Source organism: Phoenix dactylifera, chromosome 1 (genome assembly GCF_009389715.1).
Source record: "Phoenix dactylifera cultivar Barhee BC4 chromosome 1, palm_55x_up_171113_PBpolish2nd_filt_p, whole genome shotgun sequence".
In the NCBI taxonomy this organism is placed as follows: domain Eukaryota; kingdom Viridiplantae; phylum Streptophyta; class Magnoliopsida; order Arecales; family Arecaceae; genus Phoenix; species Phoenix dactylifera.
Window position 1 is genome coordinate 11,719,631 of NC_052392.1, and position 139,540 is coordinate 11,859,170.

General features: G+C 40.9%; 7 protein-coding genes, 1 long non-coding RNA gene and 1 pseudogene across 15 annotated transcripts; 6 read left to right on the forward strand and 3 right to left on the reverse strand.

Annotated features, from left to right (window-relative positions):
• Window positions 1-1,146: 1,146 nt before the first annotated feature.
• On the forward strand, window positions 1,147-8,247 carry LOC120110813 (indole-3-glycerol phosphate synthase, chloroplastic-like). Its single transcript, XM_039126544.1, has 9 exons — window positions 1,147-1,379; window positions 1,470-1,646; window positions 3,299-3,373; window positions 3,497-3,541; window positions 3,655-3,819; window positions 4,307-4,385; window positions 5,480-5,562; window positions 7,815-7,883; window positions 8,065-8,247. Exons 1-9 carry the CDS (start codon window positions 1,164-1,166, stop codon window positions 8,146-8,148), a joined length of 993 nt encoding a protein of 330 aa, XP_038982472.1. The 5' UTR covers window positions 1,147-1,163; the 3' UTR covers window positions 8,149-8,247.
• A 22,342-nt stretch (window positions 8,248-30,589) lies between these two features.
• LOC103722474 lies at window positions 30,590-42,138 on the forward strand. Of its 2 annotated transcripts, XM_008813041.4 has the most exons (7): window positions 30,590-30,967; window positions 35,127-35,528; window positions 35,885-35,933; window positions 36,012-36,312; window positions 39,051-39,111; window positions 40,808-41,030; window positions 41,773-42,138. In XM_008813041.4, the coding sequence occupies exons 1-6, from the start codon at window positions 30,617-30,619 to the stop codon at window positions 40,991-40,993; spliced, it is 1,350 nt and encodes a 449-aa protein (XP_008811263.2). In that variant the 5' UTR covers window positions 30,590-30,616; the 3' UTR covers window positions 40,994-41,030; window positions 41,773-42,138. The 2 variants fall into 2 exon arrangements, with proteins under 2 accessions (XP_008811263.2, XP_026666354.2); XM_026810553.2 differs by lacking the exon at window positions 35,127-35,528.
• Window positions 42,139-45,746: 3,608 nt separating this feature from the next.
• Window positions 45,747-47,926, forward strand: LOC103722475 (lycopene beta cyclase, chloroplastic). Its single transcript, XM_008813043.4, has one exon. The coding sequence runs from the start codon at window positions 46,307-46,309 to the stop codon at window positions 47,819-47,821; it is 1,515 nt and encodes a 504-aa protein (XP_008811265.2). The 5' UTR covers window positions 45,747-46,306; the 3' UTR covers window positions 47,822-47,926.
• A 7,493-nt stretch (window positions 47,927-55,419) lies between these two features.
• Window positions 55,420-56,820, forward strand: LOC103722486 (putative UDP-rhamnose:rhamnosyltransferase 1). Its single transcript, XM_008813060.2, has one exon. It carries the CDS (start codon window positions 55,420-55,422, stop codon window positions 56,818-56,820), a length of 1,401 nt encoding a protein of 466 aa, XP_008811282.2.
• A 3,824-nt stretch (window positions 56,821-60,644) lies between these two features.
• LOC103722479 (transmembrane emp24 domain-containing protein p24beta2-like) lies at window positions 60,645-89,278 on the forward strand. Of its 3 annotated transcripts, XM_008813047.4 has the most exons (13): window positions 61,404-61,472; window positions 61,569-62,829; window positions 65,408-65,729; window positions 65,842-65,982; window positions 66,177-66,308; window positions 66,809-67,021; window positions 67,305-67,523; window positions 67,642-67,989; window positions 68,063-68,580; window positions 85,070-85,259; window positions 88,142-88,328; window positions 88,407-88,514; window positions 88,954-89,278. In XM_008813047.4, the coding sequence occupies exons 2-13, from the start codon at window positions 62,558-62,560 to the stop codon at window positions 89,085-89,087; spliced, it is 2,784 nt and encodes a 927-aa protein (XP_008811269.2). In that variant the 5' UTR covers window positions 61,404-61,472; window positions 61,569-62,557; the 3' UTR covers window positions 89,088-89,278. The 3 variants fall into 3 exon arrangements, with proteins under 3 accessions (XP_038982488.1, XP_008811269.2, XP_038982490.1); XM_039126560.1 differs by lacking the exons at window positions 85,070-85,259; window positions 88,142-88,328; window positions 88,407-88,514; window positions 88,954-89,278 and adding an exon at window positions 60,645-61,301 and having other exon boundaries at window positions 61,569-61,641; window positions 65,455-65,729; window positions 68,063-68,901; XM_039126562.1 differs by lacking the exons at window positions 61,404-61,472; window positions 61,569-62,829; window positions 65,408-65,729; ... (4 more) ...; window positions 67,642-67,989; window positions 68,063-68,580 and adding an exon at window positions 84,010-84,157 and having other exon boundaries at window positions 85,050-85,259.
• An 885-nt stretch (window positions 89,279-90,163) lies between these two features.
• Window positions 90,164-96,318, reverse strand: LOC103722480 (protein NOI4-like). Of its 2 annotated transcripts, none has more exons than XM_008813049.3 (3): window positions 96,184-96,318; window positions 90,693-90,893; window positions 90,164-90,523 (listed from the first exon to the last, which is right to left on the reverse strand). In XM_008813049.3, exons 1-3 carry the CDS (start codon window positions 96,187-96,189, stop codon window positions 90,479-90,481), a joined length of 252 nt encoding a protein of 83 aa, XP_008811271.1. In that variant the 5' UTR covers window positions 96,190-96,318; the 3' UTR covers window positions 90,164-90,478. The 2 variants fall into 2 exon arrangements, with proteins under 2 accessions (XP_008811271.1, XP_008811272.1); XM_008813050.4 differs by having other exon boundaries at window positions 90,693-90,890; window positions 96,184-96,301.
• Window positions 96,319-98,361: 2,043 nt separating this feature from the next.
• LOC103722481 (pentatricopeptide repeat-containing protein At5g55840) lies at window positions 98,362-105,574 on the reverse strand. 4 transcript variants are annotated; one of them, XM_039126583.1, is made up of 5 exons: window positions 105,362-105,574; window positions 101,364-104,711; window positions 100,974-101,107; window positions 100,827-100,887; window positions 98,362-98,951 (listed from the first exon to the last, which is right to left on the reverse strand). In XM_039126583.1, exons 1-2 carry the CDS (start codon window positions 105,525-105,527, stop codon window positions 101,461-101,463), a joined length of 3,417 nt encoding a protein of 1,138 aa, XP_038982511.1. In that variant the 5' UTR covers window positions 105,528-105,574; the 3' UTR covers window positions 98,362-98,951; window positions 100,827-100,887; window positions 100,974-101,107; window positions 101,364-101,460. The 4 variants fall into 4 exon arrangements, with proteins under 4 accessions (XP_038982511.1, XP_038982502.1, XP_038982506.1 ...); XM_039126574.1 differs by having other exon boundaries at window positions 98,362-100,192; XM_039126578.1 differs by having other exon boundaries at window positions 99,046-100,887.
• Window positions 105,575-107,662: 2,088 nt separating this feature from the next.
• On the reverse strand, window positions 107,663-138,660 carry LOC120104032 (annotated as a pseudogene).
• On the forward strand, window positions 114,813-117,641 carry LOC120110819. The gene is made up of 2 exons (XR_005511937.1): window positions 114,813-116,840; window positions 116,929-117,641. It is a non-coding gene; the product is annotated as an uncharacterized LOC120110819 (long non-coding RNA).
• Window positions 138,661-139,540: the final 880 nt, after the last annotated feature.

A 139,540-nucleotide genomic window follows, 5' to 3' on the forward strand; every position in this document is an offset into this window, starting at 1 on the left:
GTTCTTCGAATCTGGGTTTGTTCTATTTTAAAAATTTCCTGAGGGAATCTGTTTTTAGATTTTGCTGTGGTCCCTTTTTTTTTTATGATAAATCTTCATTAAAAAGTTGGGATCTTTATAGTTATGTTGTATTGTTGCTACAGTAGTATGCAGGAGGTTTAAAAAATCTGGTTCTTGGTAGGAAATTGTTGTAATGTTTTTGGAATCGAGATTTTGGATTTCTCGGCTTAGTAGTATTTTGGTGAAAAATTGGGTGATTGAAGGAGACTGTAAGATGTTTATTAGGAATGTTTCAACAAAACAGTGTAAACGTAAACTGGAATGGAAGCTATTTATTTTTGCTTTTATTATCTTTATTCAACTGTCGAGATCATTGCTTCTGGGAAGAAGTGACGTTAGGTTAAGTCTCGAAGAAGTGATTTGGAACTGTGGAAATAATATTACTTATAGATCAGCAAAGCTATGGGTCTCATTCTAAGTCGCAAAATTCTAATGTATTCGTGTAATAAATTGAATTTCCATAGCATAATCTTCCAGAAAAAAACAAGTATCGCTTGGTTGGGAAAAAATTGGATATGGTTACATGGTAGACTCATGAATAACTGGTCATGAATTAGAGGTTTTCAAGATGGGACATGCAATATTGCAGCATATGCATTCATGGCTGTTTATTGAGCAATTAGAGTTACATTCCTCTTTTATCCTTCTATTTCTTTATTTTTAAGTGAAAAATGCAGTAAAATGTGAATGCTTCTCTTTCTCCCAAATGGACCAGGCGAGTTTGTATCAATTTGGGTATGTATCGCTCTAATACTTGTTGGTGGATATAATTTGAGTGTTTTGGGTCCATATTGTCACACCGTTTCCTCTGCCACTCCAGACATCCCATATGTGATAAGCACGTTGTAGTGAGCCTACAGAACAATAAGCAATTAAGTTGTGCATGTGTTAGCATGCATTCCTAATCTCATCACAAGCATTACTTTTTCACTAGCTTAGCTTTGAACTCTTCACCAAATTAGGCACAGATGCTTAGATTCTGATGTACAGAAAAGTTTCACCATTATCTTGAAAAATCTATATTCATTATAATAAGGGATTCTGTTTAATCATCTCTAAATTTTTTGCGTTGGTTCTTGCAGGAGATTAAGGATGGAGATGTTATGATAACTTTTAAACATGATGATCTTGTAAACTCTGTTGAAGTAAGAGAATGGGAGAGTGGAAAGTCATTAAATGAGATAGCTGCAAAGCAGGGCATTAGAATTAGAAGAAGATATCGAACTGGACACCCCTCTGAGAGCTCGCAGGACGATGAAGAACCTCCCCGTAATATTCTGGAAAAAATAATATGGGACAAGGAAGTGGAAGTTTCTCAGGTACTCACAAATTCCTTCCTAGTTAATCATTGAAAACTTTTTTTCCTTGAATGAAGGGATCAATAATATACCATTTTCTTTCTTTTCTAGTGGAAATGGAGAATACCTTGTGATGCGTTGAAGGAAGCTATTGACAGTGCTCCTCCAGTGAGAGATTTTGTTGGGGCTCTGAAAGCATCGTATCAGCGAACTGGTCTTCCTGCTCTGATAGCCGAGGTGAAAAAGGCTTCACCTAGCCGAGGTGTACTACGTGAAGATTTTGATCCTGTAAGTTTTGCTACTTCTTTTATATATATGTTCCATTTTTTTTCAAGGTAGAGTCAATTTTTTTTAATGTGGAGTCGATGATGAACCGCCAAAGAAAACTGAATCTAGAGATACTTTTAATAACCTTAAGTTAAAAATGTGAAGTGATTATCTCCATTCCAGTATTAACATGCATATGTTAGCCTGGAAGTAAGTATTCTGGAGATTTCAGTAGCTCTATATATTGGTTTTGTTTGCTTTGACAAACTAGGAACATATTGCTGCTTAATTAGAACATTGGTGCTACATGAAAAGTGGCGGAAGCTTGTAAAGTCTAGTTAGCTGCAGGTGTTGTCAATTTTTCTGATAATCTGAGCAACACATTCAATTTAATTTGCATTTTAGATTTTTAGTACAAGACAGCACCTGTCGGTAGGGAGTAGCATTAATCCCTTTCTTTGAAATGCTAAGTAACAGACGACAACCAGTTGGTGCATGCTTTGTAGTATCAAAATAGAAAATTGTGCTTTATAGATTCATGTTGTAATTGTAGATTTTTGGAGATGTTCTTTGCACTATGTTATGGGCAGCACAAAATCATACATACTTCCTTGACTTCTCTGCATCTTTTTATTTTATATAACCTAGCACTTCTTCCAGTAATAATGTACGGCCTGTAGCTTACATAGTTAAATGAGTATATGTCACATCGACACCAAGCACTTCTTCTACTAATAAAATTGCAAACATGTGCTATGCTTTTGAATCTGTAATTCTTTTTTTCTCCCAAAAGATTTAATCTGCTAAGATTCATAAACATCTTCTTAAATTACAGCACTTGAGTTGTAGCATGTTCAAGATCCTGCGAAGGAATAGATATTTTTATTTTAAGACTATGCAAATATCTTTCCCCAAAGATAATTGACAAACTTCTGATCTACATTTCAAATGCATTTCCTAGGCTACAACTTTGGTGATTGGGATGGCGAAACATTTCTTATCATAAGTCCCTGTCTCAAATAATTCTCTTTTAATTCTTTAGAAAAGTAGCTCTCTTATAAAATTTTCTGGAATTTTAATTCTTATCAGTGTGGTATGTCCTCCTCCTGCTCAAACCAGATCTACTAGCATATACTGCAGAATCTTTGTCATTTAGCTTAGGAAATTCCGGCAATTTCTGAATGACTCGGTGTTCTTCATTATTTCTCTCTTCACTGTCAAAGCAACGGTTTTAGCAAACTCCAGCAGCATAGCTTCCACAGCCATTTGCTTTCACTTAACTTTTTTTTGCTTTAATCCCATTCTCAAATTGTTGTCATGTCTTAAATTCTTTGTTGTCACTGCATAATGCTGCTGCCGAGAAATTTAAATCTTTTGACCTTCCTCAACATAGAAGGTTGGACAAAATTTTATTTTTAACTGCTTTGTATGTGGAACTTATGGAAAGGCATGTGCTAATGAACGTTGATGGACTTTCAGACAGAGCTTTTTCATGCAAGAAGATTCAACTGCAAATTGATATTTAAGAATTATACCAGCTGTTCTTTCTTGCCAAGTTTCCTGAGAAAAACTTGGCTCCAGAATCTGATGTGCTGATGAACAAATTCCATGTTTTCATGCCCCTCCTCCTACGATGCAGAACTAAGTTTGACTACGAATTTGGTTTATAACAGGTTCAAATAGCTAAAGCTTATGAGGAAAATGGAGCAGCATGCTTAAGCATATTGACTGACGAAAAGTATTTTCAGGTGAACATTCTCTAAGTGAGCTACTGTGATTTTATCAGACTTGTGTGTTGAAAAATTTAATCAGAAATTGAATATTAAGCATATAGACTTAATTGACTGCTACTGTCATTGTTAATATTTTAGGGAGGCTTTGAAAATCTAGAGGCTGTACGCAGAGCTGGAGTCATGGTTTGTATCAATACACACATTGTCAATTTAATTCGTAGCTTTACCATTACCATTCAATTCATTTATATAACTCAATTATCTTTGGACTTCTAAAATGCTTTGCAAAATTGCAGTGTCCTCTTCTCTGTAAAGAGTTTGTTATTGATTCCTGGCAAATTTACTATGCTCGTTCAAAAGGTGCGGATGCAATTCTTTTAATTGCTGCGGTGTTGCCTGATCTTGACATCAAATGCATGATTAAACTTTGCAAGGAGCTTGGCTTAGCAGCACTGGTTGAGGTGGGTGAGCAGGTTTTTTTTTTTAGATTATGCATCAAATGTTTTATGGTGTATTTTAACTCATCAAATGGAACCCGTTTATCAATATTGCAGAACTGATACGGACTACTAAAATTAAAAAAAAAATCTTATGACAAATTGCTTTGGAGCTGCATTTGCAGAGTTTCTACAGAGACTAATAAATCAAACAATAAATCTCCACAGACCTAGTCTAACAGTCTTGCTAACAATGCTTTCTCTGTTGGCAATGTGATCTCTAAGTATCTGGTTCTCCTAAATGTACCTTTTCCTATTTGCAAACATATAATCAACCTTCTATTGAAGAAAATGTCATGTTCAGTTTCAAAATAGTTGCTGTGTTTGGTCTTGGTACCATTTTTAAGTCCTTTGTTTTTCTTTGTTATAATTTAAGTCTATCTGGCATTGTGATTGCTTCGACCGATATTTAGGTGCATTATTAAAGAAAGGTTTTTTTTTTGATATTTAGGTGCACGATGAAAGGGAACTGGATCGGGTTTTGAGTATAGATGGGATTCAGCTCATTGGTATCAATAATCGTAACCTTGGTATGCTGATATAACTTCAATGCTGCAAGGAACTTTTGTGTAGACATTAATATCTCCTTTTCTGGAAAATTACTAATCACAAGTTATCTTTATTTTGTATTTGCCTGAACTCCATATTTTTCCAAAATTTTAGTTTCTTATTGTTGAGTATCCCTAATATGGCTAGTGATTTGCTGATTTTGTAAGATTGGATTTTCTTTTTAGATTTACAAGAACCTGTATTGTGGAAATTAAAATTCTAACAAGCTAGCCATGATATCTGGAAAGTTGCCTCTGAGAGAAATTTTATCCTGATCAGTGTGTGTCTCATGTTTTAGTATCTCTTTTGAACATGACCCTGGTTTTTTAGTTGGACATGTTTTATTTCCACCAGTATAAAGAGGAAATTGCTATATTATCCTTTGTAAAACCAAATGCTGGACTTTGTTGAGCCTAAATAACAGAGAGAGTTTGCCTAATGAAGTTTATTTTATCGATATAACGAATTTATGTCGCAAAGTTGGGGGAAGCAAAGTTGCAAATATATACAGGCATGGAGGCCTTTGGAGACTGATAGAGACATGAACTATATAAATAATCATCACAACAGATACAGAGATGGACTTCAGAATGATAAGGTCAAAAGTTTCAAGTGTAGGTAATTGGTCAAAACCAATGCATAAAAGTTCCACAAATGCTTTTGAAAATAAATGTCATATTATTGTGTCTATTTTGAGGAAAAATATTGATTCATAAAACTAATGTTAAATGGCTGGGAGTCTTTTCCTGTTAGTTTCATCTGATAGTCCTCAATAGAAAATCAATAATTTACTTATATTTCCCTAAATTTATGAACCAATATGTTACTGTGAATATTTCTGCAGTATCACCTGTTTTCTAGTATAAGCAAACCATGCACTATTTAACCTTTTCATGAAGAATGGTACTTATGAATTTCATGTTCTCTATAATATTACTGCAAGGCAAGTTTTGCAATACCTATGTCAATCTTTTTACCTTTTGCTAATGAGTATGCCCATCTTGAAAGTTTTGGCATGGACTAGTTGCTTTTCTATGGATCTTGCTTTGTGCACTAAAACTTATATTCATTTCAGGGACATTTGAAGTTGATATTTCAAACACAAAAAGGCTTTTGGAAGGGGAGCGCGGGGAGATCATCCGCCAAAGAGGCATAACTGTAAGTAGAATTTTTCCATCTTTCTTTGATGAAGCCTTTTAAGCTGATGTCCTGGAATTAGCATTTGTAGTTGAGGTCGTTGACCATACCTCTTCATTTAGTTCACATTGATTTAGCATCATCTTGCTTTTTCCTTTTACTGATCTCTCTCTGTCAATACAAAGTCTGGTAGGAGTTTTATTGCACTATGTCATCTCAAATGATGAGAAACAGAAAATGTGGATATGTTCTGAGGTAGCTCCAATTTATTTGTAAAGAGTGCACATTAAATTGGGTAGGGTTTTTAGTATGGAATGCCAGGGAAACCATCCATTTTATCTTCAAGTAACCTGATAAATTTGATACATGGTATCATAATTGTTGTCATCAGTAAAGAGCCCAGAGTAAGTGCCCAAGATCTAAATAAATGCCTAGGTTGGTGCCTGTTTATTTGCATCAATGCCCCGAGCTGCCCAATCTGATGGGTACACATGGTTGTGGGTGCTTTTGCCTCACCTTTACTTGTTATTAGATTTGTATTGTATATTAATGTCTATAGTTACAGGAATATTTGTAGCATTTTTTGCTTATGTATTATTTTTGTGTTGTGATATTCTTTTGAAATTCCCATGTTAATATTAGCATTCGTCAATTGGTTAGTTGAGTTTGTTCATAAATTAGGTATCCTTGCAATCGTCTAAGCACTATTATTGGCTATCAAGATAACCATCAATTAGAATAGCTTGATAAACAATATAGTTATAATAACAATAATTATAATTGCTTATTGTCCATAATAATTCTTGAATTATGGAAATATAATCCGGACATTTCAAGTGAGAGAAACAAGAGAAGCCAAATTTGTGGAAGTGTGCAATACTAATTAAGATATGGTTCAAGGTAAATATAAAAGTATGAGGAATATGGTCACCATCATGGTGTATGTGTGTGTGTGTGTTTATATATCTATTTATATAGTACATATTAAGGTTCGCCGAACCGGTACCGGACCGAACCGGTAGGGCAGTGGCAGGTGGCCCATACCCAACCCGGTTTAAAACTGGATTGACTTGATGCAAACTGGCCAGTTCGCACCGAGTCGGCACCAAATCGGCCGGTTTCAGCCAGTTCCGGACGGTAAAGAACCGGTTCTGGCTGGTTGGGACCAGAACCAAATATGAATGACGAACCAACCCAATTTCGCACCGGGTTGATTTGGTATTGCCAGAACTGGGCAGTTTGGTTTGGTTCGGTAAACTTTGGTACATAGACTAGTTATGTACACTCTAAAACCCCCATCAAATTCACGGTGAATCATACATTAAGAGTTTGTGAAGAAAGGAAAATCTCTGCATAGTATGGTACTTTGTGAAGAAGTTGGTAGTTTGCTGTGAGAGGAGATATATGGTAAAGAGAGTGTTCGAGCAATTTAATGATGTCGAGTGAAATGACAGTCAATCTCAATATGCTTGGTACGCTCGTGAAACATCAGATTGCTAGGTGCTGAACAACACTCTGGTTGTCACAATAATCAGGGGTTAGTGTGTCAGAATAACTGTTATGTTAGCAAGCAAGCTTCACAGCCAAACAACCTCTGCATGGTATCAACCATAGCCTGATACTTTGTCTTAGTGCCTGTGCGAGTGACTATATCCTATTCTTAAATTTCTAAGATATAAGAGTCTACAAGGAAGGCAAAAATAGCTAGTGATGGAGCGACAATCAATAGCATTACCAACCCAATCAGCATCAGAATATGCTCGAAGTTGAAGAAAAAAAGAAAAGGGAAGAAATAAGCTCTAAGTAATGGTGCCATGCGAATAGAGAATAATGCAAAGTTCTGCAGAATAGCAAGTTGTCCATGGAGTAGCCATAAATTGACTGAGCATATGAACAATATAGGCAATATCTGGTCATGAAATAGTTAGACCAAATTTCCGACAGACAAATGGGAGTGAGTAGGATCAAGCAAGGGCTTACCATCATCTAGACGAAGCTTCAGATGAAGCTTAATAGGGCAGGAGAGGTTCGAGTGTCTCTATCAAGTGAGCACGACCAATAATATCTTCAATTTGCTTTCTCTGAGAGAGCAAAAAACTTTGAGGAGTTTATACAACATATATAGACTACATATGTGGACTCTAACCCATTCAGGTTCAGCTTTTGTTAAATTTAAGCAGTTTTATATATTAAATATATTCTTTTAAATGTTATCCCATACCTGTGATTGTTATTGTGTTTAAAGCCTTGAGTGCACTTGTCTGACATTTCAGATGGTGGGAGAATCTGGGTTGTTTACTCCTGAAGATATTTCATATGTACAAGATTCTGGAGTTAGAGCGGTAAGTCCTACTAAATTTCATATTCATGCGTGCCTACACTCCTCTTTGCTTGAAGGTCATGCAAGCAACCAATTGCTTCAAACCTAGAATTTAATAAGTGGAATTCCTGGATCTTATTTTTATGATTTGAATCACTTGAATATGATTGCATGGTGGGGTTCCTTACTATATTTTATTTCAGGTTTTGGTTGGGGAGTCTCTCATCAAACAGAGTGATCCTGGGAAGGCAATAGCAGGACTTTTTGGTAGAGATGTATCAATATGAGTCCATATGTGAAATTAAACTTCCAGCTGCTTTTCATGTATGAGACAGTGTACTCATTCATATAATGTGCAATAAGAGCTCCGGAATTCGCAATCATCATGATGTTATTTGCCCTAACAATATCTTCAGTGCAGTATTCTGTTTTTTTTTTTTTTCCTGGAAACCCTGGGTTACATGTTTTTACCAAAGCTGAATGACATAATAACCTCCATCGATGCGGAAATCTTGACCATTGATCCGAGGCAGGTGGATTTTTTAGGGTCTCAAATGGTATTGCTCATGTAGTTTGAGATGGTCAAGGGGCCTGATTTGATTCATTAAGTCCGCGAAATAGTTAAGGAATACTACAAATTACGAACCCAAACCACAAGGTTCAAAACTGACAAACTGGACTTCAGTTTGGATAGCCAAAGCTTTTTCTCACGTAGACCGAGACGTGCTCCCTATTTACCTCTATAACTACGTAAGAACGTAAACATGAGCCACGTTGCAGAACCTTAGCACGGAAAGCGCCCTCGGTCACCGTGTAAAAAAAACGCTGGCTCTTATCTATGATCAGGATTTTATGGCCTTCTTGTCTTTGCTCTTTGTGCTTTTTCCCGTTGTAGGTTTTGTAGGGAGTGGTGCATGGTGCAAGATTTGTAGGGAGTGATGTATGCTGTAGGTTTTGTAGGGAGTTTATGGCCATGTTTCCAATAGCTTGTTCGGTTGTTCCTCGTCATAACAGATGTTGCAATGATGAAAAGGATAAGCTGCTACACTTTGGCCATGGCAACTCTTCTCCCAAGGTAGCCTGCAAGCAGTGCCGGCCCGAGCGTTAGGCGACCGAGGCGGTCGCCTAAGGCCTCAGGCCAATGGAGGGCCTCCGGGAGGCGTGACCAAAAGGAAGCAAAGGCTCCATGTGAAAACAGGAACAGGAGCTTCCCCCTTGATGGAAGGCTACGAGTCTTCCCCCTTGACGGAAGGGAGGTGGAGAGTTTCCTGGCCTGCAGAGAGGCAATTTGGGAAGTTGGGGATAGTAGTTTTGTTTTGGGTGGAGAGAGAGAGAGGAGGAGGAGGGATTTGGTTGGCTTGATACACGCCTGAAGCCACTCTTATCTTTCATCCCTTCTCTTTTTTGGTTTTAGTCTTGGTTTTCCTTCCCTCACATTACTCCTGATCCAGCTGGGCCATCGGGAAGAAAGATAGAGGGATTGGAGATGGACTTCTTGAGTTCTTGGAGGGTGGAGATTCTTTTAATTTTCTCCTCTGGGTTTCTTCTCCCCTCTTGGGTGGTAGAGAGAGAAAAGGAGGGAGGGGGTTGAATGGCTGTTGTGCTGTGATGTTGCAGTTGCTGCTTGGGTACTCACTTGAAGGGGAGATGGTGGGACGGGACTTTTATTAATTAGATGGAGTGAATTTCCCATAATGCCCCTACTTTCTCTTATAGAGAGGCTTCTTTCCAGACAAATTCTTTTTTTTACCTTGACCATGAAGTGCCACGGGATGACCTTTTCTTATCCTGCTCTTGCTTGACATGGTAAACAGTATTGCCCAGCATTATCTCAATTATTTAATCAGTTTTATGGCCCGGCAATTACATTTCTGTGTTTCCATTCAAAAATTATATTAAACTGAAAAAACTTTTTGTCTACTTTTGTTAGATTCATGTATCTTTGTTGAAATAGTGTACTTGATAGCTATCTATTTTCATATTATTTTTTAAATATATTATATTTATTAAAAAAATTTATTATTAAAAAAAAAGGCCTCATTCATTGGATTCGCCTTAGGCCCCCAAATGTATCGGGCCGCCCCTGCCTGCAAGTTGGTTGTCAGGCACACAAGACACGCAAATAGACTGCTGCAATTTAGACCACTGTCATGCTTAGTTAGTTATTATAGGTGTTCTAAGACAATTTCTAAGATAAATGAGAGAGTCAGATGAGGTCCCAATTTGACCAAGGTTGGCTGACCAGTGCATTTTTCTATTCAATTCCTTGAAGGTGGTTGCGCTCAATTTTCCCTCTAGACCGGCTAGATTTAAGCCATTAGAGTAAGCTCGAGTCTTCAATGAAACTCTTGATCAGGAGCCGGTTTCTAGTTAACAACTTAACCACTTCAAATTGCAGTTTAGAAGAGGATTATATATGAAGGTAACAAAATAGCATTGTTGTGAGGATTTGTACGGGCGTGTGTTTAATCCTATATTGATTATTTGTTGGAAATATTTTAGGTACTCGTATTGGATCACGGAACTCAAAAAATACCTTCTAACTAGTCTTTTGGGTGAGGTCTCAAATTGTGACAAATGATATCAAAGTTGACGTGGCCTATGGCTTATATGGACTCAAGGACATTGCCGCTTGGGCTCGTTGAAACTGATCACAAACCGATCATGGTGTTCGTTCTTCATATTGTACATAGCTGCTATGTTCGGGTATATGTTTCATGCACATAAAATCTTCTAAAGGCATGGTGTTCCAATGCGTACCAAAGGTGCTCCCCGTCATGTGGGATGGGGTTTGGTGGGATACGCTGGGGTTATGGTTCGACAAAGAGGTGCATGGCCTGCTTTACGTGGACTTGAGGAGCGTTTTGTGTGCAAATAAGTGCGATGAAATGTTTTCCATTTGCAATTACATGTCTTTAGCTTATCTCAAATTGGGTGTCCAATTACTTTCACATGTTAAAAGGACTTCATCTATAACGCCCTCATATTTTCCTTCAGGATCTGGACCCCAGGGCAGGCAATCAGTCCTTGTTGAGCTGCATATGTGTTTGATCCTTCTCGCTATAGGCTTTTAGAAAGTATATAACAAGAGGATTTAAGCAAAAAGATAAATCCAGCAAACATACATATATACATATCTACATACATACATACACACATGCACGTATAACAACTGATCATTATTTCTTTTAAATGTTCGGAAGATTAATAATTTTGGACATGTGGTTTGTTATCGATGTCTTTGGCTTGCTTGGTCGGACAAGTTTTTCCCCTATAATTTATATCTAGGTAAATCATTTCATATTTCAATTGATCTTGTAATAAATTCAAGAATTCTTTGATATTAAGATTTTAGATATGGTGACTAAACACCTAGACAGAGACTAGCAAATCTAACAACTTAATCAGCCCTCTTTCCTATATGCGAGCTGTAGTCAAAATTAATAGTTTATTTTTTAAATATTGTTGGGGAGAAAAATGGACCACCCCACAAATACAATTAAAGCACCCAAATCCGACAGCAAGGCCGAGCTCCGAAAGGTGCCGAGCTCATGCAGGCTGCCGAGCTCAGAAAGCTGCCGAGCTCATGCAGGCTGCCGAGCTCAGAAGGCCGAGACCAGAAGGCCGAGCACAGAAGGCTGCCGAGCTCATTCAGGCCGAGCTCATGCAGGCTGCCGAGCTCAGAAGGCTGCCGAACTCAGAAGGCCGAGCACCGCAGGCCGAGCCCAGAAGGCCGAGCACAGCAGGCCGAGCCCAGAAGGCCGAGCTCGTCGTCCACATGTTGCGGCCATGCCCTGCAGTAGCCTCACCGCACCATGCTTTACTTGCCGGCCACGCCACGACATATCAACCATGGACCATACCCTGTTACGACTGTCAACGCCTCACCATTCCCAAGAATGGACTACACTGCGCGCCACAAGCAAGCTCTGGCTGCACGCCATCTCCTCCCATGATGGGAACGGGCCATCCACGGCAACTCATTACTTCACACGCCCACGTCCAATCATGTCGGTAATCCATTAATTCGCCCAGTCACATCACAGGTAACCCTGCCACTCTCCATATAAAAGGGGAGCTTCTCTCTCTAAAAAAGGGCTTCTTCCTCCCAAGGGAAGCTTCGGACTTCTACATACAGTCCCTCTTCTTCTCCAAAATTAAGTCCCCCTCTGACTTAAGCATCGGAGGGCCGGCGTCGGAAACCCCGGCCACCGGCATTTTGCAGGTCTCCTGGAGGACGCCGCCCGCCGATGGACCGCCACCCGCCATTCTCGCGCCGGAGCTCCTCCTCCTTAGCCGACGGCCGCCTCCGGGTCTAATTTCCAGCAACAGTTGGCGCTAAAGGAAGGGCCCGAGTTGCGGCCATGAAACTAAGGAGCAGAGGAGTCTTTAACGCCTTTCGGCATCATGCTCCAAGTCCCGAACGCTCAGTCCAGAATTCACCACCAAGATCTCTGGTAGATCAAGTTCCACAAGTCCAATCCGAGCACTTCGACGCCCTAGTGCAGCAAGTCCAAGCGCTAGCCATTGCAGCCCAAAGCCTGCAACAAGTGGAGGCCCCTCCTGTGCCGCCTCCACGGGTTCATGTTAAGCAGAGGAAGAAACTTTCTCCCGAGCCATCTCGAATCAGGCATGGCTCCCGCTGCAACGACATATGTGGGGGCAACCAGTGAGAAGTAGTAGTCCAAGTCTCACGTCAACGAGTTGGAGGGAAAGAGAAATAAAAGCTGAGGTCTGGAGAAGGAGAGTTATGGAGCTTTAAAATGGGATTGTAAGCCTCTGTGGCAAAGGGTACAGCCCCATTAAATCCCATTGTCCTTCCAAATCTTCTGTCTTCCGGCAGCAAGTAAGAAACCAGCATGTACTCCCTCCTCACGGGCGTAAGTCCTCAGGACGGCGCTCGCGACGTTGCTCTCCTTCAGAGCGTCGCCATCACAGAAGCCCCCGCCGAGCTCATGCAGGCCGAGCCGAGCTTAGAAGGCCGAGCTCATGCAGGCCGAGCCGAGCTCAGAAGGCTGAGCTCGTCATCCACATGCTGCAGCCACGACCTGCAGCAGTCTCATGCAGGCCGAGCTCATGCAGGCCGAGTCGAGCTCAGAAGGCCGAGCTCATACAGGCCGAGCTCATGCAGATCGAGCTCAGAAGACCGAGCTCATGCAGGCTGCTGAGCTCAGAAGGCTGCCGAGCTCATCCAGGCCGAGCTCATGCAGGCTGCCGAGCTCAAAAGGCTGCCGAGGTCAGAATGCCGAGCTTCGCAGGCTGCCGAGCTCAGAAGGCCGAGCTCCGCAGGCTGCCGATTTTAGAAGGCCGAGCTCCGCAGGCTACCGAGCTCAGAAGCCCGAGCGCAGAACACCTCCCAGAAAATCGAGCCAAAAAAAGCCGGTGCTGAGCCAAGTCGTGAGGGACTTCGAAGCTCGAGAGCCATCAAAATATCTCCAAAAGGTACAGGACACCACTTTTGGCTTCAAATAATTTCAATATTTTATCTATTTCCAAGTCGAAGAATCCAAAAAATGACCTACAGATATCTACATCTCCAACATCGCCCCGATCTGAGTGGGGGCGCACGGTCGCCAACGGACAAGGTTCATCATCTCCGGATATGTCTACATCTCCAGTTAAGCCTGAAGCACCTCGTTGCGCTGATATCGAGCTCGGTCTCGATCTTCCTCAAACACCTCGACAAAGGTCGGGATGCCCCGTGAGTCGACAGTAGAGTCCCAAACTTCCTCGACTTCGGAAAGCATCGCAGGTCGATAGTGCGTTCCCAGACCCCTCGACCTTGCGCACGATCCCTCGACTAAGGTCGAGATGCCCCGCTGAGTCGACAATGAGCCCAAGCTCCCTCGGCCTCGGGAAGATGGGGTAGTACCTTCGCGGCCCTCCGTGGCGCTCGACATCGACAACGGGGTAGTACCTTCGCGGCCCCCCGTAGCACCTCCTCGACTAAGGTCGAGATGCTCCGTGTGTCGACAGTGCGTTCTCAGACCCCTCGACCTCGAGAAGCGTCGCAGGTCGACAGTGCGTTCCCAGACCTCTCGACCTTGCGCACGATTCCTTGACTAAGGTCGAGATGCCCTGATAAGTCGATAGCGAGCCCAGGCTCCCTCGATCTCGGGAAGACGGGGTAGTACCTTCGCGGCCCTCTGTGGCGCTCGACATCGATAACGGGGTAGTACCTTCACGGCCCCCCGTAGCGCCTCCTCGACTAAGGTCGTGATGCCTCGATAAGTCGACAGCGAGCCCAAGCTCCCTCGACCTCGGAAAGACGGGATAGTACCTTCGCGGCCCTCAGTGGCGCCCAACAACGACAACGGGGTAGTACCTACGCGGACCTCCGAGGCATTCAACGACATTCGATGACATTTCGACGACATTCAACGCCATTCGACGCCTCCTACGACAACACGCCCCGATCTGAGTAGGGGCACCCTGCTGAGTCGACCACAAGCCAAAGAAGGCTACTGAGTCGACCTGAAGCACTTAAACTCCAACTGCATGAGAGGTACACCCTACTTGGCACGCACATCTCCATATATATTTGGCTATATTACAGGATGATCGACGACTGGACTACTTCCTTCGCCCGAGCCAAAAAGCGGCTCGAACTCGGAAGTCGAGGGTAGTGTTGGGGAGAAAAATGGACCACCCCACAAATACAATTAAAGCACCCAAATCCGACAGCAAGGCCGAGCTCATCCAGGCCGAGCTCATGCAGGCTGCCGAGCTCAGAAAGGCTGCCGAGCTCAGAAAGCTGCCAAACTCATGCAGGCTGCCGAGCTCAGCAGGCCGAGCCCAGAAGGCCGAGCTCGTCGTCCACATGTTGTGGCTATGCCCTGCAGTAGCCTCACCGCACCATGCTTTACTTGCCGGCCATACCACGACATATCAACCAGGGACCATACCCTGCTACGACTGTCAACGCCTCACCATTCCCAAGAATGGACTACATTGCGCGCCACAAGCAAGCTCTAGCTGCACGCCATCTCCTTCCATGATGGGAACGGGCCATCCACGGCAACTCATTACTTCACACGCCCACGTCCAATCATGACGGTAACCCATTAATTCGCCCAGTCACATCACAGGTAACCCTACCACTCTTCCTATAAAAGGGGAGCTTCTCCCTTTAAAAAAGGGCTTCTTCCTCCCAAGGGAGGCTTCGGACTTCTACATACAGTCCCTCTCCTTCTCCAAAATTAAGGCCCCTCTGACTTAAGCATTGGAGGGCCGGCGCCGGAAACCCCTGCCACCGGCATTTTGCAGGTCTTCCGGAGGACGCCGCCCGCCGACGGACCGCCACCCGCCATTCCCGCGACGGAGCTCCTCCTCCTCAGCCGACGGCCGCCCCCGGATCTAATTTCCAGCAACAAATATATTGACCTCAACTTAAACACATCAAGTGCATGCACACATGTTGGACAAAATGTATGAATATAACCAAATATAAAAGAATCATTTGTAGTTACTATAGACTTCGCTAATGTTGTAGATCATCATGGGGGTGGGGTGTGGAGAGGGTTTGATATCAAATGCACAAATCTACAGGATATAAATGCATGGATACAGAAAATAATAGCAAGAAACCATTCATAAGCATCTTGGGATTAGCTTGTGAAATTTTTGGTCATGATATGCAACGTTTGATTGTGGTAAAGCCGGGGGAAGATAGCAGAGTGTGTACATACATACATACATACATGTGTATATATATGTATATATGTATGTAGGACCAAATACATGAATATAATAAAAATGGAAGTTAGTTTTACTATATCACTGTTAAGCTTAGATGGTTTTGTGAGGGATTTAGCCATTGCTTTCATCCTAATATATATTAACATGTTTTTAACATACTAGTGACTGAAACACCAATAAAGGGATGAAAATATTTTTGGATTCTAAACCTGATAACAGAAAAGAGTACCTTAAAATCTCATGAGCCACACAAATTCACTCTGCAAATGACATGCTAGTGGTGAAAGGGCTTTCCATAGTATTGGATTTGGTCCTCCTAGCACTCAAAACAAAAATTTTATTGTTCTTGCATCAATAAATTTTCATCCTTTCTCGAGACTCCAAATATACAGGCTTCCAATATCAAATATGCATACATGTGTCAGTTTCAATGCATGAACATAATATATTTAACAGAGAATATAATGGCCATGACCTTGGACCGGTTTGGCTAGATAAGTTTGTTGACCATAATCAACATTGAGCTGGCTATCAGAAGAGTTAATTCGGGTGATATCATCTTGGTTCAAAGTGGACAAGTAGACACAATAAGCCCAAGCAACTTAAACAATTTTTCATAAGACCGAACTAAACACATTACACACATAATATGCAATATTTGAACCAAATAATTTTGTGATCATTAAAACATTATAACACACATGCATAGTCTTATTTTTCTCAATATGCACGGCCTTAGACACTTCTTAAAATTGAATGTTTTCTAGGTAAATAATGAATTCCATTTCAATTTTTTTAAAATCTATATTTTAGAGAGATTTTAAGTGCTTTGAATTGAATGATTTGACTGCTATTTTTAAGCTGAATTTTTATGATGGTTAACACATTCTCATGCAAATTTAAAATTTCAACACTCTCCATTATATTTTGAAGCCTATAAACTTAAATAGAATTGAGAAGGATAGTTTAAACCTCTATCAATTAAAACCAAATTTACTACCTTTTTAAAATTTTACACATCAAAAACAAGCAAATTAACCTTTAAAACTATGTATTAATTACCATTAACAGAAATAATAGCTAAGGTCAAACACCTACATCTCCTTTCATAAGGGATTCAGATTAAAATCTCTTGAAAACTATGCCAAGAAACTCATACAAAGACGCCTACATATTTTGCACCGGTTTTGCACGATTTGGTACAATACACCCTAAATTGGACAATTTAGGAGGGTCTGGGGAATCTTGCTCCTAGCCATTCCTTTAAAAAGCAGACTTTTTTCTTGTTCTAAGTACCGAAGTTTTTATAGGTTCTAAAAGTTGGCAGCCAATTGTCCAACAAAAAGGGGCAAAAAAATATTGTGATCACCAAAAAAAATCAAAGAGTTCGGAGAACAGAAGAAGCAACAATTAAATTAAATAACAGCTATTGACCGCTCATCTATGATATTTGGGCAAGAAAAGAAGTTAGGGAATATTCTATGATGTTGGTAAATTTGTTCCCCACAACTGCAACAGCACTGCACTGAACATGATTGCAAACAAATTCTATGACTAGAGAATGGCATGATATGATGCACAACATGCACCATCTTAATATACTTGGGTTTTGTGTCTGTCTTGCAGTCATACAAACAAGGTATGCGCCCATTTGCCTGCAACGATGCACCAATCTCAAATCATTATCAGCAAATATTTCATAGAAGCTCCAAATATTCTCCTCTGCTTTCTATCAGAACTTTCAACCAATATTCATGTTTCTTGCACACCAGGTACAAGAGAAATTCATCCTTCTCTACCTAAGCTTGTCCACATTTCAAAGACATTATGTACTTATGCTAAATATGTGAGACGTCTCCAATTTAAACACATTCTGGAAGAACTATGTAAGCCTGACCAGTGACCACTATAAAAAGCCTGTTCATTTGGTAAGTTTGATACAAGACTAGGTGAACGTGCCAAAATCCACTGTATTCTTTATTTTTTGTAGAAGCAATGCTAAAGAGGCTTGCTATGTGTGCTCAGGCATAACATGTCATGCAAATAAACAATTTCATCGATACAATAATAAAAACAAAATTACCCATTCTATCGGTTCTCCAATTGTTCATGTAAACAAAAAGATCACAAATTTGGACGGAGACTTCTAGCAGTCATTTTCTATTTTTGATCCTCTTCAGGCTCATTTGTAAAGGTTTCCTGCTAATCTATTGAGTTCCTTAATTATACATCCATGCTGCAAATTTTCCTTGGATTTTCATCCTTTTTTGGATTCTTGTCCTTGAACTCTAGAATTTAGACCAATTAAATCAATTGTACATCTGAAATAAGATTTATTTGATGAGGCATACTTATTCCAACATCTTTTTTTAATTTTCCTTGAATCATGACTTGTAGAAGTGTCAATATCTATTGTAAATATATGAAGAACGATGCATAACCAAAAACCTTGAAGAAGCCCCAAGTTACTGTACATTAAAGCTATCTAAGGAACAAGAATAGAGCCATAATTTTTTAATAAAGTGCTACAAATATATCCCTTCAACAACCAAGGTTATCTTTTCCACCTCAGAGTAACAGGAGTATGAGTTCGGTTTTGGCAAGAACCTAACTATGTTAGATTACAATGTTATATGAATAAGGAAAATAGAATGTATGCATTTGGTCAGAGCACAGAAATAGATAACAGAACAAATATAGGCACATTTTAAAGGAATATATCATCTTGTTTCTTGTTAGTCAGCCTCAAAATACTCTTTCACTAACTGCTAATTTCTCTCTATCGGTGCCTCTATTTTTTTTTCTTTTTTTGACAAACCTTGATAAGAGGGAAAGAAAAATGAAGCCCTAATTTGATCAGATGGTTTTGCCGCATGACTGCAGATGGCATTAATTGAAATGGACAACATAAAACATTTTTAGGTCTTTTGATATGTCTGGAGAATGTAGATACAACCACCAACGAGAATCATAGAACCTAAGATGAATCCCTACCACCCTAATTCTCATAATCTCATGAGGACAATTGGTAATGCCTCACCATTTCTAGTCTCAGCTTTAGGAGCAGGTCGACCCTTCCAGATGAACAAGTAGGGCATCGGCCTCTGATACAACCTATCCTTGCACCAAAGGCTGGGGGCCAACCACCATAGCAGCATGTTGCACTAAACTTATATGCTGGAGGGAAACATCCTCAGTATATGTTGCCGCCTCCACCTCAACAACTGGTGGAAAAAAAATTTCTATGCCAGAGGGCAACCCCAATACGATCAAGATGCCTTCCATTTACATAATAATCTTATTTACCAACCAGTACTGAGACCAGGTTTTTCCTCTCAGCCTACTAAGTAAGGAGTTAAGAGAGGAAACTTCGTAAATATAGTTCAATTGATCAAAATGGCACCAGATTAGCCGGGATGCATGTATCGAAATGACTTAAGGCAAGTGTATTAGAAGCCGTATCTTGATTGGTATGATCAAGTGTATGAATTCCCACAAGGCTATAAAGTTCTAGAATTCTTAAAGTTTTTGAGGGATGATAATTTATCTACTGTGGAGCACATTGGCTGATTTTTGGTGCCCTGCAATGAAGCTAGTGGCAATGTCTTCCTCATGCTTCATCTGTTCGTCAATTCCTTGACAGGAACAACCTTCACTTGGTATGTTAATTTGCCTCCAGATTCTATTCAAACTTGGAAAGATCTGGAGTCGCAATTCTATGCATAGTTCTACTAGACCAAGCTTGAAGTTTTGGTAGCTGACCATACTATATTAAACTGGTAAGGTACTGGTACAGTACCCAGTACTGAGATTATGGACATTGAGGGCGACCAGTACTCGATACCGAGATTATGGACATTGAGGGCGACTTTCTAAAATCATCTGCAGTATTAGAATCACTAGTACTGAATTTCTTCTGTAAGCTTGAGGACACTTCTTGTTTATGATCCATCACTTTCACTTGTGAAGAGAAGATTTTCGGCTTTGATTGCTTTACGAAATTTTGTACAATTTTTAAGGCTACATGTAGATTTCTTCTGTTCCAATGCAGATATTTGACAAATTACACTACATGGATTCTGTCTTATGAATTCCTCAGAGTGAAAATGTAGATTAAAGATCGATCTAGGTTGAGTTTTTGCAGAGAAGATATTCGTATCAGACTATCAGTGATGATGCCAATAGTTTGGTCCCCCAGAATACTTGGTACATCAGTCTGCCTGCTTGTTCTTTGACTACCCTTTGCATTTCTCTTGTGCTCGGCAACTATGATGCCATGACAATAAGAACCTAAGGAACCAACACCCAGCGAATTACTTCACCGTAGAATAGAAGAGGAGAAATCCATAGCTGGTCCCTCCTCCAATTCATCTTGCCTTCTCTTCAATTTAGATTCTATTGAATACTGAAGCATTTCAAACAAATAATGAGGAGAACAGTGTTCTAGTTTGATGTCTTAAACAATATCTTGGTGATCTTGGAAGCAAGGAATCTACTGTAATGGAATATGATCGAAAACAGAAACAAATATAGAACAGATGGTAATAAAAAATCTTGAAAATTTTTGCTTTTGTTATTCACATCTACATCTAGCATTCAAATCATTTTCATGGAGCATAACATTGTGATAAATGTTCTGAGGGATGCCAGAGGGAAAAGATATGATAGAGGCACAACTAATGGAGTATTTGCATGCAGCAAATAATGCTCTCTTAGCTCCAAAAACTGCACCTACTTTCTCTAAATACATCAATTGAAAATGACTTCAAATCTCAGAAACACAAAGCTGATGTCTTTACTGTAAGCATGTCACAACATATTAAACCACTAAATGCTGAGATTCCCATTCTTATTACAACATTGATGGCAGCAGAACAGCCAACCATTATGCCCACCCTTATATTTGGTCGTAGACATTTTATAAATCGATGTTATCAAAAAGCATTTATGAACAGCCACAGTTCATCATGCTGAACTATAAGCAGGCAACATAGACTCTTATCTCCAATATGTGCAAATCCAAAAGAACACTGCATTCCAATTCAAAAGTCACACTTTTAGTTGATTCTCTCTCTAAAGAAAGACAGGTGGGATCTACTCAAGAAACTTGCTTTATGATATATATGATCACATCAAGATGGACATGGGTACCAATGGAATCCAGCAGTCCCAACTTCTTCATAAAATCAATCGCTCCAATGAGAACAGCGAGGGGCGATCAAGAGCACCAATTCAGAAGTCGGCAAGATAATAAGGGAACAATGCCGAGAACCCGACACGCCACGCCAAGACTGGCACGCTCATTCAGAAGTCGGCAAAAGGGTAAGAGAAAAAAAGCCGAGAAACCGGCAAGGCAGGCCAAGAACGACGCGATCTGTTTCATAAGTGCAACGGTCTTTGTTTACGTAATTTCCTGAGTTTCCAACTCGTATTCAGATTAGTTACTTCTTGCCCTGATTTCTTGAAATTTTTCTGCGTTAGCTGATGGATCTCTTTTCTTGATCAGCACTGTACGAGCCTGCCGAGCATGGTGGTCCATGGTACTTCTTCATGCAAGTGACTCCAATCAGCTCTAGCAAGAAGAGGTTGAAAACGTTCCAATGAAATAGGACAGTGGAAGATGAGCCGAAGCCAAGACATAAAGAATAAAAAAAGAAGAAGATTGGTGTCAAGAGCATGCTCAACTACTATGAGTTTCATGGAAAAAATAAGAAGACCGGTTGGATGCTGTATGAATACAGAATCGAAGGATACAAAAAAGCAATCCGAGTTGGTGACTGGGCTTTATGCAAAATATATTTGCACCATTCCAATAAGAAGCCCAATGATGCTGATCGTATAATAGCTCCCACGAAACAACACCCCCCAATGGTATGTATTTGAGCACATGAAGAACTAATCTATGTTTCTTATTTTTCAGGACATTAATATCTTCCTTTGTATTCAGATAGATCAATAAGGTCAGCTGTTGCTATTTTTTTCATACTTTTGCTTAGTTCTCCTCGTATTGTAGGCAATGAGCAGTTTTTCAAGTGGTTTCGCAGCACTTCCACCATATAAGATAGGAGGAAGACATGAAGTGCAGCAAGGGAGTGTTGGGTTAAGCACTCTTGATTCTGACCGTGACGTGTGTTGAAGATTGGCACCGGTATGTAATGTTCAACACGTGTAATTTATTCGAATTAATTCCTGGATTGATAGATCGAGTAGTTCTGTTAATATGTATATGTTCTATTTGCAGCCATCTTGTTTTGCTCCAAGCTTCTCCTTTCCATCTATACTCGAAACAGGAACAAAAGCTCATACTCGAGAGGTTGGTGCTGTTGGAGGAGAACAATGTAGTGGTTCAAGTACTCAGCTACTAGACCTCCAAGTAGAAGATGTAGCTGGACCACTATGCCATGAGGATGACTATAATCTTAGCATCACTTTGGATTAACTGGAGGAATTTCTCAGGGAAGATAACCAGTAATAGTTGTTATGTATTTTCTCTATATATTTTTCTTTTTCTTTCTTGGGTTGGGAGGGGGAGGGGAGGAGAGATGGTTTGGCTTCCATTTATACTCATGGAATGGTTGCCAGGAAAATTTTGGAAGCAAAATCAAGAACGGCTGTATTCCATTTTTCAAATTAATTGATATTTCACCAATGTAATGCGATACTTCTGTTTTATTTCTCCAGGGCCATGCTACTAAAGCTTGAAAATGGTGCATATTATATGATTGGAGGAAATTATACTTCAGCACTTCACTAAAGATGATTGCAAGCAATTTGTTGATAGATTGGCTATCTAGTCCATTTCGCAACTATGTCATGCTTGTTGTATGTTCCCATTTGTTTGAGGAGATCAAAAGGAAGCAGTTAGTGTAAAACTGGTATAGAATGAATAAGTGAAAATCAAGCCTCATTTCTAATGCGTTTATGTTAAGAAATAAGCATCATTTTAACATTTTGGGAAAGATCTCATTTAGAAAAACCACAAACAACTATTTTTCTAGCTCATATTTTTTTCAATCTTTTCAAAAGAAAACAAAAAAGGATGACCCATTCTATAGGTTCTCCAAATGTTCATGTAAACAAAAAGATCACAAATTTGGAAAGAGACTCCTATCATTCATTTCCTGCTTTTGATCCCCTTCAGGCTCATTTGGAAATCATAAAGACTTCGTGCTAACCTATTGGGCTTGCCTAAAGTATATACATCAATGCTGCAATTTGCCTTGGATTTCATCTCTTTCTGGATTGTTGTCCTTGAACTCTAGAAGTTAGACCAATTAAATCAATTGTACATGTGAAATAAGATTTATTTGATGAGGCATACTAATTCGAGCATCTATTTCTCTATTTTCCTTGAGTCATGACTTGTAGGAGTGTCAACTTCTACTGTAAATATAAGTATACAATCCAATCTGAAGAACGATTCTGCCATGCCTCGAGCCCGAAGCGTGATAGATGCTGCATGCCCGTACGGTGGACTATATAGGAATGCAAGGGAACAAATCATATCAAAGTAATGACAAATCCTTAAAAATTATTTAAGCATTAATTTATTCAAATGGTTTTTACAAAAGTTTCAAAGAACATATGCAAATATAAATCTAATAATCTAGCTAATTTAACTAAAATGTCAATAACTGAAGAAATCATCAAAAAATCTAGCGCACTCTCAAAGCCCTAAGCGATCATGCGCTTGTGCATTTAAATATGAAAAATAGAGAATACAGAATGATGAGCTACACTAGCCTAGTAAACAACATAATACCCCAGAATGGGGTCAAAACATGCCATATATTCAATTAAAACATAAAATAATGACTGAAAAATAAATCATCAACAAACGTATTTTTCTTTTAAAATTTATTATCATTTTCACAATAACTCTGATACCAAAATTCAAATATCAATAGGCTATGGCCACATAACCTAGTGGCATGAGTCGCACAAAGTGCCAAATACTACTATTCTAATCACCGATAGTACAGTGTCAAAATCAGTTCCTCACAGATTTCAAGTCGATAGGGCCAACGAATAATCTCTATTAGTAGGGCAAGATCATAATCATCCTGAGAATACATACATATATGCAAAATAGATTTTTTATAATTTGCCCAGTCACATTTTCTAGATTTTATAGCATATAACATAATTTTAACATGATTATTAACATGCCCGACCCGTTTAACTACGTACAAAATATATATCAAAATTTAATAAACTAATAATTACCTTTATCAAATAATTTGGAAAACACACTTTGAAGCATTAGATTACTTACCTCTTTTCGCTTTAAATTCCACTTCATGCCAACATGTCAGATACACATGTTTAATATCATTAAAATATTATTAATTTTAATATAATTACAGAAGTCAAAATTAAATACTATGGTCTCATGCCTCCAAATTAGTTTAGTCTGACCAAGGAGGATTCAATGAGTTAGGGGTGAATATCAAAAGTGGCAGAATTTAGCTAGGGCTGAAGTAATGGCCGGTCTATTGGGGCAGTTCAGGGTGTCTAAACTGGATCAATATAAATTCGAGCAACAAGAAGAACAAGGCTTATACTAGGATCCCCGAGCATGTCTAGAGAGAGAAAAGAGAGAGAGAGAATCTCAGCTCGAGTCTGGATTTGGTCTGATCCTAGTCTTGGGCTTGGTCCTAATGGTTCGGATCGATCATCAGAAAAAAGATTTTAATCTAGTTAAAACATGGGCTTGCTTAGAGAGAGAAAGAGATACACAATCAGAGGCTTGGCCTATTCAGTTCGATTTGAGCAAATTTGGAAAAGAGATATTTGGCCTGGGTTGACCTAGATCAATCAATGTATCTGGTCCATAATGAATGGACTCGGCCCATATTGGATGAACAGGGCCCAAAAGGGATGAACAAGGCCCAACATGGGTACAGCCCAAAAGGGATGAACAAGGCCCAACAAGGCCAAAAGGATTATGGCCAATAATGGACATGGCCCAATAGAGTGAACAGGGCCTGAGCTCGGCCCACAATAATGGACACTACCTGACAGGGTGAACAGAGCCCAAACTTGGCCCATAATGAGTACGATCCAACAGAGCCGAAAATGACTAAATTGGGCCCAAATTTGGCCCACAATGGGCACGACCCAACAGGGGGCCAAATTTGGCCCACAATGGGTACGGCCCAACAGGGCCCAAAATGATTAAACTAGGCCCAAATTGATGAACACGGCCTAACACGGCCCAAATGGATGAAGTCGGCCTAAGCAGATGAACAAGGCCCAAAAAGATGAAGTTGGCCCAAGTACATGAACAAGGCCCAACATATATTTCTTCATCTCGTGAACAGAGAAACAGGGAGGGAAAAGGAAAGAGAAAGAAGAGAGGAAGGAGAGGGAAGAGAGGAGAGGAGAGGATCTGGCAGCGGCCAGCCTAGGTGGTCGATAGGCAACCATCGACGATAGTAGCGGCTAGTGGCTGCTGCGGCAGCCGGCGAGAAGAGGAAAACCGAGGGAGACCTCGATTTGGATCCAGAACTAAGAGAAGGGTGGCTCACTGACATGTTGACGGAGGGGAGGATCTCCGCCGGGGGTGGCTCGGTCCAGCGGTCAAGCAACGGCGGTGGCGGCGATTCCGGCGGCTGTTCAAGCGGCCGCGAAGCTACCGCGGAGTTGCTGGCCATAACTCCTCAAGGAAGATGAAGAGAGGATCGCAATCACAATCCTTTGTTCTAGGTTTTTCTTCATTGGGGCCATAGGCTGAAGTTGACTGGGCCTGCCGTCTTCAGCCCATTCAGGGCCTATTTCACATTCTCCTCCTCTTAAAAAAAATTCGTCCTCTAAATTTAAGAGATCTAGGCCTTCCAAATTTATAAATGCTCAGCCCATTAAGTAACATAAGTCCAAGATTTCATTTTTCTTGATCAAAATTAGTATGATAGATAAATTTGGATCAATTATTAAAAAAATTATATAAAAAAGCAAGATTAGCACTAGATAAGTGACTAACTAAATTCTAAGATGGAAATTATCGTCTTGATGCAAGTTCACTCCAGATCGGATTGGGATCAATTCACAACAAGATGGATTAAAATTAATTATATTTGGGATAGAACTTGAAATAAAATGGATTCGATAGACTTATCATGGTAGGGTGCTGATCCACAAAAGAGAATGACTAATCTTAATTAGAGTCAAATTATCATATTGCTAGGAATGTGATTTACCAATTGAACATGTAATGATGATCATTAGGCAACAACGATCTACCTCAAAAATGATTGGCATCAAATCACAAGAGCAAGTCCGAGAAAGAGAAATATTGATTCCGTGATTCGATATGTCACAAAGCTTAAAATTTAGTGTAAACTTATAGATCATAAAGAGGAAACAATTACAAACTACTTATTTGAATACTTACAAATTTTATATCATGATCTACTCACCTTAGTCATGTAATGCTCAAAAATTTCTTTAGCATACCAATAACAGAAGAATCTATCAGAGAGATAACAAAGTCTTAACATGATCAACCTGAGAATCAACAATATTCACCTTTCCTTATTAACAAGGCCTTCTTTATTGAAAAATCTAATCTTTCATCATAACATGTTAACAAAACACAGTCAATATTTTTTACCAATTTAAAATAACTTAATCCACCACATTTTCACTGTGCAATTCTGATCAATATTCTCCAAAATTTCTTAATGATCCCAAATCATCATCATTCATTTTTTTTATAATATCCAAGCAAAATTTTTATCCTTACTTCCCATGCATACTAGATCAAGATTAACCCTCGAGATAATTGTCATATTTGTAACATTGTATGATCAAGTAATCATATTCTAGATCCAATTTGAACTGAGCCAACTCTAGATTCTTTTGACAATACAATTTACTATTGACCTTTCTTTTAAGAATATCAATTCTATGCTCCGATGAATTAAAAGATTCCAGATTAGCTAACTCATGAGCATATTCAACCACCTCGAATCTTTTCTTTTAAACTTATTTAGGCCTCTCATGGACTTCCACTGGCATTTCTCCTATGGTGATACAAAATCCATAATCAACTCATGGCTTTAATTTATAAATATTTAACTCATAAAAATATAATAATATGGTTCAAAGATTTACAAAAATTTTCACCAAGCTATAACCTCTATGATTTTACATTGAGATCCATTTCACTAATAAGGAAAATATTTGTATTTGCAATATTGCAAATGTACATGATCTCTTAAATCTACTAGACTATCTAAAATAAAGAGACTAGTTTACCTTAACTTAGAGGATCTACTCAAAGCATCATCAATTTATTAACTATTTTATCCTTTTATCAATGGTTTCCCTTTTTCTCATTTATCTATCTTCTTTATTAACTAATTCTAAATCACATCCATAATTTGCAACATGATTTTTTTTTTTTTGTCAAAACATCAACTAATGTTGATCTATCACAAGATCATAAACTACTCCAATTTATCCATAGTAGAACATTTGAGCGTAAAATATTCTTCAAGATTGATAATTATTTATGAATTCTTTCAAAAGCATAAGCTACAAATCTAAGAGAAAAGATTTATACTAAAAACATTCTAAATCCAAGATCAGCTAATGCAGAAACTAACATTCTATTAATCTGAGACTTGAGATGCTAGATTTTTTATTTTTTTTTTTTTTGCACAGTAGATAGAAGAGCCTACTAATAATACAATGATATCATCTCAAACCAAGATACAATGTTTGCATCACATTCAAATTTGATGTGTCCAGCCTTATTGCATCCATAACAAACAATTTTTTGTTTGTTTTGATCACCTTTTTGAGAGTGATAGTTATACCTTTTGTTTGAGTTCTTGTCTCCATACTTTTTGATGAAGATTCTTCTTAACTTTCGAGTGAGTAGTACTATCTCCTCATCCGCATCCTCTTCATCATTTGATGTGTATTCTTCTTGTGATTTCAGGGCAATCAAAAGATTGTATATATTTAGTCATGCTATTCTTCTAATAACCATAGTTAGAACCATTGAAGAAAGGAGACTTATTAATAGATAAACTACAACTAGCCATTGTAATAGGATCTTTACTCTAAGCAATTAAGCACACAATATAGACCAAGCTCTGATACCAGTTGAAATCAACACATAAAAGAGGGGGGATGAATTAGGTGTCTATAAAAACAATGGAAAATTCAAACAAATACTAAACAATCACAATAATAGTAAATCTCCGCAATTAAGACAACCAAATAAGATATATAAACACAACTAAAGAGAGAGAGGGATAGAGAGATGAAGCCAATATTATAAGGTGGTTCGGCCAAATCCTTGCCTACACCCATCTTTTTCCAAAGACAATCCCATCTTGAGGTTTCACTAGTTGTAATACTCCTTACAGCATCCAAGTGGACCACTAACTTGCAACAACACCACAACTTGAAAACCACCAAGTTGCACTCTCCAATCTAGTACTCTACTAGATTGAATACAAAATCCACAAGCTTGATACCTCACAAACTTGTTCTCACAATTACAAACTTTGATTCTCACAAATCTAATACACAAATAAACTCACTACACAAATCTCTCATAATAGTAAAATAAGAGCACAATAGGAGTAATATGAGAGTACTATGAGAGGATATGAGAACTCGGTTGAGAGAGGGATGCTGTGGTCGAGTGGTGTGCTTTGAAACTTCACCAAAGATTTCTATTTATAGGCTTGAGAGGGCAAGAAACGTTAGAGGGCATTTAATGCTTGATTTCCATCAATCTTCAACCATATGGCATGATTGGCTTGATTTCTTCAATCAACATAAGCTTAAATTAATCTTGTTTCCCATAAGTTGACATGATTTAAATTTTACACATGTCTGAGTGTGGTTGACATGCTTCAGTATGTGGCTTGGGTGTCCCCTTCTTGTGGCAAGATGACTTTTCAACATAACTAGGATGACACATGGCATCATCTAGACCATTCAAGCTTGATTTAGTTGATTTGCTTGTATTATTCATGCTCTTGATAGAATGGACGAAATTTTTTTCTTTTCAACCATTTAGAAAGGTTTGACAAATAAAATAAAAATCACTTAGATTTTGTACATATGGCAAAATCGGGTGTAACTAGTGGACCATTTGGAATATTAATCCCAAATTACCTTTAGGTGGGGCCGTAAATGGGAGATCACATACACCCTTGACAAATAAACATTAGTTAACACAATTTATAATAATATGATGACATAAAAATGAGATATGATAGCACAATTTCAAAATTTACAAAAATCAAATTTAAAACTGGCAGTATACAGATATCATATTATTTTATATTTGATTTTTATTCAAACTCTATCAGTATTAGTACCATTGAAAAGCTTATTTCAAGAGCTTTCCAATGATATAATATTTGTAATTTTTTGAAATCATTTGATCGGTCAAATATCTAAAATACAAAGAGTAGTCTTTAAGAAACTTACCAAAAATAGAATTGTACATGTGTCTCATATATGCTCAAGTGTGTGCATGATTTGTTGCAATATTTCATGTTGGATGAAAATTATTAGAGACAATCCTAATTTAATCACAATCATTGATCTTTTGATTAATCTCTTGAATCTAAGAGCATATATTAGATCAAATGTAAGTACACTTTTTAGCAAACACATTATAACATAGTGGCATAGCATATTGGAGCATACTTACCTTAATGGGCTGGCCGAATCTCATTAGTGGGCAGATTGACTAACACTATGGATTATGCCCTGTTTGGGGGAGCTATTGGCAGTAGAGCTTTTGGAAGTAGAGCTTTCTGAAGTAGAGCTTTTATAAAAAACTGCTTGTTGTTCGGTAATTACATTCTTAAAGTGTTGTGGCACTTTAACATATGTTTGGTAAACAAACTGGGAAAGTACTTTTATATGACAAAATTACCATAAAAGACATAGCATAGTATTAGACAATAGAGCATAATAAAATATAACATATATTAATACATAAATATATGATATAGGATAATATTACTGTAATGTAATATAATATTATTATAATATAGTAATATAACATTGTATAATATAGCATAATAATTTAATATAATATTAAATTATTTAACATAACATATCAATGTATTATGATATAATATTATATTATATTATATTTATAGTATAATATAATAATAAAAGTACAAAATATTATAATTATTAGCGTACATTAATTTTTCATAATATAACATAATATTAAATTATTTAACATAACATATTAAAGTATTATGATATAATGTAATATAATATTATATTTATAGTATAATACAATAATAAAGGTATAAATATTATAATTATTAGCATAAATTATTTTTTCATAATATAACATAATATTAAATTATTTAATCCATGACTAGGGTTCTTCGTTAGGGCTCCAGCAGATTTTTAGGTTTATAAAGGGACAAAGTATGTAATTGGTATATTTTATTATGTATATTTTGGTAAAAAAAATAGTTTTCTGACAAATCTCAAAATAACTTTTTCGGAAAGCTCCAAAATGGAGCTTCTCCCAAAAAGCTATTTTTAGCTTTGTAGAAAACTAAAACAACTTCCCAAAATTTTTACTAAACACTCTTTTTCATCCAAAAGTACTTTTGGAGGGGAAGAAAGCTCCAAAATGGAGCTTCTCCCAAAAAGCTGTTTTTAGCTTCCTGAAAAAGCTAGAACAATTTTCCGAAATTTTTATCAAACATCCTTTTTTATCTAAAAGTGCTTTTGGAGGGCTAGAAAGTACTTTTTGGCCGTCCAAAAACTTCCAGAGAAAGTGCTCTTCAACTCCTTTGAGTCATTTATTGGTTAAACCCAATGTCCAAGTCCGGTCCAGGGTTGGGTTTGGTCCCTGCATCCACAACTCGAACCGGTCCAGTGAGACCGGACCCAAGTCCAAGTGAACCCGACATAATTGGGTATTATAACAAACAAAAGGCAAGGGGCAACATTGTAATTTAGTTCCGTAAGGACCGATCACATCACAACGTCGCATCGTGTCATTGCCTGCGGCACCAACCGTCGCCAGGAATCACCACGAGAGGGAGAGGTATGGCTCCGAAATGGGCGGCAGCGCCGCCGGCGCTCGGCGAGGATCCGGAGACGCAATGCCTGGACTTCCGCGCCCCCTTGGACGACGCCTGGTATGCGGTGCGGCTTCGCGTGGAGCAGGGGGCCCTCCGCGTCATGTACTGCAATTTCTCGGACGACTATGACGAGCTCTACCGGGCGGATGGGTTTCGGACGGCGGAGGAGCTGGAGGAGTTTCGAGGACGGTTTCGGCCGACGACTATCCAGCTTCAGGACGACGAGTGCCGGAAGGTGATCGAGGGCATGGAGGTTTGCGCCTCCTACGCCTTCGGGGATAACGACATCCGGTTCTACGACGCCGTAATTGACGCGGTGAGTGGTTCTTTCTAGATTTTGGGTACGATTAAGGGTTTCTTGGTGATTTGTTTTCGTTTTTTTTTTTTGTGGGGGGAGATGTGGGACTTTTACGTGAATCTTGAGGCGGGTTCTCTGTTATCGGATGAGTTTAGAGTTTTGGCCTCGGAGATTGGTTCTTGAATTTTAAAATTATCTAGTTTTCCATAGAACCTCTGTTCTGTTCTTTAAGCGTTATGGTTCTTGAATCTCAAAATTATCTAGTTTTCCATAAAACCTCTGTTCTGTTCTTTAAGCGTTATTAATTGTTTTATTAACTTGGCATGATTTGTTCTGGAGTGGGGATTTTTGATGTTCGTTGACGCATTTTTCTTTTTAGTGTAAAGATGGTAAATTATTATGATTACGCTTGTTTTCGTTGTTATTAGGTTTGTTGTTTTTGTTAAATGGATGGTAGGGTCCCACTTCGATGATCCAAGCCTGGCCTACTACATCTAAATTATCTAAAGATCCGATTTACACATCCTTAGCCTTTGAATCAAATGGTTAAAAATTAGACAGTTTAAATAATATGAGATGATATATTTTTTTGACCACTTGATGCATATGCTAGGGATCTCATGTCGCATAATTTTTGGTGTGCATGTAGTTTCAAGATAGTAGATGATATTATCCAATTCAAAAAAGATGTAACAATTGTAACTTGAAAACATGCATGCATATATACATACATATATACATATGGATTTTACTTCTCTCGACATGAGAGCAGGTATCTATTCCTCTCGAGTCTAAATTTAATAATACGCCAACTTAATTAAAGATCTATACCATTAGTCATGATCTATACTGCTAAAAATACTTGAAACTAAAAATCATGTGGTGGTCTCTAATCTATGTATCGAATTGTTGCAAAAAAATAAATGAATGGTTAAAATGATTTGATACCATATTTTACTATAATCTAAGCATTAATATCTGTTGCTTTTTAACCTATATATATATATATTACAATATGTAAATTATGATCTATAAGATGAATTCTCAATTTAAATACTGTATCATGTATTTTAGTACACTAGAATAATGAAAACCATCCATTTTTTTGTCCACATAATGTATAGGTTAGAGACCACTAAAATATATGATTCTTGGTTTCTAGATATTTTCGGTCATAATTAACTGCATGGGTTCTTTAATTTCAATGTCCCGTTGCATCTTATATATCCATATGCATGCATAGATTTTGTTTTTCTAATCTTATTTTCTTGGAAAAGTTGATATGTTGTGTCTACATTTATTTAATTATTTTTTTCTTGATTGGGATTGAAACTTTGTGGGATTTTTGTTTTTTTAATCTGGTTTTTGGTTTTCATGTCTGGATTCTTTTTTAAATCTATAAAAATTTGGGTCAGAGCATTCTTTTTCTTGCATGGTATCAAAGTTTTGGGTTTTAAGATCACTGTTTGCCTCTCGAAGTTTACTGTGCAATTTTTTAGCAAGAGTTATATTTTTAAGAGTTATTTTTTTATTTTTTTTAAGTTGTTGTGCATGCCTGTCTTGTTTTGGAGTGGAAATTTTATGTTGGTCGATATTTCAAATTCCATGTTTTCTGGTCCTTTTATGATATTCTATGTTTAGATTTTGTGTTTCTAGCTCTCTTAGTGAAAATTTCTTTTATTCTGTAGTTTGTTATCCTGAGGTTTTTATTTGCATTTTCTTTTCTTTTTTGGAAGTTTTTTTTCTTAACATGTTTGAGGCATGTGAGAGGATGGATGGTTTTGGGCCTATACTCCTATTAACTTTGAGCTTAACCATATTTATATATACAATTGTATTTCTGCTTCATGCAATTCTCGTCTCTCTTAAAGGGATAGAACCCAGTGAGGTGTTTTTTCCAAAAAGAACAAAATATGTATGATAGGGATCATGGACAACTTGCCTTTTGATTGCTCAAGAAGTTTATGCTATAATGGCAGTGCTTTAATAAACAATATTAATGTTTTCCATGTATAATATCTTTTAGTGGTGCTCTGTTCTTCGGAATTCATTTGTTGTGAAAATGGATCATTTACTTCTATTTCTTACTGAAATTTTAACTGTTTGGTATGTTATTGTCTGGAATTGGAATTCATATTGTTGATTGACCTCGTTCTATGTCCAAATATATTGAATTGTTGTTTTACATGTGCTGTTACATGCTCAATATTTTAAGCTTTATCTCTGGTCTGTGATATCAACTGAACAATTGGTTACTTTATGGATCTTCCTGGTGTTATTTTGTTTTCTATCAGGAAATTATGCTTTCATTTAATTAAATTCTGACAAATATTCAATGTTAAATGTGTTGGTTTTATCTTCTAACTAGTTCCTTCTGTTGGTTTCTTTCAGTTTTTTGTTTCTTTAGTCACATTTAAGCAGTTCTTTTTCCCCACAAAGTCAGCTAGCAGCAGATGTAACATATCAATTGTTGGCGCTATTTGCTTTTATGTCAATGCTGGATTCTGATTTTTTTTTTGAATTTTAGTTTTGTTTTTTTGCCTTTTCTGTTATCTACTTTGATGGGGTTTCTATCCTTGGGTGGCACTCTGTTTTGGTAGTTAATCCTTGAATTTTGCTCTCTTTTTTTTTATTTATTTTTTATGTGTAGAGTGTAAAGTACATTGGAAAATGCTTTGGGGCCAAAACCTGGTAAAAGGAAAAAGCTTCAGGGCAAAATGTCATAAGGAGATTGATGCTTTATACTAGGGATCCACTGTGCGTTGTGCTGACATCCCGAATGCCAATCCTTTTTGGTCATATGGTATCCCGGTTGTGGAGGCCTTTTTCTTGGTATTGGGTTTGGGTCTGATAGCAGTACGCATGTACATTTAGATAGCGTTTGGTATGGGTTGATCATCCCAAGATCAAAGATAATGTGGATGGAGGTGATGAGATCACCATGTTTGGTTGCATTACAGTGATCTTACGTGGCAGTGATCCCAAATCGCCCCCACGTCTCAAATCACCGTCCAACTCAATGGTGGGATACCTTTCCTTGAGGTCGGATATCCAAGATCACCCTTGGGCAGTGATCTTGGGCTGAAATTTGAGAACAAAAATGCCCCTCAATCTAGCTAAAAAAATTGGTATATCAATATACCATTAATATATTATATTTTATTATATTATAATTGATATTATATATTGCATTTATGATATATATTATATTATAATATATTATTGCATATTATTATTCAATGATAATTTTAAGTTATAGTAGAAATATATTATTATACTTTTTATTTATATGATAAAATTATTTAATATATTACTTCTATTTGTCTTGTTTTTCTTATCAAAATAAACATTACTATTAAAAATAATATATTATAATTATAAATAAAAATACTAATTCTATAATAACAATTAATATATATTTATAGGATTAATAAACTATAGGACTAATAACTATATTTTTATGAAATACAAAAATAATTAATAAATTAATAAATATATTAATATTTTATTATAATATATTTTATATGATTAATAAATATATTCTTATGGAATATATTAAGGGTAGTTTTGGTATTATATGGTAAGTGATCTTGGATTCATATGGAATACCAAACAGGTTACTCCTAGATATCTGGAAATCTTTGATCACTAGAATATAGCATACCAAATACAGTGATTTTAGATCATCAGGGATCATATTATCTCAGGATAAGGATCACCGGTGATCTAAGATTATCTTGGTGATCCCATTTGGGTCACCAAATGCCACCTTAATATGCTAATTTTGTATCAAAATCTCCAATCCTACAAAGTAAAAAGTTGCTATGCAACACTTTAATTATGATAATGAATTTCGACATCGTGCTTATCGAATATCTATGCATGCATGAACATATGTTAATGTACTTTAATATGTAGGTGCCTATGTATATATATATGTATGCATGTATATATATGTATATTTATCTATGTGTGTGTACGTAGATACGTATGTATGTACGTGCATACGTATGTATGTACTATATCATGCAGGCTTGCATGAAGATGCAGACAAGTAATGGGAGGTGACTAGAACTGTTATAATGTCTGTTAAGACCCATCTTAAAACTCTGATCTATATCAAGTCATCACATTGATCTACTTTTCTGGATATTGAACTGTGGTGTTCAAATGGTAGGCATCCTTTTCCAAACACAAATTCTGTGAAGGAGAATCTATATGCACCTGCACTTTTAGTGTTTTTTGGCAACATGGTCCTATGGCAGGGGAGAGATCAATAACTGGTGTAGAAAATATATGCCTTCTTCAGTCTAAAAATGTAGAAGACCAAACATTAAACCATTTTCTGGATATTGCAAGGAGGAAACTGAAAGAAACAAGCATGCAAGTGGACCCAGCAATTAGCCCTTTCCGAGCAACACCTAGGCCTCTGCGACCTGCACCAAGCCATGAAACTGAATCAGTTGGATTTGGATATGAGTTTTCTAATATAACAGTTGTTGCACGCCCTGGTGGGATGCATAGGTCAACAGTTGACCGCCGTTCAGAGAAGCCACAAAAATCTTTTCTCCACTGCAAGGTATGAGTGTGCATGTGGGTATGTATGGTTATCATACACCTGATATAAACTGAGAATTTTTGTCTTTATCAATTAGAGGGATTGTTTACCTTTTTCGGCACTTATGCTTAATTTTTGATAATTTGCCATATAGTAAGAAGGGAAAAATAATGTTTCCGCTGGTATCTAGTTTTGCACCCATTTTTCAAATCAGGTTACATAAGATAATTACATAGTTGTAGTATAACACTACAACTCATGTATAAATGGTATATGAAAAAAATTGTAGAGATCAAGTCAAAATTTTCTGTAACCCTCTTCATATGTTGGAAGAATCATATTCTTGAGTTTTCTGATGAATCTTCTGGTTGTTGTAGGAAATAAGGATTCCTGATTCAAGTAATGTTTTGGAGCAGACATCTAGAGGTAGACCTCATTGCTCTTATTAAATGATAGATAGCATGCAGGTGAAAACATGATTCATGTCTGACCTTTTATTGGCAGGGAAGAGTTGCATAAAAAGTAATTCCAAACTAGATGAAGATTTATCGCAAATTAATATTTTCCATGAAGAAAGCTATCACCATTTCCATATTGAGAATTTGGACAAAGATTTGTCATCGGTCACCATCATGGATTTCATACATGAACAAACTTCCATATATTGTCAAGCAGCTGTCTTTCCTTGTTATTGGTCAACATCATATCATACGGGAACCATCTTTGTGAAGTCCAAGGAACATGCTGATAAGTTACTCAAATTTTTATGTGATCCTTCACACATCATCGTGTCTTCAAGTGGGAGGTGAAGTGGCCATTTTTGTTTGTCTTGAATTTTCATTGCTGAATAAAAATTCCTTTTCATTGAAATACATGCAATGCCAAGTTGAAGAATTAAAAATCATATGCTGGTTTTAAGAATAAAAAAAAATGTGTAGTAAGTCTCTTGGTTGTATGTGGTGTCTGCTGCTAGTATGGTAGCATTGATCTCATATCTATTTTCTTGGAATTAAAAAAATTACAATAAGATTACCTAGTGTAGTTGCATCCTCTACAATTTAGTGTCAGGTAGGCTTCAAGATTTGGTGATAAATGAAGAATGCTGCAGTTTTTTTAGCCAAAGGTTCTAAGGTTCAATGTTTTGAATGGAAGTTGGGGCATACTATTGTTGCTTAATGAAGATAGCTAAAGGTGTCCCTCTTCAGCAGAGGCTTTGTAACGAAAAGCCAAAGTGGTGACTTTCTTGATTTGTAAAAGTGTTAGTAAGCAGCCATCAAGATTCGCCGTCTCGGCACCGGATTTCGTAACGGTGCCATACTAGCACAGTGTCGGTACGGTACGGTACGGAATTTATTTGGCGTACCGAATGTTGGTACGCCATCCGTACTGGATACCGGTACCGAACTGGTACGGTATGGTATACTCTGGACCGCACGGTTCGGGCTGGTATGGCATTACCATGGCAGATAGATATATGTATTTTTGGCTGCCACCTAGTTGCAGCAATCTCAGGGTGCAGTAAATCAAAATATTCAGGAAAAGTTCATATGCGTCCCTCTCTTATGGTTATTCAAAATCCTCCCACTTGCTTAGTGCATATTGGGTTGCCTCCATGTCAGCCTCATCCAAAAATATTTCCTTGCTAATGATTAGTTCTTTTTTTGCTAATAAATAATGATTATCCCGGTCCTGTCTGATGCATAATCTGTTAGTTTATAATTCCTTTCATTGCTTAGCAGCCCTCAATTTCTATAGGGTTATTTGGGTCCATCCAGATCTTCATACATGATGGGTTTATTTCAGTTGAAGTCATCTCAAATTCCCAAAAATACTTATAACCTCACACATTGCCATCTATGTGTGCTCTGTTCCTATTAACAAGTCATAAGGCTTTTTTCCTTTATTAGTTGTGTTTACTACCATGAGATCCATTTTGATTCAAGATGAATTTTGATTGATGTACAACTCCAACCTATTATGCCTTAGTTTCTGGACATGGCTAATCAACTGGAAAAACTCTGAGAAACTCAATGACCATTACTCGCATAGTGGCTTATCTGAATCCACGTTAATGCTTCCATATATTTGATATCATTATCTTGTAACTTTTCTGTGCCAGTCTGAATCTTGGTTGCCATCAACCTTGCAGCCATTGAATGTATGTATGAATGTTCACCGTATAAGTCAAACCCACTTTATGTGGTCGACCTTATTTTTTCCTAAATAAAAAGAAGGTAGTCGACTTTATTGCGAGTCTACTTTTTTTTTGTTGCAAATTGACCTTCTTTATTAGTTTATCTCATTGTGGGTTTTTGTTGCTACTGATTTAACCTTGGCATAATGCATTCTTGGGGTATGAACTATGAATCCCACAAAGCTATGGTGCCCGAAGGACAAACATGTGGAAGCAGTATATATAATCACATTAAGACCACTACATTTCTACTTAAATAACAGAGCAAGGGATCCAAAAGATTTTGAATTCTTTAATTTAAGGCAAGGAAGGGGAATCATACTAAAATGAATCTAAACTAAGGCCAGAAAAAATGCATAGGTTTGAAAAACAATTGCACAATATAACCTCGTCTTCCTTTAGATCTTGCTCCCAAACTTTCATCTTGAATGATGTTAGAAACATAGAATTGGGGTGAAATCAACATCATAAAATAATAAGCACTCAGAAAAGACTTCAAATTACCAATACTCCATTCAATTATGATGTAAAGGTATATGGAAGTAAATAGTGATCAAGGCCTAAGCTAATCTGACACATTATGTGACAAAACTACTGAAAGAATCTAGGAGGTCTATGAAAATCTGCCAATAAATCAATTTGATTATGAAACTAGTAGGAAGATACTGAGTAAAATGTTGAATATATTCTACCATTACTACAGTATGCTTCAGATTCAATTGCTTCACTGATTTCTATGGCCGGATTCTTGACTCCACTGACATGGATCTCACAATATGACTGAACAGATTGTGTTAGCCCAATCACATGCCTGTAGTGTAATGCATCTCAGAAATACTCTCTTAAATAGCTGACACTAGTCAATACATACCACAATGGTCATTTGTTGATGTATACTCTATATTACACCAGTGATCATGCTATTCTTTATTTATCATTTGGTATAATTTGATATGGACCAACATATAGATATTTGCTTTAGATTGCAAGTGCTATCTTAGCCTGATTGCGCACTTTGTTTTATCACGTCACCGTCGTACAAGGTAAGAAAAGATTGTTTTTCTTTTTCATACATGATTAACCATAAGATTGAGTTCAAAATTTTCAATTTATTTCTTTACAAAAACATTCCAGGTATAAAATTTTTTAACGAGCCATTTAACTTTTAGGCTTGTAGTGTAAAGTTAGCGGTCATTTTTTTTCTTTTCCTTATTATCACTAGCGGCAGAATGTCACTTTCATTTACTTATTGTTTGTTGATTATCATATATTACATGTATTATCATTTGAAGAAGCTCATTTCATACGTTCAGTATTCTTTGTTTTGTTTCCTTTCTTATTCTTTTCAGGCCTTGGGTGACAAGTGAAAAATGGTGTGGAGTAAATAAAGGTGTGATGCCAAAACTTGAGGTTAGTTATATACCCTTTTTGGTAGTTTGTCGAGGCAAAACAGTATCTTGCTGGATATAAACACCGATAATTGAACTAGTGTCTACTGTGCCAAGCTCTGCAAGAAATTTTAAGAGCCATAGAATCTTCTCTCCCTGAATTCTTATCCTATATAGTTCTATAAACACATTAGACTTGCAGTACCTTGGTCTTATACCACATATACGGACCATCATGTGAAACCTAAGATCTATTTGTTTCAAAACACCCTCAAGTTTACATAAACTATTTTATAGCGCTGTTCTAAACAATAGCAGCTCCCAGGACATTGGAACAGCTCTCCACCTCTCTCACTCACAGGCTGATGATACAATCTGCTGAGACACAGAGGGTGTATACCTTTTAATTAGGTTATGTCATCTTTCATAAGGACATTAAGGAGCGGTTTGGATGCATGGACCAGCTATCCACGTGTTACTTCCCCAAGAACCATATCTGTAAGAGAGAAAGCATCAGCGGCAATAAAGAAATTTAAAAGAATCAGAGACCTTACCGATTGTATAATCCCAAAAATTAAGGTTATCAGATTCTTCCCAGGAGGTGGTTTTCCGTATCCATCTTCATTAGGCACTCTGTGGATGAAAGTTTCCATAATCACAACTCCTTTTCTCTTCCATGTTAGATCCAGTGCCAGCATATGCCCAATCACCACCATAGATAAGTCTATGTTGTTGTATGAACATAACTGCAGTTATCGGCCACTCATTTTTGGGTTTCACCTTCTAAACAAAGCTAAGTTTCTGCATAAACGAGTAGATATATGACTATTTTGGGAAGATGTTTGCTTGTGCGTTATGTGGTATTTTGTAATAATTGTGATAAAGGTTGTGTTCATTGTCCTACATGAAAATTTGCAAACCTTGGATGCTATCTTGCTGAAACAATTGAATGTCTATATGATTAAGGTTTATCCTCATGTGAAAAATCAATCATTGATAACTGAAAACATGCAAAAAAAGGTGCATATAGGACACGGTGCCTTGAGAATAGTAGATAGCATTAATAGATCTGGAAGTGGCATTCAACTTTGCATCATATACTACAATAATCTGCTATCATGTCCAATAAGTGGAACTACTATTACACCAAAGGTCAACTTCCATTCACTAAACAAAATGGTTTATCCCATATAGCATTTTGGGCTTAAAACATGGACTTGGAATTAGTTCTTAAATTTACTTGTGGCCATGGAGGAGCCTTATGAATCTGAAGTTTTGTGTCCGGTTTTGGAATGCCGATGGGAACAGTGATGTTATTATCGGCCAATTGTCTAAGAGTTCCTTGCCAGATGATATTGTTATTTTAACCTCAGTAAAGGAGTGGTGCACTAGGATTTGTAACATCACTCCAAGATATGTTGAACAAGAATCGTTGGTTATGGTTAATCCGATCTCAATATTTTGGATTTGAAATGGGTACATGAATAAAATAAAAATGCTACCTCTCATATCATGAAGCTGTCTCTTTCCGTGCATTTTTATAGACAATGGGATGATCCAGAATCAAATTACTCTGTTTTCTCCATGAACTCATTGCCTAGGTATATACATTGTAGGATTTGATGGAACACTGGCTCAATTTGGAACTAAGGCTGTTTACATGATTAAAATTGTTTATTTATGACTATACACGACTCAGGCTTGCCTTGTAAATGCAGGGGCAGCTGAAATTAAAGGAAAAGCAGTCAAGAGAACTAAAGTTAGTTCACCGCAGAACTAAGGAATATGACAAGGCCAAAAAATTGCAAAGTTTGCATCTGGACTTCCATGACCATGTGCAAAATTTACATCGAAGACTGACATGGGAGGAGAGGAAGATCATGATGCATGGTGATTGTAAATGAGGATCGAGTTGAATCCTGAATTCTAACCAGCACATGGGTAATAAATGGTTGTTCAGAAAATGCTCCTCTTATTTTCTGTCAGTAGTATTAACTGTCACTTGACTGGCATGAGATACAAGTTATCATTATGTTAATAACAAAATGCTTTTATTTAAGCATCTCCATTTATTCTTGACTTTTTACTCCCTGATTTTTACTGATTATTCTGCTTTTCTGAAATTCTAGTAACTTTTTGAATAGTTTGTATCAAGATTCACTATTTTGGTACCGGATCCCGTACTGGTGCCACACTAGCATAGTGTCGGTATAATATGGTACGCAATTTTTTTGGCGTACCGAGTGTCGCTATACCACCCGTACCGAATACCGGTACCGAACCGATACGGTATGGAAAGCCCAGTACCACCCGGTACGGCAAGCCCCACTCCATCCGGTACGGCATATCATGGTTTGTATTCTTTTGCTGATATTTAACATATTGATAGGTACTCTATTTTTGATAATTTCTAATTCTTCTATTAACTTTTTAAATGGCATTCTCTTTTTTTGTTTTATTTTTGGGTAAGAAGGTTCCATACCATTTGTTTGTTACTATGATTGTCATCAACTGTAGGCCAAACTGAATACCCTTGTCCTGCAATTAATTGTTTAATCACTCTTTTGATCACTCTCATTCCTATATAGAGCTCATTCTAGATCACTTCTTAGTTTCAGCAAGACGGAGGTTAAATTCCATGTCACCGCTTGTGAGTTTTAGAAATTGTTAATTGTGTTGGCAGGTTAACTTGGATGCAACATCTGCTGATTGTGGGAGCTGAACCTACTTAGTGTTCTATTAGTGGCGAAGATGCTGCCTTCCTTCTAAAAGTCTACCTTTTTTTAGCTAACGTATTTTGTGCACTGGATACTCATTGTGGACTCTGGACATTTTAATCTTCTCTAATCTCTGCTGGCTGTTGTATTTCTATCCTTGTTACTGTTTTGCAGGGCAATTTTTTGGGTTTTTTCTTTTCTTTTTTTTTTTTTTGCGTGCGCTATCGCTCTTGTATTCTAGCTAATTGCAGAGGAGGTGGTAGGTAATGCAAAATGCTAGTGGATGATTTAAGGATGAAGCTTTTAAAGTTAGGCTGATATGAAATTATATATGTGGAAGCAGGGTTCTGATCTGTTTTTTGTTCTGGTCATCTTGCAATTTAGCCTTTGTACTGTTTAGCTGTGGCTCCACTGCGGATCCATTTCTATATTTTTACAAATAGCCACCCAAATCTTCTTGTTGCGATCTCAGTTACATAGGCCTATTATGTTTCTGGACCCAGAACGGAAAACGCCCATTGCCAGCAAATGAGTCCGTGATACTTGTTCAGCTTAGGATGGGATCTGAAACTACAGGCATCCAACTTTGATGAGGAAATGAAATAAGGAAGGAGAAACATGGGAAGTGTTAGGATGTAAATGGGTTATCTATTTGCTCTTGTTTCTTTTCAAATTTCCTGCATAAATTAGATTAGTGGTTTTCGGCTTATGAGCAAAAACTTTTAGTGGTAGAGATACCACCTCCGGATCATCTAAGGAAAAAGATGACTCAACCCTAGCGATAAATGACATCCAAGATATGCACAAGAACGTAAAAATAAGTGACAGCGAAAGAGGTGTACATAATAATTTATATGTTTCATCCACCTCAGGACTAATGTTCAGAGGCATGGAGACTGAAATTGAAGGATTATCATGGATTTGGATACACCATCATTACAGTGGACACATCTTGACATGCTCCTCTCTCCAAGGCTAGCATGCCCAAAGATGAAAATCCACCATCATCGAAATACTGTGAACACACTTCCAATATTGGAACCTCATATAAACAAGTGTTTGAGCCAGAGAGAATGATAGAGCACCTCCAAAACCTTTTCTCTTAAGGCTCGTTTGGCTCGCAAAAAAAAAAAAGGGATGAAAATGTGGTCAACGGAATAGTAATAAGATGCCTTTTGTTTGATTAGAGTTTTCAAAAAAGAAACATAGAAAAGTTGTATTCCTATGGAAATATGATTTTCACGTTTTATTGGAAAAAAATTTTCATGAAAAACATAGAATAGTTACTTTTCCGTAAGCCGAGAATTACTCCATTTTTATTTTTTCCCAAAAAGGTTCTTCAGCATTAAAAATATATTAAATATCTAATTTTTATTAAGGGTATAATAGGAATTATACATAACTTTTTCAGAATAGTTGATGATCAATCAAACATAAGCACTTTAGAAATCTGTCATGTTTCCATGGTCAACCAAACATGCCAAAAGTATTTTTCCAGACATCTTTTTTCTAGAAATTTATTTTTCAGAAATTATATTCCTATGAGGAAAAAATGCTTTCCGTGAACCAAACGAGCCCTTCATGCCAGGAGGAGGAAGAAGAAGAAGAAGAAGGGGAAAAAAAAAAAAGGCCTTTCTTCTTGCTTGGAATCTTGGGGTGAATTATAAAATATTTTATGAAGTCCTCTCTTACAAAGTTTTGTCCTTACGATATCATTCAACTCAGAAGCCACCCAAACCAGCATGGTTCGTGGAAATGGGTGATTATGGTATCGCCCAACCCAACTTTGGCTCTTCATGTTTCTTAGACATGTCTCCTAAATTTTTTTTATGACTCTTTAACGATGGAGAACGAGATTTCCTGCCCAGTTTCTTGATCGCGCATAACATTTTCTGAGTCGAACTTATGACCAAGTTCCGTACCATGATGGTGGCCTTCTTACGTGGTCGCGGAGTTTTTGAGATAATCTTGAAAGGGGTGCAAGATTTTGTATCATGCCTCAAATGTGCTTTCGGGCATTTGCTGCTGCTCCTTCTTCTTCTTTTAAGACGGATGATTCATATAATTATAGTATAGATATTTTCAAAAAAATTGAAAAATAACAAATCTCAAAGTGTTCTAGACATCTCTCTCTTTTTGACCTACAGTGCACCTCTAAAGTGATTTGCAACGTAAAATGCTATCTAGTTTGCGACCCTATTGACCTTTCTGTAAACGTGCTTAGCTTCAAACTTCATGTCATTACAAATCAGGATCCTAATATCTCGAAAGTGCCTCGCTAGATTCAGCTGATAATCGTAGAACTCTTAAATATGATTGTTGTAGCTCGTAATATATGTCGAGCATGGCCAATCTAGCCCATCACGGTCCGAAAGCCGCTTTGGCCGGTAACAATACTCATTGAAATTTAAGGGAATGACAAAATATAGGAATTCTCTTGGGCTAAAGTAGGGGGAGGTCAGTGGGAACTTTTTGCGTGCGGGCAGCAGCAGTATCTTTTTATATTCTCGAGGTCAGTGGGTTGGTGGCCCACCCCCCACTTCGCCCATCCAGTCGGTCAGTTCTTTGAATGGGAAAAAGCCACACAGTGCCCGCAAAGGCGGTGCGTGCATGCACCGGAGACAGTATTTGAGAAAAAAAGGGCCGAGATATATTTGTTCCTAGATTGAGATGGTCCTCTTTTCTACGTAACGTGACATTGCAATATCTGATCCAAAAAATAATGCTGGCGAGACATGTCTCTGATCGTAACGCAGCTCTTTATAAAATTTAATGGCCAGCGACAATATTCTTGTACAGACCATAAGACATATCCATGGCACCAAGCCTTGGGTGCTCCTGTTACTTCGGAATTTACAACGCGGGGGATAACCCGAGCGTTAAACTAGCAGTCGTACCCATACACTTATATGCGGAGGGTCTAGGTGGGATGATTCTCTACTATGCTCCGAATGAAGGAAAAAAAAATTAAGGAAGGGAAAAACAGGGGACACCAAAGAACAAGCCGCCATAATGTTTACGATAGATGATATATATGCAGAAAAATAACGATGCTTTCATACCATTCTAGTAACGGACAGTCATTAATGGTTGTTTACTGCATAATAACTATTCGAGATCCATTCATTTGTGCATACTCTTTTGAACAAACTAGGTTCCTAAGAATTGCATAGCATTAGGAAATGAAAACGATGACTGTCAGCAACAATTGATTGCATTTCGACAACCACCAACTGTACTCTTTTTTTTTTTTTTTGGGCAGAACTTGGTTGCCTCTCCTTCCCTTATTAATGGCTTTTCCTATAAAATCTAGAAATCTTTTGCTTTCTTCTATTTTGAAAAAAAAAGTATGAATATATCAAAATAAAGATAAAAAAATAAAAAAATAAAATAAATATTTTATGAGAATATACATGCAAAATATTTAAAAAAAAAAAAGCGTTCTAAAATCTCACTGTTATTATCCCAATCATGTTACTTCCCAATAACACCTACAAACTACAAGCTTTAGAGAAGCACTCTAATGCTGAGCTTAGCGTAGTAGTTATTGATAATTCAGGAAAAAAAAAGAAAAATTAGAAAAGCAAATGGAAGGGGCTTTACAAAGCAAAATGTTTTGTGCATCTCAATTTTTATGAACCATTATTTAGGATAAAATTGCAATGAAGTCTTTCATCTCATTTCGGGTATGCTACTTTTATGCCAAGCAGTACTCTTATACAAGGATAATGATGTCTGCTCTCCACTGTTACAGTGCAACCATTGAATACTCCTCCTTATCATTATCCTTGAAAAATAAAAGAAATGCACCATAGAAGTCAAAAGTACATTAATTAATTAATTAATTAATTTTTTAAAATGGAAGTGCGACCGACCACCTCTTGCGGATGACACGCGCCAAACTGCACGATTGCAAAGCTCCACGGGAAGGGGTGGTATCTTACGGGCCTCAATTCCCAAGGGGGCTTCCAACCTCTCAAATTTGTCGAGTTCCGAATCCTCAAACCGCGATGGCTCCCGTCCTCCTCCTCCTCCTCCTCCTCCGCTCTCTCTTCCTGGTAAGAGCTCCATGCCCATCTTTCCTCGTTTACAAATAGCAGCTGCCTTGAGTTCCGGTCCTCCCTTGAATGAATCTTATCGGTTGGCGCACTCGATTCCTTCGATTATTCCTTCGGAACCTCGTCCAATCCCCTCGAAGAACCAAGTTTCACTTGGGTTCCGGGGAATTCACGCAAACCCATCTAGATTTTGTGGTCTTTGTTTCTTAATTATCTCTCGATTCAGGGAATTACTGAGAGCATCTCAGAACCGGTGGGAAATTCATCTAAAACTGTTGTCTTCTCTTACTCCTCTCATCTTCTCCTGCAAAGTTGTCTCTTTGGAATCCCTCGACATCCGCTTCAAGCTCTGAGATACCTAAGTGTAATACCAAATTGAGCTCTCTGTAGTGCCAATTTGATTTGAGAAATAGGTTTCCTTGGAGACCGGACCCTAGGTTTCATGGATGCCCTCCTCAGAATCCACAGCAGGCTTGAATTGCTGCACCCGGTTCACGGCCTTGCGGAAAGGCAGGGCCTTTCTCACTCCGGAAAGCTTCAGCGGCAGGACCGCAGAGCTTCCTGTAGGAGATCCCACCGGAAATGGGCTGAGAAAGGGTTGGCTCGAGCTGGCAGCAATGCCCTTCTGGAACTCGTGCCCGAAACCAAGAAAGAGAACCTTGAATTTGATCTCCCCTTGTACGACCCCTCGAAAGGTCTCACCCTGGACCTTGCAGTTGTCGGCGGCGGCCCTGCAGGGCTCGCCGTGGCCCAGCAGGTCTCCGAGGCAGGCCTCTCAGTCTGCTCCATCGACCCATCCCCCAAACTTATCTGGCCTAATAACTATGGTGTCTGGGTTGATGAATTTGAAGCCTTGGACCTTCTTGATTGCCTTGATGCCACCTGGCCTGGTGCAGTGGTTTATGTGGATGACCTCAAGAAGAAGCTTCTCGGTCGGCCTTATGCTCGGGTCGATCGCAAGCAGCTCAAATCGAAGATGATGCAGAAATGTGTATCCAATGGTGTCCGGTTCCATCCAGCAAAGGTTGTCAAGGTGATTCATGAGGAGTCGAAATCATTGCTAATTTGTAATGATGGTGTCACAATTCAGGCCACCGTGGTTCTTGATGCCACTGGATTTTCAAGGTGTCTTGTGCAGTATGATAAGCTTTACAATCCTGGGTACCAGGTGGCTTATGGAATTTTGGCAGAAGTGGAAGAACACCCATTCGATTTGGACAAGATGGTCTTCATGGATTGGAGAGATTCACATCTCACAGATGGGACAGCTTTGAAAGAGAGAAACTGCAGAGTTCCAACTTTTTTGTATGCGATGCCATTTTCTTCAACAGGGATATTTCTGGAAGAGACTTCCTTGGTTGCTCGTCCTGGTTTGCGAATGGAGGATATACAGGAAAGGATGGTGGCTAGATTGAGGCACTTAGGTATCAAAGTTAAGAGCATTGAAGAAGATGAGAGATGTGTGATTCCTATGGGAGGCCCTCTTCCGGTGCTTCCACAAAGGGTTGTTGGAATAGGGGGGACTGCAGGCATGGTTCACCCATCAACAGGTTACATGGTAGCAAGGACGCTAGCCGCGGCTCCGATTGTTGCAAACTCAATTGTTCGGTTCCTTGGTTCTGATCATGATCTTTCAGGTAATGAACTGTCCGCAGAGGTTTGGAAGAATCTGTGGCCCATTGAAAGGAGAAGGCAAAGGGAGTTTTTCTGCTTCGGTATGGATATCCTGCTTAAACTTGACTTGCAAGGAACAAGGAGGTTTTTTGATGCTTTTTTTAATTTAGAGCCTCACTACTGGCATGGTTTTCTGTCATCAAGATTGTTTCTTCCTGAGCTTGTATTTTTTGGGCTTTCTCTGTTCTCACATGCTTCAAATACTTCTAGGTTAGAAATCATGGCCAAGGGTACGCCTCCTTTAGTTAATATGATTAAGAACTTGTTGCGGGAGAAAAATTAGTTGACAAGAGGAGCCGGTTTTCTTGTAACTGCAATATTGTATCTATGACCTGTATCTAAATCTCTTTCCCATCAATTTATATCTAATACTGCTTTCAGTTAGTTATAATATCCTTTTATGAGCTGAATTTTGTGACTTGAAATGTTCAAGATAGAAGAGAACCTTAAATGCTCTTTCTTTTGGAATATCTGTTGACTTCCAGAATTTTTTCTTCAGAATCTTGATAATAACTATCTGGAAAAGAGATAAATTTGCACTTATTGGTTACCCACAGCATGCTATTCCACATAAAGCCTATAGTTGTATTGCTAGTTTAAATTAACATGAAGAGTATACCAGATTGGTTGGTTTGATTCTGTAATTGAAACCTAAAATAATGTTTTTTTTCTTCCACCTGAAAGCTTATGTAGTTGTAATGTTTTTTGTTCTTTTTCACCTGGTAAGTGCCTACTAATTGTGCTTATCATATATATCAAATCACAAGAGGCACATGATCCAGAGTGTCAAACTCTGAATTTGTTTATGTGCCACATAACTTGCATTTCTTAAGATCTTCATGTCTGTTTCTGACATTAAAAAAAAAAAATGATATGTCAGGCTTCATCTCCACATGCTACAGTTGTGCATCCAAGATATTTTATTTTTGCAGAATTTTGCAGACAATATAATAAGTAAATTAGGAACATCTTTTTGAAGGGTCATAGGTGAGTCAGGGGTCCTTAGTGTTTGTTGTTGAGTTGGATTCATTTTTACAAGGCCATATTTTGGACGCAGGTTCGATTTTAGAAAAAATCATTGTCAGGCTTTGTTAATGGTTTTATGACAAGGCTATAAACTTTCCTAACCAAAACATTTGTTGAAACAATAACACATCGTGTTCATTGGAACGAAGACAGAAACAAAACCTAGGGAAGTGAGTAAACCTGCTAAATGGTTTGGGTGTCAGTAAAGGGTTATTTTCTGATGCTATATAGGTAACTTATGTCCCGATCACACTAGTATATTGTAATCAGCTACAACATTGAGTCTGAATATGTTTTTTCTGGAGTGAAGGCAGCTGGTGATACAAGGTTAAGGTGGAAGTGGTGTGGTATCTTTTATTGGGTTTTCTTTTTATTGCTGCTGTTGGCACTAATGTTCATGACATCATGCCACTGCTGTGACTATTATTCATAGTTTCATTAACTCAGTAGTCACTTTTTTTCATTTGATTGGTGTGGTAGTGCTGGCTTAGCATAGGGATTTTGGTCTATGTTAAGGTGCTTATCATCTTGTAACTTGTAACAACTATGGGATGGTGCGGCTGATTCTTTTTGGTATTCTGCTAGGCTCACTTACATAGAGTGCCATTTGGTTATGGCCGATGCTGTTACTTCACCTCCAGTTTCTTTTAACATGTCTTTTTATCTGGAGGGAGCTGTTACTTATTGGAACTTTTGTGCTGAACAGTGTGCTCATGGTGTATTTATGTAGGAAGTGTTCGAAGATGGAGGAGGTCCATGTCATTCTTGAAACTTTTGAGTGTTTTGGGGTTGTCATGAAGTTTTACTGGGGATCTTCCTTTTAGTTCTGGGTTAACTGACTGTATCTGACTTGATCTATTTCTGGCTTGCTGTTTATATAGGTTCAGTTGCCAATCTTGGTGGTAGGAACTTTAGCGAGGGATTAAGTGCAATGTTCTGGTGCCGACTGCTGTGCTGGAGTAGCATTGGCATGATATGTATCACACCATGCTCAGCACATATTGACATATATTGGCTGGCACTTTGGAAAATTATTAGCTCATTTGTCCCGCTTCTCTCCTTTGTCGTTTTTCATGCATATATTCTCATTCTTGTTTGTCTTTTAACTCTCCCAACTTCCTTTCATCCTTCCATTTCTCTCTCCAAAAAGCTTAGTGCCTACTTAAATATTCCTTCTTTCCTCCATTTATCCAGGTGCCTTTCTGTTAACTTGTGCATGAATTCATTAAAACCTTTGTCTTTGCCCTTGTCAGCTGCTTCTTAGATTCAGATAACATTGATGTAGTATTAGATCATGTTTTGATCACCTACGAAGAAATTGATTTTCAGAATAAAAGGATTGACACTACAAGGTGGTCATGAAGATCCACTGCTTGTGCAAAGTGTTCTAGAATCACAGCACTGAGCGATAAATTCTGTAGTTAGCTTTAAGAATGTCAGATTGAAAATTGAAGCGGAAACTTGAAGCACTTGAAAAATGAAAGTTGAAGGAAGATTCACTCTTCCCCTTTTGGAAAAGGAAATGCTAAATGCTCCATTAATATATATATTTATGTATATATATTAATTTGTACATTATCAGTAACAGAGGGAAGATTAAATCTTTCAGAGAACATTACTGATTTAAGGGCTAGTTCTGCAGCTTGGTATTTTCTCGGTTTCAAGTGGTATTGCCTTATTTTATGGATGGTGTTCTCGGTATCGTTCTAACATACTCCCTTTCTCACGAAGCAAAAACAGATTCTTTGGTGGCAGTGGCACTTCCAGAAACCGGATTCCCATCCTTTTGAAAATTGTTATTGGATATCTATTTCGTAAATTCTTTTAGTATGATATTTCTGGAGTGATTTACTATCTTTAATCTAGTTTAAATATGATACAAGTTTCCCAGTACTAGAAAGCATTGAGACATACAAAACTAAGAGATACTATACGAGAAGGTTAGAGAGCAAGCTGGAAGTGCTGGAGTACATTCTCTATATTTAACATCAATGATAGGATTTGAAGAGGAACCTGCTTGAAGTGTTAGTGTTTTTTCCTCCAAAGCAATCTCGTCGTAAGGGGTTCGAATGTCATCTTAAAAATTTTTAGCATTGCAGCTGACTAGCTTCCTGAAGTGGTTATTTTGTTGTACAAAAGCATATAAGAAAATCTGAAAGTTGTTCTCTTATTCATGGTGTAACGCTTGTACTTTATTCAGTTTTAAATATTTCTGAGTGCTATATGAATGTTCCCAAATTAAACAAAAGAGTAAAATGTCAGGTCTCCTGTGCTAAATTGGGTGTTGAAGAAGCCAATAGCAATGTTAAGTAGGAGCAAATATTTGTTATGCGGAAGGCAGACTAGGCAAAAATGAGTTTGATTACTTGCCTGACTTACGATGTATTTTTCTGTCCACTTGATGAATCTTCTGAAGAGATTTTTCTGCATGAGAACCTCTAATCCTTCAACTATTCACCCTATCCTGGGAAATACTTCTCCAAAATGTGCTTCAATTTGACTGCTGGGAACTTTGTGACAGAGTTCTAGCAGGATGGTTTTTCTGCTGTATGCTGATGAGACATTGCTTTTTGATGTGGCAATATGTCTTGGCAGATGGTTAATCTGCAATACTATGATGGATGTTTTCGATGGATCATGTCGGTAAGCTGAGTTCTTCTCGGGAAAATTGCTGGGAAGTCCCTACTCTTTCTTTCTTTTTTTTTCTTTTTTTGCTAAGGAAAAAGGGAAAAGGGGGAGGAAGGGACAAGCCCACCCCCGCATAGTAGTCCTCATTGAGCCCTTCCCCGCCAAAAGAATGTTCGATACAGGCAGAAATGACCGTGTATTGGGCACCCCGGCCAGTTTTACTCATACCCTTCCCACCCATGGGCCTGGCTCGATTACCTCTCTGGGCTCCGGTACGAATCCTCCGTATGAGTACGTCACATCCGGTACCACCGAGGCTACCAGCAAACCAATACGTCCTTTCAGACCCTGTGTCCAAGCAGGAAGTATCCGGTCTCTACAATTTAATCGACGCCTGCGCGTTTCGAACTCGAAATCACTTGGTTGGAAGTAAGGCTATGGTACCACTGAGCTACCACCTTAGTGGCTTCCTACTCTTTCTTTGCTCACATTCTGTCTACACTGCTTTTACCCTCCGAAGATAGGTTGCTATAGAAAACTCCGTGCCACTAGCTATGTACAATCTACAGTTATTTCCTTTCATTTTTTTTTCTAATAAAAAAAAATCTTTTCTTTTCTAGTCTGCACTCTGCAGTCTGTTCATGACCGTCAGCTTGCTTTTCTTTAGTTAGCATATATCCTGGATCACATTGTCTAACATTAGCTGAGAGTCCAAATTGAATTATGGAGGATTGGGACAATATTTTGATTTTCTAACAGCTGGAATAAGAATCACTCATTTCCATGCTCACTTCAAAGATTAGCTTCCTCAAGCTAGATATACCCTAAGAATGGGGGCAATATTTTGATTTCCTAAGGATATGGAATGAAAATGAAACTCTCTCCAATCAAATAATTGGAATGAGAGCCATTCATTTCCATTCTCATTCCAGAATCCGGCTTCCGCGAACTAAACATACCCTAAGGATTGGGGTAATATTTTGATTTCCTGCAGAATTGGAATAAAAATGAAACTCTCTCCAACCAAACAATTGGAATGAGAGCCACTCATTTCCATTTTCATTCCAGAGTCTAGCTTCCTCAAACTAAAGATGCCCCAAGGATAGCCTTGTTGCCTCGACGGTGAGATGATAGACAGGGCACCAGGAGACGGATTTTGGGAGGACCCAACCAAGCCCAAAATAAGAGGTCCGCTGCCAAGAGGCCCATCCATCCTAGCCCACCGCCCCTCCACAATATCTGATTCGAACAAAGTCAAACATATCCACGCAAGAACTGAGCCAGCGTGCGGCTTGAAGGCTCTCTCTCTCTCTCTCTCTCTCTCTCTCTCTCTCTCTGCCTCTCCTTGTCCCTCTCGAAATCAATAAAAAAAGAAAAGAGGTCCAAAACTGTACTTCTAGACCCGGTCTTTGAACTTGGCTCGGATGCAGATGAATGGAAGCAGCGATCTACGGCAGCTTTCTAACATTCATGACGACTGTTTTTGTACTTATAGATATATATTAAACGGTAAATTACTTTTTCATCTCTCTAAAGACCCTACTGTAACACGAGGTAGCATGAGAGCCGGGCGGCGCATATGGAGCTTGGACGATCAGAAATGTTTTTATCTTTTATGCTTTAATCAAAAACTTAATTATATAAATTAATTAAAAAAAGTGGTAAGAGGAGTACTGGTGCAGTTGATTTCCCGATCAGAATGGAGTTACATGAACTCGGTAGGTTTTTTCGGGTACCCCGATGCATTATTCATTAAAAAAATAGACATATCATCCTAGTGTAAATATAGCTGCAGGCAGCAGTATAAATGATATCCTGGAATTCCAGAGGGATCGCAAAAATGAAGTTCTGCACCACATAGCTGGCACGAAAGAAAAATTTACCTTCCTTCCTACAAATCCACATTGGAGCATCGAGCATACAGATGTTGTTGTGGTTCAAATCTGGCCCGAGGGTGACCACACCGATGGAGCCGAAGGAGCCGCCGGTGCTGGAAAGGGGAAGACAGGAGCCACCTCTAGCGCGACGACCGCGGACCTGCACAAAGCATCACCGGTGTTCTCGGTGAAGGCCCTCCGACGATCAAGTTAGAGTGGATAAATTTGGTCCAGCCAAAAAGTCCCTTAGAAATTACCTGACTGAGCTATTTATAGTCTCGGTTGAGCAGCCCAGGTGATGGAGGTACTGTCAGTCCCCATCATAACGGGGCATGGCTCTGAGCCGGATGGCTTGTAGCTCAGGTAGGCCGGTGACGTGCAGTACATCCCATTCTTAAGAACGGTATGGCCGGAGTAGTCAAGGTGTCGTCTGACTGCTGTTGGCTGGTTATGGAGACATAACACGTCAGTGTAGTGGAGTACGGCCACGTAGGTGGGCGTAGACCCGCACATGGATGTGGTTGTTGATGAGGCCGAGCTCGTTAAGTAGCCACGTTATGCGTTTGATGAGGTCGGCTTGGCAGAGACTGGGAGTAGCTCGGTTTTCCGGATTTCGAGGTGTACTCGAGAGAGCGCCCCAAGCTCGAGGGTTGGAGCGTATGCGGTGTATCGCTGGGGTTGGCGCCCCGAACTTAGCTGGGGTAGGTTAGCGATTGTCTGGAGTTGGTGGGACTTTCGGCGGAGTTCTGAAGACGAACTGGCCTCTAGGCCAAGGTGAAGATTCATCCGATCGTCGTTAATGTTTACTAGGCTGAAACTGGAAGGTTTTTTAGTTGTAGACTGGACGGTCCATTTTTCCCCCTATCAGATGTCAAAATGCTTTGAACTTACATAAATTAGATAACTAATCCAGCAATTCATGTCAATGATGTAAATTTACTCTATCACATTTGGAAGATTACATTTGCTCGTCTCTTTTGAGACAACCTATATGTATAGAGAGTCGAATAGTGTGAGGAAAATGTCATTAGTATTTCCACTGAGCTACGGGATATTTTTATTTTCTGATTCTAATAGATATATTGATATTAGAGTTGTTATATATATATATATATATATATATGATTCACACAAAAAAATAAAGGGCAAGAACCTGCAAGAAATTAAAATAGTAGGGTCATGGCTCTAGATCTATGTGGGATTTCCGTTCCTTTTCATTTTAAAAAAATTAAAATTTTATTTATCTTCTTCCAATTTAATTATTTGATATTATTTTTGCCGATCTTAAAATTTTGCTAATTGCATTCAATTGGAATTAGGCGGTCAAATTTTTTTTGAAAGGCTAGGTGGAAGAGAAAGGACTACTACATTTCACTTAGCGAGAGAACTTCATTCATCAGCATCTTGTTGGCTAACATCCAATATGTATAACCATAATGTTTTTTGGATTATGTGGTTCTATATGATCAAACACTTAACCACCCATTTTAATATTTAGCTTTCATTAGTGCTATAGGCACGTGGAATTATTGTCTAATTAGAGAAGAAATGGCAGGAAAAATTGACAAATTCGCCTGCATTTTCTAAGTGGCTCAAAAAATCAGCTTCTTTTTTTGTCTTATATGCAGAAATATGAGACAATCATGCAAGATAAATCAAAAGCCAAACTCGAGAAACCAGCACTGTTGAAAATTCTCAAAATATGCCAAAAAAAAATCTCAGAGTAATAACAGTCGGAAGAGGTGGCCCATAGACTGTCCCATGAGTCATGATGTCATCATAACCAAGATATTTTAGTGTTACATATGATTTTATTATGGGAGCTAGTGACAACCGTAATAAGCTTTTAATTTCATTCCTTATGATCTCCAAGATATCAAATAAATTCATCTACATATAGACTGCAAATTATAGACCGAATAGTGTTGTATAGATGGATTTCTACACCTACCTATGATATTACTTGGAAAAAAAGTAGTAGAAGAAGAAAAAACTCTTTTCATTTTAATATTAAAGAGTTTTTCATAAATAACGCTTCAGGGTGCTCATTGTAGTCAGAAAATCCACCAGACCCACAATGACTAACTTGATAACTCTACAATTAACTGTCTTCAAAGCTTTCAAACTTTCAAGAGATAATGGAAGCCAAAGCAACGAACAGTAGAAGTTTCCGTTTTGCACTCTCTTTTCCGTCCTTCATAGATCCAATTCTCTTAGACTGACCCATAAGAATCAACCGCTCTAATGCTCTATATATATCCTCCCCTCCCACACGGCCTACTCTGCATCCTTGAACCCAACAGCATCATTTCCATTGTCTCTCTATTCTTCCTTGGAGCTCAGGCATCCCATGGGTGAAGGCCCTCTCCACATTGTTCTCTTCCCATGGTTGGCCTTTGGCCACTTGATACCATTCCTCGAGCTCTCCAAGTCCCTGGCAAAAAGAGGTCACCACATCTTCTTCATTTCCACCCCAAGAAACATCCATAGGCTCCCAAACATCCCTCTCCCTCTACTCCCTCTCATAGATTTCATCTCCATCCCCTTGCCGCCATCCGATGACCTACCTGATCATGATGCTGAGGCCACCGCCGATCTCCCCCCGCATAAAGTTCCACACCTGAAGAAGGCATTCGATAAGCTCGACCAACCAGTTGCCGAGTTTCTCGAGCAAGCATCTCCAAAACCCGACTGGATCATCTGCGACTTTGCTCCGTACTGGCTGCCGCCGATCGCCTCGAAGCTGAACACCCCATGCGCCTACTTCAACACGTTCCCATCTTTCTCCAGTGCCTTCTCCGCCGCATGGCAGAGGTCGCCAGAGCAACTCACCGCGACACCCGAATGGATCCCCTTCCCGACGAAGGTGGCCTATCGTCTCCACGAGGCCCGCTCCTTCGCTAAGTTGGTGCACGACAGCGCCTCAGGGGTGTCGGATGAGTATCGCTTCAACTCGGTCGTCAGATGTTGCGACCTGATGGCCGTGCGAGGTTGCATGGAGTTTGATGGTGAATGGCTGAACGTCCTTCCGGAGCTTTACGAGAAACCGATCGTTCCGCTCGGCCTCCTTCCTCCGTCGGCTGATGACAGACCTGATGGCGAAAACACAAACGGAATGGCAAACACCGGCCATGGGAACGTCGTTAAGTGGCTGAACAAGCAGACTCCCGAGTCCGTCGTGTACGTTTCCTTAGGGAGTGAGGCGACGCTAAGCAACGAGCTCGTGCACGAGCTGGCCTTTGGGCTGGAACTCTCTGGCCTGCCCTTCCTCTGGGCTCTCAGGAGGAAGCGAGAAGAGGTAGAGTTGCTGCCGAAGGGATTCGAGGACCGGATCGCAGGCCGCGGGGTCATTGCCATGGGTTGGATGCCTCAGCTGGAGATCCTGGCATGTTCGTCGGTCGGGGGTTTCTTCACACACTGCGGCTGGAGCTCCGTCGTCGAAGGCCTTGCGTTCGGGCATCCACTCATCCTCCTGCCCATTTTCGGCGATCAGGGGATCAACGCTCGGGTGATGGTGGAGAAGAAGCTTGGGTTGGAGGTGGAGAGGGATGAGGAAACTGGTTCCTTTACGAGGGAAGCAGTGGCTAACGTGGTGAGGTCAGTGATGGTGGAAGACGAGGGAAAGAAGCTCAGAGAAACAGCTAAACGAATGAGGGAGGTCTTCAGCAACAATGACATCCATGGCCGGTACGTGGATGCTTTTGTTCATTACCTGAGAGATCATGTGCGATGCAGATCATTGACAGTGTAATCAATGGGTCCATCCTTCGCCATAGCCGTCTAAGGATGTCCAGGCCTTTCCTCCGAGTTTCTGTGTAAGACTAGTAGTACTGGATGCATGTAATAAATAAAGGTTTCATCAAAAGTTCCAGGTTATTATTATGTTGGTCACTAGAAAAAGTATTCTTGGTACTCCTATTAGTGCAATTTACTCAGAAACTTCATGTTCCTATGCAGATATTCATTTCTCTAGTTTTACTATTCTACAAAGTCGAGCTATATGTGATAAAACAAAGAGAATGAACATCAAGTGCCTCTTAAATTAGATCCCACATCATAGCCTGAATATTAAGTGATACATGATAGTGTTTGCTGCCTGAAGGCAGGTTTAACATACAAAAACAGGATTACCCTTTCTTTTATATATAAACAAAACATTACATGGAATGAATAAATAATATATATGTGTTTCCCTCAAAAAAAAAAAAAAAAGAGTACCCAGAATTGGCACAAGTTGGGTTCCTCGATGAATTATCATAGCATTTTGGCCTCGAAAACACGCCAACCAACCCTTCACAAATCGTGCTAGAGAAATCCGTTCTGTAGGTGCGTTATGGATAGGGAGAGAGCAGTGTTCTTATCCCATTTTCGAGGGCGGTGTTTATTTTGTCCAGATCCTGAACGGGCAGAGGATCCGTGCTCTTCCTTCAAATCCCAAAGAAGTAGTCCATTCGTGCGGCTTCGTCCTTGTTTTATATGTTTGTCTTGATCTTAGTCCCTTCAAACTTCAGCTACGTCTCCCTTCGTCCTTTTCTGACGGAGATGGCGATTCAACTTCCCACCGAAAAAAAAAAAACAGAAGCTTTGAACTGACGGATTGGGTGGCGACCCAATATATCCCCTGGCTATATCCCAACGAACAAAAAACGTATTGGGGCGGGCACCATGATAGATTATATAGGGCGGGATTTTTTTTTTGCCATATTTTTTTTTATCATATTTTTTTATGCCCATCTTTTAAGCAGAAATTTAAGAGTCAGATAAAAATAAAATTTACACGCCGCACCCTCTTTCTTCCTCGTCAAGTGATATGCTTTCTGATACATATTGTAAACCTTTCTAATACACATCCAGCAACAACCTAATACATATTTTTAGATAAATCTATACATAGTTTCCATATTACAGGACTCATCAGTACAATAGTATATGGCTAGTTGATGCACACCTAGTAATATAGTCATCTAACATCCCAATTAAAGCTGATCATGGGCCGGGCTTGGACATAGGAATTGTCAAATTTTACATAGACCCAGCTCGAAGCCTGACTAAAAATAAACAGTGTTTAGGCCCGAGGCCCAGCCCATGATCAACTCTAATTCTAATACGCAACTCTAGATAATCGATATACAGTTTTTATAATACACACTCATCTTCTTTCTATTATATATTGTAAGTTTTTCTAATGCACACCAGCAACAACCTAACACATACCTTTAGGTAAATTCATATATAGTTTTCAGAACATGGTATTCACTAGTACACACTGCACAGTCAAATTATATATACCTAGTAAAATAGTTATCCAACATTCCAATACATGCATTTATATAAATCGATACATAGTTTCCAAAAGGATGAGAGAAAGGGACTCAGAAGGAGAAAGAAAACCTCAACGGTTGGAGACACAATTTGAAGAGGAAGAGGATTGAAGGAGAGGCTTGACGAGGAAGAAAGAGGATACAGATGGTCTTTTTTCGTGGATAGTCTCTCTTAGCACATGCATTTTTTTTTTCTTTTTCTGTAAGTTAGAGGACTTATGGACTCCATTAGTAGAAATTCTCTTATTCCTATTTAACTTCTGGGTTTTTCTTTAAGATAGGTGAAAAAGATACTTTTTTGTTTCAGACCTCAAAATGATGGAATTTGGGCTCAATTGCTAGAGAGCTATCCCCTAAAGAGTGTGGTATCACGTCGTAAATCTTGAAAGACTATCTGATTTAAAAAATATATATATCTCAATTGGATGTTGTATGACCAAGTTATGACATCCAAAAATTTGGCCTATAATTTGGCTTTCCGATGTGAAGGATTTTGCTTCTAAACTCTATCCAGTTCTACTCGTAGTGGCTAAAGTAGTTCGCATTCATTTGGAGATCCTTCTAGATCATTGTTGGGCCATTTTTCAATTTGTGCATGTCATCCTTAAGAACGCCATGCTTGTCTTCTTTGTGTCGTTCCACTTTTCTCGGGTGGCTGATGTTCTTGATAATAACACTGCTGTTCATGTTGATAATAACATCGTTGCTAATGTTCTTTTAAGTTCTAGTTCTTTCCCAACTGTTTCTGAAGTCGCATCATCCGTGACTGGGTTTTGGATTCTTCTGTCAAACAAAATTATAAGTGTTTGACTCCCCAGGTTCTTTAATGATATATTATATTATCTAAGGCTAGCTAGTTCGTCCAGAGGTCCTTGTCTCCTCTCCCCCCCAGCACCGACTGGTTCCCACTTTGTCTCAAGACTTCTCAAAAAAGAGGAAGACAGCACCCGGTTGTATACAAAATGATGGAAGAATACGTATAGGAGATGGTAAGCACTGAGTGTTATTATACCCCTTCCTTTTTCTATCTATGTTAATGTATGACAGGATAAAGAATAATTTTCAGTTTCTCCAAGTTTTTTTAGCAGTGAAGTTTCTGTTTAAGTATGCTATCTTTTTGGTCGTGGCTAGATAAAAACCCAGTTGAATAATCTTCCAAATCACAGTGATTTAATGGCTTAGTTTAATTCTATAAACATTTCCTCCAAGTTAATATCAGCTTTTTAAGTAATAATCATTGTCCATATAATGGCTTTATCTCACTCACAATGTATTATATTGGATATTCTTATTATAACACTAATTATTTGTTATGGGGCAAACTTATTTTATCATACATACAACATAGTTGTGATTAATAAATAATAGGTAATGGTGCTATATTGCTGTCGACATGGTCTAAAATTGCTGTTATAACATATGAATATCATCATGAATTAGTGATTTGAAAACTTATGGCTTCTTGGTTATGACCCTATTATAATAGGGTTAAGTACCGCTCTTGGACCCAACCTCTAATTAATTACACATCAAAGAAGGTTTTGACCCTCTCTAATTAATGACACATCAAGGAAGGTTTTGACCCTGTTTTGGTTAGACAGGGTCACAATTCTTGTTTGATGTGTAATTAGCAGTAGGGTCCAAGAGTGGTACTTAACCAATGCAATATTGATGGTCCAGCCAACTTCATCGATGTAGAATTAAAATAAAGAAAGTAAACGTGTGTTGCCTTCGCTGTAACAACCTACGGGTCCTCGCATATTCTTTCTGTTCAAGACCTAACATCCTAATCAAGCTAAGGGTTAAAATTTAATTACAAGCACCATGATAAGCCTATAGTTAGCCTCTATTAACCAGTGTTGCAGTGTCTCCTAATCCACATAGGTAATAGATCGAGTTCACTCTGATATCATTTGTCATAACATAGAATCTCACCCAAAATGACTAGCTGAAAGGTATTTTTTGGGTTCTTTAGTCCTGTATAAGTACCCAAAATCTCTTCGGCGAATAATTAATGTGGGACTAAACACACCCCGTATAGATCCTCACTTACGCTTTCACCCACCCGTCCCCACCACCGGTGCCTACCGATCCACCACCAGATGGTAGCACTCCACCATCGAGATAGAGCACCACCAATCCAGAACAGAAAATTGCAAAATATTACTTTTTTTTAAAAAAAATAAAAAATAATGAGGCTGGTAATATGTAGGTAACGGTGCTGGCAGGGCCGGCCCAACGGCCGCCTAGGCCCGGCCCGAAGACGAGGAATAGCTGGGTGCTTTTGTCGCCGGAGCATCTGCAGGAGGAATGTCAGTTTTTGTTCGATTTTGCGTGAAAGATCTGGTTTTTGTTCCTTTTCGGTCGAGTCCAGATCGAATGGGACGATGATGCCCAGTCGATGGATTTTGTGGTTTTGAATGATAGATAGGATGGGAGTAATGAAAGCGTGTTAGGGATTTCAGGTCCGGCGAGGAAGGGAGGAGGGGCGAGGGCGATGGATGCGGGAGATTTGAGAAGAGTGATGAGGAGCATGGGCGTAGATCTGTGGACGCTGATCGAGACCGCGCTCGACGTCGCCGCCGCGGACTATGGCAAGGAGCTCCGGGCGCGGCGAGACGGGATCGTGGAGCGGCTCTACGCGGCGGGGCCAGGGGCGGCGGATGGGTGCCGGAACTGCGCTCCCGGCGCCGCGGCGGAGCGGGCGGCGGCCGTCGGCCTGTCGACAGGGGGAATGGAGGGGAAGGGGAGTAGTAGCCCCGCGGCCGGGAAGGGGGCGGCGACGGCGTCGCCTCTGTCGATGAACGGAGATGAGAAAGGAGAAGAGCGAGAAGAAGAAGACGATGACTATCCGATCGACGACAAGACCAAAATCTTGGCCATTAAAGAGTTCCTGGAAGACCCCGATCAGGTCCATTGCCTTCCTTTCTTCTCTGCATTTTTTTTCTTTTTATTTCCTTTAATAATAAAAAAGGTTATTTTTTGGAATGAATTTTTGTGGTGGTTCGCACAGACGGAGGATTCTTTGGTAAGCCTGCTGCAAAATCTTGCAGACGTGGAGTTTACATTCAAGAATCTGAAGGTAAAGTAAATTCTAATTTTTCTTTTTAAAAATTCTTGTTTTATGTCTCATACTTTTATTAAAATTTAGTTTTTATTTCTTCTTCTCTGGATTCAGGAAACAGATATAGGAAGGCATGTGAACTGCTTTCGCAAGCATCCGTCGCCAGAAGTACGGCAATTGGTTTCAGGTTTGAAGTCGATTTTAGGTCATTCTCTCTCAGGAAGTCCAAATTCTTAGACATCTTTTCGAAGTTTAGAATGGTTGTCATCTGAGAGTATCTGTAACATCTCAGAGAAATAATTGGCCAATACCCTCACCTCCCTATCGAGTTGAAGGCCACCCAGCTGGCTAAACCTTTTCTGCATCATGATGACTTCGAGTCTCTCCACTATGAAGTCTATCATCAGGTGGACAAAGGAGTCATAGTTGCTGGATGTAGCCACACCATATTTGGCGCTTCCAAGTTCCAAGAAGCAATCTTTGCTTGCAATTTTTGAGTTTCTTCAGAGATTGGACTTTTTTTTATCAAAGATTGAGGTTTTTGGGTTTTGTTGCACTTATTAAATTTTTTTTATCATTTAAAAAAAAAAAAAATTAGCGAGTCCGCCTTGGCCCCAAATGCATTGGCCGCCTCTGCGTGCTGGCGGCTTGTTAACAACAAAATACTCCGAATACAGCTCAGATATCTTCTAATTTTGTATAAAGATAATATAGAGGAGTCCAAGACCAATCTTATTTTATTAGATCAGAGATTGTGATTGTATCTTTCGTGCAACGGAAGGATTCACCTTTCCTCCTGCGAATCCACCATTGGATCACCCACTGGTCACTTTGAGATATGTGCAGGTAGTGAGTGATGGAGCCCGGAGCGCTTTGATGTCCGTGCGGTGGGTGATCCAACGGTTGATTCGTTCGAAAGACACAACCCGGATCCACGTCGGCCGTTTGCCGCTATTTTTTTTGGCCCAACATTAGGATAACAAGAAACAACGACGACCGAGAGAGAGAGAGAGCGAAAGCGCCGTGAACCACATTATAAACACACGTATGCCCAGAGAGGGGGGGCGCGCGCGAGGAAGGGAGAGAGAGAGAGAGAGAGAGAGATGGGAGGAGAAGATGAGAGTCCTCTGTTTGAGACGAAGGGAGAAAAGGGAAGGATTTGGTATAAACTTTATGCTTTCTCTGTGTTCGTTGGGTTGTGTTTAATCTGGGTGTACAGAGCTAGCCACATCCCAAAGCTTGGAGAAGAAGGGAGGTGGATTTGGTTGGGGCTCTTTGGAGCTGAGCTCTGGTTCGGTTTCTACTGGGTTCTCAACCAATCCGTGCGCTGGAATCCAGTATATCGTCGCACCTTCAAAGAAAGGCTCTCCAAGAGGTAAGAGAAACGCTCTCTCTCTCTCTCTCTCTCTCTCTCTCGCTCTCGCTCTTACACACACAGACAAAGCTAGTAGAGACAACTGCACACGATTAGGTTCGAGCACATGGGTGGACGGTGGTGAAGGTTGGAAGATAAAAATATTGGCATGAAAACAACTTCACCGATTTCCACGCCTCGTTTTGTCTTTTTGTCAAAGGGTGCAGTAAACTATGACCGCCGTTTCCAACCTCCGCAAAGAGAAAAATGAGAGAGAGAGAGAGAGATTGATTCAAAGTAAAAACGACAAGAATTAAAAATAAACATTCAGCAAAGAAAAGATCGATGAAGCAGGCCCACCAGTCCAGCAAACTTCAATCATTGTATTTGAGAGTCAACTCTCAAACAGTCATTAACATTGAACCTGATATTTTCAAAGGTATCAGAATGGCCATTCTAACCTTATAAAATCCGTTTTTGCTTTTATCTGAAATTATTTTTCTGTATATATATATTTTTAAGAATAATGGTGGTTTTTTTAGCCAGACACCTCCTATTTAGCCGTGGACAACAAAGATTTAGGGTTGTTTACTATTTTTTTTGATTTTTGATTTTTTTTATTTATCTCTATATCACTGAAATAATATATGAAGATTGATATTGAAGATAACATTTGCATAAAACTTTTGCTATCTTTTTTTTTTTAAATCAATTGATTTATACTGCCAAAACTTTAAAAGTTGTGCAAAAAATTGTAAAAAATAAACGGGGTTTTACGGTACATATTGTTCACTCTAGTTCATTTTTTTTCTTGGATTTTGAAAACAAAAATAGAAGACGGAAGTAATACCAAAAGGGACCCTAGAGAATTAGTGATTTTAAAAACATGACCTATATATGTTCTCTTCTTTTAGATTACGGAAAACACAATTCTCAGGAGCTGGCAAATATCTTTTTCTTAAATTCACTATTGTAAGGATTCTTTGTTGGTCCAATACAATACTAGGTAAAAGATTTTGATTTTTTCTGGTGTTGGAGTTTTCCGAAGATTACCTACTAATCAAGATTTGATTCCACTAAAGTTAGAATCTTATAAGTGTTAGTCGCTGTAAAGATTCCACCTGATTTTATTTTGAGGGATTTTTTTTTTTAGGAGGGGGATTCCATCTAATTTTCAGCACCTAGAAACACCATATAGAGAAGAATTAGATGACTGAACCTCTTCAAGATGTTGCATAACCTATCTATTTCCTCCCTTTAGATGAATTTGGAACTGTTTGAAATCCTAAATTGGTAACTGTGCGCAAGGGACTAGTTCAGACATAAAAGCTTCTTTCTTAACTGCCATCCCAAATGGTACTGGAATTTCTTAATACACTAGCAGTTTTGAAAATTGGAAGTTGTTCCAATTAAGGTCCGCCGTACCGGTACCGGTTGGCGTACCGGTGGTGGCCCGGACCGGTACGAAACCGGTCCCGTATCGGTCCGAACCGGTGGCGTACCGGTCCCAACCGGTTCCGTACCGGTTCCGTACCGGTTCTTCAACAATAAACTACCGTCTTGTATGGTGCATCCCAACTTTTTGGACTTAAAGTTATAATATTAAGTCTCTCTCTCTCAAAAATCCTTGTAGCAGTTTCTAGCTACCAAAAATCTTCAAGTCTTCGGGTGGTGCATCTTCAAGATCCACAAAATTCTAGTGCAAGTGGATCGCTCTATGGAGCACAAAGCTCAAAGTCTGCTGCTATTAATATATGTGATTTTAGTTTAGCATGTCTACACATGTCTATGAAAAATTAAAAGAAACCATCTAGCTTTTGGCACCCTAAATTTCAAGAGACATGCATCTTTCTTAATTTGCACCGGAGCCTGCCATTCTCTCTTGACCAGTCTTTCACCATCAACATTTCTTGCCCACAATATATCAAAGGTCCAAAGTCCTGTGCTCCGTAGGTTAATTGTAGATATGGGAGGCAGTCGGGTCGGGTTGGACAAGATATGGGTCAAATTGGATGCATAATTTTTGTCAATTCGAATCATTAAATAGGTCAAAAATTCAGATCCAAAACTCGGCCATTTATTAAACAGATAATTTAACCTGATCTATAACAAGTTGAAATAAATTAAATGGATTAACCAGTTAACTATTGCCACACTTGTTCATACACCAAATTCTCCGGCCCATGACCTGTCACCTTTTTTGCAACCCTGCAGTAACCCAACAAGCTCATCTCCAGTCATTTATCTTGCGATTACGGCGGGCATCGAAGTAATAAGGGTTCTTGCTTCCAAGTTCTCATCATCCATATATAGTTTGAGTTATATGGCTCTCCCACATGTAGTGATTTGTTCATTCTTAGATGCAAATTAATCGAGCCCATTTTGTGAGCTTCCAATCTGCACCTGTAACTCTAGATGATTGAATTCCCATCTAAACTGCAAACTCCACTCAGATACGAGGAGCTAGGCCTTTATTCCATACATTCGTTTTGTTCTTAAAAGGGCCAAAATGAACATCCTTAATGAGTTCATGCAAACATATTTAACAGTACGTGTATTGTTTGATCGAAAAAAGACAATGTGATCTTTCATGAAATAGATACCAAGCCAAGTTGCCCAATGTCGATGCTTTCGTGTGCACGGCAGACCCAATGATAGAACCACCAGCTATGGTGATCAGCACTGTTCTTTCAGTCATGGCATACGAGTACCCGCCGGAGAAGCTTAGTGTCTACCTCTCTGATGATGCTGGGTCTGAGCTCACATTCTATGCTCTCCTAGAGGCGTCTCGCTTTGCAAAGTCTTGGATACCCTTTTGCAAGAAGTTCAAGGTGGAGCCTAGATCTCCAGATGCATATTTTAATGGAGAATGTATGTGCCCAAAAGATGGCCTACAAGCTGTTGAATGGGGAAAAATAAAGGTAACATGTCATGCTAGAGTCATGTTTCAATTATTTGACTGCATATTATTAAGACTGCCTTGATATGTATATCCAGTAATTTCTGTCCACTTGAACTCCTATGTTGTCATAGAGCCTGTACACAGAGATGGAGAACCGAATCAATGATGCCGTAAAATTTGGGAAGGTTTCAGAAAATATTCGCAAACAGCATAGAGGATTTCTTGAGTGGAACAGGGCTACAACTTCTCGAGATCACCAAGCTATTCTCCATGTAAGTTGGTTTGCTTGTGCTTGTTGGTGGAGGATATGACCATAATTCACCCATAAATGTAGAGCTTATGCATATATAATGTAGAAAAGCCATCTTGTGCTAAGGTTTTTGAGTGAGCCAACTTGTACTAAGTTAAAATGTATACCTACATTCTTCAATGAATGCATTCTGATTTCTGATCTATATTTGTTTAGATTTTAATTGATGGGAGAGATACGAATGCTATTGATGATGAAGGCTTTACGCTGCCCACATTGGTTTACATGGCTCGTGAGAAGAGACCCTATCGCCACCATAATTTCAAAGCTGGAGCTATGAATTCTCTGGTAAAAACTCCATTTGGATGCATACCTATATTTATTTTAATGCTCCTATAAAATCTATACTATATTATCAAATGAGAGAGAAATATATCATTTTGGATTCAGTCTATCAAATTTGTTCTCTTTTCACAAATGTCTATAAACAATACAAATATGATGTAAGATATGTAATGCATGCATACTAATATTTATTTTTTTAGTCTCTATTTCTCATCTATAAATTTTTTCCTAAATATTTCAAATCAATTGGACTTGCTCTAGTATTTAATAGTCATAATAATAATAATAATAAACTATCTATCTCTTATGCATATCCCCAGCGAATTGGATTCTTTTCAAAATTTAAAAACAAACAAAAGTATTGATATTCATATCTAACCAACATGTTTTTTCTCTCTATTATTCCTCCATTTTTATTTTCTTTTAATGTTCATTGCATTTGTTCATTTGCTAGTAAATACTCAAATCACCCTCCATTCTCACCAATTTTTTGCATTCTTCAGGTAAGGGTTTCATCAGAGATTAGTAGTGGAGCAGTCATGCTCAATGTTGACTGCGATATGTATTCGAGCAATTCAGAAACTGTAAAAGATGCATTATGTTTCCTTATGGATGAAGAGAAGGGCCATGAGATCGCATATGTGCAACTTCCACAGCTCTTCAATAACATAACCAAGAATGACATTTATGGCAGTTCACCAATGTGGGCTTGGAAGGTGGGTGGCATCAACAATATAAGCTCCACGCCAAAATCTTATAAAATTTCATCTACAAATTATCAGTAAATTTAGCAACACAAATCTCTGACAAGCAACATTACTGACTTCAACTATATATATGGTGTAAAATCGGTCCACCGCTCGCGCGCGCGAGAGAGAGAGGAGGCATGATAGTTGTGATGCTGTAATTTGGCATTCTTGATACAAGATTGTTTAAATTTCTAAATCATAATAGAGATTTCAAACTCTTACCTCACACTTTTTTCGGGATATGAAGCAGGACTTTCATGGTTTGGATGGATATGGCGGGCCTCTGTACGTGGGATCTGGTTGTTTCCACAGAAGAGAGAGTCTCTGTGGGAAACACTTCAATGAAACTTGCAAAGCAGCACTTCGAGCGAATGAGAGGAACATGGAAGCTAGTGCATCCACTTTGGAGGAGAGAGCAAAAAGTCTTATTACCTGCACCTATGAGGATAACACTGAATGGGGAAAAGAGGTCTCTCTGCCATTCTGTCTTAGATTAATATATGTCGACATGTCTATTAGAACTTATTTCTTTCTTTATGCATATCCATCTCTCATTTCTTACGACCTCAGTGAACTTGGATTTGTAGATGGGTTTGAAGTATGGATGCCCGGTGGAGGATGTGATCACTGGCTTGGCAATCAAATGCAGGGGATGGAAATCCATCTACTTCAATCCTTCGAGAGCGGGTTTCTTAGGTGTTGCCCCTGTGACATTGGCGCAGACGCTAGTGCAGCACAAGAGATGGTCTGAGGGGGATTTCCAGATATTCTTATCCAAGTATTGCCCCTTCCTCTATGGGAAGGGGAAACTAAAGCTGGGCCTTCAAATGGGATACAGTATATATTGCCTATGGGCTCCTTGCTCCTTTCCAACACTGTACTACGTTATCATCCCCCCCTTCACCCTTCTGCATGGCATTTCCTTGTTTCCAAAAGTAAGAATCGTCTTCCTCTCTATCTCTATCTCCCTCTCTCTCATGCAGATTGTGTTACATTTCTAATGAACAGGCATCTGGCATATGGTTCATGCCATTCTCATATGTGATCGCTGCTACAACTATGTTTAGTTTATGGGAGGCATTTTTGTTTGGATGTACCATGAAAAGGTGGTGGAACGAGCAGCGGATGTATTTGTTCAAGAGATTGGCTTCTTACCCCTTCGCGTTCGTTGACACAATTTTTCGGCATCTGGGTCTTAACAAGTCTACATTCATCATCACTGCGAAGGTGGCTGACGAAGAGGTCTCAAAGAGATACAAGCAAGAGATGATGGAGTTCGGCTCGCCTTCTCCCATGTTCACAATCCTAGCGACGCTTGCGATGCTCAACCTCGTCTGCCTCATCGGTGGAGCCAAGAGGTTGGTGTTGGGTGAAGGAATTGGTCTACTTGGCTCCATGCTGCTGCAGTTTGTTCTCTGTGCGTCCGTCGTTCTCATCAACATGCCCGTCTACCAAGCAATGTTCTTCCGTAATGATGGGGGACGCATGCCAACCTCCATCACATTGACTTCGGTTGCTCTGGCCATGTTATTAGCTTACATGGTTCCTGAGCAGTATTTCAGGCTTCCAAGAGTTTAAGAATGAGAGAAAAGAAAGGAACAGGAGGTTCTTTTTGATTCATGAAGTCATGGCGCATAAGATGGAAATCGGCTGCAGCAGAGGCAAGTTATTGTATTATGAGATCTCCATGCTCTTCTAGCTAGCCTAAATATTGAAGCATCATCATCAAGGGCTTAACATGTTGAATTGCTTCATGCAAAGGCAACTTAATAGTTGAAAACATCTCTTTGTTATATCAAACTAATGATATGTGATTCATCATCTACCTATATAATTACTGATTCTCATCAAAGCATGCATTCCATCTCATCAATGGAGGAAGTCATCATGTGGTGAGCAAGCTACTTATATGCGCTTCGTCGTACTTTCATGCTCTGCATCGGTTTCGCACGAACAAGTTTATATTAGAAAGAAATAAAATTGCACTGTGGATAGCTTAAAAGGCACATTATACTGAGTTCGACATTTACATAGTAAAATTCCTGCACTATCTCCAGACGCCACCTTCAACACATTACCTGAATGCCAAGCATATATAATGCAGTGAGTAATAGATCCGTCAATGGAGAATCAGAAATGCAAATATCATTTATAAAAACTGAAATTTTATAGAAAACTTAGGAAACATAAAAATGAAAGATCCCGGATCAAGTTGCCTTTGGCGCAGAGAGGTAAAGAAATTTTCACGTACAGGCTACTGGAGAAAACAAACTTAAGCTATGAGGCAGTGAGGATGCAGTCTACATGATTTTTAAAAACCTATTCCCACATTCATAAATCTTAAAGCTCATCATTAAGTAATCAATTTTTCCAAGCACTTAAACCGGCAGAAAAAGGGTCGGAAAACTTGTGATCTGATAGTAAATTAGCTAACTAATTTATCTCTAAAGCTTAGACTGATATGGAATAGATCGGTAACACTTACACAAGTCAATTGTATTAGCAGGTGAATTAATTGAAACGAATGTAAGACCAAATTGTTGCCCAATTGCATGCGGTTCAGCATGAAATGAACCGATCTGCAACATTGCTAAGATCAACAATTCCACAGGTTGCTTAGCCCATTACATTACCTTACCTTCTTTCCCCCCTACATCTTCTCACTAGTTTTATTTGTTGCATCTTGTTACATGTGAACCGTGCTGCCAGAAGACGTACTGGACTTGAACTCATTAAAAAAAAAAAAAAAAAACTTTACATGAATACTCTTTCAAAAATTCAAATTTATATAGATACCTTCTTAATATTTATATTTACTTCTGTACCTCATAAAACACTGTTTTTGCACGGATACCTCTAACATAACGGTTCTTCGAACACCGTAAATAAAAACCATAATTATTTTAATTAAAAATCAAATAAAATTTTAAAATTACTTTTTTTTGTTTGTCATCGTGATTGTCTCATAAATATTTCTTTGTACATATCTACGTGTTGCTGGTGGTCCAAACCGAGAACGATTGACACAGCGGTGTGAACGGGGTTCCGTCTGAGTTGTCTTGGTTGGTGTTGGTTACGCTCCACCTTCCACCGGGAAACCTGCGAGCAAGCCTCGCACCACCACTGGGGTAGCGGGGGCCCTCCGACGATCAAGTCAGAGGAGATTGGAGGAGGAGGAGAGATGATAATAGCAAGCAAGAGAGTGCTCTGGAAGATATTGCTTACCCCCCCTTCTCTCCCCAGCCGCATATATACCTGGCTGGGGGGTCTCTCAGGGGGGTTTGTCATCGTGGGGCGCGATGGAGTGGCCACTGACATGGCCGTTACAGGGCGTCGTGGAGCAGCGCTGGGTACGGCCATGACAGGGCGTAGTGGAGTTCCGCTTTGTACGGCTGATACAGGAGATCGTGGAACAGCATCGGATACAGCCGTTGCAGGGAGTAGTGGAGCAGGAGGCCTCGGCGTGCCTCTGGGAAGCAGCCTGTCGTTATCAAGAGATCTCCGACTCGGGGTCGGAGTGCTGGATTAGGGGGCAGCCGACTCGGGGTCGGGTTGCGGTGCTGAGGATATCCGACTTGGGGTCGGATTGCTAGATTAAGGGGCAGCCGACTCGGGGTCGGGCTGCGAAGCCGAAGATGTCCGACTCGGGGCCGGACTGCTGGATCGAAGGGCAGCCGACTCGAGGTCAGGCTGTGGAGCCGAAGATGTCCGACTCGGGGTCGGATTGCTGGATCAAAGGACAGCCGTAGTCTTCATGGGCGCGCGTGCCGGTCACGTGGAGCATGGCGGCTTAGTTCCCCCGTAACAGTAGCCCCCCACTTCCGAGCCTGGAACCAGAAGGGGAACGGGTGAAGGGAGTGATGCTTCGAGATTGCCGCCATCCCTCGGAGAGGCGCGCGCGCTTCGAGCTCCCCGCCTTCTTTATGGCGTATGGCGGTTGTTGCTGACCTGGCAGTCTGAGGATTTCGGCGGACATCCTTCCTTAATGGTGTCGATTCGCCTTTGGGGCGCGAGCGACCCTTCGGCGGCCAGGCGTCCTCTGGCGTCATCGAGGCATCACCCGCCTTTCCGCCTATTTAACCGGGGGCCCTCCCCCGTCCGTCTTCCTCTTTACAGACATTTTCGAGTTTCCCCTTTGCGCTGCCGTTGTTGCCGTCGGACTGTTCGCTTGCTTCTCCTTTGACGCTCTCGGAGCCGTTCTTCCTTCTCTTCCGGTGAGTTACCCCATTCTTCTACTTAGGGCTCTCCATACTTTCTCCTTTTGTACTAGTGTACCCCAGTCGTCCCGGTCTTTCCCCCCTTCTTGTCCCCGTCCTGACCGTAGGTTTATTGGCCATTAGGAATGGGCGAAGTGAGAGCAGACCACATTAAGTCGGAGCTGGTCGCCGAAGACTTAGACAAACTCGTGGCTCGGTACCACCTTCCCGAGGCCTGCAACGTTACGCTCCCGGGGCCTGAGGAGAGGATGTCCCATCCTCCTCCAGGGAAGATCGCCATCAATGAGGGCATTCTCCAGGCCGGGTTCCGCTTTCCCCCTTCGGACTTAGTCGTGCAGGTACTCCGGGGTTTAAGAGTTGCGCCGACGCAACTGGTGCCGAACTCGTGGCGTGCCCTGACGGTCTTCCAGGTTCTCTGCCGCATGCACGAGATTTCCGCCACTCTGAATGTTTTTTGGGAGTTCTACAGCCTGAGTGGCCACCCCCAGGACAAAGGGTGGTGGTGCTTTGCGGCGTGGCGAGGGTGCGGCCTCGTCAAAGAGGCTCCTTCCTCCATTCACGGCTGGAAGGAGCGTTTCTTCTTCATCGATGTAGACCCCTCTTGGGAAATCAGGGCGACCTGGGAGACGCCGATGAAGTCCCCGATCGGCCTATCGAGACTGTCGAGGGAGGAATCCGATGGCTTGGCCGCCTTGAAGGGGTTGGTTGCCGAGGGCCAGCTCCCCCCGGTGGCCCGCCTTATTTCCGAGGATACCTTGGTGAATGTCGGTCTGAGCTCGGTCCCCACCGACCGTGAGCCCGCTACCATTTCTTTTGACTCTTTTCTCCTCTTTCGTCTCGTTCTTTCCTTCGGTTTCTCAGCCCTCGACCATCTCGTTCTTGTTGCAGAGATTGACGACGTCATGCGGTCGGACAAGGGACCGGCTGTTGGTAGGTCGTCCCTACTGGAAGCGGTCCGGAGGAGGAAACGAGCTCCTCCGAGCGGGGCCCCGCCGGCGAAGAAGTCCCGCAAGGAGGTGCCTCCGACGCCGACCGACGAGTCCGGGCCCACCGATCAGGGAGACGCCGTGGGCACGGACCGGCAGCTGACGCTGTATCAGCCCTCCGGTGGTGAGACTGCCGCTATTCCGGAGGTATCATCCGAGCCCGCTCAAGACGGACGGGTCGGACGTGATCGGTCCCCGGCCCGGCCTTCGACTCAGCCGGCTCCTGATAATTCGAGGAGGGACGCGCCGAGGCCCTGGCCGAGCGGGGCCCTATCAATTCCTGGAGTGACCCCCGCCCCGAGCACAATCAGCAGGACTCTTCCCCAGGCGATGGATAAGGGTAAGGCTGCAGAACCACCATCCGGCTCCGGGGAGAAATCGGGGTCGGCCTTCACTACCGATGGCGCCCGAAACCTCATCGAAACAGTGCTGCTGGAGAAGGACCGTCGGCGGGTCCGGGAGTTGGGGGTCTCTGACGTCGGGGCTGCCAGCTGCGTCTGTCTCATGTCGGTGAGTGTTCTTCTGGCCGCTTTTCACCATTTATTAGCTCTGTTGTTCTCCGCCTGACGCCCTCACTTTTCCTATCTCTTAGCTCGCCCAGTACATGATCCGTCTAGAGGAGTGCTACAAGGAACAGGCGGGGCTTCTGGCGAAGGCCGAGGACCGACTGAAAGCAGTGGAAGAGGGAGGCCAGGCTGTGGCGGGCAGGACGACCGGGGACCTCGAGGCGAGGCTCCGGGAGGCCGAAGAGCGGGCACTCGGCTTCGCCGCCCTCGAGAAGCAACTGTTGGAAGCTCGGGAGCAACTCAAAGTCGCCTCGGGCCTCGAAAGCAGGGTTAAGAAGGCGGAGGAACGAGCTGAAAAGCAGTCCCGGAAGGTCGCGGACTATCGAGAGAGGTGGGAGAAGGCTCAGCGGTCTGCCGACAGCGCCCGCAACCGAACCCGGTCTCTTGAAGCCAAACTGGGCGAATTGGAGTCAGCCTTGGAGAGGTCCCGCGCGAACGACCAAGAGCTCCGTTCGCGCCTGGAGGAAGCTGAAGCCGCTCGCACTGCTGCCGAGGCGAAGCATAAGGAGGCTCAGGCTAATCTGCTGAGGGTCTCCTCCGAGGCTGAAGACCGGATTGTGGCGAAGGTCTTGGAGGCTAAGGCTCAGATTACGGAGCGAGCAGAGGCGGCGCTGGCCGAGAAGAGTGCGGAGATCGGGCGCCAGGCGGTACAGGCTTATCGTCAGTCCGCCGAGTTCACCCGTGATATGTCGGAGGCGGTACGGGCCTATCGTCAGTCTGACGAGTTCATCCGTGACGCGTCGGACGCGGGGTCCGAATCCTTCATCTTAGGCTTCGAGGAGGGCCTGGCAAGGGTGTCGGCTAAGTACCCCGAAGTTGACCTGAGTGGGATTTCCCTTCTCGACTCCTCTCCGGCGCCATCGCCTGCTGATTCTCCTACCGCCTCCCTACCCCCTGCGGACGAGCCCGACGCTCCCGACCCGGGGGTTCCTCCAAGCTGACCTCTTGTACCTTTCGTTATCCTCTTTTTTTGTATGTCGGCGTTTTGCCAAATTGTATGGGCCTTGGCCCTGAAACAATGAAAATTAATACAAGTCGAATGTTTCTTCATCTCGCTTTCGTCCTCCTCTTTTTCTTTTTAACTCTTGGCAGCGTCTTGCCGACTCCTGACTCTCGAAGTTCTTCCGGCCCTAAGCCAGGCATCCGAGGGTTAGGCCTCAGGAAATTCTTCCGGCACTAAGCCAGGCGTCCGAGGGTTAGGCCTCAGGAAATTCTTCCGGCGCTAAGCCAGGCATCCGAGGGTTAGGCCTCAGGAAATTCTTCCGGCACTAAGCCAGGCATCCGAGGGTTAGGCCTCAGGAAATTCTTCCGGCACTAAGCCAGGCATCCGAGGGTTAGGCCTCAGGAAATTCTTCCGGCGCTAAGCCAGGCATCCGAGGGTTAGGCCTCAGGAAATTCTTCCGGCACTAAGCCAGGCATCCGAGGGTTAGGCCTCAGGAAATTCTTCCGGCGCTAAGCCAGGCATCCGAGGGTTAGGCCTCAGAAAATTCTTCCGGCACTAAGCCAGGCATCCGAGGGTTAGGCCTCAGAAAACTCTTCCGGCACTAAGCCAGGCATCCGAGGGTTAGGCCTCAGGAAATTCTTCCGGCGCTAAGCCAGGCATCCGAGGGTTAGGCCTCAGAAAATTCTTCCGGCCCTAAGCCAGGCATCCGAGGGTTAGGCCTCAGGAAATTCTTCCGGCACTAAGCCAGGCATCCGAGGGTTAGGCCTCAGGAAATTCTTCCGGCACTAAGCCAGGCATCCGAGGGTTAGGCCTCAGAAAATTCTTCCGGCACTAAGCCAGGCATCCGAGGGTTAGACCTCAGGAAATTCTTCCGGCACTAAGCCAGGCATCCGAGGGTTAGGCCTCAGAAAATTCTTCCGGCACTAAGCCAGGCATCCGAGGGTTAGGCCTCAGGAAATTCTTCCGGCACTAAGCCAGGCATCCGAGGGTTAGGCCTCAGGAAATTCCGCTCGTCGGTCGGCCAAGGCTGGCGCAAGCCGAGGCGACCGGTCGGGGCTTCAGGCTAGTCTGGTCCCGGGATGGTCATCGGGTTAGCCTGGCATCCGAGGGCCGAGCCTCGGGAGATTCCGCTCGTTGGTCGGCCAAGGCTGGCGCAAGCCAAGGCGACCGGTCGGGGCTTCAGGCTAGTCTGCTCCCGGGATGATCATCGGGTTAGCCTGGCATCCGAGGGCCGAGCCTCGGGAGATTCCGCTCGTTGGTCGGCCAAGGCTGGCGCAAGCCAAGACGACCGGTCGGGGCTTCAGGCTAGTCTGGTCCCGGGATGGTCATCGGGTTAGCCTGGCATCCGAGGGCCCTGCCTCGGGAGATTCCGCTCGTTGGTCGGCCAAGGCTGGCGCAAGCCAAGGCGACCGGTCGGGGCTTCAGGCTAGTCTGCTCCCGGGATGATCATCGGGTTAGCCTGGCATCCGAGGGCCGAGCCTCGGGAGATTCCGCTCGTTGGTCGGCCAAGGCTGGCGCAAGCCAAGGCGACCGGTTGGGGCTTCAGGCTAGTCTGGTCCCGGGATGATCATCGGGTTAGCCTGGCATCCGAGGGCCGAGCCTCGGAAGATTCCGCTCGTTGGTCGGCCAAGGCTGGCGCAAGCCAAGGCGACCGGTCGGGGCTTCAGGCTAGTCTGGTCCCGGGATGGTCATCGGGTTAGCCTGGCATCCGAGGGCCGAGCCTCGGGAGATTCCGCTCGTTGGTCGGCCAAGGCTGGCGCAAGCCGAGGCGACCGGTCGGGGCTTCAGGCTAGTCTGCTCCCGGGATGATCATCGGGTTAGCCTGGCATCCGAGGGCCGAGCCTCGGGAGATTCCGCTCGTTGGTCGGCCAAGGCTGGCGCAAGCCAAGGCGACCGGTCGGGGCTTCAGGCTAGTCTGGTCCCGGGATGGTCATCGGGTTAGCCTGACATCCGAGGGCCGAGCCTCGGAAGATTCCGTTCGTTGGTCGGCCAAGGCTGGCGGAAGCCGAGGCGACCGGTCGGGGCTTCAGGCTAGTCTGCTCCCGGGATGATCATCGGGTTAGCCTGGCATCCGAGGGCCGTGCCTCGGGAGATTCCGCTCGTTGGTCGGCCAAGGCTGGCGCAAGCCAAGGCGACCGGTCGGGGCTTCAGGCTAGTCTGCTCCCGGGATGATCATCGGGTTAGCCTGGCATCCGAGGGCCGAGCCTCGGGAGATTCCGCTCGTTGGTCGGCCAAGGCTGGCGCAAGCCGAGGCGACCGGTCGGGGCTTCAGGCTAGTCTGCTCCCGGGATGATCATCGGGTTAGCCTGGCATCCGAGGCCGTGCCTCGGGAAATTCCGCTCGTTGGCCATGCGCCTGTCGCTTGCAGCCCGACGGGGTTTCTCCGTGGCCAGCTGCGATCGTGTTTCTCCTCTTCTCCAAGCGTTGCCTGGGGAACACCAGAAGGGCATTAAACGCTAATTGATGCGTTACCTGGGAAATCGGATCGCCAGTTGCTGCTTGCGAGGAGTGTCAGTTAAGCGGCCGCGATGCGCGCGTTCTTCGAGGCGGATGCGGCCTGGGCGCGAGCGGAGATATATGGACCTAGGGGTACGTGCCACCCGGAGTGTCCTGCACAAAGAATGCGATTAAGGAGAATGACGCTTAGGAAATCACGGAAAGATACGCCTCGAGAGCCAGAACGGCTCCGGATTCAATGCGTCCGCATTTATGGGAGCCACCCGCATCGGAACGACCGGGGGGCTGCAGTTTGGCTATAAATACAGGTGCAGGTGCGATGGAGTTTGCCAAGCCGGAGCTGTTCAAGTTGCCATGGATCGTGGAACTTCTCTCTGGCGCATGGCTGAGAGACTCCTGCCGAAGGAACGGGAGGCGCGCCCCTCGCGACTTCAGCCAACTAGCCGTTTCATCTGGGATCAGCAAGGAGGGTCTCTCCGGCGGAACTCCGCTCTAGGCGTTTCATCCGGGATCACATCTCCCCTTCTTGAAGTTCAGCCTCCCGATTGAGCTCTGCACCAGACGCTCGATCCGGGACCGCGCCTCCATATGCTCTTCTCCCTCGTATTCCTTCTCTCCTCTGACACTGGGGAGGATCGGAATATCCTTTGGAGGCGGCGTTCCCCTGGGGGCAGCGGGAGCTTCGTCTGCGGCGGCTCCTCATCCTCTTCGTGGGGCGTGGATGGCGCCTCCGGTTGGAGGCAGTGTGGACTTCTCCTTCGTCCACTTCTTCTTCATCCGCGCCGGCTCTTCGTCTCTTTCGTGAGACGCCGATGGCGCCTCCGGTTGGAAGCACCCACTTCCGACGGGATTGCAACCGCTTCAGACGGAGGTTTCGGGATCCCAGATCTTCAGCTCCTCGGAGTCTCCACCTCTTCTTTACTTTCTTTACACCCTAATTCCCCTCTGGGAATTCCTTGTAATCACACGAGCACGCCGTTGTAACCAGAAATTATTGAAATGCAAAGTGTTATACATTTTTGAACTGTCTTTCTGGCATCGTCGTTCTACTGGTAATACATCCGCAGGTTAGCGGAATTCCAGCTCCTTAGAATTTCTCGACCATCTAGGGCCTCCAACTGGTAGGAGCCAGGTCGGTTTACCCAGCGAACCTTATATGGGCCTTCCCAATTTGGCGCTAGCTTCCCACCTTCCGCAGGTCGAGATGCTTTAGCTCGCCTTAGCACCAGATCTCCGATTCTGAAAAGCTTCGGTCGGACCTTGGAGTTGTAATATCGGGCCACCCTCCGCTGATACATCGCCATCCGAACCTGCGCCATTTCCCTCGCTTCTTCCAAGAGATCCAGGTTCCCTCGGAGTTGTTCCAAATTGGCCTCGGGTCGGTGCGCGGCCACCCGAGGTGAGGGGAGTCCGAGCTCCACGGGGACAACGGCTTCCGTGCCATAGGTTAGGCTGAAAGGCGTCTCCCCGGTAGGGGTCCGATGCGTGGTCCGATACGCCCAAAGGACATTCTCGAGTTCTTCGACCCAAGCTTGTCCCGTCTGACCGATTCGCGCTTTGATTCCTTGGAGGATTGTCCGATTTGTGACCTCGGCCTCGCCGTTGGTTTGGGGATGCAACACAGATGTGAACCGATGCTCGATCCCGAACTCCTCGCAGAAGTCACGGAAATGCTTGTTGTCGAACTGTCGCCCATTATCCGAGATGAGGACCCGAGGTACCCCAAATCGGACAATGATCTTCTTCTTCACGAACTTCCGGACTTGCACCTCCGTGATAGTGGCCAGCGGCTCTGCCTCCACCCACTTGGTGAAGTAGTCGATTGCAACAATCAAAAATTTCCGCTGAGCTGAAGCAACGGAGAATGGTCCAAGGATATCCATTCCCCACTGGGCGAAGGGCCAGGGTGCCGTGATTGGTGCCAAGGGGACAGAAGGGACTCTCTGGACGTTGGCGTGGCGCTGGCAGGCGTCGCATTTCTGCACATGATCCTTTGAGTCCTCCAACAAGGTAGGCCAATAATAGCCTTGCCTCATGATCTTATGCGCCAAGGACCTAGCCCCCAGGTGCGATCCGCAGATGCCTTCGTGGACTTCGCTGAGGGCGTAGGCCGCTTCCGAGGGGCGGAGGCACCTTAAGAGGGGGGCGGTGAACGAGGTCCGATACAGCCTCCCTTCATAGAGTACGTAGTAGGCGGACTTCATGACGAGTCGCCGAGCTTGATTTTCGTCCTCTGGGAGGATTCCTTCGGCGAGGTAGGCGACGAGCGGGTCCATCCAAGATGGCTCCGGATCAATCGCCATCACCGCTCCGGCCTCGCCGATGCTCGGGGCATCCAGGGTCTCCAGGTAGATCGCCCTCGACAAGTTGTGCGCGTCTGCGCCCACCAAGCGGGACAGCCTGTCGGCCCTGGCATTTTCGCTTCTTGGGACCTGCTGAATGTCAACACTGCCGAGGTCGGGAATGAGTGCTTGCACCTTCCAGACATAGCTCTGCATGGTCGGGCTCCGAGCCTCGAACTCCCCTCGGACCTGCCCGACCACCAGCTGGGAGTCGGTGAAGACCTTCAGGCGCCGGATGCCGAGCTCCTTGGTGAGTTTGAGTCCTGTGACTAGGGCCTCGTATTCCGCCTCGTTGTTGGTCACTGGAAATCTGAACCTCAAGGCATACTCGGCTATCACTCCATCGGGACTGGTAAGGACCAGCCCGGCCCCTCCACCTTCGGGGTTCGACGACCCATCAATGTGAAGCGTCCAGATTGGGAGGTCGAGGCTGGGTGTTTCCGGCGGCCTAGGTTCCGCCTCCTGCACAGTGCACTCAGCGAGGAAGTCCGCGAGCACCTGGGCCTTGATGGCGGGTCGGGGCTGGTAGCGGATGTCGAACTCACCAAGTTCTACTGCCCACTTCACCAGCCGTCCCGCATTCTCAGGATTGCTGAGGATCTGCCGCAGTGGTTGATCGGTCAAGAGGGTGACAGGATGAGCCTGGAAATAGGGGCGAAGCCTCCTGGCCGCGGTGAGCAGCGCGAAGGCGATCTTTTCCGCCTTCGTATACCGCGTCTCGGCATCCCGTAGGACCCGGCTGATGTAGTACACAGGCTTCTGGAGCTTTGCCTCTTTCCGAACCAGTACTGCGCTGACTGCGGTTGGGGAGACCGCCAGATAGAGGTAGAGCATCTCCCCCTCTTGCGGCTTGGACAGCAGGGGAGGAGACGCCAAGTACTCCTTGAGTTGGTCGAATGCCACTTGACATTCGGCCGTCCAAAGGAAGTCTTTCGGACGCTTCAACACCTTGAAGAATGGTTGGCAGCGTTCGGCCGATTTTGCCACAAATCGTCCGAGCGCGGCGACCCTTCCAGCGAGCTCCTGAACCTCCTTCACTTTGGTCGGAGGGGACATATCTTGGATGGCCTTGATTTTGTCCGGGTTGGCCTCGATCCCCTGCTGGTTGACAATGAAACCGAGGAACCTCCCGGCCGAAGCACCAAAGGCGCACTTCGCTGGGTTCAGCTTCACGCGAAACTTCCGCAAGGTGGCGAAAGTCTCCTCCAGATCCGCAATGTGCTGGTCTGCATGGCGACTCTTCACCAGCATATCGTCCACGTACACCTCCATGTTTCGGCCAATCTGCTCCTTGAAGATTTTATTGACGAGGCGCTGGTAAGTGGCGCCAGCATTCTTCAGACCAAAGGGCATTACCTTGTAACAGTACAGCCCCCGGTCTGTTATAAAGGCAGTTTTCTCCTCGTCCTGTGGAGCCATCATTATTTGGTTGTAGCCGGAGAAGGCGTCCATGAAAGACAGCAGCTGATATCCGGAAGTCGCGTCGACCAGTTGCTCTATCCGTGGAAGCGGAAAGCTATCCTTGGGGCACGCCTTGTTCAGGTCGGTGTAGTCGACGCACATCCTCCACTTCCCGCTCGCCTTCCGAACAAGTACGACGTTTGCCAGCCACTCGGGGTAGCTCACCTCCCTTATGAAGCCTGCATCCAAGAGTTTGTCTACCTCCTGGTCGACCACCCGGATCCGATCCGGGGCACAGTGTCTCTTCTTCTGCTTTACTGGTCGGTGGGTCGGGTCGACGTTGAGGGCGTGAGAAATGACCTCCGGGTCGATCCCGGGTACATCGGCCGCCGACCAGGCAAATACATCAGCATTGGCTCGGAGGAATTCCACTAACCTGAGCCGAGCTTCCGAGTCGAGGTTGGCACCGACCCGGACCGTACGGTCCGGGCGACCCTCTTCAAGGGGAACTTCGATCACACTCTCGGCCGGCTCCCCGTGCCGCAAAGCCACCTCGTCTCTGGCGTCAAGGGACTCGACGCTTAGGGCCTCCACGGGCTTCTTCCCTTTGAGAGTTGCTAGGAAGCATTGCCGTGCGGTCGGTTGGTCACCTCGGACCTCTCCAATCCCGGCCGCCGTGGGGAACCGCATTAGCAAATGGTATGTAGAGACTACCGCGCGAAGGGCGTTCAGTCCGGGTCGTCCGAGGATAGCGTTGTAGGCCGAGGGAACACGGACGACCAAGAACCCGAGCCGCACCGTGGCTTCTGCGGGTGCAACGCCCGCAGTCACAGGCAGCTCAATGACACCTTCGGCCGAGATAGCGTCTCCAGTGAATCCTATGAGGGGGGTGGATGTTTTGTGCAACACTTGTCGGGACAAGCTCATCTTTTGGAAGGCCTCGTAAAACAAAATATCAGCTGAGCTTCCACTATCCACAAGAACACGCCTTACATCATAGTTCGCCATAGTGAGGGAGATCACCATGGCATCATCATGGGGGGTCTGAACCCCCTTTACATCCTCATCACAAAAGGTGATTACATTTCCGACCCGCTGCCTCTTCGCAACGGCCACCCCTGATGCTTCCACCGAGCCCCCTGCGTTTCTCACGGGCCGAGAGCAGCCCCCAGTGATGGTGTGGATTACGCCCGCGACGGGTCGATTCTGCTCCCGAGGCTCCTGAGGGGCCGGGTCGGCCGGACGCGGGTCTGCGGGGGGACGTCGGTCGTTTACATATCGATCGAGACGCCCTCGGCGGATGAGAGCCTCGATCTCGTCCCGAAGCTGGAAGCAGTCTTCGGTGTCGTGGCCGTGGTCTCGGTGGTACTCACAGTACGCCCGAGAGGGCCTCCTCCCAGGGATTTTCTTCATCTGCCTCGGGACCGGGAGGTTCTCCCGCCCCTTGACCTCCATAAGGATCTGGGCCCGGGGGGCCAGGAGTGGGGTGTACCGGTTGAAGCGTCGGTGCGGAGAACGAGGGCGTGGGGCGCCGTGGTTCCTCGCCGGTGACGGGCTTCTGCGCCGATGTTGAGGCGTCGGGCTCCTCCTCTGGGGTGCCTCTTTTCGCCTTTTCTTCCCGAGCTTTAGAGGGGCCTCGGCGGCCTCCTTGTTCCGGTGGGCGGCTGCCTCCTCGGCGTCTGCATACTGGTTCGCCCGAGACAACAGCTCCTGGAAGCTCCGCGGCAGGCGTTTGTCCAGGGAGAAGGTGAGTCTGCCCTTCCGGAAGCCACGCTTCAGGGCTGAGAGAGCCACCTCCTGGCTCAGGTTCCGGACCTCCAATGTAGCCTTGTTGAAGCGGGTAAGGTAATCCCGCAGGCTTTCTCCCTCGTTTTGCCGGACATCAAAGAGGGAGTCGGAAACCAATCGCCGCCGGCTACTGACGGCGAAATGGCTGATGAAGAGGCGAGTGAACTGGTCAAAGGACTGGATAGAGTCAGCCTCCAGGCCGGCGAACCACGCCCTGGCTGGGCCACGGAGGGTCGCCGGGAAGGCCTTGCAGAGGAGGGGATCTGATGCTCCATGGAGGAGCATAAGAGTCCTGAAACTCTCCACGTGATCCCGCGGGTCCGCCGCCCCGTCATAGGGCTCGATCGCCGGCATTTTGAATCCCGGCGGATTTGGGGTCCGCAGGATCCTCGAGGCAAGCGCCGGTTGGGAGGAGATCTCCAAGTCGGCGAAGAGATCTTTGGAGTGGCCCTTCAGGACCTGGAGTTGTCTGTGGAGATCGTCCACCCGCCGGTCCAGGGAGCGCGACCGGTGGGTGGGAGACAAGGAGCGGCGCGAGGGGGACCGACTGGAGTGCGGGCCCCTCGAGGACTGGGGGGTCGGAGAACGCGCCCGGGTCCGCCTCTCGTACCCCGCGCAGCTTCGATGAGAAGGTCCTGGCAGAATGGACCGTGCTCGAGAACCTTCCTCGCGCCGGCGCTCCTCCCCATGGGAGAGGAAGGAGCGCGGGTTGAGGAAGACAGGTGAGCGCTCGGGGGGCAGCGGCTCCTGGGCCCGCTGTGGCGCTCGAGACATCACACCCTGCAGGTTCTGCACTACCTCCGCGAGGGTGCGAACCTGCTGGGCTAACTGGTCGAACTGAGCGGCTTCGACCATCTGAATGGGGGGTGGAATGGTGGAGTGTTGCTGAGAATGTGTTGGAGACGCAGCGGCCTCCCGGCCGGAGGCGCGAGAGGCCCCGCGACCGGAGGCATTGGAAGCTCCACGACCACCTCGCCGTGCCATTACGATCGCTCTGAGATCAGGCCCTTCCTCTAGCGCCAACTGTTGCTGGTGGTCCAAACCGAGAACGATTGACACAGCGGTGTGAACGGGGTTCCGTCTGAGTTGTCTTGGTTGGTGTTGGTTACGCTCCACCTTCCACCGGGAAACCTGCGAGCAAGCCTCGCACCACCACTGGGGTAGCGGGGGCCCTCCGACGATCAAGTCAGAGGAGATTGGAGGAGGAGGAGAGATGATAATAGCAAGCAAGAGAGTGCTCTGGAAGATATTGCTTACCCCCCCTTCTCTCCCCAGCCGCATATATACCTGGCTGGGGGGTCTCTCAGGGGGGTTTGTCATCGTGGGGCGCGATGGAGTGGCCACTGACATGGCCGTTACAGGGCGTCGTGGAGCAGCGCTGGGTACGGCCATGACAGGGCGTAGTGGAGTTCCGCTTTGTACGGCTGATACAGGAGATCGTGGAACAGCATCGGATACAGCCGTTGCAGGGAGTAGTGGAGCAGGAGGCCTCGGCGTGCCTCTGGGAAGCAGCCTGTCGTTATCAAGAGATCTCCGACTCGGGGTCGGAGTGCTGGATCAGGGGGCAGCCGACTCGGGGTCGGGCTGCGGTGCTGAGGATATCCGACTTGGGGTCGGATTGCTAGATTAAGGGGCAGCCGACTCGGGGTCGGGCTGCGAAGCCGAAGATGTCCGACTCGGGGCCGGACTGCTGGATCGAAGGGCAGCCGACTCGAGGTCAGGCTGTGGAGCCGAAGATGTCCGACTCGGGGTCGGATTGCTGGATCAAAGGACAGCCGTAGTCTTCATGGGCGCGCGTGCCGGTCACGTGGAGCATGGCGGCTTAGTTCCCCCGTAACACTACGTATTAAGGATATTTTAGTTATTTTAATTTAAAATTGTTAATTTTTTAACGATGTTAGATGGTATGGGTATGCAAAAATAAAAATTAAAAAAAAATAGAATAGCAAAATAAATATTTTATGAGAATGTACATGTAACTATTATTTTTATAAGAATATTTATGTAAAATTGGATATTTAGAGGCAAAAATTTTATTAAAAAGAATATTCTTTAATCATTCATTTAATACCCCTTTTAATTAATTAGTCAACCGGATCACCGGACTTAAACGGTACCTGACGGCGGGCCCCGCGGGTCGGCGAACTCTTTCGGAATTGGGATGGAAGGATGTATCCACTAATTTAATAAAAGCTTTTGATCCATTAAACTAGATTTTTTTATTGAAAACTTAAAAGCGAATTTAATATTTATTTCTTTAATTATTATGTCCCCAAAGCTTCTCCCCTTCTCCCCACCCTTGCTTTGAAAAATAAAAGGAGTGGAAAAAGAAAAGAAAAGAGCCGTTTGGGGAAGAAATAACTCGGCTTTTCCTCCCTCCCATTTAGAAGAGCAGATCGAAAGGTATTCACCATTTTCTTTCGAGCATTCTTTGCGCTTGTTTCTGATTTATTTTTTTCTTTATATCAGAAGAATGGACCCTAATTTTCGCTAATGCTGGATCTAGGAGTCGGGTTTTTTCTTTTTTTATCTGTGGGGATCAAGAATTGGTATTTTGTTTTATGTGTTCCGGTTGTTGGTCGTGGATCGGGAAATTTCAGAGCGTGTAGATCCGATGAATTTATAAATTAGTGAATTCTTTTAGCTGTTCTAGGATTCTTTTAGGGTTTATGAGAAATGAAAGCGCTCTGATGGCGTACAGAAGAGGTAACTATGGCTCCGTTCGATGGAAGTTCTTGATTTAGTAAATTCGTATTTTTGGATTTTTTTAAGCTTAGATTTTCTTTTTTTTTTTTGAAAAAAATCTGCTGAATCTTGAAATTTGGTATGACGTGGTACAGAAAAATGAGTTCCGTAGACCTATGATCATTACAATTCCAGGATTGAAAATGGTTTTTTTCTGGAATGAATTAACTCAAGCAAGTTTCTTGTTTGTTCAAGTCCTTATTGCCGAGATCTTTAGTATCAAATTTCTATTTCCCCCCCATTTTTTTTTGTTTCTTGCTGGTGCAGTCTTTTCTTGATTTGTCGGAACTTCTAAAAAATCTTCTTTTTTGACAAAATGAGTTAGACATTGAATTAATAAATGCAAAGCGTTGATTTTAAGTTTATATTGATTTGAACAATTTTTTAGCTAAACAACAGCTTGCAAGCAGGTCCCCGGCACCGATTTCTAGCTTGTCTTTCTTTTTTGTGATGTATTTCATGGGGGCTTCACTTGATAACTGCTGCTATATCTTTGGCTCCAGCAAAATGTGTTTGTTGTCTCTTCTGATTTGAATGCGGTCATGTGCAGATGGAAACATGCTCTTTCAGCTCTCTACTTTTTGTATTCTTGAGCCTTCTGTTGAGTGTGTGGTCAGCTGCTGGAATTAGGTTTGTGATAGACAGGGAAGAATGTTTCTCTCATTCAGTTCCCTACGAAGGAGATACAGTTCTTGTGTCGTTCGTTGTGATCAAAGCTGAAAGGTCGTGGCATTATGGTGATGAGGGTGTTGATTTTGTGGTATGTCTTTGGCATTCCTGGAGAATTGGAATTGATACTCTAATTGATTTTAAATTTTAAGTCTATCGAACATTCTTCCTTGTCAACATCATTTGGGCATTATATTTGACTGACTCAAAAAAAGTCCAATCTAACATAAGATTCATGATCAATCTGGCTTTTTCTTTGATAAATACCCACTCGATTTGTGTGGAGCATCACCCAGTTGTTTAATGGTCTTTTTTTTTGAAAAAATTTCTGAAAAAAAATACATGACTTGTTTTATGTATCTATGCTTTTAAGAATGACTTTTCCAGCTAATAGATTATTCTTCAGGCTTCCTCTCTCAAATGAAAACTGAGAATCATTTAAATGTTCTTTGTTGAATTTTGGGGGAAATTATATTGTTAGCAGGATCCCTAACGAGAGTAGCGTTGCTCTAAAAAGTGTTGCTTCTCCTTTCTGGCGAGGCCTGTTAGAGTTACAATATGTGTTTTCTGACCGCATAGGGTTATTGGCAAAAATGAATCAACAATTTTTGGCTGGATTTGGGCAAACAAGCTTTGAGCATCCAGTTTCTGAAGCTCTTCGGATTAGCAGATATTGAGAACAGTTTGGTGACTGATGAGGAGTTTCTACAGATGGTTTTAAGTATAGAACAAGATTCAGATATATAATTGCTGAGGAGGAAGAGTAAGAGATGGAATCTTCAGAGGAGCTTCTGCATTTTTGCCTGTCAGAGGAGGAAGATAAAATTTTGTGGAAGTGGGGAAGAAATGGAGAGTTCTTGTTAAGCTATTTGTCTAATTTTTTTGCACAAAGGAGATAGTCTAGTACTCAATGCTTCTGCTTTGTGGAAATGCAAAGTACTGGAGAAGCTCAAGGTTTCCACTTGGCTGGTTTTAAACAATTGTCTTTATGGTAGGCAATCAGAAAATAGAACATTGGTCGACTCTACAAGGATGTTCACTGTGCGGCAGGCACGATGAGACGGTGAACCACCTGTTCCTGAAGTGTGGTTATGTTCAAGCTATTTGGAACCTTTTGGACAAGTTTGCTTAAGGAAATTCCCTCAAAACCAACAGGTCACCATGGGTTGCACATATTGATAAAACCCAACTATAGGCCCATAGGATAGTGTTGACTGTGGGGTTGACGAAGAGCTATGGTTTGAGTGATGAGGAAGGGTGCATAGTTAACATTAAGGAGAAGAAGAAAACATACTGAAAATAAAAGTGTAGCAAACAGCATGTTCACGAGTGATCATGTTTTTTCTCATTTTTCTTTTCTCTCACGCTTTTGGCACCCACTTTAGATCTCATTTTTTTGGCTTTATTTTGTGTTCATTTCTTAAGATATATAACAGATAAGTGAAGCTTGGTCCATCTAAAATAAATAATGTAGATATACCTTCATATTACCTAACCACCAAAGCAAAGAGTATTCATCTTCATATCTGTGCCCCACAAGCAGTTGTCAAGGAGGTTTTTGATATCCCACTTCACCATAAGTTTACTCTGGCCATTTTCAAAGAAGAGTAACATCACATACACATTCTTGCAACTCCAACAATGGACCCATCAAATCAAATATGGAAGATATGGTTGGTATAAATCTATCCACTTGATCTTTTTTTTTCTTTTTTCATAAAACTAAATGATGGATGGACCTAATATAGTCTAGAGTGTTAAGTGATCATTTCAGATATATCCTGTCCATGCAGTGATACTCCCCACCTATCTCCATCTTGTCTGGCCTCTGGCCTTACCCAACCTTCTCAATCAGTTTCGTCATAGAACATAGCATGGGTTGATGAATTGTTTTTTCTGCAACTTATGTCATTTAGAAGGAGCAAAGATAAATAAAAGGGAATATGATCAATATGTCTACTACATAGTTTTATAGCCTAGAACTCTGGGAAATGCATTCATTGAAGATTTACGGGGAAGCATCTAGGTGAATATCTACATCTATGCTTTGACCAGGTCAAAATTTTTTCTTGTAATGACACATTGCGGTTCCACTCCTAATGCTTCAGTAGTCAATGGGGAATGTAGTTTTATCATTAATACTAATTTATGACAATTGAAAAGAGAATATCTGGAGAACTTCTAGGCTGAAAGGATTTTCCTACAATTTTGACTTGTCGGATTTTAGTAAAATCCACTCACTTTATGAAGGTAATTTCTATTTGAGAGCTAGTTTTAGTGTCAGTCTATTACCTATTCTTGGGTTTGTTTGGGGCTTGGTGTATTTAATCAATTGCGCAAGACCAAACATTTTCCAATCAAGATGATGCTTTTAAATTTTAATTCTTAACTTAACGAACTCAGCTAACCTTATTGAATGCCTATTCCTTGTGTGATTTTTTTTTGTGGGAGCCATGAACCAGAATACACTAAAGTCATTGAATTCTTTTGGAATTGCATGGCAATGTTGTTTGTTTGCATGATTTAACACACTCTACTCATTGATTAGTACACTTTCATTTATATCCGTCTTCTGTTAATCATTGACACTATCCAAAAAGAAAGGGGCCCACATAATTATTTGATTATGTACTGCTTTTAGTAAGTCCTTAAATGAAAACATATGGCAACCGAATTCTTTTGGAATTGCATGGCAATGTTGTTTGTTTGCATGATTTAGTGCACTCCCCTCATTGATTAGTGCACTTTCCTTTATATCTGTCTTCTGTTAATCATTGACATCATCTGAAAGAAACGGGCGCATGTAATTATCTGATTATCTACTGCTTTCAGTAAGTCCTTAAATAAAAACATATGACAACCTGCAGTTCTAGCTTGCAAATAGTTGGAGAATGGCTTATTTTTTATAGTTGTGGTCCACTGTCCATTTTCTTATATTATCACTGACCTCACGAGTATCTGATGTTTTATCAGGTGAAGGGCCCTCATGGTGATCAAATCCACGATGCTCGTGACAAGACAAGTGAAAAGTTTGAATTCATAGTCCAGCAAAAAGGTCTTCACCGTTTCTGTTTCACCAACAGGTCCCCTTACCATGAAACCATTGACTTTGATATACATGTGGGCCATTTCACACATTTTGATCAGCATGCAAAAGATGGTAAGCCTGCTTATTCTCACTTTCAATGTTTATCAGTCAAAGCATATCTTTTTGTTAACATCTTCGGATTATTTGCAGAGCATTTTGCCCCTTTGTTGGAACAAATTTCTAAGTTAGAAGAAGCTCTTTACAATATACAGTTTGAGCAACACTGGCTGGAGGCACAGACTGACCGCCAAGCACTTGGTATACTCCTCCATCCTTTTTAATATTCGCATAATTTAATTTGCTGCTGACATAAACTTGTGAGGAGACAGCCTAGTCATTTTCTCTGCCTGAGTTATTTATCGAGTACTTTGTTCCTCCATCCTTCCTTTGCTGGCTTGTTATGATATTGTTAATAATAACCAAAGAAATTGTATTTTTTGACACATTTCTAAATTCTCCAACAACTGCATGGCTATATGGAAGTTCTTACTTTGGCATGCTCATCTAGAAGAGTGGTCCCAATTTAATTTTAAAAAGTATTTATCTAGATGATTTCCGTGGCTGACAGTATATTTTTGCGACAAATCTAGCTCAAATCCTTTTAACTATAATCAAGTCTTTATCTTTTCTACGGCGTTAGCACAGAAGTGTAGCTATAAATAAATATGAGACTAACCTAGTTGTAATGCAATTGCAGTGAACGAAGGGATGAGCAGGAGGGCAATGCACAAGGCACTTCTTGAATCAGCAGCACTCATTGGAGTTAGTATGCTCCAAATTTTCCTCCTCCGTCGCCTTTTTGAGCGGAAGCTTGGCATGTCAAGGGTTTAGGCCTCTCATCACTGCAGAGTATTGCTAACCTCTCAAAGAACAGATACTTGAACTTTTGAGGACCTTCACCATATTTGTACTTCCATTCTTTAAATTTTGTATTGTGTTTTTTAAAGTTGCGATGAAAACCTTTCTTGATGGAAAATTTTTAAACTATTATGGCTTTTTGTGTATTAAGTAGTTTATATATAGCAGATCACATCCAACACCAATATGGGATCCCCAATGTTTAATTTAGATCTAATTGAATTTGAGCGAAGATGTATTCTAATGTACCCAAGTTAATCTCTAAATATGAGTATGCTAGTATCCAATTGGTATTCTAATTTACTGTCGGTGAGAAAAAGTTACGCCATGCTTTTAATCTAGACCAGCCTCCCATCCTTCTGGCAGTCATATTGGAAAGCCCCCAAGGATATTGCCTTTTCCAGCTAACTCTAAAAAATCCATCTCTCCAGACGGCCACCACAACCCTGTCGCTTCTATGCTGTTCTTCCCCACCTTCTCTCCCATTTGTCACCAGTCCTAACATTCTTCCTCACTCTCTCCCATTTGTCGCCAACCCTAACATTCTTTGGCATACCATTACCCCTAAACTAGTGAAAATCAAAAATAATTCAAGCAATTTGATAGCAATTTTGGTTTCGCACACGACCACGAATCTAGCATTAGAATAAAATACTAAAATCTAGTAAGAAATTCAAGTTCACAAAAATGTCTTCGCTTTAAATTAGCATAGAATATATTAGACACTTTGAGCTTAGACTCTGAATTGAAGGATGTAATATTTCTTCAACAAAAAAAAAGGATATAAAATTTGTCTGCATGAGTGATCAACCATGGGTGAGGCAAACATAGAAACAATAGAAGGCATCATCGGTCATTAGCATTTTTAAAATAGTTCAACGGCACCTGTTTATAAAATATTACATTGTTACAGCTTGCTTTCCTGACATACCAAGTATCATCCATGGATGTGTAAACAGCGATTTTGCTGGCTATCAGAGCTGCCTCACCATTTTGCACACATAACAACAGAAAAAAAAAATCAACGTTTCTCATCCAGCAGGAACAAGTGCAGCAGAAACATCACTCAAGCTTATTTGTATTGATGATTTCCAACATAATTGATAACAGCAGAAACACCAGTAAAATGATCAAATAACAAAAATAGGGAAACTCAGATTCTGATTATATCTCCAGTATACATTCATATAACTACATACAAAACAAGGCGATTCCTTGCTCTCCCATCCTCAGCCTGTGTCACTACTCTCACACCACCTCACCTTGACCAAACTACTCCAAAGAAAAATCAAACAGAACCTGCTTCCTGAGCTAAGGCTTTGATCCTTCAGAAAATATTGCAAAACCAACACAACCTTGAACAGTCAAGACTCTGCTGAACTAGCTTGAATGCAGCAAAACCATTTTTTCTGCAGAATCAGAGGAGCTGATGAAAATAACAGATGACTAGGATAAAGACACAAAATAGAAAAGCTTGGATGTTGCATCCGATCTTACGATTGTCAGTATTCACGGACAATCAAAGATCAAATGGCTTAAAACTGAATGCATCATCTAGAATACAAAAAAAGAACTTACAGCATTCACATTTGGCTTGGTAGCATAAGGTCCATGTTTAAAGGCTGTCTCCTCCTTTCCAGGAGAGTCTGGCCCTCGTGTGCTGCCACCAGTCTTCCTCTCATCTCTGGCCTTATTGAAGATCACAGTGAATCCCTCTGCAGAAGCAGGGTCATTAACATCCCACTCACCAAACTTTGGTAACGGCCGGCCCTTGTCCTGCTGGAATCCAAAACACTATTATCAGCAACAATGGAGATGTTTTTAGAGGTGTGACTATTTAAATTCAGTTTCTTTTCCATCAATAGATAGCAGTATCAAGATAGAAGAACCTAAATACTAAAACAGGTAGATTTAGTACCCATAGACAGAGTGATGTTCTCTTCTAATAATGCAGCATGCAGCCAATTTCTTTAAAACAGAATACTAGGCATTGTAGATTCTGTTATAAGCAGTTGCATGAAGGCCTTGAATCTTCTGTATATGTTTTTAAGATTGGATGGACCATCTTAGTCCCTATTTGTGATTCTTCCCAAATCCCCTAGCTATTCAGCTGCAAAACTTGTTTACCTGCTTGTTTCTATCCTCTTGTTACATGAATAACTGTCTATTTACTTTTGAGACCTGTATTGAAATTTCTTTGAATTGATTCTTCCCTCTATATACAAAATGTGAATAAGAAAAGAGACATAACAATCTTGATTCCTTTTAGGTCTATTATCTAGAGACCCATGATGATGTTAAGAACTGCTTTTGAAGCACCATCTGCCTTTAGTCACTCGTTGGCTTTGCCCTGGGTATTTCCCATGCTTCCAGCCCCTTCGTTTTTTTATTATGAATTTACTGAGGCACCTATGATTGATAGAGTAACATCCAAGGATTAAGGACCTGGTCCATTCTGACGGTACTAGACCAGATAGAGATTAGGCCCAGGACTCTCCAGACCAGAATTGTTGTATCCTGACACTTGCAAAGGTTTAGCATCCTGGAACACTATTTTTCACAATTTATTTTTGTTTTTTTTATTTTTTCTCTTTGTTCTTGTGTTTAATGGTCACTATAATCGGTCCTGGAACTGTGCTGATCTGCTACCGGCATCAAAACCCTTAGTAACATCCTTATAAGAAAACCACCATTTGATCCACTTCTCATTCTCCAGATTTTTCAACTGAGTGTATCATCCAAACATGGCATATACGGCCTGAACTGTCAGAGTCTTCAATTTCAAAAACCAAAAGATAGTACTTCCAAATAATATAGTCTTCTGAAGTTATAATCATATAAGTACCCAGAAGACTGCTGTTTGACTGCATAACATTAGAAAAAAGAAATCAATTTATATGAACAAGGTTATCAAACAGCCTACTATCTTCATACATCTAGGAAACTTATGTGGCTAGTCAGACATAAATTTATTTGAAAATTTACCATATGTAGGAAATACTAAACATAATAGATGATAACTATGAACCACAATACCTTTGGCCTTTTCATTTTCTAATCATATAATATAATTTTATTAGTCTCTCTAAAGGATAGATGGAGAATATAGATTAGATCAGGAAGGGAAGTACATTGAGAGGGCCCAGGTTTTGTGGTCTCTTCTAAACAGCTAGAGTGTTATTCTAAGATCTTGACAATGGCTGTCTATATGACTCATCAAGTGAGGGGAAAAAATAATCAAGTGTCCCTCTAACATTTGTGCTATCAAAGTTGTGACGTTGTGCGTATGGGTGGCCATGACAGAGAGTATTTTGCCTACAGTTTAGCATCATCTGAAACCATCCAGGCGACTCAATAATAGACTTATCATATAACCCTGACATTACATAATAACCCAGGTAGCTAGGCAACTTGGAACAAAGTCAACCAACCATCCTTTCCATCTTATATAATCAGATTGGATATTGTACTGTATTTAATCCACTAATGTTTTATTATGCTTTAAATCATAGGCAATGAACATTCCTTTTTACATGCTACGCAACAGCACAGAATACTTTCAAGATATAATGTAATTTGAAAAATCTATGCTTAACTCATAAATAAAACATAACAGAAGTGATGACATATACATTACTGTTTTAGGTCAAATGTTAAACAATACTTGGCTTGTTTGGTCATCCAACTTGCTAGAGGTTTGAGCCTATAATTTTTCAACACAACTATGGGGGAACACAGAGTGAGATACATTAAATTGCAGCACAAAGGCAAAAGAGATTGTGAAGTGACAAACACACACAGATATATGTACATCAGAGTATATGTCATCTTATATGATCTACAGCATCCAAGATGCCTACGAACCAAAAATCAAATGATTCGAAGAAACATGTAAGTCAATGCAGAGACTACCAGTAAAGTTTGGCTGCCTAGATGCCACCCACCCGGAGCTCAGCACCCAAAAATAAGAGGTAATATGGTAAAAGAAAAGCATGGATAGTGGGAGAAAGGCAAAAACCCAGGAGATAGATGGCTATGGTGCTACAAAGAAAAAATATTTGTTTTGACATCCTATGCGAATATAACAGCAGAGGTCGCCCTAAAAGCAACACTTTGTGGATAAGGATTCACAAAACTGACTCCAAATAGTTGGAACAAGGCCTCATGATTACAGTAACATCTTAAACCATAAAGATACATTCAGCCCATATATCCACATATACACCTAAAAATCTTGCCTATAGCCAATTGTTTCTCCTACCAAATAAAAGTATCTTGTTAAATCAGAATGCTTACATAAGATGCATATAAAGTTAGGCAGGAACTCTTAAAGAATATACATTAACCAAAAATAACAAAAAAATAAAATGAGAGAACCATATTAGCTTCAAAAAAGTAAAGCAAACACTGCATAACTAGATTTGCAATAGGATCAGTTGCAAATGATGCAAATCCACTCATATGTGACACAATGAAGCAGACAGCTGCTTAGGTACATAAACGGTAACAAATGCTCAAGCAAAAACTACTTAACTGGTCCAACACCAGGCAGCTATTAAGTGGCCACTTGAGAATTTATATGGCCATTGTTAAGAGTACTCATATGACACCTTGTGTCTAACCATATCAGCTTATATTATTTAACACTTGAATGAATAAGAGTCAACATAAAATACTAGTTTTTTTCCTAACAAGATACTCAGAAAAAAAGACTGCGATGGCAGCTTACATCTCTAGCTAATGTAAGCAGGACACTCCAATTTTAGGGTATCCAAGAGGGTCATGTTTGTATCCAAGTGCCCAGGAAGTGCCGACACTCCAAATTTCCTCGAAACTGAAGTGTTCAAGTGCTGTTGAGCAACATGGTAGATATAAGATTGTAAAGAACTTTGACAAATAGTTAATATCTGCAGGAGATGGTTTACCAACATAAATCAAGCTAATGATTTGTAAGTAATTTGGATAAATAGCAATCCTGTGTTATCCTCAAAACAAAATCAGAAAATGACAAACACCTTAAAAAAAAGTCACAGATAGAAAAGACTTACCTACATACACTTCCAATAAAAAAGAAGAAAGGTTTAGTCTGGTTTCCAAAATTAGCATAGACAGAAGAATATCCTAATTGGAAGTTAAAATATCTGGCATAAACATTCTCTTATTTGCATCCCAGGTCTTGAGCTAGAACCAAGATTGATAACTTAAGGGTCAACTTCCTCAAATTGTGCCTTGATCTATTTGCAATATAATCAAAACTCCATATAGGATAATTCTGCATGCCATCATAACCAAAAGGTAAATTTGTGAAAATGGCACAATTTTTTAGGCTCAAACACAATCATGGACTTAAGTCAGCCAAATTCAAATCGTAATACATGTAAATCAATAAAATTAGAAACCTTTACAATGTTCATGCTCTAGAACTAGGATAATTTATAACTTCTAGTCACAAATAATGTTAGACTTGTTAATCTCCTTCCAATTTGTCTCCTCCTCATATAAACAGCAGCACAAAGATAAAAGAACCGTCAGCCCCATCATAAATCCCCTGGTACAAAATCCTAGTCCACCACATCCAATTAATATTAAAAAATAAAAAGGTTTCAGCAGAACATATTATAAAAACTTCTGGAACCTAGGCCCCAAGATCTACTACTAGAACTCTTTGATCAAGTTAAGATACACAATCTCTCCTCCGGATGGGACTAAAAGAACTGGTTATGGCTGTCAACTTCAACCCTTTCAAAGTATATCCAATTTAAAAAATAAATAAATAAATAAACAAAAAGGTTTCAGTAGAACATATTATAAAAACTTCTGGAGCCCAAACCCCAAGATATACCACTATAACTCTTTGATCAAGTTAATATGCATGATCATTCTTCAGATGGAACTAAAAGAACTCGTTATGGCTGTCAACTTCAACCCCATCAAGGATAACAATACACACACACACACACACACACACATATATATATATATATATATATATATATATATATATATATATATATATATATATATATATATATATATATATATATATCTGTGTGTGTATGTGATGCCTAACCTAGATTGACTGATGTCACTTCATCAGTAAGAGCCCAGACATCATCTTGGAAACCTAGTCCCTCTTTGCTAATGATAAATGTTTACCCAGTAATTTCTCAAAAACAAAAGAATTCTCGAAGACAACCATTGGAAATTGAAAATTTAATACGTTTTCATATAATTAAGCATTTCTGTTGACAGATCTAAGGCACCTGTTCAGTTACTTTCAACCATCTCAAGCAGTATTTGCAAATTTACAAAAATGTTCATGGTAGGTCACAAAGATTATCCTGTTTCAGACAAACCCCAGCCAAAACACAAAAGAATCTTTCAAACAAAAAACAACTGATAACGAAATATCAATTGACAATAAAAATCCATAGAGCAAATCAATGCTACGTACCACGTAATTAGAACATAATTGTTGTGAAAGTTCTAGAACAAATGCGACTTATATATCAATTTGGTTCCAAGACACATGGTATACAAAAGCACAATACGAACCTAGAATGACGTTTCAGAAAGCTCCCAATAAAGATACTATGCAAAAAGAAATATTTCTATAGCATCTAAACTAATTAACAGAACAAATCCTCAAAGGAAGCCCATACGAAAGAAACAGTAAACCCTAAGTACTTTACCACCAAACATCCACCAATATCCAATCGACTAAAGAAACTGAAAACGATTAATCAAGGAAACAAAATCGTCACATCCCAAATGGTATAAAATGAAGCCCTAGCAGACCAACCCATCATCGAAATCAACCCCCGAAACGAAAGAAAACAGGGGAAAAGCACGACACCGCATCGATTTTACATCGTATAATAAATCCAGAACCATCAACAGCACAGAAAGCTCACGCATCGATCCCCAAAACCCTACGGGATCAATTCAACCAAACGAGGGGTCAAAGCCCTCCCAAGCAACCGGATCACCCGACAATAGCAAAGAGACCACGAGGAATTCAAAATTTTCACCAAAATAGCAAGAAAAAGGGGGAGACGTCGGCCCTTACCGACATGAATTCTTCCAAGAAACCGCGAGGAAAGGAAGAGCGAGAAAGGGGACTGGGCCGAGCGAAGAAAACAAAATGTGAAAGAGAAAGGAGGCGAGCAAGAGTGGGCGAATTTGTTATTTACTATTTTAAGCGGTATTTTTATATTTTAAAAATTCGGATCGGCGTACACTATACGTGCGTGCGTGTGAGCTGCGAGGCGGGCGGGCACCGCTGTCGCCGTCATACGTAACGGCGCCGGAGGTGGGGACTCCGTTAGGGTGGGTAGACTGAGATGAGCAGGGCTGGGATGCGGCTGACGGAACGGAACGGGACGCCTCGCTAGCGCGCTGGGGACGGCACTTGACGGCGGGGACGATTCCGTGATTTGATGGATTGGGCTGTTAACGTCGGTCGACCTATTTCTACCAATACAAAACAAAAATAGTTTGATCAAAAAAATCTGGGCTTCCAAATAGGAATGAAAATAAATGACTTCTACTCTATCTATTTGATTAGAAGAAGCCAATTTTCTATTCCAGAAAGAAATAGGAATATATGCCCTAATTCTTCCAAAACTCAATCTCAACTCTTCCCCCAACATTTGAATCCCATTTTGCTATAATTTTATTTTAAAAAATAATTTTTCAAAAATATCTCTCTAGTTAATTGATTTCTAAAAATTTAACTAGCATCCGAATCTCAGTTATGAACTAAATATTTTGAGAAATATAGCCATTCTGATTTTCATTCCAATTCTAATTTCAATTTCGATTCTAGTCACGAAGCAAATAAATCCTTAAAATTGGACACAAAAAAACTCTTAAGAAATAAAACCTTTAAATACTATATTAATAAAATGATATTTTTGTTTAGCAAAAGAAGATTCCAAGTAGTTTATCTTTTAGGATGGTGTTATAGAGAGCACGCGCAGCCATTTTTACAATCTTTGGCAAGACACATATATTGCACATGTCCAGTACTAATTTTTTATTAATATACAGATATAATTGGGGAAAAAAACTGATCGAAAAAAAAGGTAACTCTTTTTTCATTCAGAACTTATAGGTTGCGATCATCTTTGGGATCAAAGAAAGCAATTAAATATTGTTTTCACAAAATTTATTTTTTTATATATTCTCAAAAAGATTAAGAATTCAGATGCTAAAGGGTGCCTGTATGAGTCACAAAAAATCTCTCCGTTCCCATGGCAAGAGGGAATCCTGTGAAGCGGATGGAGAGCAGGTAGAATTTTGAGGTGCCACACCAGCTGCTGAAGGATCCAAGGAACTATATATGCGACCAATGGCTTCTCAAAGCACGTTTAATCCCAATACAAACCTTTGGATGGATTTTTGATATTACAAAAACCTTAGAAATTGGAAGAGCAACACAGCCTTTGGTACATTCCCTTCATACCAGTGTAAATATGTCTCACAAGAGTTAGCAAGAAGCCAAACAGGTCTTGGAGACTGGTAATTGGTAAGTAGTGAGGAATGATGTCAAATTGCACGGTGCGATAAAAGAGAAGTAGGATAAAATATGAGTCAGCTAGAAGAGGGGGAAAAAAAATAATTATTGGTTGGATCAAGTTCCCAGTTTAGCGGTGGACCAGTCCAACCACAAACGAGCATGCACAAACACGGAGAAAAAAAGAAAGAGAAGGAAAAATTGGAGCAATAAAGACATGCTTGTGCATCTTAGTTTGTTGTCAGACAAATCGATCATACATTTAGTGAATTATAAAAGATCAAAACATAGATTGATCATACATTTACATGGACCTATGTTCTACCAAATGTGTAGAGTTGTGACATCATTATTTTAAGCCTTTTTTGAGAGTATGTTTAGAGCTATATTTCATTCATTTGATTGCTCACAAGGAGCAGAACCTGTCCCATTGCCCCATATCATCTTTTTGTAGTTCTGTCTCCTAAAGAGATCCCATCAATCAAAAAAGTAGAAAGAAGCATCTTATCAGCTTGAAAGCTCTATCCCACTTACCCACAATATCACCTCACTTTTATTTATCATTTCAAACATCGAATTTACAAATATCTAAAGCTGATTATCCCCCTGCACTCTCTTCTTCAGTTGATGCATCCCTCCTGATTCTATCTAACGGGAAAGAAATTGAATCAACCAAAAATATTAACATATTTATCAATCTACAGTTTAAAAAAAAAAACGAATTCCAAATAAATCATCAGTCAATGAATTGATATAGCGATGCATTAATATTCATTTCCATGTGAATTAGGTACTTGAAATTTCAATACAACATGATCTCAGGGAAACAGTAAACAAACAACCACCAAACTGAAAACATTTTTATGAAAACCAAATCTCAAACTTATATCATAAATTAGTAGTATTGACGATAACTTATTTCAGAAGAAGCTGTAAGGTTGTAATGATCTAGCCTTTCCAAGTATGCAATTAGAAATTGAACTTAGTCTTGAAGGCATATCGACAGCAGGTCCCTAACTAGCTCCATGTCCAGATTCCCTAACAAAATATCCTTCGGAGGTTGCCAGCATATGGAAGACTTATAGGTCCCTTCAACAAACAAATGTTGCTTCACCATCACCGTGTCAATGTCCTGAACTCACTTAGCTCTGCTCACCTAATGAGATACAAAGATCTCCCACTGAAGTCAGACTCACATGACTATGCATGCCCTGTGGTCTCATCTAAAATTCTCAATAAAAATGACCCCCTTGCAGCAGCCCTCAAAATTCACAAGTTTGGTGTCTGCAGTGAAATGCATGGCAAAAGCAAACCACCACCTGGTATGACAGATGCATCAAATCAAAGAACTTGAAAGAAATATAGTAGGTGTCAATTTCAAATAATCTGGTTCATACAATTGTTGCATGCAACCTGCTTTAACAGAGAAGTTAGACATGAAGCTGATATCACCGATACCATCCAAATCAATCTCTCATAATGTAGACTTCGTATATGGTCTGTGGGAATTGGGTGACAGGTGTTCATACCACAAAATTCACAAGCTACCAACATCTGCAGGAAGCAGGCACTAGAGGAACAATTACAACTGGTAAGCACCTGCTTGCCACCTGTTTAACATTCAGCATAATGGAGCATGTATTGCTCTAGAAAATTGATAGAGGATTCCTATATTCCAATAATATGTGTTCTTGGTCAATCCACATAAGGTAGGACACAGAGAACATGATCTCACCATTTATAGATGGTTGTAGAGAATGGTTTTTTGGTAGCTCAAGTTTGGAAATGTATCAGTGCTGTTTTAAGAAATGAAGACTGGATGGCTGTTGCAGTGGCCACTTCTCAGATTGATCTTACTCCTGATGAATTTTGTGCTTCAATTCATTCTATTTTTCACTATTATGATTATTTGATAAAAGATAAAACAACGATGTAAAGAACAAAACTAAGACGGCATGTCCTAAGATAGAACTGCATTTAATAATCTGGCAGAGTTCAAGTGTATTGGAAAAGGCTTAACCCAGTCACTAAAAAATAAACTACTATATTAGAGTCTAACATGCATTGACTGCCATCAAGTAGTGCAGGAAATGAAACTCAAGGTCATGGAATTTAATTCCAGGATGCTGGTTTTCATTCCGAGATAAAAAAATCTCAGGAACTTAGAGTTTCCTATTCTCCATTGGCGATCAATTTTGAGATTAACTTACTTATCTAATAAATATTTCATTAAGAGAATTTCTGGCAGCATTCTGAACAACTACATATTTTGCTGCCCATTTCCACAACTTACATGCACAAAAAGCTAAAACTTGTGGAAGTGAATAAAAAGCCCAAAGACGGCTTTCCTGCATAAACATCATCCACCTTCTAGTCCGCTTTGCAGCCTTGCCTACCTTTTCACATACTCCAGTCTCCAGTGAATGGTTGGATGTCCCTTCTAAGGGCTAATAATCAACTTCATTCCCTAAACTTATAATTTTCCTGCATGAACTACGAAGTACATCAGGCGGCTTGTTCTTGAGAGGTTTTTTGCTCATTTTGCTTTGTAGTGACATGACTGCCATGAGAGAAACAAGACAGCCATGAATGGCCAAAAGAAAAACGCTTCTGTCATCTACAACAGCATGAAAGTACTTGCATGTTTGGTTTTTCTAACTTCTCATAGTTGTGTTCGCTCTAATTACTTCAAAGATGTGTATACAGTTTTATATCCTATCATCAAATGCAGTTTTCCACTTTTAAGTAAAAATTCCAGATATAAGCAGGCTTAGTAATTCAATTTACAAGTAAACAGAAAAGTTTGAAAAGAGTATAAAGTATAAACACAAGGAAAGAATACTTAATATTGTATAAAGGAACAGTAAACCTCATAAAGAATGGAACAGTTATAAGTATGCTAGATCATTATTAATACCCCTATGAGAATAAGAGATGTGGTGGCATATCCCAACAGCTGTTAGCTTAGCTGATGGACACCTTTCTCTCCTTAGGAGAGGTTCCAGGTCCAATCCTGCGGGGTGGCAAATCAACCCCAGTATTTCTCAAAAAGATGAGTTGTGGGGGCATACCTCATGCCATCAATAAGTCAAGAGTCGAAAGCATCATGTAGTGGGTCCTCATTGGTGAAGGAACACAAAATAATCAATTTGCAATTTCGCACTAGCCAAAACAATATCAAGAAACTGACTTACAGTGCAAGCGTGATGTACAGGCAATCCTTATGCTCAGACGAAAATTGTCTTCTTCTATGGGCTGTGATTGGCAAACTTAAATAAGCTTAGCAAAATTATACTAGCAAATAAAATTGAAGTAAGAAAGGCTAAGAAAAAATTAATTACCAATAAAAAAAGTATATGCAAGAATGACCAGCTTATTCTGCAGTTTGTAGATATTGCTTCTTAAGAACCCAGGCAATCATCAGCAGTGACAAAGAGTATTAGTTCAGATTTTTGTGTCTTCTCTTCACTTTAGTCTGGAAGCGAAAAGGGCTTTAGTTCACATGCTTCAACATAAAGGAGAAACTAAAGCACTAAATGCATTCAATAGTGGAGATAGTGTTTGCTAAAGTTTCTTCAATTTTCCTATAAAGAAAGATGAAGAAAGATGCATTCCATATGATAAAGACATAGAAAAAACAAAAAGTAGGCTGACCAAAAGAAGAAGAATAAGAATGATATGATGATAGGGGAAAAACAAAGACCAAGCTCTAAGGGTTACAGATCACAAACCTTGAGTTTAACATCTCTGAATATTCCTGGCCTTTATAGAATTGCAACACGTAAGAAACAAACAACTGCAATGATGCAATAAATGTTGCTCCCCACCTTATTTCATTGTATTAATTCTTTTCCGACAATGCCTTAAATTATTCAATCTTCTCATTGCATTTGCCAAACCCTCATGCAAATTACTGATATTTTTTTGGGAAGATATTAAGCCTCGGTCTAGTATATCCTTCAAAAGTGTTTCTCCCTCAGTAAGTTTATTTTCCTTATAAACAGAATCGATGAGCACAGTGTAAGTTGTGATATTAGGCCAAAGGCCCTTATCCTTCATCTCCATGTACAATTTCCAGGCATCAGCAAGATGACCATTGGTGCATAATCCCGTGATAAGAACATTGTAGGTAACAACATCTAGCTTCAGACCACATTGTTCCATCACATCCTTTAAAAACAAAGCATCAGCAAGCATAGATTCTTTGCTAAGCCCATGCATAAGAGTAGTGAAAGTAGCAATTGTTGGCATCACACCTGTCCGAAGCATGCCATCAAATACCAGCATTGCTTCTTCAAGCTTTCCACACTTACACAAGCCTCTAACAATTGTGCTCTCAGCAACTTCACTGGGCACTAACTCCAACTCTTCCATCTCATCTTTCAGTCTGAATGCCCCCCATATATCACCAACCCTGCATTTCCCGTTAATCAATGTAATATAATGTGTATGTTTTGGAGAAATCCCTTTTTCCATCATTTCATGCAACACGACATATGATTGTTGCAGAAAACCTTTTCTATTTAATCCACTTATAATAGCATCATAGGTGGCCCTGCTGGGTGACATTTGCAAACGTTTCATAGAATTAACAAGTTTGAAAGCATTGGTCATCTGACTTTTCTCACTGTACTTAGTAATAAGCATATTGAAGGTCAAGTCATCAGGAATAACACCCCTTGACATCATCTTCTCCAAAAATTTCACCCCAATATCCATCATATCAGACTTGCAAAGTCCAAGAATTAAGGAATGGTATGTGCGATTATCAGGCAAAAAACCCATCCTTAACATTGTCTTGTACAGGTTAAATGATCTTAGTAGATGGCATTTTCTGACATATCCATGCATTAGATTGTTATAAGTAGCTAGATTTGGATTCAGACCTTTTTCCTGCATCACTGTAACCAACTCATCCACTTTTTGTATCATTCCTGCTCTTGAGTACCCATCAATCATAGCATTAAAAGCAGCAGTGTCAGGGTATAGTCTTTCTTTATTCATCATCTCTTCAAACAGGTACCCAGAAGCATTTAGTTGGCCTTCTCTTGCTAAACCATGGATCAAAGAAGTATAAGCGACATGATTAGGAAACAATGCTTTCTCCCACATCTTTTGAGACAGAAGAACTGCCGGAATAATCTTCCCTTTCCTGCAAAAGCCACTGAGAAGAATTGTGTAAGTGTAATTATCAGGTATCATGTTGTTATCAATCATTTTATCACATAAACTCAGAGCATCCCCTAAGTTTCCAGACTTGCAAATCTCTACAAGCAGTGTGTTATAGGTAAGATTATCAACAGCAAAAGGAATATCATGAAGTTGAGTCAAAAACTTCTTTGCCTCACTCAAGTTTCCTCCCCTACATAACCCTTTAAGTAAACTTCCATATGTAATATTATTTGGAAGATGACCCCGTCTAATCATTTCATCATAAATGAAAAATGCTCCTAGTGCATCACCTCGACAGCCATAACCATTTATTATACAATTGAAGCTGATGGAATCAGGAGAAACCTTCATCCTGGTCATATGTTCCATGAACTGCTCTGCTTCTCTCAACTGTCCCCTCCTACAAAGAGCATAAATCAATTTGTGACAGGTGATCCGATCAGCGTATTGACCCACACGACACATCTCAGCATACAAGTTCATTGCTTCCATGACATCTCCATCCTTGCAACAATGACAAATTAATGTTGCATATAATATGTTATTAGGTAGAACTCCAGTTTTGTGCATGTTCGCTAGAATCTTCTTTGTTTGGCTTAACTCACCCATTTTGCTCAAACCATTTATAAGTACAGAATATGTGACAACGTCAAGGCTAACCCCAGCCTCAAGCATACCATAAAGAAATTGTAAAGCCCTATTAAGCTGTCCCTCTTTGCAAAACCCATGTATTAAGATTGTGTACATTATACAGTTGACATCAAGACCCTCCGACCTCACCTTTTCGAGAAGATCTATCGCAGCATCCAGCTCTGAAGCCTTGCAATAACCATTCAATAAAGTCCCATAAGTAATCTCATTAGGCATTACCCCTGCAGCAACCATTTCAGATAAAATCCTCAAGGCTTCATCAGTATTTCCATTTTGACAGTGCCCATTGATCAATGTATTGTAAGTAATACAACTTGGAGAAAGACTAAGATTTAGCATGTCATCGAAAATACGAGTAGCGACATTAATCTTCCCTTCTTTACAGAAGCCACTAATGAGAGTATTGTATGTGCTTTCAGTGGGAGATACTTTATTCTCTTCCATCCTTTTTAATAATAAATAAGCTCTGGCACTCCTATTTATTTTACATAAGTTGTCGATAAGTATGTTATATGTGTAGACATCTGCCTTGATGCCTTTTCTCTCCATGCAGTCCAACACCTTAAGAGCAGCCTTAAACCTTCCCTTCTTGCAATGCCAATCAAGCAGTGTATTATATGTTACAATATTCGGTGAATAGCCAGCCTTTTCCATCTTTTTAAAAAGACAATTAGCTTTCCCAAGCTTTCCGCCAACACAAAGAGAATTCAGTACTATATTGAAAGTGCTGACATCGGGACAGATCTTCCTTGTTAGCATCTCCTTGAAGAACAACCAAACTGAAGGCATTCCCTCCTCCCTTGCAAGAGTTGCAAGAATGGCGTTGCAAGAATAAACTGAAGCCCCAAATCCTTGGGACCCCATCAACCGAAATGTCTTCATAGCATCCTTGAGCAGCCCTTCTTTAATGTAAACCTTAATCAAAAGATCAAAAACTGAAGGATTGGAATTGCAACGGCGGTAAGTATGCATAAGTGAATGAAAAAGGGAACAACATGGAATACCCATCTGAGAAAGATGTTTCAATATGGACTTTGCAGGCTCAAACATCCGAGCCCGAACAAGTATATGGACTGTGATACCATATATGTGAGTAATCTGATCAAAGCCCTGGTGCCGGATGATCCAATTTAGAAATTTCAAAGCTAGTTTTCCATGAACCTTTCTAAGTTTAGCCAATTTGTAGTCCATGTGATTCAGTGACTCCCATCGATGAATGGTAAGCATCATGTAAATGCTACTCTCAATCTCTTGAGCTGTTGCAACAAAATTTAGAAATTTAAGGATAAGCATGGCATCAAAAACTTTAAAGAAAAAGGAAACAAATCTAAGAACAAAAATTACAAACAGTTTGCGTGCACACAGTCACAAGGTTAGCAAAACAGAATGCTTTAACAAATATCATCTATTTGAAGAAATAATATCAGTAGACTTCGTTAAAAACAGAGAAGAACGCATCAAAGAGTATAGAAAAATTCATACCAATTCATTCACCCTTGATGAGGGAAAACAAAATCAGAAGACAGACTAGTTAAAATTGAACGAAATTCCCATAATGAATCATGTTGTTGTAACAACAAATACGAAGGAACCAAAGACGAATTATTATATCATAGAAAGGCACAGGGAAAAAAAGAAATTGAACAAAAAAATTGAACATTAGTGACAATATAAAAGATGAAACCAATGACACAACCATAGAAGGATAAAAAAATAAAAGACGTAGATAGATAATTGGACCAAAGAAAGAATAATAAGAGAATAGAGCAATCTTCCGATCACCACAATGAAGAACTTAAATAGATAATTGACACCAATTCAAAGAAATAAACGAAAGAAAACTCCTTTTTAAGGAAAACATGATTTTGTCGAAGTGAGGCGGAAAAGGAGGGAAATTAGAGCGTACAAGAGCTGGGTTTGCTCCCCCTTTCGGGGTTCCTGCCATCTCCCCGCCTTGCTCTCGGAATGCCCGTGAAACCTTGTCGGGGAATCGAGCCAGGATTCGAGATTTTGCGGTTAAACGAGGGGAATCGGGTTGGTGTTCGGAAGCTTGGTCGTGAAAGTTGTTGCATCTTGTGAACCGTCTCGATTTAGCGAAAAGATCGCTGAGGGTATTGCTCCGGCGGGCGACCCTTATAGAACGGCCATAGAGAGTAGCCCAGTTGGTTGCCACGCAAGCATTCTTTTTGAATCACGACCATCTGTGTCCAAAGAGGGTGGCCAAAAGACTACACGAGGGTCGGGTCCGGGCTGCTAGAATATTCCTGTAGAGTTAGTGTAAGGACAGGGGCGTGTGTTTAGTCGCATATTGATTATTCGCTGGATATATTTTAAGTATTTATATAGGATCAAATAACCTAAATAATACCTTCTGGCTAGCTATTTTGGGTGAGATCCCACATTGGTTTTTTGCTGGATAGATCTTGGGTACTTATATAGGATCTAGAAATCCAAATAATACCTTCCGACTAGCAAATTTAAGTGAGGTCCTAAGTTGTTACGAATGGTATCAGAACCGACCCAACCTATAACCTATGTGGACACTCCAGCACGGATCCATTGGGGCTAACCACGAGCCGATCGTGATGTTTGTGATTAGATTTGAATGGATTTGAAACCTTAGCCTGACGACAACGTCAAGGCCTGAACAGGGGGAGTATGTAAGGACCGTGCGAGTGTATATTTAGTCCCACATTGGTTATTTGCTAGGTAGATTTTAAGTACTTATATAGGATCAAGGAACTCAAATAATACCTTTCAGCTAGTCATTTTGGGTAAAGTCCTGGGTTATTACAGTTAGATTGAAAATTCTATAAAATTTATGAATTAGGCCGTCCATTTAGATATGATTGTATATCAACCATAAAAAAAAATTACATAGATCTTTTTTTTTCCATACAATCTAAGATTAGAATCTGAGTTTAATTTGGATAAGCTATTAAAAAATACAAGCTAGATGGGTCAATCATTACACGATTTTTAGCTCAATTCTAGAGAAATATCCAAACAGAACTTTAGGCCACTAACTAAATCAGCATCAACTCAAAACTTGGGAGTTTGCATTTAGGAGATAAAGTTCAGTTAACTATTGAGTTTCATAGCAATGCAAAGTGAGATTCAAAATCTTATCAGATCGAGCTTCGACATAGACTATTATGACACCGGTAGATACATGTGTGTGTCTATTTATAATATATTCTTTTTTGCAGGGAATTCTTGATAGTTTTTATTATTAATGTATCTCAATTAAGAAACTAGTCCTATCCTGTTTTCCTCGCCTCTCTCAACTGTTGTAAGGCTCCTTTCTCTTATGATGAAGGTGGCAACCGGATGCCGGTGAGCAGCTGGTGCAATGCTTAAAATGATGGCAGCTGAATGTAACCTTCCCCTTCCCATGATAAGCCCTCCACCCTTGCCTCTGCACCTTATGTCATAATCAAAACCCAACATATGCTTCATAACAATCCAAAACACGACCAAACTTCACACCTTATAATGTACAGCGTCAGTAAACAGGATTCAGGTTTGGATTTGGTGCATATAATCTAAGTTTGCACATAGGTTGGATATATCCTATGCAAATTCAACCCTTCTCCTGAGCTTCGTGGACATAGGCAGAAGCTAGCTATCCATGAGCTTGGTGGGTCCCACCTGGTTCGGATGGTAAAATTACTGGCAGTACATGCTCAAATAGATAATCTGAGCATCCAAAACCCCTTATTAGTGGAACTTGACCCTACCTGGCAAGAAGCGAATGCCTTGATGGCATGGTAAAGATGAATGTAGACAAGCCCTCAAATTTACTCGAATTCTTTCCCCAACTTGGGACATCGCAATCGCCCTAAGAGTCGAAAATATAAGACCCAGATCAATAGTATCATGCTAGCTTACCATTTCTACCCTTTAAAGATATATGGATCCAGCTCATTGTTTCTTCTTTTCCTCCATTTACAGTGGTTGGGCTCGTACAGACTTCATTTTTAATTGCATTGTGATCCGTTCATGTTCTGAGACAAAAAAGAAAAAGACCAGAGTGATTGAGTTTGGGTCTTGACTGATGGTATCTTTCAAAATTTTGCCCCAAAAAAACAGACTGCCAGACACAAAATTTACTCAGGAAAATATTTCATTGCCTCTCACCTTTCAAGGAAGGCACATGGTGCTTATTTCAAGAATTGTAGGGATAAATCAACAATAAGTTCTGACATATAGTTCAAGTCATTTAAGCTAAAAAATTAGAGAAAAAAAATATACGCCAACCAAATTATTCATTTGAATAGCTGCTACCCTTCACAATCTGAGGGGCAGAGTAAAAGGATGTCTAATATAAAAAGGAAAAAAAAAATATACATTAGAGGCAGGATACTGTTTTTCAAGCATTCAAGCATATACACTTCTCCAAATTAACTATGGAGCCTATAACCAGAAACAAAAAGGACTCCAAGCCCTTGCTATTGCTGTCAGAATGCAATATATCTACCTACCCTGACTATCTTGGTGGCTTGATGTCCGAGGTTAGGACTGACACCTTTTCAAATTTGATTAGTTTTTGCTTCTCCAAAAATTTCTATGCCAGCCATTTCAGAGAGAGAAGCTTTGCACACCACCTTCATCTGGTTGCTTCTGAAATCTGCAAAACCATCACTGATGATTACATAAACAATGAATTGCAAAATCTGCTCGAACTAAGACAATGCATTTTTCTTTTTGCTAATCAATTAGCACATGAATGACCTCCAGTGTATGATGAAGAAAAATACATTGGTTTTCTTTTTGGTAACAAAATAAATTGACTCTTAATAACTACTTAAATCCTTTGATCTTATCAGTACTTTTTGTTAAACCCCCTCCCAAGCACTCAGGATCTAGCATTGATTGCACATGCATTTTCTAGTAGAACTACATGGATACTCTAAGCACTATTGCAAGAACAATACGTAGGTGTTCTTGAGTCAATTTATATGTTACTTCAACAGCAAACTCTGAACTCGTCAACACCTATTAGAAGCACAAGCAACTTGAGCAGCGAGCAGAAAACACACCCTATTCCTTTTTCTAAAACAAAATCATTACCTACATCGAAGCCATATTTTTTTAGTTCAAAACCAAATCAAACACGGTTGAAAGATTGAGATAAGCAAACACTATACGCTGGTTGAAACAGAATAAAAGCCAACCTGTACGTGGCAATCAGAAAAGAACACTGGCTCCAAGAGGAGAGGCTGAGGAGTATAATATATCAACCAAAGCCAAAACCTTCATTAGCTTCATGGATGGCAAGCAGCAAGCGTTCTTCTAACTGCTCCTTGGACGGATACTCCGGCAGGTCCAGCTGGTTGAAACTGCAATGTAATGCCAATCTTTTAAAAATGCAATGTCCGACTTGTTACATAAGATTGCAATAGTGAAATGCATTCTTAGCAAGTCTAACCATGTATGGGCAGACGGTAGCCTCTCAGGAGCACCATATGCCTTGTGGATCTGAAACCGTTGAGGGCCAGAAATACCCTGCAATGCTTTAAATCCCTCTAAGGGAACCTGATATACCCAAAAACAGTTCGTTTAGAGAGGGAGGGGCAGAGAGAGAGAGAATAATAGCAGTAGGGGGTATCAGCCAGGACTGCAGATCTTAATTAAACATTGGAACAAACATTTTGTTTTTTCTTTTCATCAGAAATATGTTAATTTCCACACAAGCATCGAAATAAAATATGATCAACTTTAAGAGGCCATGTAAATTCGACCTCAACCATTCAGTGAAGGACAATCACCAAAAAAATCAAGAAACATATCAAATCCAAAGAAAGTCAAAATGAAGTTACTAGAATATCAAACTCCAGTACACCATCCTCATCCAGAATTTACCTTACCGTGATTCAGCCTAGATGGTAATGGTGTGTGCAAAAGAGATAATAATGAAATTGATGAAAATCATGAGAAAGCATTTGAAGAGGAATAAGAGAGTAAAATAACTCATAAAAAGCATGATTAGCTCTAGATAATATTTAGCTTCAGAAGTTAACCTGAATTGACCCCTTCTTTTTTTTTTTTACTTTCCGAGCCACAAGTTCCAGGAGTGGTAAATCATTTCATATTTACAAATACCATGTTAAGTTACTAGTGAAAGACCCCAAATAGATGTATGCATTTCTTAAGTTAAGTTTTAATCTCCTTAACATTTTTATATCATTCTTTTTTAGTTATTTTATAAATTTTACTTATTTTTAAATTTTAAACCATAATTCACTTAAGTGTTTGCGTAAGCACTAACCTTCAACTTCACAACTTTAAAACATTACATATAGCTTACTTTTTATTGCTTGCCAAATCTAAATGGTAGCTTTCTGCATTGAAAATCATCCATGATAGCGATAAAGCATTTTAGAAATTATTTATGGATCCAGGACAATGTCTAAGAATTCAAATTGTAAGCATGATTAATTTCTTACAGAAAGTAAATAAAAGTATCCTACAAAGGAAAAAAGATTTACATGATAATACTTTTCATGTTGCGTGCTAGCAACCAAACAGTAGCACACATGGATACAAGGTATAATATTCATCTGCGTTTAACTCTGGGTTCCATCTCTGTTTTTGGAATCTACCTGATCCAGTCATATTCACGAAAACAAGGGACAAGCTGGCTCCTTCTCTTTGATGAGTTATGGATCCAACCTTACTCCTTACAAGTATATGTGTCATTTGCAGATAGGAAAACAAATTAAAAATGCACTAGCCAATTTAAGTTCAAAGAAAAACAATCCTATAGCTGATTGATTATCAATCGACATATTAATGATGACTTTTCATGTTTTATTGGGTCAAACTCATGTTTCTTTAGTTCCATGTTAAGAATTCATTTCAAATTTGATCTTCTTCCCTATAGAACCCAATAATCAATCAAAAAATTTCACGCATGAAGACTTCAACAGAAAAAGAATAAGGAAATAGATCATACATCGCATGAAAGCTATTCACAAGCTTCATCTTATTAAGCATTTTTTTTTTTTTGCAGCAACTAGTCTGACTACTCGAATGAAAAAGTGACCGCAAAATCTATCGCATAATAACCTTCCTTATGAATGTAACATTATTGTCACACATCATAATTACCTTTGATGTTCCAGTTACAAATTGCAGCAGTCTTGCCATGTCCTCCTTGCTGAATGCTTTAACGACCTCCCAGAACCATTGAATAGCAGGAGATGCACCTGTATAGCCAGTATACTCTGTATTGGCTTTCAAATCATCGACTGCAGACACCAGGATGAATCATGAAAATTGAAAAGGTAAATGGATAAAATTGTTAATAACAGCAAAAAGCCAAAAGCACTCACAATCAATTTCTGGAAGTCCACTAATTAGCAGCTCAAGCTCCTTGCCGTTGAATATTGAAATAAGTTCCCGTGGAACTAATTCGCTGAAACCTTCTAAAAAGGAATTTATCTGAGGACGAATAGCTGTACTCAATATGTGTTCAGCCACAAGGTCCACATACTCGTGCTTTGTTTCTTCTGTAACTCTAATATTCCTTCCTCCAGGTATAAGCTCATAGTCAGTAACCTGCATTACACAAAGGGAAAGAACAAATTAGTTGGAATAAGCATGCATAAAAATCAAAATCAAATTACAAAGACAAATGGACGGAACTTGAAAACCTTATAATCCGCTTTTGATTTGTCTTCAAATAATCTTTAACAATGAAGAGGAAACTTGCCAATTTTAAGTCCTACAGAATTAAGACCATGTAGCATATTCAGATAATGTTGTCTTACCTGATTTTTCTCATAAAGGATGTGCTTTTCCTCATCAGCATCCATGCTAAATGTCAGATCAGGGATATCACTTACATCATTCTGTTTAAAGTTCAGTACATATCAGTTTCATTGTTAGAATAACCTATCACAAGACCAAAACATGTAACACTACCTCAAGCATCCACTTCAAGTTCTTGTAATAATCAGGATCAACAGCTTCTATGTCATGATAAGTCACTTTCACCCCAAGAATGTGCTTGTAAAATGAGCGAGTGAAGTAAACATCCAAAAGTTGACCATCAAACAGTGCTTTTGCAACCTGAAGAATTCGTTGAAATATAAAATGACGAAGAATCTAAAATGAACAACCACAATTAGAATGATCCCAGTCAATACAGAAATCACGAACATATTATATTACCACGCGGCCCACAAACTTGAAATAGGAAAGATGCTCCGTTTGGTAGACAGAATTAGGATTAGGCTGGAATGTTGCATTATTCCCAACAGTAGTGAAAAGCAAGGCTCCTTTGTCAAAAATGACCCTTGAGAGCAATTGGTACCATTCCCTTGTCAACCCACCAGCATCAATCCCTTCTTCTCCTTGAAACTGTACAGTCAACCGACCCTTCAAGTCTTGACTGGGACGCAATCGCAATTGATTGTATGAATCCTCCAAGACATATGCCCGGCGAACGCTTATCCGCAGAGGAGCAGAAGGGTGCTGGTCATGTTGTTGTCTAATCCGTGACCGGAAATATGCCCTCTTGTTGTCAAAATCAATCAGCTTTGGTACTTTTAACATCATAGACAGTGACTTTTCCAGCAAACTTGGATTCTGCCTTATAAAAACATTAAGAAGGCGCCGATGCTTCTCTGCAACCCTTGCAAATGTCATAGTGCCAGTACCACTGTACTTAAGAGATGGTGATGATGAAGTACTAGCAAATTCTTTGACCTCTCTTGCAGTCACATTGTTATCTGGCAGCACAATTGTTTGGTTTGTCTGTAGCTTCTCACACAGAACAAAAAAGGCTTCTATGAATGGCAATAGTCGCTGCGTGCCCGGAGGAAGAGGTGGAGAAAGAGAGGAAGAACCACCAATATCGCCAGCATCTGGCAATGGCACAGGAGAAGAGAAAGTTGAACTCTGCCCTAGCTTTGCCTCAGTAGTGCTAATGCAGTTACTTAGTTCTTGCCATAGTGGCTCGAGAGCTACATTTAGATTCCACAATATAGATCGTTCCTCATGTTCCTCATTAACATCTTCACCCTTGTTCCCATCAACTGAAGTGAGCGCACTGAGTGCTTGTAGCACACGCAAGATTGCAGCTCCAGCCATTGAACCAGCACTAAGTCCCAACATCTGTGTATTCCTCAAACTTTCGAGCTCCGACACAGCGGCAGAACTCAAATTATGAGCCAAACCAGCTAGCTGAGTTGCAAAGAATTTTCGATGGGGAGGAGCAACAGATGCCATTCTTTTTACTATTTCAGCAGCAAGTGAATATACTTTATCTGAAAGTCTGCTTAATACATAAATCACATTAGTCACAAGGCCTAATACAAAAGACATGGGGGGACTCAAAACTAAGCCATCACATGAAATAAAAATGTTTCAATATGCAAATACACCTAAGACCGGGACTAATATGAGGACTCCAAACTAGTCATCACAGGAAACAGGAAAATTTCAATACTCAATGACAGCTTTCTGAGAGATGAACTGATATAAATAAAATTGAATAAATATTCAAAGCATTAGTAAGAAAAATACGGACATTAAAAGGAACAGTGCAGGTCAATCAAGTGAACTGAGCCAACTCATATAACTCAAAAATGACTTGAGTTAATTTCAACTTTTTAAGTACCTGAAAGAAATAAGATAGACTGGAAAAAATAATGCTTGAATAGATCAAAGAATTAGTAATATGTGATTTCACCACTTTGATTACATAAATATTATTGATTTTCTACAAGAAGACAGATTAGATCAGTTTCTTGGATTTTGATAACTATTTACTTTTAGGGATTGTAATCTAATACTCACAACATTGCTGATAGAGCTCCGTTCACTTGGCGAGTAATTGATATGCAATAGATATACCTTTGAGATCAACCACAATTCTGAGAGGAAAAATAGTAATCTAGTAATATGTTTAAGTGTTTTTCCTCTTCTGGGCTCAGAACTAGCCCTCTTTATCATTTCAATATCCATGCAAAGATGGATAACCTTGGAGAGAAGTCTGTCAAGCATTGCCCTTTGTCAGCTAGCCAGTTTATACCTTCTAATTACTCATGAGAATCAAGATTTATTGCATTCTAGTTTAAATTAGGCTTAAAATGTTTAATAAGTATTGTAGATGTAAGAAATTACTGATTACAGAAGTGTTCTATTAACAATTTATCTAAAGCAAATTAGCTAATGGATATGTAATTATGGGGGTGTGCTATTAGAGATAATAGTTCAAAAGTAATGAGTATAATATTGTTGTCTTGACTAAACAGCCAGGAAAAATACAAGGGAAAAGAGGATTGACGCTTAAATTTGCATCCAAGGTTCAACAAACAGAAGCATGAACTGCTGAGCTCTCTAGTTGATCTTGATCTGGCTCACTAGGTTCTTATAACAACCCTCTCCATCTCCTCTCTTCTGATCCTCTTCCCTCTGTCCCCCCCTCCCGATCCTCCATGAATTCTCATTCATGACAAGATTGATGATGATGACTCTCACACCGACAGTTAGGGTTCCATGAAGATGATTCCATGGCTAGGGTTAGGGTTCCATCGCCATCGCTGCCGCCAATGAAGGGAGGTACACCTATCCCTCCCTTTCCTCTCTCTCTCCCCTCTCTCTTCCTTTCCCTCTCTCTCTCCATCTCTTCCCTCTTCCCCTTCTCCCTCTCCATCTCCCTCCGCCTAGTCCTAGCACACCTCAGGTCAATATAGTGTGCACTAGTACCATAGAATGCCGTACCGGCCGGTACGGGCCGGTACGTACCAGTCCGGTCCTAGACCGGTACCGGAACCACAAGAAATCCGGTATCTCCCGGTTCTTTTAGCGAACCGGCCGGTACGGAGCCCGTACCGGTCGGTCCGGTTCGCACCGTTACGATTTTTTTTTTAATGAACCACAGCACAAGGCGCCGCCGCGCGTGGTTTCCCAAAGAAGTGGCCACGGGCACTTCTTTTTTTCTTTTTTGTGGTTTTTTTTTAAAAAAAAAGAAGTGGCCGAGAGGCCACTTCTTTCTTTTCACAACACAAAAACCGAAGTGGCCTTTCGGCCGAGAGGCCTATCACCCTGTCTGCACCTCGCCTTCCTTCTCACTCGTTCGGTTATAAAAACCGAACAAGAGGCTCTGTCCAGAGTAACTCAAATTCAGAAGTGTTTCAGAGAGATTGGCTTGTCCAGAGTAACTCAAATTCAGTGAGCCTCTGAAGAGTCATCAGAGACGAAAAGATTTAAGAGATAGCCCACAAATTGAGGAGGAGGTCCTGCCCAAAAAATCCAGCGGAGACTATTTAAGATGCGGTTTTTTTGTCCTATGTTATTTCATTAATTTTGTTAATAAGTAACTTAAAAAAAATAGTTTATAAATTACTTAAAAAATAAGATAATGCGAAAATTTACTTTATTAGCTTAATTTTTTGATAAGTTGTACATTTATGATAGAAATGGAGCCATCAAGAAAAACGAACCCTACAAAGCGTGATATTGGCTGGTCTTATGGGCAAAGACTTGGAGGAGAGGGGCAACGACACCAGTTTCAATGTAACTTTTGCAATAAGATTTTCAAGGGAGGGGTAACCAGATTGAAGCAACACTTAGCCAAAATTCCAGTAAGGTTGCTACGTGCCCGAATTGTCCTAGCGAGATTCGTGTGCTGATGAAACAGAATCTCGCTGAAGTCAAAGAAGCGAAGGAGATGGCTTCCAAGAAGAGGGCGGAGGTCGATCGCCGAGCGGCAGAACCACCTTCCTATCACTCTAGGGAGCCAGAGGAGGTTGAGGATCTAGATGAGGAGGAGCCAGATATTCAGGCGGCCATGCATGCAAGCCTGGATGATCAGTGGCAGCATGAGGAGGTGGCCAGGCATAGGGCTCGATTTGGGCTCTCTGCATATGAGTCGGGCGGCGGTTCTGGGAGCACTAGACAAGATCCAGGGTTCTTGAGGACAACTTCAGTCAGGGAGGGCGTCGGCAAAGAACGTGGCCGGATTGCATCTATGCTGAGTAGTTTTGGTAGCCGAAAGAAGTCATTTAGAGGAATTCCACAAGGAGTGACAATTCATGATGTAGATCCGCATGCTTTTCCCAGCAGAGATTCAAGGCAGCAGAGGGTAGACACAATGTGGATGAAGGATAAGAAGAAAACTATGTGGCGAGCTATTGGATCCTGATTTCACTTCAGCCATATCCCAGCGAATGTGGCAGACAATACATACTACAGGTCTGCCATTGCCGTCATACAAGCTGTCGGTCCTGATGTAGTTCCTCCAGGCCCGAAGGACATATACGGTGAGCTTCTTGACAACAATAAGGAGGAGCTGGAGAATTGGATTGACTCGTACAAGAGCAAGTGGCCCATATATAGACTAACCATCATGTGCAATGGTTGGACCGGTTCGACCAGGCGGAGCATCATCAACTTCCTGACACACTGTGATGCGAAGACCTTCTTCCACAAGTCGGTTGATGCTTCGGCTTATGTGCACAACACCACGTACATGCTGAAACTTATGGAGGATGTGATTGATCTGGTAGGAGAGGAGAATGTCGTGCAGATCGTCACTGATAATGAGCCGCAATATAAGGCTGCCGGGCAGGTCTTGATGGAGCGGCGACCACATTTTCTGGACCCCATGTGCTGCACATTGTATCGATCTCATGTTGATGGACATTGGAAAGATCCATAGGGTGCAACAAACGGTGGAGACAGCCCAACGCATTACCAGGTATATTTATAACCATAACTGGGTCCTTTCACTGATGAGAAAGTATGCAGGAGGAGAGATTCTGAGACCAGGAGTCACACGATTTGCTACCAATTTCATCGCACTTGATAGCATACTCGAGAAGAGAGGAGCTCTACGTCAGATGTTTGCCAGTCCCGAGTGGTATGATAGTAGATATTCTTATGCCGGCACTGAAGGGAGCAAGATAGAAGATTTGGTGACGAGGCAGCCATTCTGGCAGCGGGCTACTATAATAGTCAAGGCTATCAAACCATTATATGAAGTGCTGCGGGCCGTAGATAGCGAGATCTACCCCCAGATGAGGTTTTCATATCATATGATGGTCAAGGCAAAGAATCAGATTATGGAGGCAGATCCAGCATATGGCTGGTCATACATCAACATCATTGAGCAACGGTGGGGAGCGCAAATGGGTACGGATTTGCATCTAGCAGGTAAGCTAAGATATAATTATAGTAACAATTATAGTGATAGATGTAATTATATAATTATGCTAAGATAGTCTCGTATATGTGCAGTATACTACCTAAACCCCCGGTTTCAGTACAGCATAGATGGAATTGGTATGGATGAAACACTTATGGATGCTTTGCGCAATGTGATTTACAAGATGGAGCATGATCTAGAAAAAGCGGCCCGATGTCTTGAAGAGGTAATTATGATTTAGTAATTACCAGCATGTGTAAGTATATCGGCATCTTCAATTATCAACATGGTTTTCTTATGCTTATTTTTCACAGAGCAAATTATTTAGAGAGGGCAGCTACAGTTTTGGCCAACGAGCGACTGTCGTCAGCAAACACAATATGAATCCAGGTACGTGACACATCAGGAAAACATTCTCCGGTGTTACTTAGTTACTATTATGGAACTATCATATATGTAATTTTTATAAATATTTTTGCAGCTGAATGGTAGGTGCATTTTGGCGGGTCCGCGAAAAATCTAAAGCGGATAGCTATCCGGATCCTCTTCCAAACAGTCTCCTCTAGTGGCTGTGAGCGCAATTAGTCCACCTTCGCCCTTATTCACAGCAAACAAAGAAACCATTTGACGCAAAAGCGCCTCAACGACCTTATTTATGTGCATTACAATTTGCGGTTGAGGCTAAAGTGCATCCAGGAGGAAGCGGAGCTCAAGCATACAGATCCGATTTACGGGACCTTCACTGTTGATGACGATAATCCACTACTCGACTGGCTTGTAGGCCAACAGCAGGAGCCCGAGCTTGACGAGCCAGGATCGCCTCCACGACCAGCTAGCTTCATAGCCACCGAAGCTAGGGTCGATCCAGAGCAATAGGGTAAGCGCAATATTCCACGCACTTTCAGAGCTGATCAGCCGTAGGCACAAGGGAGCCAGTCACCACATGATTGGTACGAGACACCCTCCGAGAGAGCTGATCGAGAGATGCTCGACAGACAAGGGCGACATAGCCAGACAGAGAGGGCCAGAAAGAAAAACAAAGGGTCCCAATGGAGAGTGTCGAGGAAGAGACTTGGACTAACAACGATGAAGGTTCTGGTGGTGATGGATCTTCTAGCCATGGAGGGAACGGAGGACAGTATGGTACTCATGAGACAGCCGGAGGGTGGTCTTTATTTCACCGGTAAGTCCCAATTTATGGGTGCTACACAGGATACGGACCACGGTCAACCCCTTGATAGATTTCGTGAGGATATCATTGGATATAGAAGACGGGCTCCTCGAGGTCGTTCAGGAAGACAGGATACGACTGCAGATCCGACAGCATACGGATATGGATTCTATTATCCACAGCCTCAGCCTGACGAATATGGATATGGTGCATTGGATTTTGCTTCCGCCATATTTGGATGGGCCCCTACACAATTAGAGGACACCTCTCAGAGCCAGAGCATGAGCGAGAGATCCGACAGTTCTTATAACCTGGCGCGCGTTCCTTCTGATTGGGTTGATTTGCCTCCTCCTGATTATACTTATGATCCGGATATCTACGAGAGCCATCGGCACTCGTCCCGATTTTAGATATCCAAGAATGCTTTAAATGTATGTAAATGATTGAATCTTAATTTGAAGATATTTTATGTGTATCATTTTATCATTTGGAACGGGAGGAAAACATAACATGCATCATCTATGTTTCAAATTTCAACCCTAAATTTAAACATAAAAACATCAAAAAGCATGAAAAAAGCAAAAAAAAAAATCAATCTTCACTTAATTTAAGATCCAACAGAGACAACATTTAAAAAAAAAATTAAATTTTTGGCTCGCGGTACCGGCCGGTACGGTACCGGTACCAGCCGGTACGTACCGTACCGATCCGGCCGGCCATCGATATGCCAACCGGTACCGGTACGCCGGACCTTGACTAGTACTATACAAAACTGGTAGCCAGCTAGTGCAAACCCTCGGTACCGGGTCGGCGAACCTTGAACAAAAAGAAAAATCTTAAAACAAGCCAAATGACAGTAGTGACAGCTATACAAGTTTGCATCGACAGAAACTGGTAAAAGAAATGCATAGCTAAGAGGATCCATAAAACTATCTCCAAGCAAAACACCAGAGCTTGTGGTTATGTATGTTTACCAAATTGGAATGGGTAAATGCATGGGATATTCTGTTCAGGCATGTGAACAATAAAGCATAGATACATGAACACCATGGTGGTTCTCTTTCAATACTGATATAATTGAAGGCTGTCAACATGTAATCCCATTTCTACTTAACGGGCATCCTCTGTGCCTAACTGTTTGCATTGTTTAAGACTGAGATAAATCAAAAGAAATGCATTTGACAGCATGGAAGATCACTACCTAAGCTTGTTCAACTGCTAGGGCAACACATATGTCATCAATGCATTAGCTTAAGAAGCAGTATATATGGTAGATCTGGTAATTCATTAATGCAAATTTGGTTGGAACAGGAGTCCGCTACTTTATTAACATTACGTCTCAAAGTTTCAAGCATAATCAGGAAGAACATCAGCAAACTGCTTTTAACAAAATATATTTCTAGATAAATGTTGGTTCAAAATATTTACCCTTCATGAGAAAGAATGATGCAGAGATTGTGCAGATCAGAGTCGGGAAGCTGTAAAAGAAGATCGTATTGGCCCACAGGATTTTTCCCACCTGATGATGGCACCTCAGTGCAAGGACCTTGATCCATCTCCGGACCAGAGTTCTGTTCTGAAGTGGAAGAATATTTTTGTGTGTCTTGATTCTGAGAACCATCTGCAGCTTCTCCAGAGGGAGGTAGGCAGTCAATCTTTGTGACAGCATTCTTAACTACTACTTGGAGCAAAGACATAACCTGCACAATAAAATAAATCCAGTTGCAAATGCAAGTAAAATGCAAGTAGAAATACGTCAGCAATCCATCATAAGTTTGTGAATACCTGCTCAAGATGTGCATTGCTTCGCAGAAATAATGGCATGTTCAAAAGCTTCAAAAATATAACTACAGGCATGGAACCCTTAGGTGATGTTTCCAATACACTTGATGATGTCATTGCCTCAGAGATTTTCTCTTTACCTTTCTCCCTCTTGTTTTCTGAATGAGTAGCATTTGAGGATTCTGAGGCCAAAGGATTATCAAAGTAGAAAAGAATGTTTGCAACAGATGAATGATTTGTTGCCAGGTATGTCAGAATTTCAAGAACTCGACGAGACACAAGAGGTGGAAGGCCTACACAATAACAACAGAAATGTCACAAAAACTAAGATAACGAAAACAGGGGGATCGCCCCAAAGAAAAAATAAAATAACACAAGAGAAGAGGAAGCAAAGGCAGCACCATCTGAAGGTTGAGGTCGGCCATAGACAACATTCCACTGACATCCGTAAAGCCGCTGAGGAATCATGCTTGCTGACCCACTAGGCCCATCAGCCTCAGGTCTAATCATATCAACTAAAAGGCCAACCAAAATACTACGTGTAACACTATGTGCACATAGGTTCAATAGAAGTCTTTGAAGAAGGCCTTTGCCCAGGGGCTGCCAACAACACAAATACACACACAAAAAAAAAAGGTGATGCCACATTAGTCTAACATTGGAATTATCATAGTAAGTAGTTCTTTGTTGACTTGCTTATAACCAAGGATCGCCGAACTGGTACCAGTAGGCATACCGGTCGGCCACCGGACCGGTTTAAACCGGTACCACTAGTTCGGCCTCCAAAAATCCAAAAAAAATTGGCCTAGCTGGTACAAGCCGATACCGGCCGGTACCGTTTTTTAATGCCGAATCGGACCGGTCAGAGACTGGACTGGTTCGGTACGGGCTGAACCAGCCAGTATAGGCCGGTCCAGCATTCCTTTCTTATAACATGTCAACCACAAGTACATTTATCACAATGCATGAAAAAGTATTAATCCAAAATATACTCTTTGCAACTAGTGATTAAATGTATACAGTCAATACAATTCTTCCAGGTCATACATCATTGTCATAGTAGACAAATCTGATTTCCCATAACAAGGTGTAATGCTACCTTTAGATCCTCATTCTTCCCCATCAACTCATATTGTTTCCACTAGGAAAATATTATTTTGGTGTTTTCATTTCAATCTTGCTGGGAAATTAATTTATTCCCATACAAAATGCACATTAAATTTGAGGCCATATGTAATACTTTTGATTGTAAACTGGCTAAAAGTGTTGGTGTGCCACCATCATATTGGCAATCATAGCCACATCAGAAAGACACTTAGGGGCTGTTTGGTGTGTTGCAGGTCGATTCACACATTAGGTCCAACTGCAAGGTGGGCCAACCCGCATGTTTGGAGGCCCACAGCTACAAATCAAGCTGCAAAGGCCCTGCAGCTCAAGTGCAACTTGTGGTAGGTGGACATGCAGCCAAGTTGCAGCAGGTCATCCTGCAGGGTGAATGCTTGATATCTGAGCCCCCCCACATGCCCCCCTCTCCAAGCACCCCTCAAGTGCGCACCCCTTCCTCATCACATTCCGACTCTGGACTCTGACCCCATGCACCCCCTTGCCAGCACTGGGATCTTCCCTCAGCCCCCTCTGCCACCCCTCATGCTGTCATTGCCCCCCCCTGCTGGTCTCTGGCTCTTTTCGTTGCCCTCAGCCACACCACCCACCCCACATTGCCACCGCCTTTCGCTGCTTTCTTCGCCCCCCGCATCACTACCACACCATTTTCCCACACCTCCAGCCTTGACCCCTCTCCCCCCACCACCACTTTCTCCCACCTGGCCTTCACCTTCTGCCCCCATCCATCTCTGCCCTGATCGCCAACAACTGGGTCCCCACCTTTGGCCTCCGTGCCCCATGCTTCACTCCCTCATGCCTGGCATCACCGCTACCCTCCACTGCCCTCAGCCAACCCCATTGTTGCCACCACCCTTGTCACTAGCCCCCCCTTCTCCCCTGCCTCCAGCATCAAGCCCCCTTCCCTGCCGCCACCATCTCATGCCCCAGCGCTCCCTCCCCCCCCCCCCCCCCCCTCTCTCACACCTCCACCAGACCTCTCCGTTTCTACCTCCTCCCTCCTCACGGCCACACCCCCTCTCCTCTCCATCTCTCCCATTTTGCCCCTCTTTTTTCCAAACTCTCCTCCAAATGCAAAAGTTGAGCTTCTCTGTAAGTAAATTACAGCAACTAATGTTGCAATGCAACTTGAGTTGCAGTGCAACATCAATTACAGGTCTACAAACAGCCCCTTGGTGACTGCACGCAAGTTTGTGAAGTAGGATATTTCAAGCAAGGAAGAATGCTTTTAAGCAAGCAATTCCTTACTTGAATTACTAATGGCAGTAGTATTCCCAAATATCACACCTGCCAACCTTATAGACAATATACTTACAACCATTCACAGCTTACTCATGCCAAGGCCACAATAATCACTTTCTGAAGAACTATTTTAACTCGAGAAATTGTGTTTCCTCCTATTCAGACAGACAGGGTACTGTCCTCCAAAAATGCATGCACATATTGACATTGCAAAGTGTAAACTTTAAAGAACATGGTCTAGTATGATGATTTTGTCAGAATCCAACATTTCCTGACAGCATATAGTCACTTCTCTAAATCCAATTGTTTATGACACAAAGTGCATGATATCTTGTGATAAATTAAAAAAATTGCCACAAAGAACTATATTCATGCATGGACAAATGCTTGAGTAACATAGAAAACAAGAAAAAAGTTACTAAGCTAGGATGTAACTCTCCTATTGGAGAGTGACGGCCTGAACCAAACACCATAACAACTGCCTACAAAATAACCAATAAAAGAGTTATACCAGCATTGTGCAACTTTTTGGTTTAAGATATTTTGTTTTTATGCTAGCAGTGCTCGTGTGAATGTGCAGTTTGATCAAATGCAAGGGCTATAAAAGTCTATGTTTCCAAGGATGGCCTGGATTTCTAGTTCCCATGGAGATGAGAAGCAGTTCAATGCTAAGGGTGAGCTTACTGTCTCATAACCACTTGGTTATATGGCATATTGATATTAATCATGCTATAAAAGTCTATGTTTCCAAGGATGGCCTGGATTTCTAGTTCCATGGAGATGAGAAGCAGTTCAATGCTAAGGGTGAGCTTACTGTCTCATAACCACTTGGTTATATGGCATATTGATATTAATCATTACACCATCATAAGATGGTGCATCATAATAGAATATTGGATAAAGTAACAACATCATACCAGTACAGGTTATTTATAAATACTGCCAAATAGTATAGTGTTAAGTACTAACAACTTATACATGTTCTTGAAACTTCTTTTTTTTTTTTTTTTGGCCACGGCGGGGTTACAAGTTTTAATGTTCTTAAAACTATTTAATTCAGTGAATCAATTCAAATCAGTCATGCAGAAGTAGAAATTCAAAGGTAGCTAAAATGCATATTTTCAGTGCCTTCTTTTGTTTTCAACCAATGTAATAATTAATCTAAATATGACTTATAAGTATGCTCATAAGCAAACGCATATAACTACTTTAATAAACTAAGTGAAGATTTAGAATTTGAGGCAATCAACTAGATGTTCTGACAAGGCAGCTGAACAGTCACCAATTAGGTGTACCTTGGGCAACCAGACTACGATTGACATAGATATCTCTCAAATCAAGTCTTAACTAAGTGCAATAAGATCTCAAACCACATCAAACGTATAGAAAAACATGTACAAGAATATAATCACAAAGAAAATGTGAGTAGAATATAAAAAATAAAATACCTGAGCTAATCTTAAGAGGTGAATGAGAGCTTTCAAAGCATTTGCAATCCAATAGAGGAATTCCCTCAATTTCTTTGACTTTTGAGCTGTTTGCAGTGGCAGACACTGCCCTTCGACCTATAGTAACTCCCACACCTCTATCCATAGCTGTGTGCCTGTCCAATTGCCAGCCTCCTGCCACCCAAGCCTGTGGCCCCCTCCAAAGAGGCTGCTTCGAGGATGGTATCTGGTCTCTAAGCATCTGGGCCTCAGCAAGTAAAGCTGAGGGCAGTGCTGACAAAACTGCTTCAGATGAGGTAAGGAGTACCTGCAGCAGGGAATAGTAGAATCAGGTTATGACTCTGATAAGAAAAATAAATTAATAATTATCAAAACACATGCCTCTTCCAACGTAGATCTGGAGGGAAAGTAGCTATAATCGAAGCGTTATCCATGTCAACCGGTTGTCCCTCCGCCGGCTGAAGAATGTATGCTTCTTTGCGCTCGTTGTTGAGCCAAAACTTCAGCCTGGATGTCTGGTGGAAGAGCAGCCAAAAATTCAGGATCTATTTCTTCTGCAGGTGGTGGAACATATGTTGCAGCTTGGGCAGATTGAGGCTGGGAATTTGCTGGGAAGCCAGCACTTCAGCACGGAGACATCCTCAGGAAGTGCCTCCAGAAATGTGTGGATCAATTGCTTTGTGCTAGAAGCCTCATTGTTGGCATGGACTTGATCAGCCTGATTAGCATCTTGAGGAACTGTTGCATTTTGCCTGGCAGATAATTCAACTCCATTAGAAGAAGCAGGTACAGGGCTCTCAAATTGATCCTCAACAGTGTCTGCACCATTCATATCAACATCAGCACTTGCAAGAACTTGAAAACCAGCATGAGCATCACTCAACTCTGGCAGGCCGGAGCCTGAAGAAATAAGGGCATGCACTCGCTAGAATGGGCTATCCAGAACTGAAGGTCCCTCTCTACATTCATGCGTGAAATTCTAAATTGTGAGGATTGGGCAGGTGCTTCGGAACCATCTGCATTGGGTGATCCAGAAGTTTGTAAGTCATTAGATGATCCATTTATTTCAGGAATTGTATCTAAAGTTACAGTGGTTGGGCCAAAATTCTTCACAAGGGTCCTTCCCATCGTGCAATGGTCTCACTACATTATGTGCAACATTCAGATCATCAGGAAATCTTTGCCTTATTTCTGGTATCCCTTGACTCTCCTCTGCTCCAACAATTGACTGTGCATCAATTATGCCATGAGGCAAGTTTGGAAGACCAATGCAAACTTCAACAGGTAAGCTCCCCAGCTGATGTCCTGAACCAGTCTCTAGATCTTGATGCTGACCTTCACTTGGTTGAGTGGGAAGATCACCTGCAACTGGTGCATCGCTATTGGCATTTAATAGAGGTGATTGTTGGTTAGCCTGTAAAAAAGAGTGCTCCGACTGTCTCTGAGCTGGAGGGTCATTGACAGAGATTAACCCATGCAGCTGAGACACAAATTGTTCCTCTACTGCCTGTGCAATAGTAGCAGCATGGCTACCTGCCTGAGGTAGACCATCGTCAGTCCCCGGGCTATCACCAGCTCTCCTTCTCCACCAATATTTAGAGAATCAATGCCAAGTGAGAAGTCAATTAGAGGAGGGGGTGCAGCACTAACCAAACGGTCACCAAACCATAGTTGCAGCAGCATGTCCAGATGGAAGTCCAGCATCTAACATATAGAAATGGGCTACATCAAAACCTCCAAATGATAAAGCTTCCAAAGTCCCTAGACAAGTTCCCACTAGCAGACCACAACGAAGAAACAGGCTCCCCTGATTGTGAAGGTCTCACAAGTAATGGGTGTTGGAAAGCATTCCCATCAAGCCTTGATCGATCAAGAAATGTCCTGCTACTACTTGGGACGGCGGCGTTCCATACCCAATGGAATATGAAGGCGGTATAATATCATCAGCATCAACTCCCTGAAAGGTCTCCGCAGCAATATCAATGAAACCGCTTGCATCACCAGGTCCCTTAAAACTCGCAAGTGATCCAACCCGATAAACCATCCCTCCACCTCACCTCTATAACACGATTCTCAGGGAAATCATCATCTTCATCATCAGCCATGTCATCATTATATTCATTCACCCATACCATTGTCATCATGGTCCTCCGCATCTGTATCGGCTAAAGACATCAATGCAGCTCCTTCTTCTGCTATATCCTCATCCTCATCCTCCTCATCTTCATCATCATCTCACCATCCTCGCCTATGTCCCTCCTCATCTTCATTGCCCATATCATCATCTGTCTGATGTTCAACACGAAAAGTCATTCCAATCTCATTTGAATTTCGTAGAGCACCACCTTCATCCATCTCCTCACGCATATACTCCAACTCATGTTCAGCAGGTGCATTAGTGGCAATATTTTCCTCACCATCAACTCGCATGTCCTGCTCCATAGACTGCTCAGCATTTGTGCCATGATCCCTATCATTTTGAGAAGATTCGTGAATCTGCTGTTCTGCAGGTTGTACTGCAACATTAGCTTCATGCTGATCGTTTGCATTTTGATCATGGTTTGCAGTTTCGACTTCAGCCAGTAGCCTGGCCTTCAGTTCTACCATGTGTTGCAGATGATCTTTTCTTTCCAAGCCCATCCAACTTAAGCACTTGATTGCTAGCATTCGCAGCCCTTGTAAGACTTTCTAAAGCCTTGAGTATGAGAATTCACAACCTTTGGAGCATCTGGGTGGTCCAAATCTATCACTTGAAGAATGCCAGGAAAGTGACTGCACCATTCCTCCATCTATCATGGCTTTAGCTATATCAGGCGAGCATCCAGCGACCAGGCAAGTTACTGGACGAAGAATTTCTGGACAAAATTGGAATTTACCAGGTCAGCAAAAGCTAAAACCTTTTTTGTCAGGTAACAAACTGCTTTTGGAGGAGTTGCCTTCTGAATCTAAAAAGGAAGAAAATGTTTTCCACAATTTCAGAAAATAACTCGTCTGCGCCCCTCAGTAGATCTGCCACATAACACTACCAAGAACCAAGATGCTTTCTCAGACAACTTTATCCTTCCATTCAATCTGAGGTTTCAGCAGCTTTCTCAGAAGACAACGGAAGTAGCTGATGCAAATATGATGGACTTACGCCGCCATTTCCAGGGCCACCTGCTAGCCCAGATCCCCGTAGCTGGCATGTCTCCATATCCGCTTCAAAGATTACACTCACTGCATGCACATACATTGAGAAGTATGGTCACTCATCAACTTCAGGACAAACGTCAACTTTGCCAGCAATGCGGATCTTTCAGAGAGGTTATCACCATCCATCTTTTTTGTCTCATCAAACTTTTGATTTACCCTTTTCCTTTGTGGTAGGTTCATCAACTTCCATAGGAGTTGGGGGAGTTAATACCATCTCCCAATTTTTCTTTGCCGACGGAAAGCTCATAACAATTTCCAAAAGTTGATCAATCACTTGGGAAAGATTAGCAGGAACTCTTTTATGGCTTCTAGAACATTTTGCCTGGGGTATCATTAGGCCTAATTCTCAGGCATCTTAACAGGGCTCATTAGAAGGAACCCCACTTTCAGTGCCAGTACCGTTTCAGTTTGTCCTTATCCTTTTCTTTTTCCCCTGATGTTTTGTCCCTCCCTCCTGATGTCTCCCACTGGCAAACTGCAGCTGCAGCTCTCATAAAGATCTCAGGATCTCTAGATATGACAGGTGCCATGGATGTCAAAAATATGCGAGGTGAAAGACGGCCAGCATGTCGGCTAAGAGTGCCAGCAAGGGTCTGCCTGATCCTCCAATTCCATAGCAGTTTGGAGAGTTTGAGGATCTTCAATGAGGTGCCGAATAATAGCAGATGCTAAGCTGTCAAATCCAGGGAATATACAAGTTCTTGGAAGACTAAAAAGAGCAGCTAAAACCTCCAGTTTCAAGGAACTTGTGTTGCTATAGGCCATGCGTTTTTGTTAAGCGTGCACATAATTGTAGAACAGCCTGCATAGCTACTGCTGGAACATGCTGCTTTATAAGTTCAACATGAGATGGCCAATGCCCTTTGACTTTCCTCAAGAGACAGATAACCAGTTGACTTCCCTAAAATCTTCTCAAACACATTGCCAGATTCTTTGTCAAGGCCATCTGACACAGACTTTTTCTCCAGTGGTAAATGAAGGATTTGCTATGCGAAATGTCCGCTTCAGATGGAATCAGATAAGGATCTAGAAGAACCTTCAGCAGATTCCGTATTAAATTTAGGTCTTTGATTGCAACATATTATCAATTATAAGCAACAAAGCACTTACCAGTTCTTGTTGCTGGAAGGCTCATTCCTGGACTCATTCCTCACTCTGAAGTTAGTCAGTATATCTAGTACAAACAGAAAACAACACCATTTTCTGCAGCAATTTCCCTTGTGCTACTTGTCTTCGCTAAGAAGGCAAGGCCAAAATATGTGAGATTGGACATAGTGCACCAATCTCTTTGAAAAATTCTGATGGGCAAAGCTAAAGCTGCCTGAATGAGATACAAGGTCCACCCGTGGACGGTCTCCCCCTTTGTTTCGATTGCACAGTGTCACTAACAGGATCTGTCAATGGAAATGCCATCGAATCACTACTTTGAAACAACTTCATTGATGCACAAAGAACATCATCAATAGGGGGTGTCTCCCACCCCCCTCTTCCTCAGCAAATGCATTTCTTGTCTTATCATTGCTATCACCTTTGGATGTTTCTGATGAATTTCCCAACGACAAAGGCAAGTGCTTGAGCAAGCTGAACATCCTCCTGCACAAATTCCTCGGGGATGGCTGAACAACCAATCCGTGGCCATCTCAACACTATTAGTCCCCACACTTCTTAGAGCTTCCTCAGCTCGAGCCCTAGTAAACCCATCTCGACTATAGTGGCAACAGTAGATTCAATAAGTGGAAGGACTAGTGAGTGCCGTTGGCCCAGTGCTTCCCGTGATTCCATTGCGACCGGACGCTTCAGATCTCCAACACAGAGTATGCTTGCAGTAATAATGGAAATAACAGAGGAGAACAAAACGATGGATTACAATTAGGAAACCATAGGGTGATTCCATACAGGAAAGGATCACATCCAAAACTTGTGATTGCAACATACGAACAAATGCCTCAGGGTCCCTTGGAACAGAGAAAAGATTAATTGATAATCCAGCCGCAACAGGTTGAACAAGAAGCTGAGATTGAGATGCGCGAGTTGGAGATAAAAGCGATGAAAGAATTGACATGATATTCCAGCAAACGACAATAGCTTTGCAATGTATCCAGCAGCCACGAACTGTGCTTCCTCTCCATCAACAGATGGTCGCTTGATCACAGATCCAGAAGTTTGGGATAGAGAAAGGCAGAGTCCACAGTAACTGGCTTGTAGCCTCATATGTAGTTAAAAGCTCCTTAAATTGTTCCATTGACATAAAAACTATTCACCACATGCAGTATTGCATGTCTGGCGGTCTGCTGTCAAAAATAAGTGCAGCCATTGTTCTTCTACAACCTTTCCAAAGATACCGGGCATTTCACAGATAGTGGACATTTCGAGGCCCAGAAATAGAATGCCCAGAAATAACTAAGGGAATCAAGGAAAGTTTCGCAAGAGCAGTCACAAGGCTCTTTGATGCAGGACTCAGGGAACCGGAATCACCTCTACGGCGAGCAGATAATCCTTTCACAAGAGTAGCAAGGAAGGAACGCATAGCTAAACCAAGTTTGGTCAGAAGTTCTGAAACAAGGATATCCGGACTTCTCTTTTTAGTATCCTGAATCAGGGAACTCTCCAATGTGCTAAGGGAACTTTCTGAATATGTATGTGATGCATCCATCTGCCGGCTAATCCTGCCACCACGTATCCGTGACAAAGCATGTCGACCATGACGATGCATACTTCCCGCAGAACGTACCACAGACACAAAATCCTGTTCTACAGTCCAATGCGGTGAAGACGTATTCCTTATTGATATAGGGTTCATATATCGGACTACTGGAACAATATTTCCATCATCATCACTCTCCCTTCCTGCTACATTAGATGCAGAAGATTCCCCAGTTCCAGCTTCTTGATCAGCATCCTGCTTCTCATCTATATTGGAATCACTGCATAAAGAGATCTGCCACATAATTTCCTTGTAAGCTTTACCCAGTTCCTTCAAAATATCAGCATCTGCAGATCCCAACTCTGAGACCATAGTAGTTGTTCCCTTCAAAAGAAAATTGCAAAGTGACAACAGCCCCTCTAAACTAGAGAGACATTTCAGGACTTCAGGTTGTTTTAAGCAGTCAATATCAGCAAGCTTAGTTCCACAAACTGATGCAATAATTCATTTGTCAACTTAAGATGGTCCCGAATAAAACAGCAAACAGCCTTAGACAAAGCAGCAGAATGCTGGGGTGAAAAGTTTTTAAATGCAATAGATATACTCTGACCAACTGACACGGAAATGGGCAAAAACTGCAGAGTAAATAATTTAAGAACAGCTTCAATACCCTTTTTGTCAATGAATACACGGCATGTATCTGCATTCTGAAGAATAGTTTCAAGAAGACGAGCAGCATTGCTTATACACTCGGGAAGAAATGACTCTATGGTCATAGAAGCATTATCTGAAGAAACCTCATTCATCTGTTCAGAATTTCCCATGTTAGAAGTTTCTCCTTCACCAAGTGAAATAGGCTTCCTCTCTTCTAGGTCAGTTTCCATGGGAACAGGAGTAGCCGAGCTCATTAACTCTGTTGAAGAACAAGGATCTAACCCAGATCCAATTTTTGATATTGTATTCAAAATCTCAATAAGCATATCAACTCCAGAAGCACGCAGGGAGGATGCATGACGCATTAGTTCATCCAATCCACTGGACAAGGTTCCTGGTGTTTCTCCACTGAGGACCCTTAAATATGACCTTGAAGTGAAAATTTTCACAAAACACTTTAGAGCATTGTGATCCTTCACCAGTTGAAGACCAGTGTTATTAAGACACAATGCGTCCAAGCACTGTGGGATACACATTACTGCTTCAGCAGAGCAGAGAACACCACTCGTGATGGCATCAAGAAAAGCCAGAGGCAAATCAGCTGCATCAAGGGCAGGAAAACATGTAGGATCTTTATGTATAAGATCGCTCATAACATTTGCTGCAAGTGAAAACACTCCGCCACCAAAGTCTTTCGCCCTCCTGAAAACAATGCACAAGCATGATGGCAAAACACTCTCTTCTGCACCATCAACACGAGCAGAACTACCAGGGACATAACTTGCAAGTGATATCGTCCGGAGTAATGCTTTCATTAATAATCTCCGGTGATATGAAACCAGGTCTTCAGAATAAAGGGGTTGCATTTCTAGCTCAGCTGAACTGCCCACGACTTGTTTGCCCTTGCCATAATACCGAGGCTCTTCTGCATTCTTTTTTGAGCCCTTCTCAACATGCGATACTTCAATCTTCAGACGTGCAATAGTATCATCTAGACCACCTAAATCTCTGAATAGTGCTGAAGAGGGATTATGAAAGTCTAAGAAGCCCTCAATCACATGAACTGCAGTACTAACAAGGCGGAGGTGTTGAGGATTGGTATCTTTAATAAGGGGTAAAATAGTAGGTATAAATCCTGCTTCCTGAAGAGCTAAAGAACCAGGAGTAGATGAAACCAAAATGGAGACAAGAGACAGAAGTGCTTCAGCAAAATCAATAGACCATTTTGTGGAACCGCTAGTAATAGAATCGACTGCTTTCTGCATGAGACTGGGGAGAATTCCACGATGGCCACCAGCTGTCACAGAAGATAAAACTGTCGGTTGTTGAGATCTGTCTTGACAAAGAGCAACCAATGACAGAATTCCAAGGATCCGAATTTCCTCCGGAATTTCGTCTTCATAGCTTAGTAAAGATAACAGTTCATTGATAAATTCAGGTTCATTGTTAAAAAATGCTGCCATATCATCAGCATCATTGCTTGCTTGAACAAGAACTATGAAGGCATATAGCTGGATACAGATATATTGATGTCGAGCAGCCAAAGAGTCAAAAGCCCTTGCAAACCGCAACCTTGTCAATAGTGAGAATCGTAAACTGGGTGGTATACCGTACTCCTTTACTAACTTATGAAGAAGTTCAAGATCACTCTCATTGTAACAATTGAGTTTTTGCATATGAATGACATGCAACCCCTGGTTCTCATGTTCTGCACTATTGGACTCTTTTGATGTATCAGGAACAGAATAGAACTCAAAATGAAGCGTGGAGCCAATCTCAGAAGCAACCGAATCGCAACCATTTTGTAAAGAGCAAGCAATAAGTCCAAGGCCTTCTTCCTTGCCCCCCCAACCTTGTGAAAATGCGAATAACTTTGAAGTCAAAGAAGCATCTCTTATGGAGCACTTCCCAACTGTTTTCTTCAAAAATGCAGTCAATGTATGAAGGCTTGCCTCCACAACATCTGCATCACTTGAAGCTAGAAGAGATGACAGATGCTGCTGCGTTGACAAAAGACCAGCATTATGAAAGTAAAACAAAAACATCAGATAGTAATTATGAAGAAAAAACATAGTTTTCAGTCAGAACAAGCATATATACTGAATTAAAAAATTGTGACAGTATTATTGACCATGAACCTTATAAAATCATAAAAACAATAGGAACATCATGCATAGTTTAACTAGAGCAAATACATTACAAGATAGAGAAGCAAATTTTCAGTAAGAAGATACGCACTTCAAATGAGCTGTAGAAGTGCTTGTTTGTACAATTTTCCAAAATAATTCTTGTGACTCGAAGAATTTGAAGGACTGCTTCCCTAGGGAATGGAGGGTCCCCTTCCAGAAAATTATCTTCGAGTTGCAAATCCTTCCTTGGCTTTATGAATTTCTCAAAAAAGGAGTCAAAAGAGTAAAAAGATCGATCCAGTGATGAAAATCTCCCTGTATAGAGTGAAAACGAGATAGTCAGATATTTTTGCATGCTCACAGGTTGATATAAATAAAAAAGAGATTCTTAAAAGGGGACAGGAAAAACAAACCTTATCAAACTCCCAGACAAAATCCCTCAGTGGTATTTCTATATTCTCAAGAGCAACACTGGTGACACTGCTAATAAAGGATTTTATATTTGGAGGCTGGGGAAAAAAGATCAGTATATTAGTTATGCCCACTAAGGATGGAAAACCAAAAAACAGCAATAGATGTGGCAAGCACTTAAAAAAGGAAAATAAACCTTTATAATTGGGAAGCGCAAAAGATGCAATACAGCAAAAACAAAAGATATATGATGGACAAAAGAGGAAACAGAATTTGCAAAAAAAATGACAGACAAATGCAACTCCAGGGGGACATGGAAGATCAAGAAAGAAAATGAAGTTAAGATAAAAGTAGGGATGTGCATTATGCTGAGAAGTTACAACACTATTTAGAAAACACTCAAAAAATTCAAACTCAGATAACAAACTAAAATTCATTACACTAGAAAGAAGCATGCGCTTGTCAATGATCACATGCTAAGGAATGTGCAAACAAAACAAAAATGTGAGACCTTAACCCAATAAGAAACAACTTTAATTATGCTGAGAAATTACAAAAACACTTAGAAAACACTCAAAAAAAGCAAACTCATATAACAAACAAAAATTCATTATACTAGAAAAAAGCATGCACTCTTCAATGATCACATGCTAAGGAATGTGCAAACCAAAAAAAAAGTGAGACCTTAACCCAATAAGGAACAACTTTACCCTTATCCAGTGGTTTCAAAAAGTTGCATGCCCTTCTTACAATGTGCACAGAACAATGCTGACAGATAGTGAAAAATCAAAAAAAGGCAAGCTTGTCATGGACATAAGGAAAACATCGCTTTCAGAAAAGATTGACTAATTTCATAATTTAATAGAGATGCATTGATAGCAACTATCTAGATTGGAGAATTCTACACTGAGATATGTGGAAAGTTTCAATTAAATGGTGACAGCTATTGCGCCTCTATAATCTCGGAAGCCGAAACCCTTCCTCTTTGATTGTTGTCCTGAGGTTATTTGTCTTTATCAAATTATATCTTTTGCAATGCGCATCTCTGCTCACTAATTTTATGATTTGATCGGTTGATTGTTTTCTAAAAAATCACCAAATTGTGCAGAAGACAAGAAAGCTTGAGCACTTCACCCCAGAATCCTTTTGGTAGGAAATCTAGGAAGAGAGGAACGGAAGACTGCTTAATGAGGCTGCACTTGGATGTGGGTGAAATCAGTGCTAGAAAGGCCTGTGCGATTTCTATTTGGGTTACTTAAAAGAATTGTTTTCTAGTCGATGCCATTTCAGCAATTTTGCATAACTTTGCTTTGTCTAGACATCTGCCTATAGAAAATATGCCTCATAATTTCCTAGTTATCTTGTTTGTTTTTTTTCTGATCCTTGAAACCAACCATTTCAACTGCTTCTAACATAAAGTATCTACCTCACTCCTCCATTATAAGCCAAAACTCCAAATGTTCCATACAAGTTACGAACTCCAAATCAGCATTAATAAAATTTTCATAACCATGAAAGAATGGGAGACAATTCAATAAATGTCTCCAAGTTACAACATGCCCACATGTGGGACTTTTATAATACAAATCTATAGACAAAAACTGCAAAGGAGAATAAAATCCATGAAGAGAAAGTTATTTAAGAAGCTCATTTCTTTTTCTTACATTTAAAATCTTTACATTTTCTATAGTTACTCTTTGTGTTCTATTGATGAAAATCATCTTGCCTAAACAAGTTCATGTACTTTAGTTGCTTGTTGTGTTAGACTCTCTAATGCATATTAAGCGACCTTTTCTTGTTTTGAAAAAAAACGAGATGTGAGTATTTATTAATATATTTCCAGCCAGTTTCATCAAACAGTAGAAAAGCATAAAACTTCATTTCACATGGAACTCATCCCATATGGTACACTTACAAAAATCACAAGCCACATATAAATATACAGCAAACGTTGCACACATAAATAAAATCCAATTTTTTCATAGGACAACAAACCAAAATAGCTAAATGAAAATATGCAGTTGAATTAGAGAGAAAATTTAGGAATATGGTAGATAACAAGAATGAAGTTATAAAGACAAATATATAGAGAATATTTCATTAAGTAGGAAAATTCCAGAGAAATGTTAATCCATCAAATATTTGCAAAAGAAATGAATCATTTGTAAGAGTCACCAAAAGTTAATAGAAGAATAATGTCCCGTTAAGTTGGTATAAACTTGGGAGGAAAGCTGACATGAAATTCTAGAATGACTGAAATTTTGTCAATAAGCCAATGAATATTCACAAGGCAAGAAATTCTCTCAGTTCACTTTTGATTTTCTTGACATTTGAATTTACAGATATTTTTCAAAAAAATAATTTTCATGTATTGAAAGAGTAATACTACTATATGAGAGATTAAAACCACAGAAAGTGCTAATGTTAGATCTGCTTAGGCTTGAGACTTAGATTTTAAGCTTTGGTTCTATTATATTCCATACTTTAACAGAATTAGATGCATCTTTATAACATAAATAAATAAATAAGACAAAAGGAGTGAAGACCCAAAGTTTTGCAAAGTCAAACATTAGTGTTCCTATATCGGACAGGATACAAAAGCACCAAGACAAAGGACCAAATAGGTAGGAGATGTGGCATGTGCAGTACAGTGAATTAGATGGTAATTCATATAATGCAGCATTAATAAGACACCAAGGGACTTAGACATGATTTTAAGATCAAATCCATGAATCTTAATTCAGACCTGAAACATCTCAGGTTTTACTACTGTTTCAAAACTCAGGCCTGTGGCAGCCTAGACGAGCGGCCCCTCAAGCACTTGCCTAGGCATGAGAGGCATATCTAGGCAGCGAATAGCCAAGACAGACACCTAGGTAACCCAGGCAGTCAAGAAAGGCAAGCCCCAAAAACCCACCCAGTTCCCACAACAACAACAACTAAAGCTCAAAGACCTTAAGGCAAGAGAGAAGGGAGAAAGGAGAAAAGGTCCATTTCGCAGTCCTAAAACCGAACCAGATGATGTTTTCATTTTTTTTCTTTTTATTTTACATCTTGTCCATTGTCTCCCCTTTTTGTTGTCCTTATTTATAATATTTTTTCCAGAAATTATTAATAGTAATATAGCAGTAACTAATTTGGGGGTTTGGTGCCTTTAGGGGTTGTGCTTTTATGTTTTAGAATTTAGTTTCATTCAAGAGTCAAGCTTTAATATTATCAGGGTGTGGAGACCATTGGATGCATGCGATCATCTTGGTGGGAGCAATTTTCAAGTTTATCCATCATTTGATGGAAAGAAAGAAGTAACCTAACGTTTTGCTCCTCCCTACTCCCATTTTCTTTTCCCCCTTATTCCTTCTTTCTCTGATTGTTCTCTCTTCATGCTATGTTTTCCAACTTCTCTTCCAAGTATCATATCCTCTCAACTACTTATTTTTCCGAGTTAACAACTGAGCATAAATATGACATATTATAAACCATTTCAATATCCATAAAACCTGGAACCCTAATCCTAACACCAGACCAAGAAATTGTAGGAAGACCCTTTAGCATTGTTGCAGGAAGATCCTTTAGATTTATTGTACTACCTAGTCTTGCAACTAGCTTCAATCTTTCCAAATTTCTAGGGCAGGACACAAACAAAAGAAAATTCTTTATTAAAAAATGGTTTAAAAAAAGTGAATCCTTCACACATATGCAGCTGTAAACACGAGCTTCCAACAACACCAATCACCCTAACCCCGGACCTCAAGAAGTTGATCTATTCTTATATATTCAACTTTCACACCTGTGTGGAGTTCTTGAATCATGGGTTGGGGCTTGGCACAACCCTATCAAGAGAAAGTTTACAGCATCTCATGCTACATATGGTGTTGAAGGAATTCTGGAATTTTATAATTGAAGATAAAAGCCAAGAAAAGGATTTGGCACATATTTAGATAAACATGATCTTCAAAATATGTCAACGATCAGCAAAAGTAACATCATTGTATAAAGAAAATGCATATTCATATTAAGGACAATTTCTGTTGCCTTTTCCACACTTTGCTTCGAATCAGTCCATTTCTCCTAGCATCCCATCAAAATAAAGTCTATATCAATTGCACCCTTTTCTGTCTTTAAAAAATATTATGAATTTTTCAGAACTCAAAAAAGAAATAAATAATGAAAATAAAACACTCCAGAATGAATCTGGTTATTTTCTAACAGGCCTTATAGACAGAATGATTTTAATCTCGAAACTTTTGTAGGCACTGAAAGAGGCATTGCTTTTGTTGGTTATGCACATAACTGGCTTAAAATCAAGCATCTTGCAGGTTCAATGCAGATTCCATTTCGTTTATATATTTTCTAGGTTTACAACCAGTTTCTGCATTCATTATTGAGCACCAACTGAACCTTGTGTATCAGAGAGGGAATAAACACAAGCATAGACATCTCAAAACTTCTAAAGTACCATTACAACAAAGCTTAAATGCAGTTTCTGTTGCTTAACATATGCACATATGTTGCTTAAATGGGCATCATGAAATGCAGAAGGAGGAAGTGATCCTACCAAATATGTTCATAACTTGCTTAGAATTAAGTACCCCTGAATTTTGTACAACTTCCCAGTTTTTTTTTTAATTTCAAAAGCCATATATGTGATGTAGGTTACAATCAAGAACAAAGTAGGCTAGTATATTAGAAATAAAGAATGAAATAACCTCTCTTAAAACCCTCATTTTTCTTTTCTTTTTGTTCCAGTAGATTCGCAGAATGCTCAAAAATCAGATGGTTAGCCTAAGAATGTACCAGAACTAGCAAGAAATAAAGCATGAATAACTTCCCTGATAACCTTCAATTTTCCTTTTCCTTTTTCCAGAAAATATAAAGAAAGCTCAAAAAGTTCAAGATGGTTAACCTAATAATGCATACAATATTTCATAATATTCTGTGAACAACATATCTATGATCTATCCATCCATTTTTCTCTGACCTCACACCTGAGCTAAAATGTTCAAATTTCAAGGATTAGTACAACACTTAATCACACCAGGTACAAAGAGAAGCCAAGAACTAAAACAGTAAAGAAAACGGAGTCAGTGAAAAGGTGATGAAGGAACAGAAAGGATTATAATGAGACAGAAATAAAAACAGTACAGAAGCCAGAAATTCTTGAACAAGTGATGAGGAGAACAGAGAAACACTATAATAAACACGAAGGCATTCTGCCAAGCAAGAGGGAGCTATGGAGAATCCTGGAATGCATAAACATTGTTTCCATACCTACCTAATAATCTCGAGCAACAAATAGTATGTTATTCAACATTATGGATGATAGTATACAAAAGTATTTTTGTTAGCATCGAGACTTCAATATTCTAGAAAACTTTTTTCTTCCAAAATCAAGTTAACAAAGAACAATTCTCCAAATAGAAAGTTTACATTGTCAAAGCAATTCTGCATGTTTTCTGCCTTCAACAAATAAGATCGCATAATCCTCGTTGACACTAAAAATAGGGGTCGCATCATAATACGAGATCATCTAATAAAAATCGCCCTTTCTTGATCATGAACAACAAGTTTCAGTTTGATCAATTGAAATCTAACATATCTACAAAGGAAATACTAAAAATCTGTTGTGATACTTACTGCTGGCTAGTTCAGAAAAAAAACTTCACGAGGATTTGGACGAAAGTTAAAACGAAAAGGCAAAAGTACAACAATAAATAAAAAACAATGATCATATTACCGATCATCAAGAAACTATTTTTCCAACCACGGAAAAGAAACCCCCGGAACAAATAACATATAGTAAACATATAAAAAAAGAAAAGCGAATCTTTCCATCAGAATTCGAAATCAAGAAGAAGACACGAACAGAAACATCAGACAGAGAAACCAAGAAAAACTAATAAAGATGACGGGAGGCTGCCTCGTACCACTTCCAAAACCCTTCTCCGCTTGAACTTCATCTCGAATTTCGCATCGCCAAAACCAAGAACGGGGCGGGTAAAGCAACCGCGGCGATCCCAATGGTGGTCGACCCCGGCCAAAATCCGACGCCCGATCGCAGTAGAATCGACAGTACAGTAGGATTTCCGCTCCAAAAATCGGATCAACAAGGACAGATATATAGAGAAGGAGATTGAGATTGGGCGAAGGGGGAGGGGGAGGGGGAGGCGATTAGGATCGTTTTGGAGGGGAAATTAGGGTTAGGGTTTCCGTTGCCCCGATGAGATCAGCGGAGAGGTGGGGGGGACGGGAGGGGAGGGGAGAGAGAGAGAGAGAGAGAGAGAGAGAGAGGAGCAAATGGATTCTAAGTGAGGAAAGAAGCTGGAGAGCATATATAGAGCGACTTATAGGATAAGGACTTAGTGTTAGAAAAAATATGCTTGGACTAAAATGCCCTCGGAGTATGGTGTCATTTGGCTTTTTATGTGAAGCTGGAGAGTACATATTGCGTTGTTTCATAGGAGAAAAGAATAAGGAATTAGTGATAGAAAAAATATGTTTGGACTAAAATGCCCTCAAACTATGTGTCATTTGCTTTCTATGCGAAAAGGGACCATGGTTGGTTTGCTTAGACATTAAGTTGTGGCTTTTAGCTTTCAAGAGATCTTTTTTTCCTTTTTTTTTCAGTTTTCTTTTCCATCTATTAAACCTTCCAAACTAATTTAAGCTTTCAATTAGTTTTGGAGAATTAACTATTGGAAAGTAGACCCATATTTCAACGCTAGAATAATTATTGATAATAGAAATTTGAGCACAGCAACATCCGCGAGGTTGCGAGCCAACTTTCTCCTTCTTGAGGTTAGTCATGTATTCAGATATGTGAGGATACTTGGTGGAAATCAATCCTCATAGTTGGTAAAATTGATCCACAGTTTAGACAAGCATGAGTAAAAATATATGATTGCAATCATGTAATAGACGGGCAAGAGGCCATGAGCCCAAAAGGGTCATCAAATGCTAGGATGTCTAAATCAAATCATAAGCCAAGATGTGCTATACAATTGAATTCAATTTGAGATATAGACTTTGGATTTCGGCATGGTATATGGAAATATCAAGGTATTTAACATGTGAATATGCTTCATTTTATTCCAAAATCCAAACATCTAAACTACAAGAGGTCCATTTTCAGGA

Excerpts from the sequence above, each read along its gene's own strand:
- LOC103722474 (XM_008813041.4), top strand. The coding sequence starts at position 30,617 with ATGGCTCCGAAATGGGCGGCAGCGCCGCCGGCGCTCGGCGAGGATCCG. Across the intron at positions 30,968-35,126 it reads ACGACGCCGTAATTGACGCG|GCATCCTTTTCCAAACACAA; the intron begins GTGAGTGGTTCT and ends TTCAAATGGTAG. Across the intron at positions 39,112-40,807 it reads GTGTGATGCCAAAACTTGAG|GGGCAGCTGAAATTAAAGGA; the intron begins GTTAGTTATATA and ends TTGTAAATGCAG.
- LOC103722481 (XM_039126583.1), bottom strand. The coding sequence starts at position 105,527 with ATGCAACAACTTTCACGACCAAGCTTCCGAACACCAACCCGATTCCCC. Across the intron at positions 104,712-105,361 it reads GGGGAGCAAACCCAGCTCTT|CTCAAGAGATTGAGAGTAGC; the intron begins GTACGCTCTAAT and ends TTGTTGCAACAG.
- LOC120110813 (XM_039126544.1), top strand. The coding sequence starts at position 1,164 with ATGATAACTTTTAAACATGATGATCTTGTAAACTCTGTTGAAGTAAGA. Across the intron at positions 3,542-3,654 it reads TACGCAGAGCTGGAGTCATG|TGTCCTCTTCTCTGTAAAGA; the intron begins GTTTGTATCAAT and ends GCAAAATTGCAG. Across the intron at positions 3,820-4,306 it reads GCTTAGCAGCACTGGTTGAG|GTGCACGATGAAAGGGAACT; the intron begins GTGGGTGAGCAG and ends TTTGATATTTAG.
- LOC103722486 (XM_008813060.2), top strand. The coding sequence starts at position 55,420 with ATGGGTGAAGGCCCTCTCCACATTGTTCTCTTCCCATGGTTGGCCTTT.
- LOC103722475 (XM_008813043.4), top strand. The coding sequence starts at position 46,307 with ATGGATGCCCTCCTCAGAATCCACAGCAGGCTTGAATTGCTGCACCCG.
- LOC103722480 (XM_008813049.3), bottom strand. Across the intron at positions 90,524-90,692 it reads CCAAGCCAAATGTGAATGCT|AAAAAATGGTTTTGCTGCAT; the intron begins GTAAGTTCTTTT and ends CTGATTCTGCAG.
- LOC103722479 (XM_008813047.4), top strand. The coding sequence starts at position 62,558 with ATGGGAGGAGAAGATGAGAGTCCTCTGTTTGAGACGAAGGGAGAAAAG. Across the intron at positions 67,022-67,304 it reads CACCAATGTGGGCTTGGAAG|GACTTTCATGGTTTGGATGG; the intron begins GTGGGTGGCATC and ends GATATGAAGCAG. Across the intron at positions 68,581-85,069 it reads ACTTCGGTTGCTCTGGCCAT|CTCTCTACTTTTTGTATTCT; the intron begins GTTATTAGCTTA and ends ATGCTCTTTCAG.